We start from the raw sequence: 144,179 nt of genomic DNA, 5'->3' as shown, positions 1-144,179 counted from the left end.
CTCCGTCCTTTAAAATACTAAGGCCATTGGTGTTTAATGGGCGTAAGTCTCTACAGAAAAAACATTTTCGCAAATTGTGGCTTACCGTACCAAAGTTGGCCTCCAAATACCCTTTCATGCAGCTCCCAAATGACCATAATCACTGCAATAGGACTTCAGCACTTCTTTTGAAGTACCTCGTCAGTACTTAGTTAGTCACTTGAAAGAGGTCAGAGATGAATGGGATTTTGTCAAGGTTGATGACATTTCTGCTGAAAACATTATAAGAAACAACAGAACTAGGCTATGTTCAGTGTAAATGGGAAATATAATTTCTGACATGACTTATCTTACAGTATTATAGGGTTATTCACAAAATACGGCCCTGTATGGACGAGGGCTCAGTGAGTGACGTATTGGACGAGCCGAAGGCGGGTCCAATACGTCACTCACTGAGCCCGAGTCCATACAGGGCCGTATTCTGTGTATTACCTTTATTATACACCTCCCTCCATTAATCGTCCGTATAAACTAATTCTATGGTAAATTTTGAAGGATGCGGCACGCGCGATATGAGTGGAACGCGCGCAATTGTTGAAATAAAATTGCTACAAACCCCTGAAAATTGCCGCGTCGCGCGTCTCCCGTATTCGGGACTCCGCGTACTATACAAAATACGGAAAGTTATTGACTGTCAAACTCCCATAGGTTACGACAGTAGGTGTATAATAATATTTTATATCTTCAATAACAGGACATTTTGCAATCTCATGTGTAATAGTTTGAACATATTTCGTTACTGTTAATATGGAAGCACAAATACTGCCTATGACATATCACCTCGTATAAAGATAGGGCATATACGTTATGTCTACGGAGTTAATCCTTGGAAAAGACAGAATTGTTTTCATGAGTTAGCTTGCAAGATTATAAATATTAGAAAACAGTTTACATTGAGTGATCGTTTCAGATCAGAACAAAATTGCATTTGAAAAATCTGTAACATTTCTCTTCAATGGAGCTGATATTGGATATATTGGAATAGCCTTGTCAGAAGGCTGTACTTCAAAGCATTAATTTTGCTGATGTCCTTTAAAGTTGGAAGGTTACCTTTTGCAAACCTGTTTTTCTTGGCTTTTTGCAGAAGCTGAATTTACCATTTTGCCCAAATTATCCTTTTTTATACTTTCTACTCCCTGTAAGGAATATATCATCTTGCATATGTGATTTATCTTCTTCTTTTTTGCCGTATGATGAACAGGAAATAGAAACGGAGCGTCATAGTCAGCCTGATCAAAAAGAAATACAGGAGATGTTGGAAGACACACTCATATCTGACATGAAGAAGCAAACTCCTATCATTTATAGTGATACACCAGGTCAACAACTTCCTCCGAATTTGGAACGGGGGCCACAACAATCCATCGAGGCGGACTTAAGACATAAAGGAGAGTCAGACATGGTCTTTTTTTCTCGTATTCAGGACCGTCTCAGAGAAGTAAAAGACGTTGGACTCACAGATACTCACTACAGCCTTTGGGACTTTGCTGGAGAAAGCCTGTATTATATAACCCACCAGGTATGTCTCGGACTATATGATAGCACTTCGTCTGCTCAATATTTCCTGTGCTGTCAAAACAGGTATATTATGTTGTACTTCTAGGAGATGTAAGATAATATGTGTATAGGTTGATCGTAGTTCAGGGCTTTTTACCAGAATTAAAGTAAAATTATAGCTCTTTTTTAGAATTTCTGGCTGTTTGCTGGATGTTCTGATATCAAAACTACATACGATGGGAGACTGCGACAAGAAAACTATCTGACAATGTCTACTTCTCCTCTCAAAATGAAATTGCACCTTTGAAAAGCCGATCCTCCCCGTTCGTGTTTGCCACTGGGAAATTTTCCCGTCACCAAACATCAACCTTTTCAAAAAATGCGTTCCCTCAACGAACAGCTTCAGCTATTCTTCTTGTGATTTCCATATTCCAGGCATTTCTAGGCAACAGAGTTATATATTTACTGGTAACTGATTTGACAAAATCACTTGATGACACCGTGACTGCGACTTTAAATGACCAGGAAAGTGATGAAGAACACTCAGTAGGGGAATGGATGGTTAAAGGTATTCCATATATTCTATTTTCTAAAAGAGCCTGACAACTTCTAATTTTTATGGAAACGTGAGGGCAAGTTGATCAATATTTCTATTACTTTCACTCAAATTGAATGATCATTACATACATTGAACACTCTGATAGTATAATTGAGCATTTTCAAAGATTGTGTTAAGTTTACTTTCAATACTTTCCCAACTCTTACTTTTTAGCATTTGGTGTATGTATATATATACATACCAAAGACAGCTTATCTTATGAGGTAAATCAGTATATTTGCATCTCATTTGCATGTCTGTATGTCTGTATGTCTGTCTGTCTGTCTGTCTGTATGTATGTATGTATGTATGTATGTATCTATGTATCTATGTATCTATGTATGTATGTATGTATGTATGTATGTATGTATGTATGTATGTATGTATGTATGTATTAGGTGTGTACAAATTATGATTGAATTAACATGTTTGTATCTTTGGCGTATTGTTTTCAGTTTTTAGTCGAAAAATCCTCTTCCCTGAAACCTCTTGTCCAAATCTTTCGAAAGTTTCTGTCCATGTTCCTCGGGATGATCTCAGTCAAGTTTGTTAAATGTAGTGGAAATGTTCATATTTGTAATTTTGAGGCAATTTCCCCAATTTTTGGTCAAACTGTTTTTCTCCAAAAACTACCCATCTGATAGTTGTGATATATGGTATACAAGTTCATATGGTTGATTTAAATGTGATGTATTAAAATTCTGATGAATTGCATTTTGTATTTTTGGCGCAAGTTTCCTCATTTTAGGTCAATTGTTTTTTCTTCTCAGAAACAACTTGTCTGATTGCTTTGATATCTGGTATACAGGTTTCTAGGGTTTATCTTAATATGATATATTGAAATTAGGATGAAATCGGCAATTTTGTATTTTTTGGGCAACTTTTGCCATTTTTGGTCAAAAGCTTTTTTCTCAAAATTATCTACATAGATTTGAGAATATCAATATCTAGTTGACATGTTCCAGAGATGATTTCAATTAGATGTGTTGAAATTATGATAAATCTGTAAATGCCGTACATATTTTTGCCGCTACTTTTGCCATTTTGTCAGATCGACCTGAAGTGGGCTATCAAAGATTACCTCCTTCATCAACACAGGTGTCACAAAAAATTATCTCTCATAACACAAAGAAGCTCTTTCAGCTGCTATATAGATGGTTTGTTTTAAGTTTTCCGAGAAATATCTTCAATTTTGCGTTTTGTGAAGTTTTCTCTTATTGTTGACGGAAAAAAATTACAGAAATAATTTGCTGTATTGATTTGAAATTTGTTTGTAAATCCCTATGAATGTTCTCATACATATATTGCCATGTCAGGATGAGATATACAATTGTGATATTTTTTTCTTTTTCTTTGTTATTCTTGGTGAAAAATATCTTTACAACAACCATTTCCAACGCAGATTTGAAATTTAGCACGAAGGTTCCATTGAGTGAGAGTACCATAACTCGTTCAGATTGTGTTGATATTAACAAAATAAATAAAACTTGAGGACAGATTTCCTTATTTTTGGCGATTTTTTACCTACAGGAACTAAGAGTACACAATGTGTTGATTTAGTAAGCATTTGATAAGGTAAAACTATATTTGGAGTTGAATGCAGCAAAAACAATCATGAGACAAATATATTCCTATAATTTTTTCAATGTTTAAGAGTATCAAGGTTGTAATAGTTGAATATTTTACACTTTCTGCAATCTGGCCATTGTATCTCTGTATGTAAACATGATCAATATCAAGGGGTGGACCATTTGACATCCATCCTTCGGGTGTCTCGAGGGAAAAAAATTTCCCAGCAAAATACAATTAAAAAACAACCAGAGAAGGTTTGACAAAAAGAAGAGGTGGGAGAGTGGGGAAAAAATAATGTACCATAAATCAGGTAACAAAAAGACAATGCTACCTCTTCAATCTTCCAGACACTTCCAGGATATCAAATGGTCAACCCCTGATGTCTTTGTGCTAATAGTTAACAGTGCAAAGCATCTCGGTTGAAGATGTCAAATTAGGTCAGGATTTGAAAGGAATAGTCAAGTTCACTATAGTTAAAATTCTTATGTTCGTTTCAATGTCGTCATCCTTGTGTAAGTTTTATAAATTGTTCCAGAAGATGATGCACCATTTGTACTGGAATGAAACATTGTTTACTTTTCCCTGTAGAGTTTCTGAATTAATTGTTGTATGTTGAAATACCTTAATGTATCTGGTTCATGAGCAAAAAGTAAACATTGGTTGCATGTTATGTGTTTCAGTCAATGATCTATTATTCATAAAAAATCAAGAAAAGTTTGATTTGTCGATACATATAAATAGCCTTGTTGGTTGTCTTAAAAATAATCACATGAGTAGAAAGAGGACAAGAAACTAATCAAATTGATATAGAAATAACGGGCGACGCGCTGACCATTAACTTTTATCTATGGGCAAGGGCGAGAGGAAAACCAAAATTAACGGGCGAGGCTTGCCGAGCCCGTTTATTTGGCTTTTCTCGAGCCCGCGCCCACAAATAAACGTTCATGGTCAGAGCGGAGTCTGTATTTCCATTATATTATCAACGAATCGTAGAAAAATCGTCAAAACGTGCGAAAATTTCAGAGCGAACGACAACTGAGCCCAAGAACTGAGCAATACGTGACGCACTGTGACGCGCGAAGTAAAAAATTTGCAAATCCGGTGATATTTTCAGAAAAAAGTATCTCAACTTGGCCCACAAGTGCTCCATTTCATTTTGTGTTGATTGTAATTTACGTTTGAGCTGTAAAGTTACGATACTTCGAGTTGTTAATCTTATTATTCATATTGTAAACAGACCATTACTGTATATTGTGGTCAGTCACGTGGTTGAGCTCGACCAATCAAAATGCGACAGGCAGATCATTGTAATATAATGTAGTATATTCACCCAATGTGCCTGTACATTTAACTATTTTATCATTACATACAGCTGTGTGTTATATCTTTATCACTCTCCATGGGATAAGGCACACTAGGAGACCAAGACTAAGTATGTCGGGCTTTAATGAATATTTTCCACATTAAATGTGGCCGGCTTCAAAATGTGGAATGCTTTGATGGCTATCTATAACAGAATGAAATCCTATAGATGTTGACAAAAGAACAAAAAAGAATTTTCACAATCTGCTATATTTCTATTGATAAGACAGTTATTTCTTTATTTTGTACATATAGTAGGAGGGACAATGTATGCGATATTTTTATTGAAAAGCATAGAATTGTATATATATTTTTGAAGTCCCTGTTCCAGTTGCAAAACGCTGAGAATTGCTGTATTTTACCTGTGTGTTTGTGGTAGATACATGCTCAACTGTAAATGGAAGTCAGCATTACCAAAAAAATATTAATGAGCAATAAAAGAGTAAACTTACGTGAAAATCTCATAAACATTAGTCAGATTGCCTGGCAAGGCAGCCAACATACCATATTATACTGAAGGTGTTGCATTGACGTCACCATAAGTGAATCAAAAGAAGTTGTGGTACACAGATCTTGGAGACAACCAGCCTTTCATTTACAAGATGCAGGATAACATCAGTATATCAACAAAAAGTGTCGTCTGTATAGACAGTAAACTTTGCTGCTTAATCCAACAAGGTCAGGCTACTAATCACAAACTCTTACATATGTAGATGTAAATATGACAATTTTGTATGGAATGAATGCTTGGAAATTTGGTTTGAGAGGTGATTTTTCTTTCCATTGTCATGTTGTATATTTATTGAATTATTTGTCTGTGTAAGTCAAGTAATGGCTTCTATACAAATCTCTTGGTTTGATGCATTTAAATGTGGTTAGAAGGCTTTAAACTGACGTACAAATCTAATGCCATGGGCTCCTTGGTATGTATAGTGTTGTGCTTGGAAGTTTCCCCATTTATCTATGATACTGCAATGCTTGTTTAATGGGTGGCAGTTTGGGACATACCATTATCACGTAGGTGTGGCAGCATCATTAACAGTGGAAGCTCTAAAGAATGCCCATTATTACATGTTACCTTAGTCTTCGATTGTGCAACCATAGACCTTAGAGAGACCAAATATTGTCTACATTAATTCTATGCAAGAGGACACCTTTACTTTGGTATGGCAGATTGTATCACTAATTATGATGTACTAGGTTTCATGGTATTGTATAAGTGTTTGTGATCAATGGTTGCAACAGTTGCCAACAATTTCATACTTCAATGGACAGCGCATCATTTTTTTTCAAATCCACTTGACTATGAATATCACCAGCCAAAGGTCCATAGAAGCTATTAAATATCGTGTATACACTCCACCCTGGCTTGCCACGTGTAACCAAGTGTGAGCACAGTGTCATGACGTATTTCCTTTCTCTGACCATCTTGGTAATATATGATAATAATGTGACTTTTTGAAGAGCGAACAGCAACGCCATTCACCTCTTTCACTTCAGTTGTGCGTCCATATATGTTATTTCCATTGCTTAGCCTGTTGAATATCTCTTTCTTGCATGAATTATTAGCGTCACTTTTACACTACACTCAGTGTGACAGTTTTCGGACAGGGTAGTAAATTTCTCCCAAAGTCGTTTCGTAAAGGACCAGCAATACGAAATCTTATTACCATACCTTTCGAAACTTTATTGTGGTTATCCTCAAACTCAGTTGACACGACGGGAGTGATATTTCGGGGTCAAAGTTGCCAAAGTTTTGACCCCATGTCGATGGCGTAGTAATCGGACTGCAATCCCAGAAATCGGACGTCGTGTTTGGAATGTGATAAGGAGATACGTATTGATAATTTGAAACTTCAAACCACCGATTTTTAATGTCGATGTGTTTAGAAAGCTGTATATAAGAATATTTCATGATAATTAGTTATGTTTAATCCATGGACGACTCAACCATATTTCGACGTGTGTGGCGCTTACTTTACCGCACATGGCTGTGTGTGTTGCTTTCGGCACCTTGTATCGTATGTGTGGCTAACTTCGCTAAGTTTGTTCAGTGAGTATTACTTATAATTGTTTCCATCGCATATTTTGTTTGTATTAGAATCGCACAGGCATTATTTAATAAAAATAGCGAGTATATTTCATCGTATGGAATTATTTACCTGTCAAGTTTTTACGCGGTAAGTCACTTACTACGTTCGTTCACACGATTATGCTAAATATTGTCTGTCCGAAAACTTGTTCACTTCTTACGTTCATTAAATGTACTTTTTTTTCTCGAAACAACTGCGCAGTTTTCGTTAAAACTACATGCAATCGTAGCGAACAATGGAAAGAATATTTTCAAAATCATTATTCTCCCCCACATTCAAAATTCAATGCTAAATCAGGACTTTAGTCAAAATTTCAGTTACTTTGACCTGACGGCAGTATGTTGACAGTATCACTGACGCGGTGTCAGACGACAATTTGTGACCGCCGCTCGTAGCACCCTCAATAGCTTCTACCCAAAAAAACGGGACAACAATATTAATATGAGGACACATGACCTGTAAAACGCTATCGATACGGAGCGAAGTGAGTGAAACTAACAGCATGTCACTAAATGTCCGAAAACTGAGGTCGTCCGAAAACTGTCACACTGAGTGTACAATAACATGTGTTTCCAAAACTTATAGTTTTTTTTTACTTAGCATAACATGAGTGAAACACATGGTATTTTCATTTTGTTTTGTTTGTTTGCTGTTTTGTTTCAAAATGTAACTATAATTTCTCCCAGATATATTACTGCAAGTAAGATTTTGATTTAACATGACGATCTAAACAAAACGTAACATTGAATAAGCAACGCATGAAGTCATTGGTGCTTGTTCGATTCGGGTCCGTGGCTTATATGTGTATGGTAACAAAAACGTATTGCCTTGAGGAGGACAACCTTGATTATCGTGAGCGAAATCGCACAAACGATATATCACAGTTATACCATAGAAAACAATGTATACGCCTGATATCCAACTACCATGCACATTTTGGTATGATTTTTTTGTTTTACAAAATATGTTAACAACTTAACCTTTGACAACCTATCTCAGCAATATTTCGTCATTCAAGGAAGTTCAGACCCCAATACATAACCGCAAACCAATCTCAACGTCATGAGTTGATATAACGTCTGTGATCTTTTAATTTTCACAGACTTCCTCTGCTTCTGGATGAATTCCATCCATTCCTACCGATGCCTTCACGGGAAAACAAGGAATATGAAAGGAAGAAAAGTATCAGCTCCACCAGTCATTATTGTTGGAACTAAGAAGGATCTGCTTCAAGAGGTATTGATCTGCTTACATATTTATCAATGCTTTAGATCCAGTTATCAAAGAAGGGGTTTTAAAGGGAAACAGTCGGCGGAACTTCTTGTTCACAAACATTGTATTTCGTGCATGATATCTAGATGCACCGCATCATAGCAGCAACATTTAAATTATACGATGTAGATTATAAAAGACATGTTTGAACTTTCATCAATCACCATCGTACCTTGGATACAGTACGGTCGTATAGGTCCCATACGACATTTGAGCGCAGTTCCGACGACTGCATCCCTTTAATCAATGTTGTCTTTCTGATTTCGTTTATGTGTAAGCGTACATGTCTCCGCGTCGCTCTATTTTACTGAGACATCTTAGGAACGTATTATCGTATGGGAATGAAATATGGTCAATATGAGATTTATTTTTGAAGGCTAGAATTGATTAGAATTCTATGTCTGTAGCTTGCATGATAATGAAGTCAGAGAGATTTTAGTTATTAAGAAGAGGGTTTTGACGGAGGAAATCAGGATGTTCCATCATGTAAAATGACTCTCTACGAATACTCTTTTCTAAAATGTTAGTGTCCTCCTTCAAAAACCTTGAAAGTTTAAAATGTATCTATGACAATAATAGAAACTTTTACGTTGTTTAGGCCTAAATATGTAAGACGCCGTTCAGGTATCTCAGAGCGGGATCCTTCCTTCAATATAACAAGCGCATAAGAAATGGCAGGGGCAGAAAAGAAAATGAGGGGGGTGAGCGAAAAAGAAATTGTTGTGAATCAGTGAATCAGTGAATTTTTTTGATTTATTGGTCTAAGCCAACTTGAGTTAATCTAACTCTGGCCAGGTCAATTGCTCCTGCCGAAGAGCACACAGAATGACGATCATGAGAGAGTAGACAAATTGTGAATTCTGGCTAATTGCCATGTTGTAAAAAACTGAGCACAGTGACCTACCAATTTTTTTTTTTTAAAAAGTACAAGACATATATGAATTAGATGCTACTCAAAATTGACAATACCGGAAAGATAAAAAATTCCATCAAATAAATGTTTTCCTCTCTGAAATGTTGGGTGTAATAATGGCAAATTTAGATAAAAAATAAATAATTCCATTTAGTCACATATTTATTCATTTAGTCTCTACTGTTCAAAGTTTTACTTTTGTATTATTTTATGACAAGTATGTGAAAATTTAGAAAATCAAGCATGGTGACCCCATCTTTCTTTAATATTTGATTTTTCTCATATGCCAGACTTCAAAAATTGTGTTCTTCCATGTGTTGCCTGATCTTGTGTACAAGTATGTTTTACTGTCATGAGTGTCATTTGACACAAACTCTTCTTCAACTACCATGTACATCGATCAGAGTCAGAGCTATCTCTGTCACTGTTCAGGTATGCAGTGACAGTGACACTGCAGTAGCAGAGCAGTATCTGATAATGACACTGCCTGTAAGGCAGTAGCTTTGATAATTTTGACAATATCTTTGTTCAGTTTACACAACTGCATTCTTGTTCTACTCTCTGCAGCATGTTGAACTGTCCAGTATTCAGCTTGCTATCACAGCCTATGTATGTGTACCAGTATGTCTACCATGCATTTGTATCACTGACAACTGACTGTCAGTCTGGACTCTAATTAAATTATCACCTAATACATATTTATATACAGGCTTTGTCGACAAACTGAATATTATGTGTTTGAGCATGCTGTAGGGAGACAGCAAGAAACTGTAGTTGATATATTGCATAGAAATATTGCAAAAATCATCAACAGTTGCAGCTTCTGCCCTGTTACTAGGCTTGTTTGGTTTTTTACAACAAATCACACGTTTAGATTTTTTCGAGATAAAAGTCATGAAATGTAAGAAAAATGGTTCTAGATTTGGTTAAATTATTACTGACATTACAACAATTCGATGACATAAAATGATATTCAAATTTCATTAAATTACCTACAAAACTTGGAATTGGAAAATGTAAAACATAAAGGGGAACCAAAAAGTTTCAAGTACCCCCTACAGGTAGATTAAAATTTTCTAGTCCCCCCTCTACTACCCCCAAAATTCCCCCCCCCCCCCAACCATTTTTTTGTGAACACAGCCCAAGGTAATCAATTACGATGTCATGAACAATATTCAGTCCGGGTCATTTCCAAAATTGGCGACTCATTATGATAATGTATTCCGACTATAAGCCAATCATCGACCAGATAACGTCATTAATAAAGTAGAGGTCACGCCAGGGTCACAAATCACCCGCCAAGAGTGATCGGCAGTTTTCGGCCGCTTATTAAGCCTCTGCCTTATGAAGTTCAACAAATTTTGACTGTCAACATGATCCACGTGTTCTGCAGAAGATCATAGCCACCAACGAGTCCGATAAGTGGAAAAATTGTTGAGATATTTACGATTTATATCCTATGGAAGACCGGTCACGACATGCGACATGCGAGTTTTTTTAAACTGCGACCTGGAGCAGTGGAGTTCTAATATGGCGTTTGCATACATGTCATTTCGTTCTCCTCCTAACGATGGATTACAGAGCTAGAGACGAGCTTATTTCTGCCATACTTCTACAATGAATACACCGTGGGAGAAATAGCGGCCACGTTAGGACTCAGACATGTATGGAAGACCGGTCACGACCTGCGACATACAACCTGCGTCTTTAAACTGTGATCTGCGATCTAACCCTAACCTAGCCCTGCGTACGATGCTGTGTGTTCCGCTACAGCTAATCGCCCGCTCACCACGTAACGGGGCGATTAGCTGTAGCGGAACACACAGCATGGTACGCAGGGCTAACCCTAACCCTAACCTCTAACGCTAACTAACCCTAAGTTATGCCGTTACGATTTCCCTCCCTTGCCTAACCTCCAGGGTTGAGAGCGATGTAAGGCTTTTTACCAGAGAAAATCTAACCTCTAACCCTAACCCCTACCCTAACCCTAACCTCTAACCCTAACCGTAACCGCAGATCGCAGTTTTAAAAACTCGCATGTCGCATGTCGTGACCGGTCTTCCATAATATCCACCGCCAGTTTATCAATTTCTCTCAAGTATCGAGAATCATTTTGTAGATGTTCGTCACCTCTATTAGAAATACTGTTTTCAAATTCATTTGTGTAGGTACGCGTATGGCATTTTGCGATATCAGAGCTTTAAAATGATACCTAAGTCGCTAAGTTGTGATTGTTCGACGCAGACTAAAAATGGTACGTACGCGATTTTGAAAATGTGTGTTTACAGAGTGGCCACCGACTGTTCGAGATGATACCAGAATTCGGCGCAATTAATTATTATTTTACAAACGACATCCGTATTTCCATGAAATGTGCAACGCTAAGGGTTTGGCAAAACCCTCTTCCACAACCGACAATATTTTGACACGGATCTGCGCAATGCGATATTACATGAAAAAAAGTTATGTAAATAGTGCATTGGAGGTGTTCATAGCAAGATAGAGTTCAACACATGTTGTGCACGTAACGATGGACGCATGTGGAGGTTGCCGGGAAATACAACTTTGCTGATGGCGCGCTTTCCTCTGATCGGCTAATGAAAGGAAGAAATATTATGGTATAGCCTCGCCAATTTGGAAATGACCCAGACTAATATTGTATACTGAGGAGAACTAAGAGAAAGTGTCTGGCCGATGCGTGAGCTTTAAACGGACCTTATGGGACCACAAAAAACAAAACTAACTGCGCAGTACATGTGTCTGGAACATAAATCGTACGTTGTTTTGAAACAGTCTATTAGCATGATTAGGACGTATATATATGTGGGACAATTTAAAGTTATTTGTAAGTATTACATGGGTATCTTATCCCCATTTTACACATAGTCATACCTGTTTATTCAGTTGCAATTTGACAACAAAGGAGGATGTTAGCATTTCATTACATATGACTTCATTATTGATCACTCATTGATTTTATTTATATAGGTGTTGACGTCCACAGATAATATGGATACTCTGCTGACGGGCAGTTAAAGAAAATCAAAAAATATATAGTTTCAAATGTTTTCAGTGCAGCAAATACACACAAAGTCAGATATATTGCAATCGATAACAAGTCAAGACAGAACTGCCAGACAAGTGATGCTGCCGTTGGAGAGCTCCGTCAATGGATAAGAGAATTATCAACTGATGATTATTTCTGTGACGAAGTTCCAGTTAAGTGGATACACTTAGAGCTTTTACTCAGGAAGGAGAAGAAAGATACCTTGGAGTTACAAGCAGCTTACAAACTTGGAGCAGATCTTGGACTGGATACAAATGAAGTGCATAAAGCCCTGGTTTATCTTCATAGCGTTGGCGAGATCTTACACTATGACAGTCTACCGGAACTGAAAGAAACGGTGATTGTGAATGTTTGTTGGTTGGTCAACCTGTTCAAGGTACTCATTACGAAGGCTATCACTTGCGAGGACGATTTGCAAGCCGATGCTCCGATATCTGTCCAGGCAGAAGCACTACGTGGGGGAATATTATATGAGACCGTCGTCGACGACGTGTTAAAAAAAGAAAATCGACTGAATGACAAGGAAATCATCCTGAAGACAATGGAGCTGTATGACATCCTATCAGAGGTACCCTTTAAAACTCCAGATGCTCAACACAGAGCAAAATACTATGTTCCGTGCTTTCTCACGAAATACCTTGATGACAAAGAAAAAATCGTTGTATCAAGAAAGAGTGAGCCATGTTGTCCAATCTACTTTCACTTTCCAGGAAACTTCTTACCTGAAGGCCTTTTTTATAGATTTATTGTCCGCTGTCTACGAAAATGGCCAAGCGAATCGATTCCTCTCTACAAGAATTATGCCCGCTTCTTTGTACGAGATAAAGGTTTTCACTTTATCGTACATCGAATCGGGGCCGACATAATGTTACGAGCACTTACACAGTCAGAGAATCAACAGTTTCATCCGACAACATTTCACGACCTCCGCCGTACAGCTGAAGGCGAGTTACAGCATGTGGTCGGTACCTATGCACCCGGCTTATCATTTGATGTTTGTTTGAAGTGCTCCGGAGAAAACCACAAACACGAAGGCTTACAACCCGGTTCTATGGATTTGGACGATGGATGTGTTCAAATCGAAGAGAAGGATGGCACTGCTTCAGCAGTCTGTAGGATATTGCAAGACTATGTACATCCCCTAAATTTGAAGCCATGGTATTTTAAAGCCAGTAGTAAGTGTCACTTTCTTTTTTATCCCAGTAAAGTATGACCCAATACCTTCCTGAAGTTATTATCCAGGAAGTGTTTAAATGGAGTAATCTGTGAAACTCAGCGAGAAAAAACACAAACACGGCGTCTTTATGGGCAACATCTTTTGGGTCACAAGAAAGACTTATTTGTAAACAATGACATACGAGAAAATGACAGACTGGAAAATTGACGGGAGATTTGAGTCAATTTTTATTTACTTTTATTGGACAGTTACAAAATAATATTTCTGACACTATGAATAAATTGTATTGCGATTGAATCTTTTAAAACATTCTATTGTCATTGCAGTGATCATGTACTCTTACTAGCACCTAATGGCTTTGGTCATTTAAAGCCTTTAAAGTATTTAGCATTTCGACCAATTGCACAATACTATGGTCACAACATGCCAAACAAATAATTTACCGTTCCATGTTATATATTCTGTGACTAGTGGTCTGAGAATACAAAACTTCAATAACCATTTAGTGATTGCAATCGTTTACGAGTATGATTCTGCTTTATTGATATTGCAGAGATGCTATTTGCAACACCTGGGGTCAAACCTTCAGAACAGCCCGAGGAAATACAGAAAAAGCGGTAATATTCTTTGAAAAAAATATCTCACAATGGTGCTAGATTTCATACATCTGCCGTTTCCGTAATGATACGAACATTTTTGTTATCTTACTATCTCGTACCTCTTTCAAGTTGCATTACTTTTGTCAGTTTCAATTTTATTTGCTATACTCTCCACCACTTTTCAACTTTGAAGTTGAAAATTTCAACTTGTCGATCATTGATAGAAAGCGGCGTCCTTCACACATGTTCATATTTTAATCGCAAACTTCAGATCAACGTGTATTTATATACTTACGAAAGGAAATGCACGCACTTACTGTGGCACTCCTTCAAGATATGGAGTCTTTTGAGTATGCAAAAACAATGTTCGGTTGGTAATCCAAAGAATACCTTGATTCGTCACCGGTGCTCAGATTCACAGGTTCCACGTCCTAGTGCAGGCTTCGTAAGATTTCATTGAAACATGATAAACTGTTTCTAACAACAAAGTCAAGTTATTTTTAACACCTATGCTGTACATGAAACTCGAGCTCGCTATGGGAAACAAAGGAGAAGCTTCATACCATTTAACTGCAAGAGAGAGTGAAGTGGATGCATTTTCTAAGTAACAAATACCACGAGGTGGCAATAATTTGATCTTTATAAGATCAGAGAGGTGCAAAGGTTATTAGCTAAGTACGGTTTATTACAATGTGTTATTATATCTCTTATCTTTTTGTTCATTTGCTTTTTTTTTCTTTTTCTTTTCTTAGCGCTCGTTTCAGTGATAGAAGTCTACTGGTCATCAATGACGAGTGGGGAACCCAAAAGGGGGGAATCTCGACAGTAAATAGGCTTATCTCTGGGTTAGCTGCTGAAATTGGTCAAGTTTACGCCACAGCTCTGAAAAGAAACACGGAAGATATTGATGATGCGCGCAGGAGGGGAATTAAGCTAATACTACCCAAAGTCTTGGGCGACAGAAGTCCAGATTTAGATTGGCTCAACACCTATTACACTCTTCACTTCAAAGAAATAAAAGAAATTGAAGACCTTGAAGTCATCATAGGTCACCAACCTGTCACATCTCGGGCTGCGCTGAACATTCGCAATGAATGGTTTCGTTCAAAGAAGGTAATACTGTTCAACCATGTCATACCAGAAGACACGGACGTGCATAAAGATGAATGGGCACCAAGCACAGTGCAGAAGAAAGAGGATGAACTTTGCGATCATGCAACGGACGCAAAAGTTGTATTCTCAGTTGGTCACAGGATATACAGTCACTTTCAAAACAAGTTCCGTAGTCATAGATCCATCATACATGAACTTTTCATTCCCAGCCTGATGAAAGTTTTTTTGAAATCGACATACAGAAACCATTACCGTCAGCCAAAGGTACAGATATTGACCTTCGGCAGAGTCGACGGTGTACAAGGTTTAAAGGGTTATGATATTGCTGCCGCAGCTTTAGGAAAGGTGGTGGAATATTTCAAGAATAAAAATAAACCAGCTCACAAGATTCCTGTATGGAAAATCCGTGGTATTCAGCAAGAGCTCGACAAGCAGAAAGAACAGGAAAAGGCTGAAAACATCATGAAGCTAATCAACGATGGTCACCTACAATCCATTCCAGCACCGTACGCAACGCAAAAAGAAATTCAAAAGGATTTACAACAGAGTCACCTGTGTTTGATGCCATCCCGGAATGAGCCATTTGGTATGGTAGGAATGGAAGCCATGGCTGCTGGTTTGCCAGTCCTCATCACCAGTAATTCTGGCCTTGCTGATTTACTGAAGGAGCACTCCCCCGAGAGTTATTCCGAGGTTATAGTTGAGACCGTCTGAATGATGCAGGGAAGAAGAAAACCATCGAAAATTGGAAAAGACAGCATCAAGAAGGTTTTGAACAACTATGATGCAGCATTTGACAGAGCACAGGAAATGCAAACATGGCTAAGAGATTGCGAGGTAATAAGAAAAACACATGAAGATTTCAAAGACGTGTGCTGATCATATACCGGTAAAAACAGTCATCAGATTACAAAGTGGACAAGTGAACAGATTGAACAATGCAGCGAATTGCTCCTATAACGGATGCAGCAACAGAATTATCCAGACAAAATATTCAATATGATAAGTGTTCACCGTAGAAAAGTGTAATCTCAAAGTATTTTATACCAAATTAAAAAGATGAAGCATTGCAATTAAAAGATAATTGTGACCCGTGGTTTTATTTGGAATGTAAGAAGCAACCAATTAAAATAAGGGAGCTTCGTTTTCAGAGTAGAAAAAGATATTTAGTTATTCCACAGCTGTATTACATCCATTTCTCTAATGTTTTACTGAGTGTATCAAACTTTGAATTTCTAAAGAATCCTGGCCCATTGTTCAGTGTTTGATGAGGCTGCCTCTTGTGATGAGTAAATGAAAAATGCCCAATGATAATACTTTACGGTGCTGTAGCTTAGTATCAGTGAAGGTGAGGCCAGTCTTGCCTTAGAGCTTTGCTTCTTCTTGAAATGCATCTTATGGTGGTGAATTGAAATAGCTGACTGAAGGGACACTTTCTGTCTTCAGTGAAGGATAATATTGTAAATTACTGAAACTCCTTTCAGATTCCTCTGATAGTACTGTTTTTGTAGCTCAATCGGGTTCTTTCCTGCACAGCATTTTGTGTTCAACAATATTTGCTTGTTAGTCCTCATGGACACCGTCTGGGGAACTTTTAGGTTTGGCCATGTCCGTGCGTCTGTCCGTCTGTTCATGCAGATATCTCAGAGATGCCTGAGCGATTTCATTAAAACTTGGTACAAGGATTACTCCTTATGTCACACACATATACATATGCACGTCAATTTGTTTAGCGATCTGATCCAATACGGTCGCCTGACGGCCGTTTTATTGAAAAAAGCAGGGACTATGTCATTGACGATGACTTTTTGAAAAATCTCTGTTTCTAGAGCGACTGCACTAGAAAATTTCATGAAACTTTGTAAAGATGTTCTGATAGCACACAATGAGATATGTCAGTATTGCATCAATTAATTGTTAATTTGCTTATTTGATTAATTTTTGTCATTAGGGTGATATGTCTAGAAATACTGCAGCAAATTTGATAAAACTTGGTACAGATCTTAAGCGCTTAGTTCATATAAGTTTACAAAGACACATAGTAGCGTCATGCGAATTAAGTGCTAATTTGCATATTTAATGAACTTTCCTTATTAGTGGGGCATCTCCGGAACCACAGCATCAAATTTTATGAAACATGGTACAGATGTTGATCTCACAGTACTTTACAACTGTGAGAAGACGTTTAACAGTATCATATCAATTAATTGCTAATTTGCATATTTTTGTGGATTTGTAATTAGTGTGATATGTCTAGGAATGTTGCATCAAATTTGATAAAACGCAGCACACATGTTGATCTTTTGTGGTGTAATGGCGTGCATTGATAAGTAGTAGTATCAGTTAATTAGCTACTGATTTGCATATTTAATAAATTTTCTTCATTAGACTGATATGTCAAGACATTATTAATGAAAGTTCATGAAACTTGGTACGGATGTTGAGCTCACATTGTTTTAACATTTAAATGAAGACATTTATCAGTGTCATTGAAATTAATTGCTAATTTGCATATTTGATGAAATTCCCTTATTAGTGGACTGTATACAGAAATAACGCATCAAATTTGATGAAACTTGGTACAGATGTTGATCTTTCAGTTCTGTAATACTCTGCGAAGACATTAAACAGTAACATCTCAAATGATTGCTAATTTGCATATTTGATGAACTTTCATAATTATATGATATGTCTAGAAATACTGTATCAAATTTGATGATATAAGATGTTGATCCTCCAGTAGTGTTATGGTACGCAAAGATATATAGAAGTATCATATCAATTATCTGCTGATTGCATATTAATGATTTTCGTAATTAAGCTGATATGGCAAGTAATGTTCATCAAATTTCATGAAACTTGGTACAGATATTGAGCTCAAATTGCTTTAGCATTGAATAAAGACTCTATGCAGTGTCATGTTAATTAATATTTAATAAAGACTCTATGCAGTGTCATGTTAATTAATATTTAATTGACGTATGTAATGAACTTTCCTAATTAGAGTGATATGTCCAGAAACACTTCATCCAAATAGATGAATCATTGTACTGATGTTGATTTCACAGTGGTGTAACACAATTCATTGACACTTGGCGGTATCGTTTATGAAATGTGGTACACGTGATAATCAGTGAGTATTATAATAAAATGCAAAAAATGCAAAAATGTTTGGCAACATTGTATCGATTAATTACTAATTGACTTATCTAATGACCTTTGTAATAAGGGTGGCAGTCCACATTGGTTTTACATTTCCACCACCATGGAACTCATTCTTAATCTTAGACCCAATTAATGAACAGGACTCCTCTCAAAGGACTTGTAATCAAAGTACCCATTAACAAGTTGTTATCAACAATGATTTGTTTGTTTATTGTTTTTGCTTTGACTTTAACCACAGTACTATAACATGGTTTTGAGCAGTATTTTAAGATAAATTTTCCATCAACTTGTTAACTCTTAGGTTTGTAGAGAAGAAAGATAATATTTTGAGATGAATATAAGGCAGTTTGTATATGAAGTTCAAAAGTATAACCTTGCAACTTCCTTATGGTAGTTAGGAATATGTTATCATAGCTAAAGTATCATGACCTGTGAGGTTGAAAAACAGGCGTATTTGAGACATATTACATGCAGATAATACTTTTGTTGTACCAAGAGAATAGCTTTGAAACCAAGTCTGCTCAGACTATGATGGACTATGTCCTCATGGTCCAATGACTTATTGTAACCAAGTAGATGTGTCCAGATTAAACTTTGAATATGTCGAATGAAGAAGTACCTCTCGCTTCTGTGTATTACCAATTTGCACATGTGAACATGTTATCACTTACAACAATGATACCTTCAAACCGGCAACATCCCAATATAATTATGAAAAGACTGTCAGAAAAAAACATAGGGCCAATGTCCCTGAAGCTACTATAGACATGGATACAAAATTGAGTATTTCCTGTCTTTATAAAATTATCTCACTAGGGAGCATTTGTTTTTTACGGGGAGGGGGGGGGGCGGTGGAATTTGAGCGACAAATGAAATGTAAAAAGCGACCCCCCCTCCAATCAAATTTCTAAAATTCGACCCCCCCCCCCCAAATTCATCACTTGTAAAATGTGACCCCCCCCCCCAAAAAAATCATCAGATTGATTCATTAACCCTTTGCACCCTATGGCCCTGGGCTGAAAAATTAGGCCCTTCAAAAGTGTTTGCAAGAAAAAGAGTTACCTACCCCAATTTTCATGCACAAAAAACAGCGACCCTCCCCCAGATGTCACAGTCTGTATCAATAATATCTTAATTGACTTATAATTTCCCATTTGACCTTTGAACTTTCAAAGAATCCTTTTTGAACTTTACAAATAATCACTGGGTGAAATTCCAATATCATATTGGTTTTTCAGATCTGCTCTTTCAAATATGATATTCTCGCCATGTACATTTACATCAAATTGTCAAAGCACAGATTTGAACAGCTAGTTTTGTATTGTAAAAAAATATTCAAAGTTTCCTCATATACTAGAGAATCAACATTTTTGGTGAAATTCCAAAATCAATTTTTTTGCACACACGTGAACTTGTAATCGCCCTAGTCTAATCAAGTACACTAATATCAATAATCAAGAGTACATAAATACACAGATTTACCTAGTTTTGTATTGGAAAAAAATTATTCATAGTTTCCTCATAGACAAGATAGTGAATCAACATTTCAGTGAAATTCCAAAATCAAATTTCTTGCTCACACATGCACCGGTAACTACCCTAGTCTGATCAAGTACATTAATATCAATAATCAAGAGTCTATAAATACACAGATTTAGCTAGTTTTGTATTGAAAAGAAATTATTCATAGCTTCTCATAGACTACTCATAGATAATGTATGGAGGACCTGTGTATTTTCTATTTTGCCTGGGAGTTCTTGTGTGTTATCACTGTATACCTAGGGAGTCCAGGACGGGAACTTTCTAGAGACTTAGAGAGTGTTTTACTTTGTATGCTGCACCATAGGGAACCCAGGCAGCTGGTTGTTGTTGTTTGTATTGTTGTTTATGTTTATTTGTCGTGTTGTTGTTGTTGTTGACCAATAAAATTCGACAAACATAACTGTTGTGTTGTTGTTAATGTTTCAAATTTAACGTTGTTGTTATTGTTGTTGTTTGTATTGTTGTTTATGTTTGTCTTGTTGTTGTTGTTGTTGTTGTTGTTGACCAATGAAATCTGATGAACATAACTGTTGTGTTGTTGTTCATGTTTCAAACGTAACGTAGATGTCATAAGAAAAGCTACAAGGACTTGGTCCGATACAACTCTCTGCCAACGTACACTCTCTTCATACAATTATACTGTATGAAGAGAGTGTACGTTAGCAGAGAGTTGTATCAGGCCAAGTCCTTGTAGTGTTTCTTATGACATCTACGTTACGTTTGAAACATGAACAACAACACAACAGTTATGTTCATCGAATTCCATTGGTCAACAAAAACAACAACAACAACAACAACAACAACACGACAAATAAACATAAACAACAATACAAACAACAACAACAACGTTACGTTTGAAACATTAACAACAACACAACAGTTATGTTCATCGAATTTCATTGGTCAACAACAACAACAACAACAACAACACCACAAATAAACATAAACAACAATACAAACAACAACAACCAGGTGCCCAGGTTCCCTATGGCTGCACTTGAAGGTTGAGTACCAGCTTGTCCTGTTTAAGTCAGATATTTCTGTATTTTGAGTTTTACTCTAGTCAGCAAATATGTAAAGAAACCAGTGAGTGGCAGAGATTGAACTTTATGCGGATCGGACTGTTTATAAACCCGACGAATATTGCTCACAAGTGAAAGCCGTGCCAAATATGTGCAATACGCACTGCACGCAGAGATGATAGTATCACCACAAGTTGAAAGCTGATCTTTCTGTAGCAAATTGTGTGTTAACTGCGAACTTTACTCAGTTTCTAATGAGTTCAGTCAGATGTCTGAGATTGTCATGAGAACATTCTTTGTGATTGTTCCACTGAACTTTTGTCAATGCGCGGAGTTTGAATTCAGAGGAAGACTTCAGTCGGCAGAAGTATGAATGTCCCCGAAGAGCCGACCGGAAGTAAGGCCCCTTTTAAAAAAAATGGTGGGGAGGGCTGGAGGAATTCGGGGGGATTCAAAAATTTTGGGGTAGTGGAGGGGGGACTTGAAAGTTTTGCTCTGCCTATAGGGGGGACCTGAAAATATTTTGACTACCAACATTTTGATGTCGTCCAATGGTTCTAATGTTAGTAATAATTAAACAAAATCTAGATCTGTTTGTTGCATTTTATGTCTTTAATCTCGAAAAAAATCTAAAAATGTATGAATGCCATTAAATTTTTGTAAAATTGGGGCAGGAGCTGCAACTGTTGATAATTTTTCAATATTTCTATGCAATGTATCAAACACAGTTTCTTGGTGTCTCTCTACAACATGCTGAAAAACACAATATTCAGTTTGTCAACAAAGCCCATTTGTCTAAATATTGGTGATAATTGAATGATACAAATGCACGGTACACGTAGGCTGTGTTGGCAAGCTGAATACTGGACAGCTCAACATGCTGTAGGGAGTAGAACAAGAACGCAATTGTATAAACTGAACAAAAATATTGTCAAATAAAAAAAATTAATACACTACTGCCCTGCTACTACATACTGGCAGTGATAGTTATACATGTAGCTCTGCCTCTGATGTGTTTAAGAATGGTTTTGGTCATAGGACACTCAATTGACAGTGAAACATACATCTACTTGTACACAAGATCCAGCCAGAGAGCAACACATAGAAGACTAGGGGACTAACAGTACCATGGATTTTTGAATTCTGGCATATGTGAACAATCAAATATTAGAGAAAAAAATGGGGTCACCGTAATTGATCTTATACAAATGTACGATGAAAAGTCAGTTTTTTCTAAAATCACTTAAAAAATCAATATATAAAACCATTCATTTCAAGTTCATGCAGTGAATGAAATTTTCACATCTCATTGTACAAATTAAAACACAAAAGTAAAACTTTGAACAGTAAAGAAAAAAATGTGTGACTAAATGGAATCGTTTATATTTTATCAAATTTGCCATTATTACACCCAAAATTTCTGAGATTGAAATATTATTTCATGGAATATTTTAACCTTCCAGTATTGTCAATTTTGTAAGACATTTATAAGTGGCATCTAAGTTGTATATATGTCTTGTGCTTTAAAAAAATTCGGTAGGTCACTGTGCTCATTTTTTCACAATTTGGTTAAACGTAGCCAGGAATACACAATTTTCATACTCTCTCATGATTGTCATTTTGTGTGCTTTTCAGCTGGTGACATTGACCTGGCCAGAGTTGGATAAACTCAAGTCGGCTTAGACTGAGAAATCCAAAAAGTCCACTGACGCATTTAAAAATGAATCAATTTAAGAACTTGCCCTAGCTAGGCCTATATGGCTCTACAACCTGCTGATAAGAGGTAGTGTGAACATCTGCATGCAGAACGACACATTACATGTTTATTTTTACTCTGCGTGCATTCCCTATAAATATGCGGCTATATGGTAATTGGGGGGAGACTTGAAAATTTTTGAGGGCATTGAGGGGGGACTTGAAAATCCTTTTTTTTTTACGCAGCCTAAACAAAGATCCAAGGTGGCTGCACCCATGGAAGCTGAACTGGACGCTGCTTAGCAGTGGATCGCGTGTGTTGTCGCCGACTTTCATGTGCAGACATTACACCGGACTTACAATCGCGCTCATCGTCGAACAATTGTTAAAGTCGTGTGTGAACTATTTGTGTTTCCGAGTTGCGTGGTCAAGTCTGAGGTACTGTGGTAATGTTAAGTTTTTCATAGAAGTTGTTAAGCATTTAGAAAGGTTTGAACAGAGTTTTTGTACTGAAAGTGTGTTTGACTCCTGCCGTCAGGAGGTCGATCAGTATGGTTATTGTTAACATGGAGTAATATTTGTAGTTTTGAAGTACAGTTTTACTATTTTGTATGTGGACCTGATAATTTGGCACAATAATGTAATACACGAAGTGAAGGTTACATTACATGACTGTGTGGTAGTTCCTCATTTCATGCCCCATGCTCTGTAGCCCTGCGTACAGGTCAGTGTGTTCCCGGCATTATACGGCCTCCACCTCAGCCCTGCAACGGTCTATGAAGATAACAGGTCTGTGTGGTCCGGATCTGGACCGCAACAAAAAAACGGTCTTGATGACAAAGGTGGGATATCTTTGATAGCTCATTTCAGGATGGTCTGACCAAAATTGGCAAAATTAGCTGCAAAAATAGTCACAATTGAAGATTGCATCATAATTTCAATATATTACATTAAGATAAACCCTAGGAACCTGTATATCAAACATCAAAGCTATCAGATGAGTAACATTTGAGAAACAAAGATTTTGACCAAACATGGCAAAAATTGAGCCAAAAATGGCAAAAAAATGACCCAGAAATACAAAAAATTGAAGATTTCATCACATTTCAATATATTATACCAAGATAACCCCTAGGAACCTGTATACCAAATATCAAAGGCATCAGACAAGTAGTTTTTGTGAAACACATTTTTCAACTAAAAATGGCAAAATTGCGCCAAAAATACGAAATTGCAGATTTCATCATATATTCAATATATCATATTTAGTTCATCTGTAGGAACCTGTATACCAAATATCAAAGCTGTCAGATGAGCGGTTTTGATGAAGTAAATTTTTGACCAAAAATGACAAAATATTCCTTAAAAATACAGATTTGCATATTTCATCAAAATTTGAACAACTCAAAGTTGGGTTATCCCTAGGGACCTGTACACCAAATAACAAAGCTGTCTGACCAGCGGTTATGAAGAAGATTTTTTACCAAAACGCCTTTTCTGTGCTAATTTACATTTTCATCAATATCATTGATTTTTCCCATTTTTGATTAATTTCATCATTTGTTAGTATTTGGTAATTTTTTTTCAATTTCTGTTGAAGAAAGTGTAGTTTTTACCATAGTAACTGGTCTATCATGTGAAATGCGCTAATAAAACAAATAAACGCACAGGAAAACCTGTGTTACTGCTAACTATGCATTATACTGTCTCAAGACATAAAATATAGAGAAATCAGAGGTAGCCCAGAATCAGATATTAGCACAAATACATGTACTGAGGTGGAATAGCCAAAAGCACTGGTCTGCTTTAGTGTTTGCTTGAATACGAAATAGTTGATCAAAGGTTATCAGAGTTCATGTCAAAATTTGTGAATAATAAATGTTGGTCCATATGTTAGAAAAACTGAATTGTAATGGTTGGCCAAACGTCAGATGTGTGCATAATTAATAAGTCAGAATACACTAGCCATGTTTGTTTAATTATTGTATGGGTTGTTGACCAAATGTGAGACCGTCAGTGACTACTTTCCATCAAATACCGTGTGACCAAAGATTGGAGTTCACTTACTATTATTATAGAATATAGAGACGATATGTGTTGACTTATGTCAATTACATAGTGACTAATTTTAATCAAATTCTGACCCTTTTGCCGTTAAGTATTCATATAATAAATAAGGTGAATTCACAGACACCATACTTGTTTAACGGTTGAAATGCTCATCACTTGTTTGAAGATATACAAGCCAGTGACTCTTTGCAAAACCTTGCACAAAGCTGCCGTTGCGACACAGAGTTTCTCATTGTTGATAAGTCACGTTTACCATTTCCAAGGGGGCTGCCAAAGTACGCAAGCAACTAAAACGGTGTTTGATAACCACCAAGTAGTTTGACAATTGATCATATCTTTGGAGAGGATTTTAAGATTATCATAAGTTTTTCACAATTTGCAATATGGCCGGCCAATATGTAACCAATTAATTGCCTTTTGCAAACTTGCAAGTACTCAAATTATAAATGAGTGAATTTATCACAGATAAAATTGGATTTTTTCAAAAGCCAGAACAGCCGCCATATCACATGGCCAGTTGAAATTTGAATGATTGGGTGCATGTATACTGATATGGCCTCCTGATGCCTACAAGTGTGAAAAGTTGATGTGCAGTGCAATTTAGGTCTAGTTTAAGGTAGTATGCACCTCAAAAGTGAAAGATTTAAACTTTTGCTCAAATTTCCTCAAGGAATCTTTCAACCTTCGACTTTCAAAATCAAGAATAAAAGTCGGAGGTCACAGTGCAAACTTTGGTACTTCAGAAACAAATGACCCAAGATTTACCGATATTTGAAATTCAAAATGTCCGCCATTCCTGTGTTAACACTATGGAGAAAAATAAAATTTAGATTATTCAAAACAACTAAGACAGTGAAAGGTTTTCTTTATTCAAAGGGCTTCAAAATGAGCCCCTATAAGTGGTAGATCAGAAAAGAATTGGAAAAGTTTGAGAGTCCAAATATCTATCTCCAAGGGTGCATTCTACCTTAACAGGAAAAGTTGGAGGAGAAAAGCAGAAGTCTAAAGAATACAGAATGGCTGGACAGGTTTGACCCCTAACAATCCCTTTTTCGCAACAATTACTAGGCTTCAAATATTAGTCTCGTGCACTTAAGATAACAGACGTTTATTTCTTTGAAATTACCGAATAACAAATAGAAAGTAAATAAATTTTAAGATGTCAGAAAGACTAAGATAATATTTTTGCCGTGCCATCCTTTTTCGATTGAATAAAACATGGGGAGGTTGGCACTTTGGATAAAAAGTCTTTTAACCTTTAGTGGCAGTATTGGCCCCAACAATATTGCAATAAACTTTAATGTGTCTTAGTATGCCTGAGAGTCCTTGAAAACAGATTTCACTATCTGACATCTGTAAAAAGAGAGAATTTTGAAATATTTTACAAAAATAAAAGTTCTCAAAAATTCACATATTTTGTGCTTATGCGAACAAACCTGAGTGATAATTTTTGGGTTATAATAATCTTGTTAACAGTCTCTCCCCCTCCACCTCCTTCCCTTTGCTACAAGTGTGACCCTCTCCTGCTCTGATTATGAGCTCATTGCAGCTCGGCTGTGACAATGGCACTCTGATGTGAGCAACATTAATGCACATGCATATAAGTGACTTAAAGTGGCAAATTGGATACAGTACACTTGCAGAAAATATTTTCTATAATGAGAAAAGTGGGCCCAAAGCTGCTTTATGCAAATTTCATTTTCATTCAAATGATCTCATCTTTACAAGATACAAACCTGACCTGTAGTGCCATTCTGTTCTAAAGAAGTAGATATTGGACCAAATTATGTCAGTCTGCCTTAAACTTTTCTTTTGCAAATTGCAATTACCCGAATAAACCTAAATAATATATATTCCTAGGAAGTTTAAAACAATTTTTTCATAGAAAATGGAGTATTAGTTAGAGAGAAGATGGCAGAGCAAAGAAGAGGCATAAGTATATACTGGTATCTGCAATGTAAATCTGAATTAGGACATCTCTGTTTATATACCAAATATCAAAGCATTTAGTCAAGTAGTTCCTTGATTTCTGATTTTTCACAATTTTCACATTTTCATTTATTTGTACATTTTTGAAATTAGTACATCTAATGAAGAATACTAAATCTAGAACCATTATAAATTCATATCAAATACTGTAATCAAGTATACAGCAGTTCCCAAGGTTGTTGCTGAGTACATGTACATACAATGTACATACATGCACACATACATAGACACATACCTGATACACAGACGCATATATTTAGATACACACACATACACACACAAGAAAATAACCCCACGCCATACATATGTGTAGCAATCATTTGGTAAGAAATGATACAATACTGAATATGATCCAAAATGAACGGTAAAACACTAAATCACTCAAGTGTCTACAATATTTATTTTGCACAATACATTCCAATGAACAACTATTTAAGTTACTACATTTGATACAAACTGAAATGTTCTACATATAATACAATTTATACAAAAGCTGTAAAGTTCTGGCAAGAGATTCAACTTCTGTGATTTTAACAATAATGATTTTTTCTTCCTAGGCAACTCTTTGAAATCAAAAAGTCAGCTTCTCATGTTTACCACATTTCCGTCATGGAATAAGAGTTTTGACTGAGCAAATCACAAAATTCACAAAATTTTGCTGTCATAAAGACTAGACTTCTATGAGTTAGCTTACAAAACGTCTGGTCATAATCTGCCATGATTGATCACCAGACCAGTTTTAGAAACTTTCCACACCTCAAAATTGAAAGACATATTTTTGCTGAAACTTTTTGCACGGAAACTTCATAACCACTCCCTTTTGAAATCAGATATAAAAATCACAGATCACGGAGCAAAATTTTGTACTAGGGGAACAAATTACCCAATTTTTACCAATGCTTGAAATTCAAAATGGCCAACACTGCTGTGTTTACTCTGTGGGGGGAAAATTAATTTTTCGATTTTTATAGAAATAAGCCAGCTAAAATTTTATTTAATTCATGAGCTTCAAAATGAGCAACCACTAGTGGATGAACAAATAAGTAAAGTATTGAAAACGTCTTACCTTAAACAAATGTAATGGCAGAATTTAAAAAAGTTATGGTGGTACAGCCACATTAACCCCTATCATTGATATCTGTATTTGAAAACGAGAGATGTACAGAGATTGACCATATGCTAATCACATCAAGTTGTATAGTATTAAACGTTGGTATTTCTAAACTATGTGAAAAACGTACATTCTGAAAATTATTTCAAACTTGAAATTTGCACACGTATATAATGTACATTAACAATCGTTAAACTGTAGACTAAATAGACAAACCGGTCTATTGTACTTGAAAAAGGGATGAGGGCCAGCCCACTACACTGAAAACAGGTTTGATTTCCTATGAACTACACTATGTGTATAAAAAATATAATGCATTGGACGGAAAGTCTTCCTCCTTTCAATAGACTTAACCAACCTCAATTAGGAGATTGGCTTTTGTAAATATATTTTCCATCACTCTTCTTTTTGAAAACTCTACGTGCTCTTTCAAAAATTACATTTCTATGGTTTAAAGCCACAACTCCTCAAAATAGATACTGAAAAAAAACATAAAATGATTGTCATTACACAATGTCACTCAAAAAATCTCAAGCAATTAACAAATTAAGTCAAACGTTTTTAGATTTTCACTAGGCCTACTTTTCTGCCTGAAATTTGAAGCAAAATTTCAAATACTTTCAAGACACACATACTTCATTTCAATTACAACAAATTATTGCCGGAGGAGTTGCCGGGTCGAGGAATCATGAGAGATGTATACACTCATCTCCTTCTGAAAGCAGGAGCAAAAACAATGATATCAATTGCCAATTTTAACCACTCTGTGATATGATAAATCTTTAATTTTTTTTAAGAGCTCAACTCTTACAATCCAGGCAGTCACACAGTACTCAAAAAACGCAAACACCAATCAGAACTGTTTTGTTAGAGGAACAACAGCTGCGATTCTCATAACATTTTTGATCAGGCATTTTAACACGAGTTTTGGAAGTAAGACAATTATTAAGAAAACTCTGTTTAAAATACAGAAATAAATATTGGAAAACACAAAGAGTTACAGCTCATTGAATTTCAAGGTTCAAGTCATACACCACTGAAACTGCAGAAAAAGAAGTGCCCACAGATGTCATATTATAATGTTTGTACATATCAAGAAAAAAGATCATAGATACTAAATTGACTTACAGTGATGCCATGTGTCCATAATATATCATCAACGATGAAATACGCAGCAGTCATGTCAACGCTAACATAACCGACTTCAGGCCTAGCTACGTGATTTGCAAATCAGTCTTGTGAATTTTGCCAAATGCCCCACCCCCTGGGACAACACAATCAAGAAAATCCTGACCTGGGGACGCTATAGACTCTCCTAAGTCAGTGTCCTCTACCATTATGCCTCTGTGAAACAGCCAATTATTTACGCGGCAGTCAATGTCTTTGGGGCATAGGGATTTGGGAAATGTCTTCTGAAATTGTCAAATACACATCCCCTGGGGCAAGACAATCTTGAAAATCCCCATCTAAAACAAGTACATCCCCCTGGTTCCCCAACCCATTGGCATTCATAAATTCTGCACTTGTCCATGAAAGTGACTAGGGGGATCAATGAGGCAATTCCCCCACCCCCTTGGGCATAGTTTCATGGCAAACACGGTCTGATCCCCCACAGTTGTCCCGTATCACCCAATGAGTGGGTCCCTCGGGGATTACATTGACTGCTGCATTAGGGACACCAAATAAGGTCAATGCCCCATACCATTGCATAAGAGTTCAGTTTTATGGCAAATCATTAAATTGCTCTCATTTGTCCCTTGTTAATTAAGGTAAGCACCCTGATTTGCAGCAGCAGTAAGCCAACTGTTTTTGACAAATGGCAGTCATTGTTGTCATGGTGTCTTTTATTGTCAATTTTTGAAATTTTCATGAATTTCATAAATCCTCCGGTGAATTATGAAGTGTTGATGGTCACTGCTGGAACAGGTTGTTCATTTTTGTCCCCAAACGAATGGAAAATTCATCTGGGAAAGGGAAGCAAGGTGCTCTCACAGGCAGCCAAAATCAGTGGCAAAACTGAAGTATAGTGGGCCTTGACTGAGAAATGTTACAAATCAACAAAATACTCTGGGGCCCAGTTGCTGTAAAAAGCTGTGGAACGTCCCTTAACAAAAACCTGATTGATTTTGTCAGGAAAATTTGCACCACTTTCTTAAAGTGTGCCAAATCAGTAGATCAGCAGTCTGCTTATGATGTTGCATCTTAAATTTTTGCATACTTCTTGTCATTTGGCATCCACTTGTCTCAGGTGTGATGGAAATATTTTTGAATTGCAGTGATAATTTCTATATACAGATTGTGAATGTAAATCAATTAATTTTACAAACTCTTTTATTTATTCTTTTTAAGTCATTATCTTCATACTGTGAAGCATTGCCTAAAGAGTCCTCTCTGCCCGAAACTTGTGCCAAGAAGAACGGTCAATTTTCCCTCGAAAGTCGTATAAGCTATTCCAGTTCTTTTGTGTGCAGAAGTATCTCAGGAGCTATGCATTTGGCCACAGTGTGACAGGGTTACAGTATGCTTGCCAATTCCACAATGTATGTAACATAATTTCAGAAAGTTGATGTTTTACTCCCCTTCTAACATTGAAAGTACTTTTGCATGGATGTATATGCCATTTCTAAACTTTTGAGAAGGAAATGTACATTTTGCAACAAAAATTAAAGGCAGAATGTGCCTCGGGGACAGATATTCAGACTCTCAAATTTCTTCCATTCATTTCTGATCTGCCACTTGTGGGAGCTCATTTCAAAGCTCTTGAAGAATTTTCACCGCCTTTGTTTTCCAAAAACAGAAAATTTATTTTTTCCCATAGCCTAAAATACAGGGATGGCAGCCATTTTGAATTTCAAAATGTTAGGTAATTTTTGTCTATAGAGCCAAACTTTGCACAGTGACCCCCGATTTTTATTCTTAATGTGGTGAGAGGATGGTTGATGCTTTAATTGAGGAAAGACTGAGCTTAAATTTAAGTCTTTGACTTATGAGGCGCATACTACCTTAAATTACTAAGTCTTGTTTGATCCAGTTCTGATTTGCAAAAAATAGTGAACAGCAAATTTGATAATGATACTGAAAACATTTTGGTCATCGATTTTTTTATATGAGTGTGTGAACATTTTTTTTTGAATAATTTATGTAATATATCTGTAGAATTCCTTTAAATGTCAACACGTCAAACATCACATGCAATAAAAATATCGCTTCTCACATGAGGGATGTTGAAGCCTGATTTCTATTGTCATTAGGATGTTAATTTTTTTTATAATCTCAGAAACCTGGTTGTACGACTTGACAATGTTAGTTTAGTACAAAATTTGGTAGTTTCATTTTTGGCACAACTGTAATGAGTGAAACAGATCTGCCTGTATAGATTAAGTGAAACACTGATCGCAGAAAATTTGAACTACTAATAACCATTTTGACAGTTTCTTTAATTTTCACACTAATGTACAGACAAAACTTACATGCAGGGGTGACATAACACGTATGGACGTACAGACATGGCACTCATATACAAACATGACCACATACTGACACATCACATCTACCTGTGCTGTACATACCAATCATGTGAAATATGTTGTAGATGTAAATGTAGACTGTCACTGAGGATGACATTTTGCTTTATTTTTTATTCTGTAAAGCAAAACACCTTTTCTTATTCCTGTGCTAAAACTTTCCTGGAAAGCTAAGTATTTATAGCTTTACAAACACACTGTACTGTCTACAAAATGCGGTATTTTTTGTTGACAAATACAGGATTTCAGCTGTCAACAACAGCATTCAATGGACAGTTCACATATATAGGATGTGTCCACAAATTGAGTGATGCCAAGCCAGGGAGTCTGCATGACATGACTTTGTGGGAAAAGGAATAAATGTATTTTCCCAAACAAAAAATACAACTCCTCAAATGCCAAAAGTTACAGCTTAAGGAGCTTTAAGACACATGCACCAAAGACACAACTATATACATGTTGCATATATACACACATATGCATTTTGGAAACAGACTGATTTACTGCACGGACATGTACAACCAACTTCACAGGCTAGCATCTGAAAAATCATTGAGTATGTCCAACACTCTCTCTCTCTCTCTCTCTCTCAGAAAATACTAGCCAGATTTGTTTCACAGTTACAGTTGACCCAGCCTGCCAATTAGTAAAGATCATCTTTAAACGCGTCGCAATATGGACGTCAACTGTCTGGGCGTTTGTTTCCAAATCAACAATTCCCAACTTCAGACTGTCAGTTCGATAATTACATAGCAAGCCTGTTACCGTATCGTGTGTGCCCTGCACAGACACGATTTTGATCCTTAATTCCTTGAGTCGTCTTTGTCACAGATTTTACCCCTGATATATTCTCATCAATATCTTTTTCTGATGGGTGTGGAAAACGTATATTTACTGAATAGAAGGTGTTTTATGCCAGGTAGGCTATTCTGATATCATCACTTTTATGAACACAGCTGTCACATCATTTTCTGACATCGGATTCATAAGAAAGGTAGGTTAAGTCAAAAGGAAAATTTAAATCATGACCCAGATCAGTACTTTCCAATTCCGGCCAACATCCAACAATTGGAAATAAAATTGAAATAATTTAAATATACATAGGCAGTGATGAAATTCCATTGACCAAATGAAGCAACAAAATTTTTTTCAGTGTTAAATGCAACAACCACTGCCCTTTAAAAATTCATCAACTACATGTACGTTACCATCAAGGTGCCACACCGGCACCTTGTGGGTGACTGACATCATGTTTTACCATGTTATCACATGTGCGATAAGCATGGCAACGGTGTATGGGACTTTAATAACCATCGAGATCTTCTTCCTGCTCCTTGAGGATGAAGCATTTATGGAATAAACCATTATTGGAATATTCCTTGGAATATATTCCTTGGAAGCAATGTGACACAATCAGGATAATACTGGTAGTTGCCCCCTGGTGTCAGTGTTTTGAATCTCTTCAAATACTGACAATAACCAGGCATTTTCAACTCAAATAATCAAAGACTATAGTGCTTTTGAAAAAACTTTCCTTGGTCATAAATGAGGCTTCATTTTAAGAAAGTGTCATCAAAAATACTTTGCATTGCTGCAATCAACTTAGACTGTCCACAATACCTTACTTTTTGTGCCTGCTTTGCCTAAAGTACTGTGACGTACAGTAACCGGTGTGGCAATTATTTATTTTCCCATCCATTGAAAGCCAAAGGCTTGAGGGAAAGTGTTGAAGGCTTGTGCCTAGCACAATATTCAAGGTGTAAGGACTAAATGAAGCATTTACAGCAACAACAGCACAAGCTGCTGTCGACAGTCTATAATTTCTTAACTTCAAGACTCTCGTCCACTGCAACTCGGCCATTTTACAACCTTATTGATTTGCCAATTCCTTGTCATTCTGGAAGATATGTTAGTTGTTGTTGTTGTTGTTGCTGCTGTTGTTGTTGTCATTATTGCTTTTTGAAAGGGGAGGCCAGTACATCTTTCGGAGGACAATGGCTTTCTTTGTAATTCACCAACAGTACTCATTGGTACACCCACAAGGCCAGCCCATACATAACTCAACTTGTAAACAAAACAAAAAATTGTTGACCCAACCCAGATTATGCTGTACTTTTCTTTGTCATTTTTCCCACAAAATATCAATCCAATTGTACATGTAAATTTGTAGTGACGGACTATAAACAAATGATGGTGGCGTTGTTGATAAACTGTTCGAAATACCCCACGTTTTGTCAGTGGCAACAAGGTACTGATTTTATAAAGCAAAATATGAAACAAGAATCATGTTTAAAATTGATAAATCAAAGTTACCTAGTTTGCCATGCTAATTACAATACATAACTGATGAATGAAAATTTATAAACAAACTTACTTTTCGCAAACTAATTTCGGGCTACAGCAAATACATTCAACTCTGACCTTCAACTTGCAAGTCTGACCTTTCAACTTTGTCTTTACCTCTGAAAGTTTTTCACCTGACCGGTTTTTTTTCCCTGATAAAGTATTGCATAGTAAAGACTACGTAAGTAATTGACACACTTTGGATGAAGTGTTTATTTCACCATGAGGATAAATAAGTATAAATACGTTTTAGACTTTTGTTTACAAAATGTGGTCACTCTAAAGTTTTGTGACTATTTGGCAGAAAGAGTAGACTTAAAGGTTTCAAGTTTGGGAACTTGAAGAAGCTGTGTGATATGAGGAGCACCCTTCAGTATACTGCTAACTTGTCTTTGCAGACGATATGCTGCGTCCCATTCCTGGAAGAGAAAAGAGAATCACAAGAAAAATAAAGTTTTTGTTATTTTTTTCAAAACTCTCACACAACATTTCACCAGAAACAAAACCATCATGTACAGTAAGACAGTAGAAATTGTGCACTTCATAAACTTTGTCCATCTTAAAAATATCTACTTCATTAGCATATATTCAAATATATGCAAATTCATGGATATGAACAAAAATTAAGAAAATCCAAGAATCATCATTTTACCCATTATAGAATGAATTATTGATCTTACTAACTGAAACATTTCAATTTAAGACCATTTTATTAGCAGCAAAATCATCAAGTTAGAAAAACAGTCAAAATATCTGCACCTTCAAACACTTTGTCTGCATTAAAATTCACTAATCATTAACATATATTCATGTGAAAGCAAATCTGTTGAAATAACAAGTATATCCTAGAACTGTTTTTGGCTATAACTACCAATTTGTCACAACTCTTGCTGTACTATCTTAACATGATTTATGCCGTACTAGTTCATTGTTCACTTTACACTGCGTACAAAATTCATTTTTGATTTTATTTTTGGTTCTTTTTCCCTACATATGAGAAATATCTGCATTCTTGCTGAAGATGATATTGTCAAAGCCTAGTCAAACACTTCAAGTCAAACCTGCCGCCACTGCCTGCTGTCAACACCTTTGTCTTATCTTTCATGCAAGTGAACACCAAGGAGCTACTTACAAACATAAATATAGCCCTCAATTTGAAAACAATGTTATCAAAATCCATTTCAGGTAAATATCAGCGTTAATTTTACATGGAAATACACAAACACCTGCCCTAACGCTAATCTCATTTGTATACTGTTTGTTTCTAAATGCTTCAGAGTTGCTTCAAATATTGTCTGCACGTTCAAAAGTCCAAAATACAAGAGTAACAAGTACAGGCAGGATAACATTTGCTTGTGAGATTTGACTGTCATGAGACAGCAACCGTGTGAAATCAAAGATTTGGCAATCATTTCTAACGGTAAGAGTTTGGTATTATGGTTTATAATTCAATCAAGCACATTTTTGATGTGGTATTTTTTATTCTTGCATCTAAGAATCTGTCTCTTGCCTAAAATGTTTGTAGCTGCTTCGATTCAATTAGTTTTGAACAATGTTCATGACTTAAATCGGTGTTCGTTCGACCACGTTATTTATGAATCTCACAGTCAAAGTTATATTGAATTTGCCGAACTGAAAGTAAGTAATATAACATTGACAAGCTGTACATGTACTTTCCAGTAATTTTGTTGTGTTTGTAAATTAGAGCTACTCAATCTGCTCCTTATCAAAATGTCACAACCGGGCTGCATGTGTGCAATTGCGTGACATCTTATGCCCATGTCACATCTTGATGATTTAGCCAGCCATGACAATGTATGAAAAATTTGGCAAATATGCTGAGCATGTCAAATATGGTATGGGAAAAAGCTTTGTATAAGTTAAGAACACCTTGAAGTACACTGGCATACGTCATAGTACGGCAAGGTCAACAAAAAGTTTTGTGCATGCACAAAACATTTCGATGTATGTCAGCGTATATATGTCCCGCACGTGTGGGCGATAAGTTGTAGGTATAGGTTATGCGCTCGTTGACGCACATTCACACGTTACTTAATTGTAAGTTACCCATAAGTAAAATTGCGTCGAGATACTTGTCTAGCGTACCCAAAACATATTTTTAACCTATGAGTATGTTATGAATACACTATATATACACCCAAAGTTGTCAGTTCAGCAAACCAGCGTTTTAGAGAAATCTTGATACGTGAGAGTACGCTTGCTAAATCGTCAAGGTATGACATGGGCCCTAGACACTGAATTTCATTCTGCACTTGATTTCACTTGTCAATAAGGCCACTGTATGTCATACTCAATTAAATGTGTTGGCAACGGTAATGCATCACCATTAGACGCCTTTAATAAAATTATTTTTCTCTTTAAGTATCAACAGGTTATAGGTAAAAGCTCTGCATGCATACAGTGGCAATACAGGAACTACACATGGTGTCTGGATTGAGAAGTTGCCAACACATTGTCAGGTGTAATTATCATCTAAGCATTAATATCAGTCGACCACAAACGAATCAACTCTGCAAAAGTTGAAACATTGTCCGGAAGGAGGCAAGATGCAGGCAAAGCGATACTACGCATCCACACACATCCAGTTAAACTCATGTCCAGAATGCATCCTCCAGATGATATACATGTAGTTACACCTGACAGTGTTGTATGTCTAGTTCCTGTATCGCCGATGGTTCAAAACAAAAAACTGTCATTCATAATGTTAATTGGATATTGCACATTTATCATGAATAATGCATGAGATTATCATGAGTATGTAAGTACGAAGCTGCAGGCATGCATGAAGTTGTTATGTTGCCCCCATCAACTACGATGTTTTCTGGTATGTATGTGATGTATTCCCTGAAATATGGCAAGTGTTTTGTAGCCATGGGATGGAAATTATCAGAAAACAATGAACTTAGGTGAAAAAGGTTTGATGATAATTTCATGAAGCAGATTGTGGTGAGTACAACATGATATAATGAGACTTATCTTTTGAGGTGAAGTTTTTATGGAACTGATCAAAAGTGTAATTTTTCAAATTTATTATGAAGGAGGAAAACATGAATTATTTTACAGGGGTAAGAGGGACTGTTGGTTACTATCTTTTGGAGTTGAGATACCATTAGCAATGGCTTAATTAGTTCACCATAAGTTTGGTTCAGACAAACCTTTCAAGAAAACGCTGTCGTAGAATTTCACAGTTTCTGGGGCCAACATGCAAACTTCCATGGTTTGGCTTACGTGGCTGTGATGATCACTCACATGCATTTTGTCAGAACCGGGAGTCCAGCCGACCTTTTTGATCTTCTGTGCCGGAAATTTGACAGCCTGAACATTTTGACTGTCTAGCAAATCAAACACCGGTACAGGTTCCTGGGCCTGGGACCGGATTGATTTGATAGTTGGCGGTGGTTTTGTAATTATGGCCAGGGAATCTGAATGAAGCGTGTAGAACATAAAGCCAATAAGAAGCTGCAACTAAAATGACTTATTTCAGGCATTACATGAGCCATGCATTTGCATTTTTGAGACAATTATGTCACATACCCTCTCTATTCTTTATTCTGTAAAAACACAAAAAATAAAATTTCATATTTCCTTCTTAATAACAAGCACACTAGCCAAACGGTAATTAATTTAGAGATAAACAAAATCTATGTGTACGTGAACATATATATATATATATATATATATATATATATATATATATATATATATATATAATATATATATATATATATATATATATATATATATATAATATATATATATATATATATATACACACACATACATAGAGGGCAAGTCGACAGTTACTTTGCGATTTTGTTTTGCTTGTTTTGTGTTGCTTGCTTTTAATATGTTCTGTTGGTGATATTGAATGAATAATAAGTGCAGTTTGCTTTGAATGAAGATCAAACAATTACTGAAGCACGTACATGACCATGATATATCGTACACATGACCTAGTAACACTCACTTGGATCGGGCTTCATTCTGACCGTCCTCGGAGTTACCACGGCAATGGGCTTTTCCCTCTTCACGACTTGGAAAACCCCTGCTGACTTCGCTCGATTGGAGGAGCCGTCCTCCCTGCCGGACGAGAATGCCGGTAGGGATCTCTTGGGCAGTACGATGGGCGTCTTCCTGGTCAACCCTTGACCTTGGCTGTGTTTCCTCTCCCACTGGCTCATCCTGCGCTGTAAGATCTGCTGCTGTTGTCTCTGCCAGTCTTGTTGCTGGATCAGTCTCTGCTGCTGTTGCTTTCGCTGATTTTCTTGCTAAAAAAAGAGGTGAAACAAGCCTTTTGTCGTCCAAATGTGTCCAAATACTAAGTTGAAACGTCACATTGATATGCAAATAGAATTCTTAATGGCTTGCTATCAACTGTATGAATAGGTATCTGGGGTTTTTATTGTATTAGACAATTAAATGTATCTGTTAACAATGGTGTTTGAAATCAGTTTTACTGTTTTCAAGAGTTTATTGGCAAGTGTAAATCTTGATTGTTGTGTTCTCAACATCACATATGATGCATTAATTCTTCAACGCTGCTTTTCAGAACGTGGCAACTGTAATTTCGGCCAATGAGAGACTGGTAAATAAGAAAACTTTCAAATTTTAGCCAATAAGGAAAGATCTGACATGCAGACTTGTCACATGATTGGTCACTCACTTGATGAAGCAACACCAGCTGTCTCTTCTGTCTGGTCTCTTCTTCCTTGATCATGGAATAAATCCGGACTTGGACACTGTTCTTGATTCTCTCCCTTGGAAAATTCTCCTTCTTGTACTTTCCGAAATCCTTCTCTGGCGACGCTGCTCTGTTTTTCGCTGATGAGCATGTATGTTTACCTGATGATCAGCGATACAAGAAGATACAAAAGAAAACATGCGTCATAAATATTAAAGACCTTTCCATTAGATTCACATAACCACTGTTTTTGTTACAGACAGCACCTCGTTAAATTTTACTTAGGTCCCCTGGTCGTGTTATCAGGGTGCCCCCAAGTATATCGATAAAATTACATAAGGAGAAAAAAGAATTGGTACCATGGTGCATTTACCTGTCTTCCAAAATCTTAGCGAAAACACAGTACATTTCTTGACTTCAATATTTTTTATCACATGCAAAGGACCTGATTCAGCATAAAATGTATTTATTGATGCTTGCAGCTAAGTGCATGCAAGCAAGATACGAAAGTGTGATTGAACGCTCATATGACCAAAATTAAACCTCCATAAGCTGTATCTTTTGGCTATTTTTTCAGAACTTTTGTTTTGTGGTTTCCCTACACTTTCTGCATTGAATCCCTAAACTGTAATTTAATGCCAAGTATTTAGCATATCAACACAACCTATATGAGTATAATCTACATTATTATCGTTGAAAATTGTATTCAAGTCTGGACTAGAATTCATTTGTAAATAATAAACAATGATCACTACATACATACATGTTGAACTTGACAAAAAGAATACTCGAAATTTCGGCATGACAAACAGATCAGGGTCAGACATGGTAGTTGATATACAGAAGCCGAATACTGAAAAACTTGCCACAAGTTACAGCTTATGTCCCTTTAAGACAAATAACTTTTTTAGACAATTTTTATTTATCACATTTGAAACGCTTTGGATCAAAATTTGATGAAATTTTTTTAAAATTTACCTTACAGACAAGATGCAAAGAATAACGGTTTAGCAATTTTCAAGCAAAATACATGTGATGTCTTTAAATAAAGAAAGTCAAATGCAACACTAACATATTTTCTGCGACAACCAGGCAAGAAAACCAAAACTGTATGCTTAATGGGTGAGCAGACGTAACTATTTTATGATTTTTCACTTTTTCTATTTTGCATGTCAATTGTACTTTTTTTTGTGGTTCTATAAAACCATGTTGCAACACCAACTTTTAAGCATGTAAACACAGCATCTATACATGTAAAATGTGTAAAATGCTTAATTACAGATTAAGAATTCCAGTCCAGACCAGATTAACAATAGCAATGCAGTCTACACATGTACAGGCTGAGTTGATAAGCTCAACACCATGTATTGCAGCATGTTTTGTGAATTAGAAAGAGAAACTGCAGTTACATACAAAAAACAAACAAGTAAAAAAATCATTAGAAAAATATAGCTAGTATAGTGGCCCTTAAGTCCTTTCAGCCCCATTTGCATGTACATTGGTCCAACCTTCCTATTAAAGACAATAGGATATTACCAAGGTCTAAGGGTGAAAACTTCAAATCTACATTAGAAGACCAACCTGTGTACTTTTCCATCTTCACATCCTTAACAGTTGGTGTTTCACGCTTTTTCACGCTGACAACCGGAATACTCTTTTTCGCGGAGTTTCCAGTTGGCAGCTTCAAAGTTTTCTCGAGGTGGTTCTGCCAGGAACTGGCGTTGGGTGTTTCAGGTCGACTGGGGTTTGTGGGAGTGCTGGAGTAAAGTCTGCCAACAGGACAAATCACACTCTATTAGGATGTTTTGTAAGGAAATACGATGCTGCTGCCACTGGGGTGAAAATCATTTATTGTAGGATTCACCCCTGGGGCAGAGATTTACACAAATTTTTACAACACTCTGCTGGTATGCTGCATGTGAGCACTCACCTGTTGAGTAATGAAAGTTTGAACCGGTGTTTTGGGTAACATTTTCACTATCTTGTTTTTGAGAAAATCACAAATTTTATCACAAATCACAATTTGGGATGGATATAGCCATTTCAAACTCAGCTAAGTTCATGTAATTTGGTTCTGGTACAAATATCTGCATAGTCGCCATAGACTTTTATAATAGATTTTGAACAAGAATGGGTGAACTTTTCCTTGCGGGAAGTTCAAGCAATAAACTTTCACTCAGTTTTGAGACAGTTTTGCTGTATGCACATATTTACCCCTATTTCCTTGAATGAAGGTCTAACCACCCCATAGGAAACAATGGGATGTCCCAAAGTTTCATGTTCTGAGGTAAGAAAGGTTTCAGGGAAAACAGACAAACACACTGTCAAACTGCATCATCTGATCGTCATTTCCCAAACCAGACTTTAACCCCAGAGTTCACTGCTTCACAGAACTCAATAAGAGAAATACAATCACGGCTGATGTTCCACTCAGAAGCTGGGGTTAAAGAGTGTCAACTCCAGACAATCTAAGAATCTGTAAAAAGTTTTAGTCAGGCAAATCTCAATTATGATACAATTGGATTGAAGAAAAACACTGTAATTAAAAGTAATTGCAATAATTTTTAGTCTTATTTCAATCTTTTTGATGACAATTTCCACTTTGAAAGGTGGATTTTCAAAATCCATATTTTGTTCCTCTTCACACAGTTTTATGTTTGTAAATTGGCAATGACAAAAATAGCTGGCACTTTTTTCTAGAATATCAAGGAAATAATAGTGTGACATCTGACAAACCTGATACCATCTTCAGGCACTGACTGGTGCACCCTTCCCCTCGTATGGGCGTTCTCCCAGCATGCAACCGTCTCATGTCAGGTCGTGGGCTGTAAACGCTTCCTTGGAAAGTCCTGCTTTGTCTGTGACCTTTCTCCTTTAAACTTTCCCTGACGGCTGGTTCCGGTATGGTCGTTGTCCTTGTCACGTTGTACTGTTGTTTCCATGGTGTCGGCTTGGGAGCACTCCGTGTGCTGCATTTGCTCTGCGCTGATTTTTGACTCTGTCGGCTTGGAAACAAGTCCCTCGAGGCAGGCGATACGGGAGTCTGAAAAGCCTTTGCTGGTGTTTCGATGACAGGCGAGGTCGGGATGGAACAATCAAATTCCGTCTCCATCTGAGTCTGTTGCACCCATTTGACAATTCTATTTTCCTTTCCAGAGTCAGAGCCGTACTCTGACGAAACATCTTTCAAATTATTATTTATGACTTTTTCTTCATCTTTCATTTCATCATTATTATTAAGATCATCACTGTCTCTCCTGACATTTTTATCTAGATCAGCCTCCGTAATATTCACTGCATCTTCATTTGTGTCAATTGCATTTGCCTCACTCCCGCAATCATTCCCAGAATCCTCTGCTTCAGCCTTCCCAGCATCCTTTGTGTCTTTCTCATCATTCTCCTGGACATCATTATCACAGTCTTCAGATCTTAGTATTTCCTCAAGAAATTCAGTTTTTTTCTCCGCTGCCTTGCTGGCTTGTTTTGTCTTGGCCTTGTCTTCCGCATGCACATACCTTTTGTAAACTTCTTCAAAATGGCTGCTCCGGGCACTTTCAGACCGTGATGTTCCACATGGACTAAGCGAGCCACTCGGAAAGTTCGTATTCACTACAGTTCTTGTCTTGAAGCCTTCAGTAAGAAAAGTCTCCATGTTTATAATGCTTAGTTTTGGTACTTCCTCTTCCTTCTTGCCTGATTTGTCTTTGTCTGTATCACAGTTCCTGATTGGTTCACCGGTGTCCTCTGCTGCCTCTGCATTGGCCGATTTTGTATCTTCATTGTGTTCTGTCACGCGATTGGATGGTGATGAAAGAGACGAGTACGGTGATTGGCTTGTTCCAGGCCTTGTTCTGCCACTTACACTGCTTGCTGTCCGAGTGTGTCCACTCTGTTTAGTACTCTGTCAATGGTGTATGCAAAAAATTAGGAGGTAACATTTGTGTTGGTTTATAAACCATAAGCACCGTTCCTAATTAGCAATCTTCAGTACAAAAAGAGACATTGAACTTTTATATTAGGAAATGGAAAATACCATGTATAAGAGTATCTTTTGAAACTAGAGTACTTCATACTAATAACAGACGCACTATATTCTCTCATTTATATGCAACAAATGGCATCATTGGTACACAAATTAACCACAGAACATATATATGAAGAATACTACACACATAAAGTGTCTTGTACTATTTAGCATTTACCTAGGGAGTGATTATTATTACACTTGGGGATGGACAGCACCTAGAGAAAACACTTTTAGCTCATATCATGAGGCTTATGTATACCACCACTCTACAATAATGTACCTCCTAATGATGCAAGATATACAATTTAGTTTTGACTGTGACAGCGAGCACCGCAATTCAGGAACAATGAAACACTCATTTACCAATCTACCTGATTGATTACTATCAATTTCCAGGTTGGTTGACTTTTCTGGATCCTCAAAGCTATAACAACCAGATGATGTCTGGAACAACACTGATCAGAGCTGGCAGTCACGGTAACAATCGATCAATAGCTAATTCACATTCCCATAATGCAATAGCTGCATTTCAATCACACCATTGACAAGTCAACATATGCGCTGAATTTGAAATTAAAGTTTTGATATAATGAACTAACTTACAGGAAAACATTATCAACGGATATAATATAAACTGACGATTCGATTTTAGTCGTTCTTTCTTTTTTAAATGAAGATACTTACGCTTGAATATGATGAGGCAGATGATGACTTTCTTCTGATTCTGTCAATGAGAGTAACGAAAACATGCAAAAGAAATTTACAATATACAAAAGCACATTCAAATTTAACAATGCATCCTCCTTGCAAATACACCTTTCAAAGCTATGTTCAGAACAGCAACACATATAAGCAAGAACTTCTGACAAATGACACTTGACTTGCATATCACTTGAAATATTCTGAAAAAATCCACTTATTGCTATCATATTCAAAATATCCGCATATTTTAGAAATTTAGTTTCTAATCCATTTTTTACATTCAAGTTGTATTACATGACTAAATATTCATAACCATAACCATAAATTTGTTTCATTGTGCTCATTTAAATCATTTTGCGAGTTGGATGGAAATCAGAGAAAAAATGTCTCATGCCTCATATGAAGAAACTTTGAACGGTTCAAATTAAGGCAGAAATGTGGCAGTTTTTTTTGACACTCTTATTTTCACAACACTTTCTTGATTCGCTACTTGTGTAGACTCAATTTGATGCCTGTGAAATATGAGACATTTTCCACTTCTTGTTTTTTGTGGAAATTGAAAATTGAAGATTTCTCCAAGAGTTAATACAGGGTATGGCAGCCATTTTGAATTTCAAATATTGGTAAATTACATAGGTCATTTATTCACTAATCCAAACTTTGCAGAGCGACCACTACTGTTTATTTTTCATTACAAAAGAGAATGGTTTAAGGTGGAGCTGCATGTTGCCAACACAGGTTTTTTCAAAGCAATATTTCTGATCAAAGATGACAAGAAAACCTCCTCATACTATATATTTTCAAAAAAAAACAGAGAATCAAAAGTTTAGTATGGTAGCAGTAGTTTACTCAAAGGATGAAGTGGGTGTATATTAGGGGTAAAAAACCTTAAGTTTGATATTAATGATAAAAAATTAATTTAAGTCAAAAACTTGATGCTATTTTCTGTAATATATTTCACTTGAAAGAAGAGTATATGTAGAAAAAAACGACTATTTTATTTTGCAATATCTATCCTCATTCTAAAATGGCAAGGGTTGAAAGACTGACACTCAAAAACAGTGATTAAAATCATGATTAGCCAAATTGAAATGCCTCTTATTCAAAATATAAGAACTTTATTGCCAAACAAAATAGTATTTTTTTATATAGCATTTAAAGAACATAATGTGAAAATTTCAAAAATTTGACCCAGCCAGAGTGGAGTTAAATTCTTTGGAAAATTTCAAATTGGGAGGATAAAGAAGCCAAAAAATTGGGTGATTTGCATACATTTGCATAAATTAACACTTCTGTATCATGCAACTTACAACTGCTTGACAAGCTAAAAGGTGAACCCAACCAATATTTTAATCTTGGGTTGACAAATCAATTAAAATTAAATGAATATTTGCAAAAAAGTGAATTTTTGAGCAAAATACACGGTGTTGGGTGCAGCGCCCCCTCAAACTCTTCTCAAGTTTAAAACCTCTGTGTAAACCTATATGCAAATTTCCTTAGCGAGTCATAAAGAGATTTTACTCATGCAAACCTCATGCAAATTTTAATATAAAATAATTACTGCAAAAAAAATTCTTATTTTTATCATTAAAGAGAATGCTCCTTGAAAGTGAAAGACTTAAACTTCGACTCAAACTTCCTCCAGTGAAACTTTCAACCATTCTCCAACCAAATCAAGAATAAAAATCAGGGGTCAACCATGTAATGTTGGGTACTACAGAATGGAATTACTCAACATTTACCAAAATCTGAAATTCAAAAGGGCTCCAATCTGTGTGTTAACTCTGTCAGGAAAAATAACATTTTCGATTTTCGAAAAACTTAGGTTGTAAAATTTTCTCTTTCCCAAGAGCTTTAAAATGAAAGCCTACAAGCAGTAGATCAGAAAAAATTGTGAAATATTGAGAGTCAAAATATCTGTTCCTGAAGTGCATTACCTTTAACAATGAAGTTTACTATGCTAATTCAGCATTTTTCAAATGTCAAAAGCTGACTTGTTGCTAAGCTACTCTAATTACCTAAATATTCCCTTTCCATATTTGGGATTATCTGGCTTCACAGCTGACAGTTCAAAATCTACGTAAAACTTTCCGCGTTTGCCTCTTCTAAAATGCAAAACATTAATATAATTAATCGAGCTATTAACATATTCATTAATCGAATTATTAACAGATTCCTTAACAAACAATGCAAAATGACTTAAAAGATAAAATTTCCCTAACACCATATTGCCTTTCTTTCACTGAGGTATGATTAAAGTAAAGGAATTTCTATAGCAGCCAATCACACACTTTCAGTTGAGGGCCATGCAAGACAAGCTTTGTATTTAAAAGTGTACAAGCACTGACATATTCAACATTGACAAGTACATGTGGCAGACATGCATCTTTTACCATATATGGATATTGCTGACACCTTTTACTATATGTGGATATTTCTTACATCCATTTTTACCATATTTGGATTTATGCAAATTGGCTATGATAGAGTAACTTTCGTGACTTTGAGCATTCACATATAGTTATCTTTGGATACAGCCTGTGAGACACATTACCTTGCAATGAATGATATTGATAATAGGGTTTTTTCAGCACATAATTAAACAATATTGTCAACAAGACCACCACTGAATCCCCTGTAACTTTAAATTGGATTTATGAACTTCCAATCATATGAAAAATTTGTTAATTTTGTTTTCCTTTTCAGTCAAACAAAAGAGTATTCCTGAGTGGCATATCAAATTAGCTCAGAGGGAACACAGATGATCATCACCGTCATCAGAATCCTTTGTGATCACTTTTTTAATCAACAAACACAACAAATAAACAAAGCTACACTGATAAACTAGAGATTCTGTTTACCTGTAGTCAGGATCGTAGAGGCTTGGTTTTGTCAACATGACAGGTGTTGGCGCTTTTTGCTTCATGGAATCTGTAAAGCCCCAAAAGTAAAGTATTTTTTAACCTTTCAACCAACATGGTTTGGCCCAATACCATATGAAGTTTATTTCTAGATTACGTAACCTACTAGATTTGTATGCACTTGATGAAAACTTTCTGAAAGTCAAATTTCTCAGTAAGAATTGCATTATATTGCATCTTTCTTTTAGTAAAGTAATCTGGGTAGACAACGTGCTATTTTTTGGAAAATTTTGCCATTTTGGTCTTTTTTCATTTCGTTCAGTTCAAAATTCTGCACTGGCGATATAAATGTGATCAAAATATATACATTGTGTTTCGATGATTGCAGAGAATGGTTTACATTAAAATTTCAAATTTCCAATGTACAGTGCTCAGCAAATACAATCATATTACTGCGTAAGAAGTCGAAAACAAACAATTAACCTAGCACTCAAACTAATTGGTCAATAAATCAATTATTACTTAATCAATTACCCACCTTTACCATCCTCCTCTGAAGTTTTTCCGTTGTTTTTCCCATCATTTTTTGCCTTTTCCTTATCCTTGTCTTTTAAATACAGTCTCTTGTATTCTTTCTTCGCTGTGTGGTCGATATCCCACAATCCTTTGCACTTGAGATGTTCATCCATCAGTAAATTGTACATGGCGCTGACATCGTCACACCGATACTGGTGAACGTTGGACTCGATACGGTCTATGGGGACCTTCAAGAGCTCAGACATTCTATCAGTTATCTTGAAAAAAAAAAACAGAACAAAAAACAAAATGTCATAGTGCAAAAAACAACTGGGCATATTTTTCATCAGTAGGCCACTTAAGTCAACGTAAGTAAAATCTTTGTTTTACATTTCAAAATTTTTGAATGATAGGTGTGTAAACAACCACATAAAATTGACAGCAAATGTGGTAGTTTTCTCCTATGACATGCACATTTCTGTAACAATTTTACACACAGTAAGTATATATGTGTATTTATGAAGACAAGATTAAAACACACTTTCATTTGTAGCTGTCTATCATTTTCTATTCTCTATTGTGCACTAAATTTGATGCTTGTCTGCTACATGTACTTATTGTTTTAGGAAGCTCTGCAAAGAAGCTAGACGGACGCATGCAGTGTCCCTTTGCCGTATCGACAGAGGTCACTGTGCGGTGGAAAGGACCAAACATTGAAGGGCAGTCAGGATTGACAGCATCAGAGAACTCACTGGACACAAAACAGCGTTGCAACATTCAATTTAGCATGGTTCTTGGCAATGGATGTTGAAAAGACGTCACGAATGGGATACTTTAAGGATTGTCCACTCTTTGTTTGACAAGTTATTCTTAACACTCTTTTTCAAAGCCAACATCTGAGTGTCAACTGAATGGCAAAAGTTACTTTTCACATTTTGCAAGATAAATTCATAAATCAGGAAAACTTTGTAGCACTCATTTCATGAAGAGGAAATGAGTCCAAACTCAGATCTTTCACTGTAAGCCTTTCACACCCATTTTCCTATAGATCAGTCCATCCAACCTGTTCAATACAATAGGATTGTACCGTAACTGGTGGAGAAAGGGTACTTTATAATCGTGCACTCAACAAAGTATGAATAATTTTGTTTTAATGATTGAGATTTCTAATTTTTTTTACCTGTTTCTTTGCTTCTCTGTCTTTAGGCGGCGGCTGGTAGGAAAAGAAGCCTTCCTTTCCATTGTCCGTGATCCATGAATGAATCTCAATATCCAGGATCGGTATCCGTAAGTGTGGATTAGGTTCAATGCAGTGATGGAGCAGATCACGGCACTCTGTTGGTGGAAAAAAATGTAAAATCAGATATCAATGGAAAATATTTGATGAAGTTATAGGCAGTTAACCTGTTCACCCCAATTCCATGTGAACACACCCACAATCACCATTGATAACAATGGATTATGGGTCAAACCATGGTGGGGAAGGGGTAAATACGTATTGCTGACCATGATGTGTTTTTATAATATTGTTTATTACTCTTCTCATCGTAGAATCGATTTTTTTTTATATTTCACAAGCTGAATTCATAAAGGCAAGACTTAAAAATATTTACCATACAGAGCTGAAATGCCATGAAAAGTTGCACTTTTTGAAAGGCTAAGCCCGAGTATTTTGAGCCAGGAGTACATGGTATACCACTGATTGAATATCTTGGAGAGTGAAAATATGGAAATGCTTTAATTTTTTTCGATGTATGTCTTAAAACTGGAAGTTGAAAAAATTTGGGCAATTGTACGTACCAGGACTAAGATGTGTCATGTCAGACTCGTGCACAGCAGTGATACCATACTGGATCTGCTGTAACAGCTTCTGTCTGCGTTGAGGCTCTGAGAACGGCGTCGTGAATGGCAGTTTGCCTACAACCATGGCGTACATGTTGATGCCCCTGGACAAAAAAAAAGAAAGAAAAATACAGTGATAGTTTCAAGGAGTTATCTATTCTGTTGGAAGATCAATTCAAGCTAATCGTGAGACAAAACTTGTTTTTAATATTTCTTTCTTAAACCGGTAATGTCTTTAGTGACACGTTTATACATCTAACATTCTTGACAATCCCCGGACAGCCACTCACTCCCAATTTGGATACACTGGTGTACCCTAGAGAATTTGAACTACAAAGAACAAACTCAGGAGTCAAGAATTAACATTTTGGGTCAAATATGCCATCAAAACTCTACATTTCCTACAAAATGGGTTAAAATTGTGCTGGAGGCAGAAACAGGGATCAAAAGCCTATATTTTATCAACATTTCCTTAGTCAAAAGGCTACATGCGGCAAGATGGGGATACATATGATATGTATACCCTTCAAAGACAATGAGTAACCCCCCTCCCTCACACCCTGGGTGCTAATCATCAATATTTGACCCTGAAATTTGTATGGTCCACCATCACAAAATGGAGAACAATAACAATGATTTGTATTCACTTACAGACTCCAAATGTCCACTTCTGATCCATATTTTGTTCCCATGACAAATAATTCCGGGGCAGCATATTCCGGGGAACCACAATGAGTCTGCAGCATGGCATCGCGACGGAAAGTATTGCTTAAACCAAAATCTGATGGAAGTAACAACATTGAGCACTGTCAGAGCAACATTAGCTTTAACTTTAGATGCGTTTTCAAATATTTTTTGTACCGTCTGTATAATACAGTTCTGGATGCCCGTGAAGAGACGTACAAAATAAATAAGTGCAAAATCTAGATTTGGCAGAACTGACAGTTTTCAAAAGTAACATACCGAAAATTTTACTGCTGGGTGTGAGCATTACAAAGACAGTGCTTTCAAAAATCGTACAGACATCACAAAAGTGGGATTCTAAAGTTCTTGTATGAAATTTGAATACTGCTCTGCGGTTTAGAGTCTGTAAAGATGTCATTATCCAGCAAAATATGCATTCTCTGCAAATTTTCAAAGCAAAATCCCAGGTATTCTGAAAGAATTCAATTCACAAAAGAAGTTTCTTTTGATCAATCAATCTTTGCTTGTCTCATATATTTTACATATATTGATAATATGTCTTCCGGAAATTTCTAACTGTGTCCATGCAGAATACTTGGAACCACTGGACGACATGTCACTCAACCAGAGTACGTACTCTTTCATTCAATTGATCAGATTATATACATACCACTGGTGTATACTGACCGAACGGTTTTGTTACCCTTTCAACGAAAATTATGTATCTTCACGGACAAGGGCACCAAAAAAAATCCATAAAATGCAAAAGAACATACTATTTCTGAACCCTTCGAACACATATTTCCCGCCATCACAACCGGTGCATTTTTTTTGCCAAAAATGTGTCACCATACCCATTCGTTCACTAAGTTTGGCCAGGTCTTCTCCCCCCCCCCCCCCCAAAAAAATTCCAAACTCATTGATATATCTCAGCATAAAGATTTCGGAAAATACCAAATGGTGTTCGAAAGCCGTACAAAATGAGGATAAACAGTTGCACCCCTATCTGAACCGTTTGGATGGTCACTCCCCAACTTCCTAGGCGCGTTATGCTATTGCGCAGCTGCGCAGAAATATCCCTAACCCTAACGGACGTTTCTCGAAAACGGGAATACTTTTGATGTACATTCAAATGAAACCAAGATCTCGGTGCAACCTTTAAATGTATGGAAGCATATCTTTTCTTCCGAATTGTGAACCATTACGACGACATTTATGCTGCTGTATGAACGGACGTGACGTGCGCCATTAATTATATTCCGAGCTACAAACTTAGTGAGTACAAATTTTAATTCAATGCGAATCATTGTTAAAACACCATCAAACACTGATTTCTGCTTGAAAAAATTCCGTCCACCTTACCTACAATTTTCAGGTTTTTCTTCTTTTCATCGAGAATTATATTTTCCATCTTCAGATCCCTGAAAAGAGAGCACAAGTTGTTGCTGTTATTCAATTCAAATACTTGAAGGGCAGTACTGCCAACGACGACGAAACACGGCGATCTTTTGTTTCTACGCATGGATGAGGGCGCCCTTTCTTGTACCGCGTGCGTGATGTTGCATGCAAAAATTCCGTACCTGAAGCTGTACAGGTATGACCATCATATGACGTGTCCTTGGTAAGTGGGCGAGACAATACCGACGGGAAAGGCCTTCTTTTACCTTTCACACACTATCAATAATAAAAGAATGTATTATCTATCAAGAAATGTAACTCTGTCGTTTGCGGTGAGAAATGCAAACAATTACTTTCTTCTCCGGGACTATTTTTAGCATCGTGATGGACATCTTGGCTAATGCGATAGCGCGGATTGTGCGAAACGCCTACTCGTGCTTATAATCTTGCAGCCTCAGAACGGTCTCTGACCATGACACCTTTGTACAGGATAATTCTTGAAAACAAAGAGAGGAATTCAAAACGGCTTTTCGTACTTCCTTCGTTGAAAGCAATTTAGCAGAAGGAAGATATCAACGAACCTAATCATGTTCGTTCGATCATTGACCAGGACACACTCTCTCTCTCTCTCTCTCTCTCTCTCTCTCTCTCTCTCTCTCTCTCTCTCTCTCTCTCTCTCACACACACACACACACACACACACACACACATAGTTTGACAACAGAAACACTTTAAACAACCCATCTTTCATTGAAATTGAGGCGCTTAATTTTGATCATGAAAATGTGAAGGCACGCCCCCAGATATACTCTCTTAACAAAGTACTGCATACACAAGTCCAAGTACACGATATCATTGAAAACGTTTTTCCCTTTGGTTCAAGGCTCGGACAACCAACTCAAAAATACGGTATGGGGCTCCTATTTTCAACCTACAAGTTGGCGTCTCGATTACAGGGACAACAAACATGGATGAATGGTTCCCGAACTTGGCCTTCGCGTACGCAGTGTCCTAATCCGCGGAGGGGAAATAAACAATCTCATTGAGAAACCAGCCGCCATTAATCATCAACGTTTGAAAGTCACGGGGTGTGAAAAATCGCTCTGACTCCGAGTCTCGGATCGCAGCCAAGATACTGTAATTGTGTGTGTACCCGTCCCTTCCCGCTCACCCCACCCATAAATCTGTACACCCCAAGGTCGCGCAGGAGAAAATCATTTAAGGGTAACGGGAGGGCGCTCTGGCCTTTTAACTTGTCAGTACAGGTGCTCTGTACCCTTCTAGCAGTTTAGCTGATATTAGGATTACATTCTTCAAGGATTTGTACTTTCTTTAACCCCGATACAATGTAGCTATTTTTCCTGCCTCACTTTATCAATTACCATCTCGTTGTCAACGGTTCCCTAGGGAGTGTCCTTCATGGAGCTTGAAGGACTGTCCTCTATGGTCCTTTGGCCTGAATCCAACCACGAGAAACGAGAACGTGCTACACGCCAGTAAACATCAACGGTCGCTCGTTTCACGTCTCAAGTGCCACGGACAATCACAAGTATGCTTGGGATAGATTTCTGCGAAGCAAGATGGACACATTCATCATTCTGCTAAATAAATTTAAAGTTTGGATCTGAACTCGGGCTTCAAAAAATGCGCATGCGCCTGGAGTGATGAAACTTACAGCCGGGTTTGTGTCCACGGCGACGGGACGCGGAGTCATGTGTTGTTTCCTAGCAACGCTGTTTCTTGGCGACAGCGCCATCGCATAAGATGGGGTTCCCAACTTCCGCTGAGCTGAGACGGGGTCTACCGGTCTTGTGAGTGTCGAGTATCGGATGTACGCCGTTGGGACGGATCAGGCAGTAACGTAAACTGTAAGGAAATGCCAGGGATTTTTCTGCCGGTACTGCAGCGTGTCGGGCATTGTAACTTTGACAGGCTTTAGCAGCTATTTAAACTGGCGCGCATACTAGTGGGACATGTTCTGTTTTCATGTTGATTCTACAGTCCATCTGAGTCGCGGTTCCGCTCTAGCGATGCATGAAGGCAGAAAGAAACGCAACGGTTGCCGGCAAAGACAAACATTGAAACGGCAGACCAGATGTATCCCCTAATAGCAACGGGCAGTTTTTTTGTTCAATTTCGCATGAGTCTTCCCAGTCAATTGACAAAGAAAGTAAACCAGCAATCTATGCAGACTTCAAAAACAGCCCGAATCGTAAGGTAGAATTGTTACCTTAATTTCTGCCCACAGAAAAGCGGGGTAAACTGAGAAACCCTCCACCCATATATCAAAACTTACAGCAACGCAGCCACCGATTGTTCAAATGAAGACAGGCGTAAACTAGGCAGGTCTTGACACGATAGCCAGCATATTAACAACTTTCGCTTTGTGTTCTCCAAGTACCTTAACATTTTAAACGCCGGCTAAGTCGAAACACTATCTCAGCCTCTTTATTTTACTCCCATCCTAAACATAAATCACCGTGCCCTATGGGCCATGATACTTCGTTCAGTCATTTCCACCTGACCGCTTTTCACCCATGGTCAACCTGTCTCGGAGACCGGGTTTCTGTGTCGCCGACGCTGTTTGTCGCCCTCTCGCGTTGAAGGAAAACTCTTGTTGTCACGACAACTGGATGTCACGCCGGGATGACACGCGAGCTGCTTCCGCCAAAACTACTTCTCGAATATCGAGTGACATATCACTTGCTGTCCCCGCTAACAATTTTCCTCTCTTTCTTACCTCTAAATGGCTTTGCTGTAGATTTTTGAAGACTTTGCAAGTTGGCAAAAAAAATGCCCCAACTGAAGCGCGTCAATGATGGCATTAATTGTTCGTCCTTGGCCGCGGGTGGACTTATCCGGTTTGGCCATGTTCCAAAAACCACGGACAGCAGAATAATCGCACATTCTTACCCTTAATATTGTTTGTTTATATTTTGTAAACAACGGTGGATGTCAGCGAAATGCATCGAAAGTGTTTTCAGGCTAAAGCCATCAGCAGAAGCTACTAATCGTCCGGCTTCTTGGTGGTCCCCAGCCAGGCCGAACTTTTTGTGTGTTATCGGATGCTGGGAAGACGGGACGATCATCTTACGACGGTGGAGGTCGACTTTCTCTCAAGACGTGGCAAGAAGCCTCTGAGACGCCCCCAGACAACAAAAAGCTCGCCTGACAGAGACTGGCCCCGACCCAGAAGCATGAAGGGCCCTTTCAAAGCGGGCACAATGAGAGAAGAATAACAATTTAATGCGTGATGGGGCACAGGTACAATGGCAGAGAATAGAGCTGAGAGGACACCGTAATTGCCAAGCGGGCACGTACGGTGTAATTAATCAACCTGTCTGACAGCTTGGACGACACCTAGAATAAGAAGTTGTCAAGACTTGCTCTTGTTGATGTTTAGTTTTGTTTTGGTTTAATTTCTCTCGTTGGCAAGGAAACCTACACCCAGGAATCTTCTGAGGTTCCCCGCCAATGTTATGCAAAAGACGAGTACAGTAACGCCTTAAGAACATTCGACATTAAGAACATTCGACATTCTTTTACGTAAAGTTTTCAAAATATTACCTTTTAAGAGAGTTTGCAAAGCCTGTCTCCGACGAGGACAAGCAAGAAAAGAGTAACAATGACAATTTTTCAAGGATTTTTAACAGTATAAAAAGGGGGCAAATGCACTTTGCATCTACTAGCAGCGCTCTAACGTTGAATTCTGAGTATCGTAAGTATACTGGCCGATGTCACGAGTTCACTGCAACAGAATGTCTTTAATTTTATGTCCAAAAAGAAGACGGTGGGACCGGAATCGCCTATTTTGCCGCGTGGGGTATTTTGCAAGGAGCGACGCGTGGCGAAGCGTTCTTGTCCGATGACTTGACGGCCAGTTTGCACCCTAGGGTACAGCGTGTCAGCATAATTACTCGGCAGAAATCGATTTATGCCGCAGCGTGAATGTGAAATTCGGTCATACGAGCTGAGATACTGCACTAATCCACAGAAAAAAAAGAGCTTTGTTGTGACACGAGGGTGTGTCCGCCGACAGATCTAAGTCAATATTATTAATTTGGCAATATATCAGTTTTAAAGGGGGTTTTGCTGGGTGCTCGATACGACAACATGAAATCGGAGAATCGGCTTGCGCGCTGACCGGAGTTCGTGACTAACCGTCCGGGGCGTTCATTTGGACCAGCGGTTTACAATTACAGAGGTCTCGTCCATTTGGCAACCGGGTCCAGGACCATTACACCCAAAGGGCAAGTCAGATGATGACCATCTATAGCAACATGCTGTAACGCTCCAAGCATTCGCCAACATTCCTATCTATCGAGTAATGGGGACCCTCTGCCATTCTCACATCCGAAACTTCTTTCAAGATTTCAGAGAGGGGAGCTTCACAAATTTCGTGAAGCCACGGCAAAGAGCGTGTTGGTATCTATTCTTGGTGAACACAACTTTATTTTTCATCTTACAAAAGAAAGCGTTGAATAATAGTTTTTAAAATACACACAACATGAGTTACAGTCCTAGACATGTCTAGCTATGGGCATATACTAAATTCAAGACCCCTGGATCCGATATGTTGGGCCGACTTTATACAGTAAGATCTTTCGTCGCCTACACGGAGGCAAATCCTTGTGAGGGAATGCGGTAAAGCTTTTCTCCGAACAATTGTCGCTGCTGAGGGGGGCTCTTCAAATTGACAGTTGCCTTTCTGTGTGTTGTTCGCCAATTTTACACTTCATGGTTAAGCGTACAGACCGATGAAGCACCCTGAGTGACTGTGAAAACATCTCCGCGAACGACTGATGGGTTTACAGGGGGATAACGTGTCACCGGTATTTTCTGTGTGCGTACACTGACTGGATTAAAATTTGAGGTTACAGGGTCGACTGTCTGAAGTTTTTTTTTCCCCCAAACATTCTTTTTTGTCTGTTACACACGGTTAATGGTGTCAAGTGACATCCTAACCCCTTCAATCGTGCGTTAGATGAGTCGCACCTGCGAACGAGTGGTCACCAACGTACAGTTGGACAGTTCAGGGCTTTGCCCGCTGACACCGTCCAGTGTACGGGCGCCCTCTCGACTCTCCCGGTTCCCACGGTCCGGGGGCCAGCCAACCGTACGGTAACACAGGGCTGCAACCACCTCTTAATCATTCACCCACCATAAATCCGGTCACTCATTCTCCGGTATAATATTTTTGACTGCCACAATAAATAATGAGAATTTAATGGAAACCAAGTGGGGGTCGGCCATCCCTTGGCCGAAACGACCTTTACGGCCGCTTCGGATCGGGGAGCAAAGCGGCCCGAACTCGGCGAGCGGAACCTCTCTCACGCTTGGGTGTGCTGTTGGGAAACTTACCCGAACCGTGACCTCCTAGGGGCAACACTTTCGGCAGATTTTCGTGTTTACTAATAAAACAGAAACTGTTTCTTCCGTAGTTGTGACAACACCAGAATCGCCCAGCGGGCTGTGTGGGAACTCGGACCAAAACCAAACAACCCCTCCGACTTCTCAGGCCAATTAAACCGGACAAAAAAATCCTTGTCGGTCTTCCACGTTGTCTTGAGCCTCGCAAGCAGTAACACGTTAAAAAAAAGAAAACAGTTTGTTTTGGGTGACTAACTTTCCACAGTACAGAAGTGTCAGAGTGGTAAGACCTCGGGCTGTGACAGTTATTTCGCGCAACTTGCGTACAAGATGGCAACCTTCCAAAAGAATTACATTGACATCATTCTTGTAATGGCGTAACAATTATCTTGATCGCTAACTAGGGAACTATTAGTAGCGCACCTTTTTTTCTTAGGGTTCTCTGTATTTGTTAAGTGACTCGAACATTCCATGGCAACCACATGGCAACCACTGTTTGCTGTTGGCTCGATATGCTACACTGTCTGAGGGTATTTATATTTGAGGGAGATCTTGGGCGATTTTACCACCCCATCATATTATGCCATATCATCATATCATATCGTATCACCATATCGTCTCATCTTGTATCACTTTTGTCATGTCACGTACATCACATAACTTATATTGCATCACAGTGTATGACGCATAATACCATACCCCATATCTTACTATTGTCCATCATCAGCGTCATCATCATCATCATCATTATCACCACCACCAACAACAACAACAACAACAACAACAACAACAACAACAACCTTAACAAATAATAACAACTAGGTACCCAAAAAAGAAAATATCATTGCATTGTCACCCTAATCGATAATGATATATTGAACTTTACTAGTCCAGTAACAATGCTACTAGATATTATATGGGCAATGTTACAATCAAGGTAGAACGCGCCTCGAGGACAGATAGTCGAACTCTAAAATTTCTACAATTCTTTTCTGATCTACCGCTAGTGGGGGCGCATTTTAAAGCTCTTGGAGAAGGAAGGACTTTCACCGTCTTAGTCTTTCGTTAATCCAAAATGTAATTCTTCGTCCATAAAGTTAACACAAATGGCGGCCATTTTGAATTTGAAATATAGCAAAAATGTTTGATATTTTGTTTCGCTAATTCCAAACTTTGCAAGGTGACTCCCGATTTTTTTTTATTGATTTGGTAAGAGAATAGCTAGAGGTTTCATTCAGGAAAGTTTGAACAAAAGTTTAAGTCCTTCACTGTTGATACGCATACTACCTTAAAGCAGGTAAATGCGTTTTTTTCAAAGCGCAAACAAGTCCACTCAAGAGCAGAAATTCGAGCGAGGAAGTTAACAGAAACGTCTTTTCCCCTAATTTTATGAAGACCAAAACAAGCTAGTTGGCGCAGTTAGTCCGAATTTCATTTTACGTTTATCGGTCAGAAGTAAAGAACGCCTAGCCAGTGAACCATCTTTTAGTGTGGCTATCGGCCATTTTATGAGATTCAATTGACACCGCTGACGCACGACACTTTTTGTCACAATAGCTTCCCGCCAAGTGAAATTTCTCTTTCACTGCAAACATACTGCTTGCGTACGCATGCTATGCGAACACTACTAAAGCTCTCTCATTTTGCGCATCTCCCGCTCTGAATTAATTCTTTGCAATTCTATTTCATAACCGTATCCTCCGTTTGAGAGGATCTCCAGCCTGATAAACATAAAATATCATGATGATAAAGCCTCGAATTTTAGCTTTTGCTGTCGACCGTATTCCGACCTTGTAAGACGGCTCTACAAGCTATCATAAAACCGTCCAGACACACTGAAAACCGCTGTTTTATTTCGTCCAATTTACGGACGATGGAGATAATTACACGCTATTTAAAAGTTGTAGATGCATAAAAGATTTATGTTACGACTGTTTATAAGCTCTAGCGACGGCAATTTTCACATGGCGAGAAGTCTATGAAGGATTTTACGGCCATGTACCTTACTAAAGGAGACGTTACACACGATTTTCATGGAGGAAGACGTAAGACGTATCACTGACACGATTGTATGTAACGTCCCCCCGGCAGATTTGAGAATAACATGGTCTCCAATTCAGCGAATGCTGTCTCCGAAGAAGCACACAGGTAACCTGAAACGGGTTTGTGGTTGGTTGTTTTATCGGTACGGCTAGCACTTCGAGGGCAGTCCGGAGTTGATAGATAGATTAATTGAGGGCGTTTCCACTGGAGAAGTAAAATTCTCCTGGGGGGGGGGGGGCTGCAAAACAAAATTAATAGCATGTGAGTCTAACAAAGACAGATTTGCACGCGAGCTTGTGCGATATGAAGTTTCTCGACTGTGCGCCGTGGCGTGGTTTTTAGCACCTCCGGTAAAAATCAACAGTTAATGATCTAAATGTGCACGACCTCGGGGTCCCTGATCACCGTTTAAATACCAATCTTGTAAACCAATCCCCAATTTGGGCCAATTAACACACATAGCATGCCCGGAGACACCTTGTTTAGACTGCAGCGAGGAAGGTCACGACTCCTACCCTATCGGCAGCACTCGGGACGCCAAATCGAGTCAGCTCAGATCAAGGGGTGTGTTTGGAGGTCTCTGTGCCCCTGACACATTGACTACGATATTGTCAATAATACAACGGAGAATAAACACAAGATCTAAAATCGAAGTTTTCAGAGCCAGGCGCATTTCTAGAATCTGAAGTTTGGAGAAAAGATGGCTATATTGGTCCTCAGTTTCAAGATCGAATCAAATATTCTCTTGGGTAAAACGTATGACTCTCCGTGGGGAAGATCAGGATTTCCCGCGCTCATGGATTCTTAACTTTCGAAATTCGGCCGATGATAAAAATCAAAATTTTCATTTTCATTTTTATGTTTTGTTTTGTTTTTTGGTTTTTTTGGGTTTTTTTTTGTTTTTTTGTTTTGTTTTTTTTTGGAGGGGTAATACAAATTGAAAGTATAGCACATAAATGGGGTAATTAACAACAGAATTATAAAATTTGCTCCATCATCAAGTGTAATCAGGTTGACTCTCTCACCCGCACGGGGCTCAGGTGACTGGGTGCCTCACGTAGTGAGTTTGAATCCGATCGAAAATTTACTGAATTAATTAAAGCCCTTTTTGACCGTTGTTGATGACCTTATCGTCTCAGTGGACAAAAATAGCCGTTTTAACCGCCGGCGTTTTCCCGCGTATTTCTTGTCCACTACTGCGGCACGCCCACTACCTCAAACATAAAATTACATGTTCGATGAGCCGCGGAGTGGCGGCCCGGAACCCTAACACATCCGCTGGGAAAATAACGAAGGGTCACCGTCTATGTATACAATTGAGTAGTGGGTTCGATACTGTCACCATTTTGAAGGAGCGAATACATGGCACTGTGTGTGACAGCAATTTGTGTATAGCAGCCGCGCAATCACGCCATCACTTTACAAGCATATAGTTCCGAGAACCACGACGAGATCAAATATGTGGCTGGTTACGTTGGAAATTGATATCTTATGCGGATATGCTTTTATCAAACTCTCGGTGTATTTATTTGAGCGGAATAAATTGAATATCAACAATCACATCCTCTGGTTTGCTTTTTAAAACACGAAGTTTCTTCGTGTTCTCTGAGTTTTTTAACCGAATTCAGCTGTCTCCAGGCATGTAAGAGCGACTCATATGAACAGTGGACGACCCTCTCAAAACGCGGACCCGGCAATCGACACGTACACGCCGCTGTCGATCAAAGCACCCGATCCACCCAGGTATGCTAACTGATGCGAATCCCACGCCCTAGGGGGTACGGTCGGTCGGGGATGACGCGGAATGGGATCTCCGTCCAGGCACGTTGCGTTCGCAAGAGAAACTGTCCTCTCAGCGGTTCCCGTATGGAAAACCGCTGACGTGTGCGTTTTTTGGACCAAGTGACAACGAGGCCACAACGGTATCTGTGCCGTTGCTGAGTGGAGCCCGCCAGGGTCAGAGCGATGAAGGCTTCGTGTTTGATAAAGTGACTTAGCTGAGGTGACCGGGGACCAGTATATCTTGAACTTTGTCATTTGAATGAGAGAGGGGCGGAGGAGACTTGGCTGGGGAGAACGTAGAGCATGATGTAGTCAGATTTATTGGGGTACTAACCGATGGGTGGGTAATCGCTATTTGGAGGGGAAAGTTAAATGGGTCGAAAGAGTGGGGGAGGGGGAAACGAGAATTAATGGCAGGATTGCAGAGGGCCGGAGACAGTGGGCGTCAAATCATGGTATATTAATTTAAGTAGACTTTTACTTAGGTAGACTCGGTTCAAGTCAGTGAACAAGTCGATGGTTTTTTTCAAAAATCATTTGAAGTTTCTCTTATGTCTCTTCTATTTAATGTAAACCTATTTGAGATTTGGCGGCCCGGGTCAGGTTTTCCAGCGATCGCGTTTACCGTTGAGTCTGCGCAGTAGTGAGTTAGTTGACGATGCTGAAGTTATTTTCGTATTCGTTTTCGTATTCGTTTTCGTATTCGTATTCGTATTCGTATTGGAGTCACTGACAGAAATTGTTATTTTTAGTCCAGGTTTCAGGTATGAAACGTGCAATATACGATATTTACTGAGGTTCAAATATTCTGATAATTTGATTCGTAATTTCATCTGCCAAATTTGGTTAAATTTACATAAATTTGCATTTGTAGATTTTAAAGAATTTTGTTCACTTCATTTTATTTTTAAAAAAATACTTAAAATCGGTTGGGATCTGGTAAGGCAGCATCTTCGCTTGCCAATGTCTGTTGACCGGGCAGCTGGATGCACCCCGAAATCAGGTGGTCAGTGCCAAGTAATGGGACTCGTGAGAGCGGATGCAAAGGAGCTGCCCTGGACTGTACCATTGTTTTGCGGGGAGGGCAGATTTTTGTGAGGCGCTGTAAAACGGGTGACTGTTGAAAGCTATGATGAACGGGGGACTTGTCTAGGACAACCATCTGAATAAAAAAATGTGAAAATTGTTATATCCGGTCATCCTTTTGGACTCACTTTAGAATGATCATATCCATTTACAATTTGTATTTCAAGTATTTTACTTGATTTTGATATGGCTCTACGTAGACCTGAAATAAATTATAATAACAATACAATACAATACTTTACAAAACTCAGGGAGTGCGATAAGGCAAAAATTACAAAATTGCAAGTTACGACTAAGTTGTACGTGCTGCTACAGGGGAGAAAGTAACATAAATCAGTGACAATAGCGCTGTTCACGGTTACAGGTTTGTTACTAAATATAGCTGTACGCCCGCGACATCGGACACGCAGCTTGAAATGCGGACAAATTTTATCAATGTTGCATGCGTGGCTGTTTTTGCAGCTTGTACTCTGAGTCGTGAATATGTATTTTAGTATTCACCGTTACACTAGCAGTCGCCCACTGAGATGTATTTTCGTCGTTCTTGCATGCGTAATTTTCAAAAGGGTAATCTAAAAATGCGGACAAATATTTATTTTTGCATATTAATGAGAGAACAGTGACGTAAACTGTGAACGACTCTATAGGTAGTTTATCTTTCAGAGTAAAGATAAGATGTGAGCAATATTATACATAAAACCGGACCGACCGACAATTCATGTATTACATTCAATCAGGGCTCAAAGTAGCGACCATTTTCAGTCGCATAGGCGACCAAATTTTATGAGATTGCGACTGAATTTTTTTCAAGACATTTCTCCATACCGTATACGTGATCAAATACAACATATATTCGCTCAGTGTTCACGGAGCATTGTCCTGAAAGGCCACGACCCAAAAATACGCATTGAATAAGCATAGCCGTTGAGCGGAGTTACTCAAAGGTTTGATGAGCGCGTTCTCTCCTCTGCGCTGCCAATGTGTCTGCTGATGTTATCTTGAATGATCTGTCAAAATATCCCATGAATTTAATGATAAATTTTACTACAATCCAATCAAGTATCAGAAGCAGTTTTAGTGCTGTCACATCATTTCAAATGAACCAATCATAATCCCAGCATAAAATGTCATCAAAATATAGCTGACAAGGGAAAACAAGCAACCAGTAACTGCAACATGTTTCATGCGTTCACGTGCGTAATGAATATTTGCGTTAGTGGCATGTGACCGGCTAGACCATTTCCGGAAATCGTCCTTTGGAAAGCAGATCAAAGCATCGATTTCATCAAGCTTGGACTGGATTATCCTGTTTCATAAAGGTTTTTGTTTTCAGCTAGATCTAAATAGCAAGCAACTTTGTTGAAATATCATGGCAAATCTGCCGGGTAGCGACTGCAATTATGTAGAACCATGGAGGTAGTAGAGAACAGACCATGGATGGGACTGTGGCGATGACCTCAATTGACCCGAGCGAGTTCGATACACGCCACAAGTACCGCTGCGATATCACAGCTAGGATTAAATGCGCATATACGTTTGAGTTTTGTTCTCTTGCCTACAAAATATCTATCGAAAGTTGATAGTTGCTGCATTTCTATTCAGAGTTTTTGTTGAAAAAAGGAGCTATCTACGGCTAGCGGCTTAATTGGTCCCCCAAAATAGTACTGCTGAAAGTTTTCGGAGTGACCTGCAGAACGGAGTTGTAGAGCGGGGCAAACTGCGTAACACTAAAACTGGATCGCACAGTAACAAATGACGGAAACCGATCGAGCCAGTTGCGACAGCTACTAGACTAGCTGAAGTCTATTTATCATAGAATACAGGTATTTCTCGATATTTCGCGATACAAATTAATTTCCATGCATTCTGGTGTATCTTATCATAACACAAGTTGATCAACATGTTCTGGCAATGACAGTTGACGCAAACGCAACGAAAGAAAAAGAGATGGGCCGTACTGAAATAAAGACTCTGACAACAGCTCACACATTAATTTAATCTTTATTAGGGAAACAAATATACCGATCGGGAAATAGGCCTATGATACCATTTTATTCATCTCGTTTTCTTTTATGACGCTTTCCCACATCATATGAGATGATATTTTCTTTGCGACAGCAGTCTAAATATAGCATGTCATCGACTTAGGGGCATGCGATAACGTTGAGCCCTGCATTCACTGTCGTTATGACGATCACTTTCTCAGAGATATCAGTTTAAAACAAGAAAATTACCTTTTAAGTTTACAACTCGTCAAATTGGGCGGGTCAGCTAAATTTCCATTATCGATACTAATGATGTCAACAGAATGTGTAAGTTGGTTGTTGTGATAAAGTTAATACGAAAACGAATACGAATACGAATACGAAAATGATGTTTGTTTAAAAAATCTTTCCTCCAAAGACTACTACTGGCCCACAGGTTCTAATAGCTTGGTAGTCTGCTAAATAGATCGATTTTCGGCTCGATCTATCGATCCCGTGGTCAGTATGCCCGCCACTGTAACCTAGTGAGTATTTTGGTTACAATGGCGCGCATATCGACTACGGGATCGATAGATCGAACCGAAAATCGATCTATTCAACAGACTACCCAGCTAAGGAGTGCCTGTGTACTGGCCGTTTGTTTTTAAAATCTCTCCTCTAATTATAGCAACGATATCTTTCAATCTAGGGCCTAAAAAGATTGGATCTTTTTCAACTTACATTCTCAAATATTGAAGTATTGATATATTGTCATATAAAAAGCACTTTAAGTTCTGTAAAGACAGAACTTTTATATAATACGTACGAAATTCGGACTAAAAATAAAAAATTTTGTCAGTGACTCCAATACGAATACGAATACGAATACGAAAACGAATACGAAAACGAATACGAAAATAACTTCAGCATCGTAGTTAGTTTCTGCCCGGATTCCGGGTCAAACCCCCCCCCCCCCCCCCCCCTTTATCGCGTACACCCCACTCATCGCCTTCACCCAACTCAGACGTTTCGTATGATAACAGAACACAAATCATCGCGTTCACCCCACTCAAACATGCTCAAATCAAACTTTTAAGTAGCTTTGTAACTTATTCAGTCGGTGGACAATTCGACTGTCTGCCTTTCCACTTGCCCGAATAAATTCTCCCTCCTTGCCACCTCACCGTTGAGACAGGGGAGCAAAAATCTCTGCAGCCAAAGATCTATGTAGAATCTTGCTTACAGAGCGGCGTTCCCTTTGCGGGCCGAGCTCAGCTGAGGCTATCCTCTGCCCCTGGGCCGACACAAATCACCCGACGCAACGCTTTATTACAACAAATGGGGAAATTAGTTTAAATTATGTGCCGGGCAAGGGTAATTCGAGATACGAAAAATATACAAACACTGTTTTTTCACGTGACAGATACAGGCGACCGACTCGTGAGTGTTTTTTAGCGATATGCCTTCAGTATGTTCAAGTACGCACAGCGATTCGGGTCTGTATTCCATTATAAATCTGATATACATCGGATGTCACTATCACAGTTAAAGTTGCAATATGGATCAAAATTGTCGATTTTTTTTCGTAAAACTAAAGCAAATAGACCATACTACGTTGAAGTACTCTTCTTAGCTAAGCCTCTTTCCAATCCCGGCACACAAATACGTTCATTTTGATACGTTTCGGCCGCCTAGAAAAGCTGTTTTGTAAACAAACTTTCAAAACAAAAACATTGGCGTTTTCTGCTGTGCACGTGACAAGTACCACCAAGAGTGATGACGTCTCAATAGAGTGCACGTAGGAGACACGATGACAGAACTTGACATATATAATGATAATTCATTGTAAATTTTGCGTTTGCCTAACTTTGGTAGCATCACAATGTTTCAGAAATATAAGTATATCGATATGATAAAGTACAGCTCTACAAAAAAGATCGTGTGATTGATTTTTCTCACCCATATACATGTATGTCAGTGCCGCGCAGTGTGCACCTACTGTGTACGTTCGATCGATCGAGCGTCCAGACCACGTACACCGATCTGGTTGTGTTCACCGCGTGCCTGACAGCGTTTCTGCAATCCTCTCCCCGTTGCATGTTGTTACATTTTTCATGTTAAAAGGCGAGGTATCTGCACGCTATATTTATTTATATATTTATATAATATTTATCCACCACTGCAGAAGTTCGGCAACTGTCTTGCCCCTCAGTCAGGTCTTGCATGGCCATGTCAGCGCGTCGATCGACGCGTAGCATCGTAAATGAGACCATGCCATGATGGAAACTGCAGTTTTTCTTTGTTTCCGAAAAATGCATATTTGACCTGAAGGATATAGATTATCAACGAATGCTAACAGATCTAAGTTATTTCCTTGCGGAGGGACTACGGCCCGGTTCACATTACAAATCGTGGGGTCCGCACGGTGTTGGTAGGTCGGTGTTGCCCGAGGAAACACCGCTGGCTAGCGAAGTTGATCATCACACAGTGGCGACGTTGGTGCTTTCGCGAGAAACTGTAGACACAGTCTGCCTCCTCGACGTGGTGCAGTAGTCGCGGTCACTCTTTTTTCTGGTTCCATCTTTCGATCTGACCAAACATGGTTTATTTTGCCGACATTGTGGGCTAATTTCTGCCATTTTACTAAACTGAATCAGTCAGCAGAGACCAGGACGCGGGCAGACACCTGACCGCTTGCCCGTGGGAAGGCTAGCTAGGCATGTTGACACGATGTTGCAATTTCGCAAACCGTTACCATGCACCAAATACGCATGCGTACATATTCAAATAGTAAAAATGACGTTTCAAATTTTTTGCTTTACTCTCGCAAACAGTACGTACCAAAACAGCAATTTATTCGGTAATTAAATCAATTTACTCAAATTAGAGCCATCCCCGTGTTCCTGTTAATGGTCGAATCTGCAAATGAAATTGTTATGGATTTTTCTATGAAGTCAAATCTTCGAAATATGAAGGTCAATTCTGATCCATATTGCAACTTTAAATACTCACTTTTCATGCGCAATACGAGTCTCTCTCTCTCTCTCTCTCTCTCTCTCTCTCTCTCTCTCTCTCCAAAATAATAATGATGGTGTACGATGTTCACTAGTCAGACATATTGCTTGATATTCGCCAACAAATCGACCGCAGTCCAACAATGAATTTTCAGAGACTAAACATAGCTTAATACAGACACCGAGCTCATTGGCTGACAGCTCGTCTAAACACCTTATGAAGCGATGTCCCTGGAGAATATGTGTAAATGTGATTTTATAAACAATAACCAACCAGAATTCTGTAAAAATATTTCTAGCCCGTTCACCATTGGTAAGTTTGTTATACTTTTGTGGATGACCTCGAGGTCAAGATTCCACATCAACCCCACCAAAAACAATATTGTGAAGTATTGCCTTTCCAACTTGTATATAGAATAGTTTTATGACAAGGTTTTTGCAATTCTTAACCTACTGCATGATCATGGGGGAGCAGTGGTCCCCTCTCGCAGATCCAACCCCCAGAGGAAAGAGACTGCTCTGTGTAGGATGGGAAGCGCTTGATAGTGTTTCGTATTTTTTATACTCTTTTACAAAATTATGACAAGAACACTCATATTTTAATATATTTTTTTATTTTCCAATCGAATGTGTTCAAGCGAGCAATGGTCGATTGAAGATAGCGTGAGCAATGCATATAGTGTTGAAGTTGGTATTTAAAAAGTATAAGCTTATAATTGGACCAAACATGATATATCAAACTCTACCGTTAGCAAAAGCGGTGACAACTCTCTGGATCCTTGATCAATTAACACCTCATGTTGAGTTGAATAAACCTACGTCATGCATGTGTCAAAATGCAAAGTACACTCTCTCTACAAGCATCGCTGATCACGACCTACCGCAAGTAGAACATACCATAGGGACACAACGAATAAGTCATACGGAGGGGTGCTTCGCACTGGGAGTACCCAGCATTATGGGTCAGTGAGAATGGTTTATGACCTACATTTAACGAAAATGGGGATTTTTTTCTGCTTTTTTTGGGGGGGGGGTTAAGTTCAATAGCAACATACCCTCCATCTTGAAAATCCAAACCCGAAAAATGGTTGGGATTCAAAGCTGGGCTCGCTAGCTCTGAAAAGACGCCGCTCAAGCTGCCGTGTTACCTCACTCCCAACACCCCACCCAAAATACCAATGGTCGCTCCCTGAATGCAAATCGACGCGTCTGGCAATGCACTAGGGTAATGTAGTTCGCAGACGTGTGTGTTTATCCTGTTTACATTTGCTGAAAAGTGGATATTGTGGAACGTAAACGATGGTTTAAACCAACCCCCGACTCTGTGAACAGGTATACGGCGTATTCTGCTCCAGACAAGACATACTGTGTGGAACTTGTGTTACACGAACAACTTTGTCTTACAAAACAGGGCGAAGATTCTGTGGAGTGTAACTGATGACCATCACTTCAATTAAGTCTTTTCTGAGACTTGTGACACGGCAAAATACATAAGTACCCAATTAAACCGATATTGTGGTCGGATATACAGTTTCACCGCGTTGACTGAGATGGCTGCTCCTCGGGGTCAGGGGTCACGAATGTAACATTTCGCCTCATTGTGCGTTGTGACCCGGTGTCCCAGTTCTAAGCGACGTAATATTGTGATGATGCTGCAAAACGACTTCATCTCTGACCCTGCAATACGTCACAGGGAAAGTATTCACACATTAGCTCAGAGAAAAGAATGTTAACAGGGGGCCGAAAGAGATTACACCCATATTATGATGTGGTGACGTTATCCAAAATTATTAATTATACGCAGCAGTCTGAATTTGGCCAACGGATAGCTTAGAACCTTACGGACAGACTGTTCAAGGTTTTCTAACATTTTTTACGTCTTATGCGCAGGTCAGATTACCCTCTTTTGGGTCTAGACGTTTACTCTGTATGAGTCGATAGTATCTGCACTTTAAATTACCACGGGCATTATGAGGTGCGATATACAAGTCAAGCGCCCGGGGGCAAAGCAACTGCTGTGAATGTAACGGAAGATATTGCAACGTCTGTTCGACAAATGAACCTTTTCCTCCCGACATTTGTATCCCCGGATTACTCTGCCCGGGTGTAATTGTCCAATTTTTTGTTGTAACTCCGATAATATTTATGCTGTTTTCAAAGGCGCCGTATGTACCGGGAAACATGCATCTCTGCATGCGCAACTAGGTCTACATATTCCGAGAAACGGTACAGAATTAATTCCGAAGCATAATTTTTTACTTAATATCACCAACGCCCCTGAACCGTATCACCAGGAGCTATCGCGTGTATGTTAGCGTGGCAACCGACCTCCTCGAAGGAATGGCTCTCTATATCCCTGAAGTTGCATTTTGAGCGACTCAGCTGATCAGAGCTCAGTGTCCCACTGCCGCAATGTCGCCCTCTGTCGGCTTATGTCGTCCCTGAAGATCTACGCCTGTGGACAGAATAACTCCTATACAATGATTACAGAAGTCCTTCAACGATGCTTGCTTCTCATTACGGTTAACCCGCGCTGATCACCTGAGCAGCGGCACGCACACTGTTAATATTAGAGTGCATTCAACCTTCATGGATGTCAGGTCGAAAAAAAGTCAGCACGTTTTCGTCGTTTTTAAACCGTGTTGTGATTCGCACACCTTCGTTTCAAGGTTATACAGGGACAATCAATCTTTTCCCGTGTGGACCAAATCACCTGCCATGAAAACCGATACTTTAATCTCAGGATTTATATAAAAAAAAAGCAAACGATGACGTACATGATGAGAGCAGCCGGAAGATGAGCTTTCATTCTTTGCCCTTTGCGAAGAGCAAGCCACAAAAGGCTAACTAGTGTATATATGTTGAATATATGCTCGGAAAAGAAAGTTTTACACCTTATCTCATACTGTACTTTGTCAGAAGTTGTGGATTCTCTTTTATAATAAATGCCAGGAAAAATGGCTGTCATATGATTTGGGGCAAAACACCCAGTGGCGCTACAACCATCGTTACTCCGACATGAGAACAGGTTCTCGAATATAGCAACAACCTTGACATTTTCTGATCGACATTTATTGAAAACGCGCGTTGGAAAGTTGGGCGAAAAAAATTTGAATAATCGGATTTCATCTTAAAAGCTTTATAGCGCCAGTCTACAAAATTTGCCGTCTAGCAATTGCCCAAACTTGCAATCATTGATTGCAACAACTTTCAAGAGCGCTTCGCTCCCTCGAGATACATATCAAATCATTGCGCGTGCTGACAGAAAGCGGGAAAGGAGAAATGTTCGGGCGACAAATTGTCGTTTGGCACATCTTTTGTAGTTTTCCTTAACAATTTTATCAAGCGGCATATTGAATCACCCTTATTCACGACAAGGATTCCGAAAATTAGTCGAAACTCTCATTTTTGTCCCTTATAAAGCAGAAAGAAAACTATGGGTCAAAGGTCATCAACACCTTGATAAGTGATATTTGAAAAGCGAACCTGCACAGGCTTTGAATTGACACTGATTGCGATTTACAGTTGGAATTGATTTCGCCTGAGGGAGAGTGGTGGATTTTGTTGATGACGCCTCGCATAAAAAGCCCCGGATGATAGAGAGAAATTGGCTGTCGCCTCCCTTGTTAAGGCCGCCAATTTACAGCGACTTGAAAGGTAGCCCACGTATCTGAGACGGTAAACCGACACATTAGGAGAAGGGCACCCGACAATGCGGAACAACTAACAAGGTCTTCCTGTGTCAATATGCGGGTGAAGTATGATAGGAAAAATCAGGAACTAGAGAATGCACTCAAAATCAACCTGTAAAAAGCCGAGAGAGAGCTTGTTCTTCATATGCGGCAACATTCCGCTTTTGTATGTTATTTTTATGATCCAACGGGCCTATATTCGACGAAAGAACCCGCTCATCCCGAAATGATCACATGTTCGCGTAAATCAGCGCGAATTCCACAGTTGCCGTACGCGTTGAGTGATTTCATTTCGCGGGTGCGGTTCTTCAGTGCAACGACAATACGGTTCAAGCAAGGCGCTGTCAATACGGCGAGCTTTTTCCCGTAAATTAGGCGGAGAGAAAAAAGAACGCCGGCGACCTTGGGGAAACATTTACCTGTACGTTATGGATGCTAAATTGTTATTAAGCATACATAAATGATACAGCGTGTCCTTGATAAAACGAATGCCGAACCGAGTTATCGGTTTTGTGCTGTCGTCGGCAATATTCCTGTGTCATCGACCAGACAACACACTTTCACGACTTACTGTGTAATTTCAATGCCAAGGATGGTGAATAAGAATTCATAATAATTACTTAATTTAAATTTCACAGATAAAATAGTTCGACGGCTTCATTGCGGTGTCTCAATTGTTCGCAAGTCAAAGTCGATCACATTGATGATCTAACTCAAATAGGAAAAGCAAACGATATTTTTTTCCAGTTTCCGCTGACCTCACATCTGATCTGAAGATGCGCCGAGAACAGGCCCTGCAGAATTAATTGTATATGATTGTTCACGAGAATGTCGCAAGTGGCGCAACGAAAGTGACATGCTGCGTATACCTAACTTCGATTATCCGCTATATTACCAACATCCCAAGTGTACCGAAAAAGTGTGGGCATGTTAGTCTCGCTGCTTTGTTTTGAGTTTAAAATGTTTTGAAGATCAAACATTAACGCAAATAATAATGTCAATCATGCACTGAAAAGTAATATTAAACTCACTGTATGTACCGTTATGTGCTAGTCTGGGCATATAGTTTAGAGCAGCAGTTACCTAAAAAGCATTTTTCTGGTAGATTGTAGAAATTACGTCTCTGCATTATTCATCTGTTTCATTTGCAAACAAGGCGAAGATATGCGTCAGCGACTTTCCGACCTCTTTCTGGTTTCCAGATGCAAAATACGTATATACATACTACAAATAATGACTTGGTTGACGAGTATATTAATACAAAGACAATTTTATACAGTGTATCTTCTTCGCCATATTTGCCTAATTTCAAATTTCCCATGATGCAAATGGCTAAGCTTTAAAGACATCGTGGCTGAGGAGTTCGACGCAATGCGCAAATCGATGCAAAATTTTACAAGCTCAAATTCAAGAGTCCTTTGACAATAATAATGATGATAATTATAATAATGATTACCAAATGATGTAATGAGTGAAACTGGCTTTGGTTGTTTATCGATACAGCAACTGGTCGCCCTGTACTATCCTTTCCATTGGCACAGAGCGCATTACATCTGTGTGGCTTCCTTGAGTGTGTCGCCGAAGGCTGTCGACATGGTAACGTGTATATTTTCGTGTAGGAACTACGATAACAGATCGTAAGGAGTGAATCACCCACGGCACCGGAGCAAGCTGTCAATCACGATGACTGACAGCGGCGCCCGAAGCGCGGGGAAATTCGAACGCGCCAACGCGTTTGTTTTGCAGAACGGGTGGCGTGGCATTTCATTCCCCTCGCTGGTCGGGGCTCGATATATGTTACCTTGCGTGCACGTCACATGACCCCAACGTCAACTTCTACATCTGGGTAAACAGCGGAAACTGTGGCCGGTGATGTACTTGGCCGAGTTTGTATTCTAAAGAATTCCCTGGGTTCACGAAAACCACAAGAACTCGCCTAATTATGTCTTAAAATTTCCAAATGGTTTCAGCCGGATCACAAGTCCCTTTGGTGTCAACACTTCCTCATCACTCACTGTCGCAGAGTGACTATTTATGAAAAAGGCACTTTACCATTTTTGTAAACAAATCAAATTCCAAGACAACATTTATTGTTGACCTATTATGTCAATTTAAACAAACAAGCATATAAATCAATCTCTCTCTCTCTCTCTCTCTCTCTCTCTCTCTCTCTCTCTCTCTCTCTCTCTCTCTGACGTCAAAGATACAAGGTATACATTCAACATATTACCAAAGCAGGTCACAAATGGACAAATGGCGCTGACCTGTGACTATCAGTGAGAAAAAATCGACAATAGCAGATGGTGTGAAACAGATGACAAGTGACCTCACTATTAACGCTGAACTTTCAAAAAACGCATTGAAATAAACATAACTCCGGAGCAGACAGGAACACCTTGTCTGGTACGTTTTCCGCTTTTGCGACCTTGACATAAATCATGCCCTCCCGCGGCCAATTTTCAAGGTCGAGAATTTTTTTCTTCCACCGCTAATTGCCCCAATTGACTGGGTAATTGTTTGATTGATGTGATGGATGAGTTCTTCTTTTCGTATTTTTCTTTTATTTATTTATCAATAAAAATACCAGTGCAAACGGGTCGCTGAGGTCACGCGTGTAAATTTAACTGACAGCATCCTCGCTCGATGGCTTTTTCGTCTTTCACACTCACAGGAAGGGATGTCGCAATTCGCGGTAGATTCACACTGTGATTCAAAAGCGCATTATGCCTGATCAGCCGTTATGTCAGTTTTCTGGAGATAATTCGGATTGCGTCAGTGTCAAGGTCGTTGCAAGTTCACGGTGTCAAGTTGGCTTTTCGCCTTGGTGCACGCCTGACTCCCCTCAAGAGTAAATGATAAAAAAGACACGCTGGCCGAGCGGCCAAGGCCTCCGTCATCACGTGTATGGCTTCTATCAGGGGTGTCAAAACATTTCTGCAGGCAGGACAAGGTGAAGTCTCTTTCCTATTGCCTTTGGGGATGTCAGTTTATTTATTTTCGGTACAGATGAAATAGATGAGTAGTTCAATCTGCAGATGCCTTTAGCTTGATCCTTTTTGTAAGACATGTTTAAAATTGACAATGGCTTTGGTTGACTACAGATACACGCCTAGGTGTGAGTTTTCAGGACGAACTTGTAATAAACTTGGTTTGAAGTTTGCAACAATCGGTATCACCAGGAAAGTGACGATTAACTTGTCGATGAGTGCGCAGATTGAACGTCTGGGTTACGGGCGAACAAAGTAAAGCAGGAGAGACGATTTTACGGATCAACTAATTGGCCAATAGATGGGTGTCTTTATGTATATAGTGTCACTTAATGATGTTGACTGAATGGCTGACCAATCGATCGATGAAGCAATAATCATGAAGAGGCGTTGAATCTAAGTCACTACATACATGCATGCATGCATACATACATACATACATACATACATACATACATACATACATACATACATACATACATACATAGATACATACATACATACATACATACATACATACATACATACATACATACATACATGCATGCATGCATGCATGCATGCATACATACAGACAGACAGACAGACAGACAGACAGACAGACAGACATACATACATAGCATGCATACATGCATACAGATAGACAGACAGACATAGCATGCATACATGCATACAGACAGACAGACAGACAGACAGACAGACATAGCATGCATACATGCATACAGACAGACAGACAGACAGACAGACAGACATAGCATGCATACATTCCTACAGACAGACAGACAGACAGACAGACAGACAGACAGACAGATATGCATAGGGAGCCAGGTAAATGAATGAATTGGTAAATTGGTGTGTATCTATACATGTTGATTGCTGGAGCGATTGATTGATTGATCGCCCGTGTCTGCGTATGTGGCTCGATGATGTGTACATGATTTGCTGGTCGTTGGAATGCTCATTGAGATGGACACGGATTGATATGATGATGCATAAATAGATGAGTGAAATATCGGAAATATATTGACCTAAAAAGAAACGGTTTTAAATGCGAACGAATTGACAAACAAATGAACATCGTGTAGGGAGGTGTGTCGCCAAGGGAATTCCACAAAATACTGGTTGTGACAGAATGTCATTTGCGTCAACGCCTAAACACGCATCTCCGTTTCTCTGTCACGTTAGCACGTAAAATATCTAAGATAAATTTGGCTCAGCTCAAACCACGGGTCAGTAACCTTGGATTTTATGGTTTTGGGCAGCGCTCCAATATGTCGCGTTTTAATGACTTTTTGCCAATTGTACACAGAGTACAACAGTACACAGAAAATGGTAGAGTCGTCTAACCTAGATCATCTTATGTTTCAACCTTTGATCTCACTTTACCTGTAATGTAGAATAGGATGTAAAAATAAAGACGGAGGAGAAAATGTTTTCAAGATTAAATATGAATTCTGTGCCATTTTGACAAATGGCGTTCTGCCATTTTCCTGTCGAGGGATGGCACCCTATTCCAGTAGTTACTCTGACGATAATTACTATACTGCAAACCCGGTTTGTATGCAGGCACACGTTCGCTCGAACGCACGACTACAGCCGATTTCTTATAAACGCCACCAGAAGTAATTTGATAACAATACTTGGGAATAGAACCCTGATATATCTGATGACACCATCTGCTAAAATGAAATACTACCTCCGGCAGATCGCATCTAGAAATACGCCAGTGCAGATCAAACAGACCCTGGTTCCTACGACCTCTGTAGGAAGTAGGCTTCGTTTCGCTTCTCACTTCGGTAGCGGCTGTTTCTCTCAGCGCCTGTGTGCGCTTGAAAGTTTGTGTGCAGCTTCTAAATAGGAGCGCATGTTGTGCCTTATTGACACATTTACCAGAATATTGTCTTCTTTCCAACAACAATCCACGCGGTAATAATTCTCAATAAGACATTATATGGAGGGAATACCGCGGTCTGATGGCGAGTCTACGTACACTTGGCTCAACGCCAAGATTTCATATTGGTGATCAATAGGTACATCATCTTGACATTAAACATGTTTATCACCCATTTTATCTTCTAATTGTACTCGATTTGTTTTTCTGCTAATTGAAGATAAAATGTACGATCGATTAGCCATGTTACACTCATCTTCAATTATCGGCGATAAATATTTAAAGAACTGGATTTTACATGGCGAAGAGCAGAAATGTTAGGGTGCCCATTGGCAGGCAGGTGCGTCCTATGAAATAACGTGACTTATCACGAGACCTTGTGTCGGGATCAACGAACTGCAAGTACCTGCTTACGTCACGGGAATCGAACAATTAATCGCGCCTCGCATGTTGTTGACGATTACTAATACTAGGTGCACATCCTGTAGCCTAGAATTCTCGCACGCGAGTTTATTGATTAAGGATTTTATCGGCGATTAAACAGACAAGGTCAGGCGGAAGATCTCGGGTGAGAAACCGAAGGCGGCCGCGTTCAACGTCCGCTGCCACGACAAACGAACGACAGCGACCACGTTCGCTTCGCGCCAGGGCTGGACTGGCGTCAATACATGGTGTCATCGGCTTGTTCTGTAGCTCATCTGCATGAGCATTTTTATGTTCAGGTATGCATTGGGAGGGGAATGGGAAGAAAATATGGCGGCAGTTCCGTAGCCAAGAATCTTGTCGCTGTTTCGGGGCTCGTTATCGCTCACTGTCCCAAACATCGGGAAAGTTGTACGCTAACAAGATGAAAAGAGTGACGTAGCGGAGTCCATCCCAGTGAGACAACAAGAACAGGTAGCCTGCGCGCCTGAACGATAATAACTGCACTGTGGTCAGAAGGATGGCGCGGCGCTGTATTTGCTACACTCATACAGCTATAATATATAATGAGCCCATCAAACGTTATGGTATTGAGCATTTTGAAAGTTATATTAAGCATGTATGAAGCAAAAGTAGGGCGATCAACAAAACGTGTCGGAATGTTACTTTGAAAAAAAGGCACAAACACATTACTGTAAAATAAAATGCGTTCACAAGTGAAGGACGGACTATTTGAAAATTTACGAGCGCTTTGATATTACCTTAGTACTTCAAATTTCTACTTCCGATATCCGCTGCTGGTGATAATATCACCTTAAAACAGGAGCAATAATGACGTCATATTTACTAGTTGATATGCTTACTAGTAGTTCAGTGACCCTAAACCGCTCTGCCGGCAACAATCCGCTGCAGATGGGTATCTCGCCCTCGGCGAACACGCCAACCGAAGGTCACGATATTTGAGGCGGGAAATATTTTATGGTCTGATCGTTCAGTTTCTAGTCAGTAAAACTAAGTTTTGAAATACAAACGGACACGTAGATGAAGAAAATGCCGAAAGAGAGCGTACCTCACAAACCGAAAAGCGACGAATACTCTTAGTTTTTACGGCCGACTGAGACCCGATTAACGTTGAATGGTCATAACCCAAGATAGTGGAAAATAACTGTATATTCGGTAATTCTGATTTAAATAACAACACTGGGTGGCGAGCGGGAACCGGCAGCTGAAAAAGTGTCAAAAATATTCCGGTGCTGACTGCGACTGTGATGTGTCGTAGACTAGTCTCGCGGGCTTTATTACAAGACGTTTGTTTTGTTTGTTTGTTTGTTTGTTTGTTTGTTTGTTTGTTTACCCTGAGAGCCTGAAGCGTCCCCTCTACAAAACGGCCCGGAAATGACGTTAAATGAAGAAACTTAAACAAAACAGACCATCACGTCATTTTATTTCATAAGGTCCTTGTATTATCAGTTTATTTATTTATTTATTTATTTGTTTATTTGCCTATTTGTGTATTTACTATCGCCACATGACAAGGACCCTTGGGTACGCAGTCAACAAGCGACGAAGAGCTCGCCCCCTTGCAACACGTACACTTGCAAATAATATGGTGTATGACAATCGTTAACATGCTGATAGAATTTCAAAGTTGATACTGGCTGTCAAGATAAAAAGAAACGCGTTCAAACCAAGATGGGCCTCTGGAATCTCTGCTCTCCGCGAGCAAAAAAGGGGGACCGGCGTTTGAGAACACTAAGTGAGCGGTTTGCACCGGTGGACGGTATGAAGTTTCCAAGTGTCAATCCATTCGCCCATTGACATGGTCTTAAACTATACACCACAGGTGTGTAAAGCTGACGGCGGGCCGGTACCTTTAGTAGCCGCGTTGTTAGGCTCCTAAACAGCCCCGATACGTCCTCGTATTTTGTTATTGATAGCCGACAGGTAGGAGTGCAAATATTTTGGGTATCTCTTTTCTAGAGTAGGAAGACAGATCAGTTTGGATGTCTGGGTCGTATTTACCTCTCAACAAAGAAAACAGTAAGCTGATCCAACGGCACTCCATGGCGGTTTTCTTCGCCAGAGTACCCGTCTGGCCGAACATATAATTACGGTGCGTTAAGTACAGAGGGTGGGTCTCAGATGGACTTTGATTAACGAGTTGGATTTCTCCCCGCCAGAGAAAAACCGAACATTTTACGATGGTGTTCTTGTGGTCTTTCCCCAACAACTTGTGGCCGGGCGGTTGAATAACGTTACGGGTGCTTGAGATATCAACGATGTATTGTTGACGCCGTCAAGTTTGAATTCCGTGGATTTTCCTCGTCTGCCCGGGACCAGAATGCTTGAACGCAGGGAGCCGACAGCAAAAGTCGGCGTTCTGTGTTCTAAACCTCAGCGATGAATCATCTTCGCACGGGCATCCTTGAACGTGATCACCTTGCCTACTTAATGTCGCGGGTTTTCGTTTCTGATACACTTTACGGCCACCTTAAAAAAAAACGCAAAGTCATCAAATTTTACTTTTTTCTCTCTTTGCACTCACGTAGTCCAAATAAAACGGGTCAAAAATCAAGCCAGCGACCCTTCCTACAGAGGAATTACGTAGTGCCATCTTGATACACGCCGAGGAATAAATTTGCAGTCGGCGGTCGGCTTTGATGAGAAATTAACGGTGCCGTACATAAAAACACTAAACGTAAAAATCGTGGCGACCTTGAGAAGCCTGGATTCGGACTATGGGGGCAATTCAATTTAGACACTTCAAAAAACAGCGCCACATTTTACGAACGACAGGTAAAACAACGACTGTTTGGTAACCACCTTTTCACGTATTGCAGACTGCCCACTGTAAACGACCTTTTCATGGGTTTGGTCGAAATTCACAAAATAACACCTATTGAAAAAGCGAGTTTGTTTATTTTCAGTATTTTGTTTGCTTACGACTTATTGTTTCCAAGCGCCCCCCCCCCCATTTTCTCCTATAGCCGACAGTGACGAAAAATCGAAATATCTCGTCTGCTGGCCAAACAGAGACATTAACCACAATTACAACTTTTTGTGACGACATAAAACAGTCGTTCGGCTATTCCGAAACCCGCTACATTTATGGAACCAGAAAGGTGTGTACGAGCGCCACCCTTTGTCGAATAGTGGCTAATTCCCTCCTGCTGGGAAAAAATGAGTAATGTTCGACCATTTACATTGATGATTCTGTATTTAACTTTCTCACAATTTGTCATGCTAAAGACCAACTTTAATAAAATTTACATAACTGGCGCACTCTTTCCATGGCTAAATTTGGTAATATGCGTCACTGGGCTCCCTCCGTTTGGCTTGACCGTGAAGTATTGTAATTATTTGCGCGCTAATCACAAATGACAAGACGATGATGTGTAACTGTAAAGTCATCGAAAATTTAACTGTCGGTCGGTGTAATTTTCCCGCCGAAATATCAGAACAAATTTTCTCACCTGTGTTCAGAATTTCCACAAATAAGTTAAAACGTGTTTTATATTGGAGTATCTTTCATCACATTACCATAAAAAATCTCTTAAAAACAATTTGCATCATTTTTCGCCGCAGACGATATTGTAGGTCGCAGGTGAAGTCACTAACCGCGCGTTTTTTCTGTCGCCAGGTTGTATGTAGTTGCACCGTAATGGCGTTAGAATGTTTAGGTAAACAGCATCGCTTTGAAACATGCTATGATATCACTGAAAATCTGAGGTGCGCAACAAATCGATTCGATAGTAATTACGTATTATTTGTTCAATACATTCCTCGGTAGGATCGGGTTTGACTTCTCAGAGTGGCGCGGGCTGCACTGCGCGAGTCGAGTCCTCCATCGATCATCGATGAAATTGACGCATATTAATCATATTTGCATACGGAACTCGAAAGCCTTACTCAAACAGCTGTCAATGATAAACCTCAACCTCATTTCATTCCGGCATTGTGGATGCAGCGCACGTATTTTCACTGTTGTCAAACCGACTGTGGGCCACGCGGTCGTGTGCGGCAACCATGTTAAAATGTGACGTGCATTCCTTTTCAATTTTCCTTATAAAGTTACATACATGTTATTTTTACCAATAACACTCTGAATAACGCGACAATATCATGATTATGTTTAGCCTGCGATTTCTAAACCATGCCCAGGAGATATAGAGACATTTATTGATCGATTCGTATGCCTATATCAGTTGACACGATGAGCACTGTGCAGAAGAAGAAAACGCGAGACACAAAACCAGTTTTGTCAAATATTTTCGAGTAATCCGTGTTGTAACCAAGGCAACGCCGGAACTCATTAGCTGCAGCTCAACAAATTCACTAGTAAATGTGACTATTCAATAGATGTTTCTTGGAAAGTAAAAAAATATTGCCTATGTAAAATTCTGATTTCACTTAATTGTGCGCACATAACACAGTAATGACGTACATCTATCTGTGATGACGTAATATTTTCGATTTTGATGAGCATCACAATATCGGGAAGAAAAATTTTGAAAGCTGCTGGAAGACGTAATGATTTTAGGTGACATTTTAGTCTTTATGAGCAAAACAAAACAAAATCGCACGTATAGAAGCTTTCCTGTGTTTATGACGTCATGCAAAATGCCACAGTGCACGCATCGTGACGCTGTCAATTGTATTAATCGAAATGAGGGAAAAAAAGATAAAATTGCCCGGGAGTAAGGTTGCGGGTTCGTGTTTTGAATGTTTGAGCAACAAATTGTAGATTAAGTTCAAAATGTGTGCAGCCTAGAACCCGTAACCTTGACATCTCCGTTCAGTGTCGTCCGTGGAATATCGATCTCAAGACGAGCGCCCCCTTGTCGTCCACGCGTCAGTCGCGCGGTAAATCATAATTAAGCTCAGAATTTCAAAGTCAATGCCGTGAGTCACGTTGACTGTGCTGCGAAGAAGCGATCTGACTTTCACATTCGAAAGCAAGAAAGACTAAGCCGTGAGTCTCTCTCTCGCTAAACTTATGCGTCATCGATGACGATATCGAAAAATCCCCCGGAATTTGGTTTGAAACATCTCCGAGCGGTGATTAGTTATGATTACTGTTCATCAGTGATGATGTCATCGGGTCAGAGGTTAAATCCAGGCACCTCTAATTCCTCAGCTGATACTTGAGTGTTATGGGTATCTCATCATCTCGCCGTGTGAACATTACTAGATTCTGAACTCCGCGTGCTTCAATAAGACCGATGAGTCATCCTTCTCGAATTACACTCGCGTTACCATGGGAACCCTAAAACGATGATATCATATTAAGTTCAAGGTTGCACTTTGCCTACCACTGACTCAACTAATGCTCGTAGGATTCGCCTGAAAACGACCTTACAAAATGCCGAGTTCGAATTCTGACGAGTTTTGAGTTCTGCTACAGCTCTCTTACTTGTGTAAGGTACACAAAGCTGGTTTAAGGTTTAAGTGTCGTCTGGACAACGCCAATACCATGGCCTGGAAGTGGCTGACTATTAAAATTTTTGAACGCTCCAGTGAACCATGCTGCTACGGGCTTGAGTGTGTTGAATTTATTGAGAGACATTCGCTTAGGGAACATAATAATTCGAGCAGTCAATTACGGAGAAACTCGGCAACGTGGAGAGGTCGTACGCTGGATACTGAAAATTGAAAGATAACTTTCGATTGATGCCACGAGCGAGGATTATGCCTGAACCGATAGAACTTGAGGAGCGCGAACGTACAACAGGAGCCTCTCAAGAATTATGGGTACACCCTCCACCGTCAAACGAACTCTCTATCACTTGTCTTGGGTTATATGAGCACTCTTTCTTTCCGTATGCTTGAAAATATCGCGACCGATAATAAATCTCGCTTACTATCTCCCGACTAAATTTAAAACGAGAACAAATTCTCTCGGAATTCCTGCAATGCAGTCAATCACACAGATTGATGTCGAGGACAAGGGAAAGAATGCATGTTCAATTACCAAATTATTCCCGCTTTACTACCTATCGTCTGCATAAAAAAAATCCCGCGCGCGGAAAATTGGTGGGAAGCGTCAAACTTTTAGCGCTTAAAATGGTTGACGTTTGAAGTAAATGAAAACGTTGGCTGTGAAAGTTTAATTCACAGTGTTCAATTAGGGGCGAAAGGTTTGGACGTCGAGGGGAAAAATGCCCTATCAGTTTCCATCACGCCTGTCTTCATATTGACCAAAGAACCATATGTGGATGAAACAACTGTAACTTGCCGCCTTGTACGTTCGTTTCACGCATGTCTACCACTGAATGGTGCCAAAAAATCGCTACCTGGATCCGAGGGCGTTGGTTTTATTGATAATTTCTATGATAGCTGTTTGCTCAAGAATCCGTCACTTAAAGTTATTAATAGTCCCCCAACCTAAGGAAAACAGTCCTTGGGCGTATGAAAGCATTCCGCTGACGGAAAATTGTCGGATTCAAAGTTCATAAACATGCAAAGTCGGAGACAATAAAATTGAATGATGGGCTAATCACAGCTGAGCTAAAAAGCGCTTAAGAGTCTTTGATGGTGCCATGTCGACTTTCAAAACAGTTTCCAAATGAGCGTGACCTTAAAATAGGGGTCATGTCTTGACGACAAAAGGCCTCAGGTCGCTTGGTATGTGTATAAATACGTTAGAAGTGGAGCAGGGGACACAGATTTTTTCACACTTGTTATCGAGGGCAAAGTAGGGTTATCATCAATCGGGAAAGAGGGGCGCATTACGGAGAAGCTCGTTGTTTGTAAAACGAACTGGATATAAGGGGGGTGGCGGGGAAGCTTGTACAATTAGCCCGCTCTCAAACAAGGGGCGGGAGTGACGCAGAAAAAATATTGAAATGTCCATTTCATGAGAACGATGCTATTTTTATCTGCACTATTCTAAATATTGTCTTTACCTGTAATTCGCTCCATTAACAGACAGAAAAATACACAAAACGTCACTGCTCTTTTTTACCGATTCAATAATCGATTGTTGGAATCACAGATGTGATGTAAAACATTAATCACTTCAAATTTGAGAAGAGCTGTAATACAGCGTCACCTCTTTTCAGGGACAGCACAAAAATGTTGAATGGCAAATCGCCACACTCAGCAATTTTAATAGAGTACTTTGATGACCTGGGTTAATTCAGCTTCTGGGTGGGGGGATTGGGGGACATTACAGTTTGGGGGAAAAAACAATTTGCCATCGTTTGGACATATATGGGAGCTAAATGAGGAGGTACTCCGCCGTAATTGGTTGACCTGTCATGATGATGAGCCGGGAGTCGACCGGTCGTTGAACGCTGAAATAAAGCAGGCGAAACTGACATGCCGTGATCCGATTTCAAGTAGCAATGTTCTGGGCGCGAACTTCTCCAGTCAGAAAGCACACACGTCGGTGCCGAATATCGCCGTGTTTTATTAGCAAACGCACGGTTGGTCCACTGAGACTTGCCCAGCGCTAGATCACTCCCTGTCAGTGCGTATGAGTTGCCCGTTCATCTGGCGCTCATGCCCGGGTCATCTCACACGAATTACAGCAACGGATGTTACCTACGCTGGTGGGATAGAAGATCTTGACACGAGTAGCTCCGCGGATCAAATATGTTCTGAGTGAGTGATCGCAGAATTCAAATTGGGGTGTGCATTTCACGGCCTTATTACCTTGCATTGGAAATCGTCCTCACCCGCCCGAGGCGATTCAATCTTCACTGAATCGAATTCACAAAGATTCGCCGAGGGACCCAGCTACAATACCCCCTGAATGATAACATTGACGGGCTTGTTGAAGCGGAGATATTGCTCTAATAGCGGACACGAAAATAAGTTATTCCGGTGAATCCCCTGACAGACAAGAAGGAGACACACACAGTCGGCAGGTTTATAAAGATGAGCAGTCAGTGGACAGGTAAACAGGATGGCAAACAGACACAGTGAAAGGTGACAATAGACAATGAACTTGTCATGTCAGACGATCAGCGTTAAGACTTTTGCACGTGTGAAAGCGCATTTCACACACAGAGTTAACAAATTCACAGAACTTGAAACATTGACTTACGTACACACATATAGCTACCTACCTATCTGCATACCTACCTACCTACATACATCCATACATACATACCTACCTACCTACCTACATACATACATACATACCTACGTGTGTGCACATGTCACATACATTCGCACAAACATGCATAAACACACACACCACACATACATACATACACACTTATAAACATACACACAGATACATACATACATACATACATACATACATACATACATACATACATACATACATACATACATACATACATACATACACAGCCCTTTATAAGCTGACTTGTAGAGCAGCCAAAATGCAAACACGTCATCCTTCATCCTTGCAACAGTGGCAACAGTGAAGAGGTTTTGGTCACTACATCATATAAGCCCATTCAACCTTAAGATCAGAATCTCATCCGGAGGGATTAGGGTTAAGTCGGTGGCAATCGCGGTTACACTGACCAAGTCACGGTATTTGAAGGAGAGGTCGGCGGCACGACTGTCTCACTCTAATCCTGACCCTGTCTTCGAGGGGACGAGGTGAAAAATGTAGATTGGCATCTGATTAAGGATGCACCAGTCGGTCAGATAGGGGACGCGCGAAATTTTGTGTTTCGTTTTGTTTTGATTTGATTTTTCCCCTTCGACGATTTGTAATGTCTTTTCGTTGTAGGTTGACAAAATTTTTCCCAGATTTTCCAGAATTCCAACTTTTCTAATTTTCAAAACATGAGAATATTTTGCAGAAGCAGAAAGGGCGGCATTTTTACTTAAGCAGGATTTTTCATATTTTTGACCATCCTCTATGATGTTATGGCATATCCCTTAGTATGAAATCTACTTTTGAGGGTCGCAAAGACAAGCGACCAGTGAAGATTGGAGCCTCCTAGCGTATTTTGATGACCCGGCACGCCTTAAAGGCAGGGACCAACTGATCGCGGCACAGAGCGAACAAGACTTAGAGAGACGCCAGACTTGAAAATCATGAAAAGAAAAATGACAGCATAAACATCGACGGCTGAGAAGTGAACACCCTATTGATGTAGGTGTTTGAAAGTTTACCTGTGAAAAGAGCGATTAACACAGGGCGTGTAGTGTTCAATACTGAGAGCAAATACAGAAGAAATAGAAATTCATATTCTTTAAAGGAAACCTCGCCCCGTTGCATTCAATGAAAAGTTCCTTGCCAGACATGAAAAACTTCTCGTCTCCACGCGTTGTTCCGTAGATCTGTCGACAGATTTCGCGGCCGTTACCTCTCGGGGTCACGCTAAATTCAAGCAAAGGCAAAGTTCATCAGCGCCAGAAAAAGTCGTTTTCGTGTCAAGGTTGGACCAGTTGAGCGCGCCCTTGCATCCACTCCACTCCGTCATCAACGGGTATGCGCGTGCGTCGAAGAGAAAAATCTTACCGTAATGTCAAAAAATCGAATTCAATTCCGGTGATAAACGCAACAAGAAATCTAATTAGCTTTGTTAAAGCTCCGTCATCATAAACCTGACATGTATTTACCGGCACGTAGTTTCTTGTTCCACTCAAAAGTCAGTTTGCAATGCCTCGCCTTAAAATCTGTCACAAAACGGTCTGTGCATGTATGCAAATGATTTCCGATGTTAGTCTAGTCCGGACTAGAACGCTTTATTTTTTTCTGTCTTTGGGCGTAAGCTAATTGCATATTTCAAAGGCACCGAACATCACGGAATATTATTCAAATTGTCAGAAAGTTGTGAAAATATTGTTTGGCCGGGGTGATTCTGTCTTCTTCACTGGTACACATACCGGTATATATTTCATGCTTTCCCTGGTATACAAATGTCCATGCTTGCGGAAAAGTGTGTCGAACTGAATCCCGGTGTTAGAGCTCTCTACAGAAGATGTGCTCATTTACGCATGCGCGGAGCATTTAGCGATCGTGAGACTGCGGTGCTGTGAAGCGTCGAAAACATCATGACGTCCATCAGGTGGAAAAGTCAATCGGGAGACATAAAAGCAGCAAAAAAAAATTCTATTAACGGCCCGAGAAAGGGTAAGATTCCATAAAATTTCACAGTTCCCCAGATATGGAGTTATTTGTATAAACCCACCTATCATTTTGCGATGTAAATGTGAGAGTTTATATCGGCCACGCGATGGCAACAAAACTAAAAAAGTGAGTTGAAGATACCCTTGTGTACGGGTAGAACGTAAACGATGGTTATACAGAGAATTGTGAATGAACTTTATTAATTTTCAATACAGGATGCGTGTTATGTGTTTGGAGGGCGCTGTTCTGTCAGCCTTAGCAAAACACGCCACCATTATTCTTACCTCAATCCTCGACTCAATTACCAGCAGATCATGATAATAAATATTTTTTATTATTATGGTTGAATATAAACAACTACAGAATTCTGCACGACAATTTGTATGTAAGTCACCCTATCATATTCTGAATCAATGATAAAAAAGATCTGCACATCTCTCTCTCTCTCTCTCTCTCTCTCTCTCTCTCTCTCTCTCTCTCTCTCTCTCCGCGATTCCCCTGGCAAAACTTTACAATCACTGATCAATTTCACCCCGTTGATGACGTCAGATATCCTTGGCCTATTTTGGCGCAGGTTCATTTGAAAGATAATATCACTATCGTTTGCCCTTATTTAACCGAACTAGGTATTCCACTACACTGTTATTTATAGGAAAGGCTTGTTTTGATAGCGACAGATATGCTGCTCTGAATCTGTGACATAAAAAAACCGTATGCGTCAAGCTGCTAATAGAAGAATATGTGTTTATATGGACGAGTTGAAGGTCAGCGCTGTTGCCAGCGCACAAAAGCGCTGAAGGGCGCGACCTAACTTTGTTGAGACTTTGACCTTGCATTTCTTTGAAAAGCGAAACTAGCGATTTCAACATATCTATAGATGAATTTATCTCATCAACTGAAAGGAAAAAGTGCACGCCCGGGAAGATTTAAGGGGTTTAGAAATGCTATCGATACAAGTGGGGCTGCTCGTTTGAATGCCAGTTCCGACAGACAAAGGTTTTCAACTCAAGGTAAGCCCGCAATCGAACAACTTCAAAGTGCGATGCATTTTGAAAATCTAGAGCGCGTGAGTGATCTAGGTCCCGGGTTTCCTGGAAACTTTGAAGGTCGCGACATGTTTTTGCTGAGACAGTGCAAAACAACAACCTTCCCTGACGTTCACAGAAACCCGGTCTGCGCATCTTTCTCATTAATTTTGAAAGCGTTGTCGCCATCTCCTCTTTTCCATCCCCTTGTGTTGCCATGGCAACTCGGCCGTCGAAAACCGAAGGCGTAAACATGTGAAGCTAATGAAACGTGTTGTTCTATTATCGATTTACCATATTTCCAAAGGACGTGTTTATGAAATGGACAGGCAGGTACACGTCTCAGCAAATAGTATAGACTGAACTCAATGAACAAATATCTGATCGAACTAATTATTTCTCATCGCACTGAGCGTTTTGAAATTCAACTGGCATGTCGCCATCACGTATCAGAATTCGCCCGTATATCTCTGTGCGTCTAAGAATGGTTCCCGCCAAGAATCCATAGTTCATCCATACCGGCAGTATATGAAATGTTTATTTCTTGGAAGTTTATTTCTAATAAAAACAATTTCAGGGAAGAATTGCTCGAACTTTTAACACATATGTCATGTTACTGCATTCAAAGTATCGCAGACATTTCCTGTAATAATCCATGATTCGACGCAAACTAGTTACCTTGAGTTTCCGGTCATCAGTAAATATTTCTTATATATATTGAATACCAAATCAGAATGGTGGGTGACCTCTCTCTCTCTCTCTCTCTCTCTCTTCTCTCTCTCTCTCTCTCTCTCTGTTTATTTTACAAAATACCCGGGGAAAGCATTCAACATAATCGAATCTACTGGCCATTTCAAACAAACTAAAGTGCTGAAAATCATTTATTGCAAATTCACATACCATGCCAGTATCGTTTCACTGTTTTCCTTCTAACTTTTGAGTCCAACTGCGAGACGCAAAGAGTGAACAACTCGGTCACCCTTACAATTCCATGGATTCAACTTGGATGCTTTGTCGTGGTGATTGGGATATTTCAAGTTTTCATAAAATAGAATATTTGTAGGTCTTCGTTTAAAAGAATTCAACATACACAATATTGTGGCCGTTCATCTGCAGTAAGATGGGCGTGGAAGCAAAACGTGTTGTTGGTTTTGAAAACGACGTCACCGTATTACGCTAGTACGCGCCTCAAAATCGAAAGACTTAAACTTTTGCTCAAACTTTCGTCAAGAAAAACTTCAACCATTCCCTTTAAAAACCAAGAATACAATAGGTCACCGAGCAATTCTGATATCGTGGCAACAAATTATTGAAACTTTCCTGACACAGGAAATTCAAAATGGCCGCCATCCCTGTCGCGGTGTTAACTCTATGGGGAAAATCGATTTTCAAACTGGCAAAAAGTAAGGCTTATGTTTATTTACTCCATCAGCTGCAAAATAAGTCCCCTCCAGTGGTAGAACACAAAACTACTGTGAAAATTTGAGAGTACGAATATGTGTCCCCGAGGCGCATTCTAGCTTAAATGTACGTCTGTGCTCCACAGACCCTGAAGCGTGTATCATTACGCATACTCGGCTAAGGCATGCACCTGGAAAACACTGAGCCCATTCGCTCTTACAAAAAAGAGTTTCTTAACTTAGGAGGTCTTCCTATTGAACCCCGTCAAGATTACGAAGGTTTGTCAAATCGCGATGTATGACCCAGTTGTCATTAATTTTATTTCCTCCTACCTGTGGACGATTCCCCTCTCATGCAAGTGGTGCAGTGCCGACACTAACTGCCTGACGAACGGCCTAGCTGTTTTCTCCGTCAGTCGGCCATCTTTATGTCCTCGTACGAACTCCAATAATTGTCCGCCGCCGGCGAACTCGGTCACCAGGCAGTACAGTGTGCTAGACTGAGAAAGCAAAATTTAAACAAAACATTCAATGATGAATGTCTAATATTGAATCAAAACGTATTGAAAATTTGTCCAAATCGGTCTCAGGTTCGTTCTAATATTTGATATTATTATAAACACATTTCTTACTGATTAAAGAATACATGCACATAGCTATACATATATATATTGAGAGAGCGCGCAAGCCGAGAGAGTGCAATATAATCCAGCCTACGTCATGATGTAGCTTTCATGTTGAAATGTTAATGCGCCACTTAAGGAGCTGTTACTGTTGAATGTACACTCTCAGGAGTTTAACTGAATAAATGAATCAAAAGGTTAACGGGACACTACTGTAACATCACATTCACTTTTCGACCCCTAAGTTTGGTATCTCTCTTTGGGAGTTGTTTTGCCGAATGGATTTAACTTGGGTGATACGTATAGGTCAAGTACTCAAAGAGGGGTTTTGTCCAACGGTCCTCAGTGACGCTCCCTGTTTAATCTTGCAACTGTAGAGAGCAATTAGATGATTGCATAAAGTAATATGATTGCATTCCTTCATCCACTGATTTACACACATATGGAAATGGCATTAATTTCTCGGAGTAAATTGTAATTCATAACAAACATCTGGCACGAAAACGACTGTCTGTGATGTACGTGCAACCATGGACAGTCTACTGCCTATGTGCAATAAACCATTTTCCCAGCGCCAGATTTTACGAGATCTCGCGCGGCTGCGGTGTTCGCAAAACATGGTCGACCGCCTACAGACAAACGGTAGATTCATTAAAAGTGTCTCAGGACTTCACAAAAGTCAGAAATTTATGCGATGTGTACAGATACCCTGGCGCAAGCAAGGATTGACTTACTTCGCAGAGTTTGCAAAAATAGGTGAATACCTAAATCTCGCGAGATTTCTCGATGGACGGACAATATTGCAATCTTAGGGTAACAAATTACTGAAAAATTGAATGAATCTTTGCAAATAGGTGATTTTGAGCAAAACACGCTGTGCTATGTGCAACGCCCCCTTAATGTGGCGTTACTTTGAATAAAGTGCCACTGTGCTCTTTCTCGTTAATTCAGGACGGCTTTGATTTGACGTGTTCTTCATCAAGTGTAGGAACATACCAAACTGACGAGAACATTCAATCACACTTCCCTGAAAGGGACTTTTAGAGAAACATAAGGGGCCAATAAAAATTTGATATAAATTGCAAGTTATCAGATATGCTTTATTTTACAGTTAGTAGCAGATAAAAGGTATTGTTTTTCACGCATCGGCGCCCTCCCCTCCCTTGAAATGACAAAGACAGGGCCCTAACACACTCACCCGAATAGTTTCGTACAGTCTGATGATGTTTGGATGGCGGACTTGGGCAAGTATCCGGGCTTCTCTGTGTAAATTTTGCCTGACATAGTCTTCTTTTATCTTCTTGGTGTCTATTACCTTGATGGCAACCTACAGCAACGTGAAAGAATAAGCCGTCTCCGTTAGTTCATGCTGTCTTTTAAAAACATACAGGGTTTTATAGTTCGCGGATAGAGTTCTAACGTTTTTGTGACGTCACTCTATAATTCAAACCGTCATGTATTGTATCAATCACTATTTCCTTGGATGACTTGATGTTTATATCTTTTCTTTGCATTCTCTTTTGAGAATAATCTAAATTAATATTCTTCTTCTCTTTATTTGTATTTTATTCTTGTCACCAATACCTGACGGATGCCACTTACAGATACGTTCATTAATGAAAAAAAATTATAAAAATGCAAATAAATAGAAAAGAGGAGAAAAAACATCTGGAACAACACAGAAAATACTGTAAATCATATCAATAAGGACACAAGAAGCGTTTAACCCTTTCACCACCATGGTTTGTCCCAAATCCATTGTTTTCTATGGTAAAGTTGGACCTGTATACAGGGAACTGGGGGTGAAAGGGTTAAAGTAGGAGTAAAGATTGACTCTCTCTCTCTCTCTCTCTCTCTCTCTCTCTCTCTCTCTCTCTCTCTCTCTCTCTCTCTCTCTCTCTCTCTCTCTCTCTCTCTCTCTCTCTCTCTCTCTCTCGCACACACACACATACACACACAGAGATTCCTGCCACCTCAGTTGCGACGTAGCGATCTTAGCTGTTTGCACCTCTCGGCAACATACCAGCATTGCCTAACACTGATGATGTATAATATCGCACACCTTAAGAGAAGGAACTTTCGTGTTTAAAAACGAGACTGTTGTCATGAGGGGTTCGTCCGCTCTGTTTCTTTCAAATTCCGGACCTTTACATTAAACTATAGGGGTGGTGTGAATTAGGAAATTGAAGCATTGCGTGGCAAATTTTGTGGTTTTTCTAGTATTATTTCAGAATTATTTTCCGTGTAACAATAAATAGGAACGATCGCCCCGTTGGGACATAACTGATAAGATGTTAACTAGCAGAGTGTTGTGTTGAAATGAACATCAGTTGACTTTCTATACGGCAGCTGTATGTCGAGTCTGCGCGTCACATTCGTTGCTGCAGAAACAAATAAATGGCAACAAATAGTCAACAAAAGGAAATACAGAACGAAAACAGTTAAAGTTTCAGGTAATAAAAATCCAATGACATATCGATGAACCATGTCAAATTAGGACCATAGAGCATTTATTTATTTATTTATTTATTTATTTATTTATTTATTTATTTATTTATTTATTTTATCTATCTATCTATTTATTAGTTCGTTAAGTAGTGGTCTATTTTTTGTTAACTAAATTATGTTTCATATCTTATGGTTGGTTGATTTGTCGCTCTGGGTGGAGATTAAGAGGGCAATGAATATATACTGATGGACACGATAAAATTGTTAGGTTTGCCACACTTGAGAAGTTCACATCCAAAACCTTGCACGTTTTCGCGTTTTGCGGGTAATTGACAATACTCAAACGTGGCGCGCTGTTTCCATGAGGAAGATCAGGTGTTCGGTACGTATTTCGAGGGTTTTGAACGCGTCAATGCGAAGTTTGTTTGTGGAGGACACAGCACAGGCAAACTGGAGTGGGCGGAAAGCTTACGCACATCGTTTACAGGTAAGCACAACCCCCATCCGGCACTTGATTGGCTTGTAGTCACCTTTGTATTCAAATTCGTAATGCCAGACAGGCAGGTAGAGAGCGAATGACACCCCGTCTGAAATCTCAAGGTTACAAAACACTACATCTACAATAGCAGGGGTAATAAGAGTCAATGATAATGTCGTGATAAATTCACCGACAATACAAGTGAATCCAGTTTTGCTAGATAGAGTAAACAAAGTTAGCCGGTCGACGTACACAAATTCGTAAGAATGTCAAAAAAATTCTCTCACAGTAAGAATATCACTCACAGTAAGAATATCAAGATCAGTTGAGCGGAAATTTGAGCTGAAAGAAAACTTGACCGCTGCGACGACAGACGCGTGAACACGCCTTTCTTCAGTACCGCGTAAAAACGGTAAATTGTGGGGTCGATATGTCCCCCCGCCATGTCGCCATGGAAACAGAGACGCCAATACTTGGCCGTGGAGGGAAGAAGAAGACAACACGCGTGGAACTATCGTGAACATCACAGATGTCGTTTTGGGCGGGTGAAGTTATTCGGAATTTTCTCATCGAAGCGATTGTGAGATTCGCCCTCTGGGGTCGTCGGACCTTTGCAAGAGATATGCAATATGGTTCACATAAATTACTGATTCAGAAATAACCTTAATCGCGTTAAAGTTGTGCGCATTTGTACATATGTCTACAACCACACACATTTACTCAAGCGGTCCATGAGACCTGGCGTCAACTCCACATTATGTCCATAACGTGCACAATACCGGCGCGTGGGGTCCGGTTTTGCGCGAAACATCACAAAGTTGTTTATTTGACACTGGAAAATCGCTTCGTACATCAGCCGACAATTGTAAGATTACCTACAGATAATTCCCTAAATGCATACCACCGTAGCTACTTTCTGCATCATGGGTCCTGCAGTCTGCGCCAAGATAGTTTTGTAACGCTCGTTTTTCTTCTTTTTCTTCATATTTTTTGAACTGTCTGCATTGGCTGATATTATCGGTGCGGCACAGTCTGTTGACGTCCTCGAGATTTTCGTCACTTCAGTTTTTTTTCTATCGGCGATATTGTGTCGTTTGATAGGTCGTGTCGCATCGACCTCAACAAGTTCAAACTTCTAGGCACGTCATGTCTGTCGTTCTTACGAACAACACGCTGCCTAAAATCAGACATGTTGGAGCGGACGCACTGCACATATGAAAAGCAATTGAGAAAACATTTGTTTACGAAATGAAGTGGTGTATGTGTCAACGGCAGATTAAGCGGCGTCGAGTTTCTCGAGTAACCTGGTCGAGTGTACTTGAAAACTGGCGAACAGGTGAACATTATTTTGTCGTAATTTTTGTTGAGACTATAATCTGTCGACTCCCTGACCTCCAAATTGTATTGTTTTGACGTTGCCATAGTAACTGCGGGTATGCCTGGCGACGGGTCATCGGTAACCAGGCAGAACTACACGGGTGAATCGAATTTGATTGAGAGCTCTCGAAATTAAGTATTGTTCAAACGACTTCACCCTTTATTAACATTGACGAGGTTGACCGACACACCGGCTAAGCTACAACCACACGAGATCAAACATTCCGTCCACTTTTTCGCCTACCGCTGTAAAAAAAGGTTTGATTCAAACGTCAAAACACCGTCTGCCGCCAAAGTGTTTTCCTAATCGATTAGGTAGTGCGTCAACGTTTTAAAGTGGGTGGTGTTGATTTCCTTTCTATTTCGCCGTATCCACCCTGCTGACTGAGTTCCAGACGACAGGGAAGTGAATTTTCGTCAAAATTTAGTTAATTCTCAGAGAAATAGTCATCCATTTTGGCGCAAATATGGTCAAATAATGTGCAACAGTTTTTCTGTATCAAAATGACCTTAATATTTTTAAAAAGTATCAAACGAAAAATAAACTTGAGGGTTGCGCGAACTTTTCATGGGCTTGCTTCCAATAAACGCGCAGGTATATCTGTCGCACTCAGCGCGACGACAATCAGTTAATCCCCGGCGACCGATTTTCAGCTCAAGCAGTTGAAAAGGTTTGCAGAGTCAACCTGAAGTGTTTATTGTCCGACTGGCTGCGGACGCGACACAACACAAAACAACAGAAAACCTGACCGGAGTTCATTCGGGTTTTAAAAGTGACAAGACTAATGTACTCCTGTGTCGTCGATAAATTCTTCAAGTACCGTCAAATAATCTCCCGTAGGCAAGTTCCAACACAACACCGGCGCAAACTACAAACAGACGGTAAAGCCGCTAGATCAACAGAAAAGTAGACACACAATCGGCAATTCTTTTCTTGTAGCCGAATAGACAGCGGATAATCCGCCCATAAACAAGTGCGACAATTACAGTTAAAGCGATGATGGGTTTACCGGGATACAGTCGAGTCTTTCGGTATGTACCTGTAAATTGAAATCCTTTTCTCCCGTTTCGGACACTCCTCAAGCGTTATATAATAGCCGGTGTATTGTTTATTTCTTTATTACTTGATACTTTACAAGTCATTGACCAATTTTTACATCTTGGCTACAGAACTGTGTGTGTAACTTACGGATAATCATTGACGTCAAACCAGTTGAAAACGTTAACCTGTATTGTGTCCGGAAGGGGGTCAGCTGGGAACCATGAAAATCCGAAATGTCGCCCTCTCCAGACTGGGAGAAGTATCAATATTTGTATAGGTATCGATTTGACACGTAGCACGGCTCAATGCTGCATTAAGGTCGCCTTATAACTGTACACGCCGGTTCTATTTTTGTGGGTTGGGGTCCAAAGTTCTTGGCGGAGTTTAGACGAAACGTGGATAAATTTGTTCTCCCCGACTGAGCCGAACAACCTGTGGCCACCTGAGGCTTGCCAGCTGATGCTGCGCGACAGGCGTTCTTACAGTAACGTTTCAACCTGTACACAAATACCGCCTCGCCTAAAAATAAGTTAAGTTGTGTTTCCAATCAATCGAACCGGCGTTAATCGAGGTTTATCGATGCGTGTAATGAAGCGCTCTCTCTGGCAAGAAAAGGGATTATTGTCTGGTAGTTCCAGGTATGCGCGTCTGTTGCCAGGGCAGAGCTGTCAGTTCACTTCGCCCCTATGGACAGGCGAGGCCATTCAATTTAAATACAAATAATAAATTTAAATAAAGAATTCTGTACAATCATACTGTGAATAATTATATAAGTAACGTTATAAAAGGAGCACCTACAACGAGGGATCCTTACTTAAAACAGCAAATTGGTACAAATTGCAAATTGAAGTTTTGGATTCCTGACAATTGTTGAGATAAACGACGATAAAATACCATATATGAAGTAATATCTGGACTGCGCTCCTTGAAGACTGTACCTGTGCCGGTTGAATCCGTGGCACAATCCGGCCAACCAATACACCAACTGGCATTTTCAAAAAAGAAAATCGAAATGGAGCTAATTTTCAATTGTTTAAATGGTTTTATCATCTTGATTATTAACTTTTAGGCCTATTTCTAAATTTAAACTCTTTGGGCTGAGATTGAAATATAGGAAACAGGTGTATACTGCTGTGAGGATGGCACTTTACGGCCATTCAAATTTCCCTCTGACAAACTCTATTTCCCACAATTCGTATTTCCGTTTTTTCAATTTCCAATATACCAAATGTCCGATTTCCCCATTTCATTTGGGGCGTGGCAGCTGATAGTATCTATCTTTGGCCTAGGAATGCATCAAATTGTGACAGTTGTTTGCGCGGGCAAGTCGTTCAACGGATAGAGTAACGAACATAAAAAGAACAATAGTGTTGCGGCCGCCGGAAAGGAAAGTCCGATATAATCAGTTTGACCTGACCTGCTGAAGTTTTGCGCGCTTCCCGTCAACGTCGCAAACTGGAACATTGTGTAAATTGTGACAGTCATCAGCCCAATCAGAGCGCGGCATCCACATTTACTAGTAATTTTATCTGATCAATTTATTCAGCTGTCAATCTTTTTACGCAATGATGTTCTCCTGATAATGATTTAAGTAACCAATCATAGTTTTAATTCGTATGCCGGCTCACTTTATAAATTGCACCTGTTCCAACCCGATCAAAATCTTGACCTTAAAGGCGTTTGATATAATGTTTGAGACATCATCGTCCGTCTAACAGTTCGTTCAGAGATACCACTTGCCCTGGGCAAAACATTTTGGAGATGAACACCTATTTCGCGGTGACTTCTTCCTTTTTCACCCATTTCTTGAATTTCTTGCGGCTGAAGTGCATGCGCAGTCTACCATCCAAAGAACAGTTTTTTTCTTGTCTTCCAGTATGTGAGACGATGTTAGGGACTGGCCAATTTGTTCAGCCTCGCGCGCTCTGTACGTACGTGAGTAGTACACACACTCCAGAGCTTGCAGAAGCCGTCTGAGATAGCGTTCTACATTTGCACTATAAATCGGAAGAAAAAATGTTGATATTGCACTAAAACGGTCACTACTCTGACAATTTGTAGCTGTGGAAAAGCAGTTATTGTTGGCATGGTAGCGTGCGCCGCTATGCGGGTCATCAAAAGGCGGGGTTGACCTTTTGATGACCTGCATAGCCACGCACCCTATCTCGCCAACAGATAGCTGCACAGCTAGACAATTTGATGTCCCAGTGAAGAATGTAAGATGTATAATAATAAGATTATCACGAAAATACCGCAAAGGATGCACTATGACATCGGCGCCGTGCATCACTCTCCGCTTCGCGTCGAGCGATACGCTACGCCAATGTCCTCGTGCATCCTTTGCGGTATTTTCGTGATAAGGGAGCGTTCAGTTTTTACGGCTGGGGGGGGGGGCGGCAAAATCTTGTCGCCGGTGTTCAAAAAAATATAGACCCCCCCCTGCATTTTTCGTGAAAAAAAGATGACCCCCCCCTTTGTCAGACGAAAAAAATTGATGGACCCCCCCCCCCCCCCGCTTAAAAATAACTAAAACCATACGTCAAATTTACCCGCATGGTTTGGATTTGAACTCCGGTACGCCGCGCACTTTATTCGTGTAGCAGAGATGCCAGTGCACAAACTTCTCAGCCACATCCATTGAAACGTCTGTTAATTAGGACGACTGTAAGGCAATTTTTAACTTCATTTCAATAGACAACTCATGTCCATGGACATTGTATAAAGTGAACTTTATTGGAGTGGTTCGCCAAAGGCAGCCCTCCGGTTAAGAGGGTCATTGGCCATAACGTAAAGTCAACTTTATTCTAGTGGGCCACCGGTACCACCGGTAAAGAGGGTCGATCATGGCTATTGCATAAAGTAGACTTTACTGGACAGGGCTGCTGAAGGCGCACGGCCATTAAGATTGCTGTGGGGTATTACATAAAGTCAATTTATTGGAGTGGGCCGCCGCAGGCGGCCTGCCGGTAAAGAGGGTCGATCATGGCCATTGCATGAAGTAAACCTAATTTGAGTGGGCCGCCAAAGGCGTCTGCCTGTTAAGAGGGTCATGGGTAATACATAATGTATATTTATTGTAGTGGGCCGCCGAAGGCGGCCCGCCGGTAAAGAGGGTCGATCATGGCAATGGCATAAAGTGAACTTTATTGTTGGTATTATGTTTTTGAAAATGTGGTGACCCCCCCTTTCTTACCAGTGAAAAAGCGATGACCCCCCCTTTGCGGATTCCAAAATTTTGATGACCCCCCCCCTGGATTTTGCCGGGCCCCCCCGGCCGTAAAAACTGAACGGTACCTAACCTCATACTAGTAAAGTTACGCGCCCAAAGGGCGCGCCGAAAAATGAAACTGAATGATGAAATTCATGGCTAGTACGATGCATTTTAGGCAAGTATGAGCCCGTGTCGAAATTTAAAAGCACACTGACCCCCTAATTGGGCACTAAAAAATAGGTGACACCATCACCAAAGTGAAAAACAGGGTGACCCCCATGAATCCACCGGCCTGCAAGGCCGAAGAAACTGACCAGTCCCTCATTCCCGCTAATTTTTAAAAGTATCTTGTTCTAATTATCGTAAGCCCCGCCCCAGTACATTTGGTCACACTGAGATAAATGTTACACCTTAATTCCATTTCGACACAATTATTTCCGCCATAGTATGAACAGATACTGGGCCACGCCCCAAATGAAATGGGAAAATCGGACATTTGGTATATTGGAAATTGAAAAACGGAAATACGAATTGTGGGAAATAGAGTTTGTTAGAGGGAAATTTGAATGGCCGTAAAGTGCCATCCTCACAGCAGTATATACCTGTTTCCTATATTTCAATCTCAGCCCAAAGAGTTTAAATTTAGAAATAGGCCTAAAAGTTAATAATCAAGATGATAAAACCATTTGAAAATTGAAAATTAGCTCCATTTCTATTTTCTTTTTTGAAAATGCAAATTGGTTTATTGGTTGGCCGAATTGTGCCACGGATTCGGTTGTCTTTCTAAAAACGACGGAGACAGTTTTAGCACTTCCTGTTGACGCTTTCTCATGTTTAAATAAACAATCGTCACCCGTTTTTCTTGCGTCAGACGACACACTTTGAAGGGTAAATTTATTTACGACGTTTGCCCTGTCACCCTTTTACGACCATTTCGTGACCGTCTGGTCAGTTCAGCGACTCGCCAACTCAAAGCTGTTGTTGTATCTCCGCGCTAAAGAATGTTAATAGCCATAATGTGTGATTTTTGAAAATATGTACAGCACGACACTTTCTGCCTACAAATCATCGAAATGTGTACAATTTATAAGTTTACAAGATAAATATGTCTCGTACTAAGTTAAGTGAAATCATGATCTATGCGAGCACATTTTGTCGTCCGCGAACAGAACATTTTGCATAACAGAGATATCCATGGTTTTGAAGTGGTGGTTTTGGAGTGAGATTGATTGACATCATTCATAGACAAACCTAACCAGATTTATCTCGTAAATTGTGCGGAAAATGGCACGGTCTTGTCCACACACTGAGCTAGGGGTCGTTACCGGCCTGGCCGAAGAATGTGACTCGAACGAAAATAACGCGCTCAAAGAATTATCGTGAAACACGAGCTGCAGTGTATCCGCTCTGCGCTTGCTATTCTCTTACACCAGCCATGTACTGCGTTGTCTGTTTGAGTAAACCGTTGACAAGGGTGCAGTTGTTCGATTTGAAAACAAGTGTTGAACACTCGATTCCTAGACGCCTGGTCGCAGGTCACCCTGAAATCTTCAGTAGCAGATTAACAGGGCTGATATTTTTTTTTTGCGAGCGTGAAAAGATTAAAGCCGCATTACCTTCAACTTTTGATAAATTTTTCACATCTTTGTTCTGTTTGTAAAAAATGATCTTCTGGTTATGCTCCAAACTCGTGACGAAATGGCTGTTGTTAAAATTTATCAACACATCTGTATAATATAAATTCATGTCCAATGTTAAGCTTATTGCCGACGGTTGATTTTAAGGTAGTTTTCGCCTCGATAATAAAAGACCTAAAACTTTTCCACAAACTTTCCTCAAAGAACCTTTCAACAATTCTCTTTCAAAATCCACATTAAAAATCACGGGTCATCTTCCAAATGTTGGTACTGGAGAAACAAAAAGTTATTTACCGATACTTGAAATTCAAAATGGCCGCCTCACGTGTGTTAACTCTATGAAGATAAATTAAATTTTCGATCGTTCACAAAAGTAAGCCGGTAAAAACTTTACTTACACAATGAGCTTCAAAATGAGCCCAGCAAGTGGTAGACCAAAAGATCACCGTAAAAGTCTCAGAGCCTGCATATCTGTCCTTGAAGTGTATTCTGCCTTAAGCTTAGTCCCGGACTAGAATCCAACTGTAGAAGTAGCATTGCACGAATTCGCCAGTAAACGTATCACCTACATTTATGTATGCAAAGCATATATTTTGTATTTCAGCATAATTTCCGAGAACAACAAGGAAATGTGCTTGTTTTGGGGGCAGAGGGATGCAATATTACAAGAATTTACGACCATTATCCCTTCAAAGTCACGTCTGTTTCTTCATTCATTTGTTTTTGTTTGTTTTGAGTTTTGTTGTTGTTGTTGTTGTTGTTTTGGGTTTGATTTGATATTTTTATTACAAAATATGATTGTCACAAGTCGGTCTATCACTAAAATACAAGATTTGGATCTGAGATTATATGCGACATTACCTGCCCAGAAAGGGTTGTGCACTTTCATGCAAGACCGAATTCAATACATTCAAACTTACAATATGGGGAACCGAACATCCTGATTGAATCGCTCCCTTTCGCACTCAAACAACACCGACGAACACCAAGCATTGATTGGCTACCGAATGGCTGAATAACAGCCTAATATAGATCGTTGGACCCTAGTTATAATCAAACTGCTGATATGGGAAAGTTTACTCAGGTTTAATGAAGCCTACATCGGGCATGGTATAGTGCATCGCCCCAATGAAAAACATACGGCCACAGTCCCTGAAGCTACTATAGACATGGATACAAAATTAAGTATTTCCTGACGGTATAAGGTCATCCTAGGGACCTGTAAACCAAATATTATAAAGCTGTCTGACCAGCGGTTTTGAAAAACTAAGTGACCCCACAGTTGACAGAGCTCTGCTATGTTATGTAGAGAATAACTTTTGATGAAGAAGGTGGATATCTTTGATAGCTCATTTCAGGATGGCCTGACCAAAAATGGCAAAATCAGCTGCAAAAATACAAAATCGATGATTTCATCATAATTTCAATATATTACATTAAGATAAAGCCTAGGAACCTGTATACCAAATATCAAAGCTATCAGATGAGTAACTTTTGAGAAACAAATATTTTGACCAAAAATGGCAAAAATTGACCCAAAAATACAAAAATTGAAGATTTCATCAAATTTCAATATATAACACTAAGAAAACCCCTAGGAACATGTATACCAAATATCAAAGGCATCAGACAAGTAACTTTTGAGAAACACATTTTTTGACCAAAAATGGCAAAAATTGCACCAAAAATACACAATTGCAGATTTTGTCATATAGTCAATACATCATATTTAATTCATCAGTAGAAACCTGTATACCAAATATCAAAGTTGTCAGACGAGCGGTTTTGATAAAATAAAGTTTTGACCAAAAATGACAAAAAAATTCCTTAGAAGTACTGATTTGCATATTTCATCACAATTTGAACAAATTTAAGTTGTGTTATCCCTAGGGACCTGTATACCAAATAACAAAGCTGTCTGACCAGCGGTTATGAAGAAGATTTCTGACCAAAAACGCCTTTTTTGGCGCTAATTTGCATATTTTCAACAATATCAAAAAATTAAAAAAAATGGTTTCTCAAAATCATATTTTCATCTACACAACAAATATCAAATCAGTAAGTACTGCAGAGTGGACGGACGTCTCACAAACGGACATACATACATACATACATACATACATACATACATACATACATACATACATACATACAGACTGACGACGGACGCCGGACGGATACCCATCCCAATAGCTTCTATAGACTATAGTATATAGTAGCTAAAAATCAAAGACACAATTATCGAGGTAATGAACTTATTCTGTAATACCACGGCAATCAATAGAAAGTGCCTTGAACTATCGAGCGGTAACATATCTCTTAATCTTACTTCATCTGTACCTCCGTCTTATCCGACAGTTCCCCCATCATGGATCTCTCTCTCTCTCTCTCTCTCTCTCTCTCTCTCTCTCTCTCTCTCTTCTCTCCTCTCTCTCTCTCTCTCTCCTCTCTCTCTCTCTCTCTCTCTCTCTTGTTTCTCCTGCACCAAATCTTCGATCCTATAGTCCGGGGACTCGAAATGTCTCAAGGTCTCAATGCTGCCTCCTTGAACCCGCACGCTACCCAGTCTGGCTGCCTCATCTCAATACAAGTATATCTAGGTTGCGTCTGATTCATATTTTTCCTGCTAGGTATGCGTTTTGTAGCACAAACATTATATCTGCGAGCGTCCTCTGATAGCGCTCAGGTTACCTCAACATTTATGCGTGCAATAATGACAAGGTCTGTGTACGTTTCCCATACTTCTGTCTCACCCTGTCTGTCATTGCACATCTCACTGCCTGTATAGCTTCGCCTTTCTGCCTCCGGCCCAGTTCTCTCTGTCGCTGCTGTCGAGTATTTCAGGCTGATTTAGAGTTCTGCTTATCGCTTGGGACCGCAGACATTACGGGCCCATTTCAATCGTTCCCCTCGGGGGCCATCCACTGTTATCGATATTTGAGCGTAAATACATCCTGATTTCGTACCATTTCTGCCTGCAAGCCGTCTGGGGGTTATTTACAGATCGCCATTAATCGGTCATTACCCAATTTTGCTACCTGTTTGTCCATTATATGTGCATTAATGACGCCGTATTACAAGTGTTGCAATTAAAACCTTGGAACTGTGCCGTAAGCATGCATTCTGTATGACCATGATTTTCATTAGGCAAGACAAAATAAAATCTATGTGCAGTATATAGTTTTCTTTCTCAACTCTTTACTCAGTTTTGTATTCTTGGTTTGATTTTTGTTAGATTTTGCTTGTTTGTTGGGTTTCGTTGGTTTTGGGGTTTTTGTTGTTGTTTTGGTTTGTTTGTTTGTTTTTGTTTGTGGGTTTTTTGGGGGTTTGGGGTTTTTTGTTTGTTTTGTTTTGTTTTGTTTTGTTTTGGGTTGGTTTTTTTTTTTTTTTGGGGGGGGGGGGGTTCGCGTTTCGGTTCGGACCGCTAAGATACATGTGTAAGTCACACATGTAGGTTGTGTTGACATAGTCAAATCGCGAGTCTATGAACAAAATAAATAAGAAGTCGACGGTTGTGCTTATTGAAAAATACTGAAAAAGACATTAAAGAGTTCGTAAAGAGTTCGTGACCATTTACAGACCTGTCGCTCTCTCTGCTTGAAATCGCAATTATACAATAAAACTTAAAGGCCAAAATACCAGTCCCTGCCCCCCCCCCGCGGTCGGATGTGGACATTTTGTAAGACTATTGGCGTTATGTTCTTCGCAATTAAACATAAAATAATTTCCTGTCATTTAAGCGGCTAGTAACTTTTATACGATGTTACTGCAAAACGTTTCCATAAACATGAAAAGTGAAAAGGCACATACCGGATACATTCTCAATTATTCCTAGAATAATCTTCATCTTTTGGACCAATTAACAATGGGCGTAAGAATGATTGTAGTGTGCCTGTATATGGTCATTATTTCCAACACTTTTTAAGGATGCCGGGGAACATAACATCATAATCTATAACAAATCAACTTGAGTTTACACGTCCAAGTTATTTCTTTACTTAATAGTTCTTAATTTTGACTCCAACATAACTCTTCCCCGATTAACTGAAGAATGGCAAATTCAGCAAAGATCAACAGAGTAATTGGCGCCACCATCGGTTCGTTCTGATTGATTTTCAGGGTACCGATCGAACTCCCATCTACTGTTACGTCAAGTCATTGGGTATACGAAAGAATGCCGAGAATGTCGCCGACTAACGAGAAGCGTGTTGCCTGAACACCGACCTCTGACCTCCCTTCACCCGGCACAACTACCAACTCATGGCAGACTTTCGGTTCACTTTCAGTCAATTGTCGTATGGTGTCTATAAATAAATGATCGCTTTTCAAGCGGTGGCCAAGCTTGCGATGTTCCAGCGTTAGCCTATGATTTGAAAAGCACCCCGCTCCCATATTTGTTGGGACAGTTAATTGGAAACTGCAAAATAGCATGTGTGAAGGTCACTGATTTATCAATATCCAGGGAGTTGGCAAGTTGACAAGGCCCAGCCAGTGAAACTAATGGCCTAATAACGAGGAAATCAATGAATTTGTGACAACTCAATTTTATAGCTGACAGGAATATCAACTCTTCGTTGCATTAGTAGGTGAAAGGACTGTGGTTGCATCGAATGACCCAGGTGGCATGATGATATAGGTGGGTTTGCATCTATGAAGGGATGAACTGTAAACGCACAACGTATGACGTTCAGTCACGGATAGTAAATGGGACCCTACTGTCTATGGTTCAGAGAGCAAAAGGTAGCGAGGATGGTTAGCAAGGGGGTGGATAGTGGAGACTATGTTTCATCGATCAATCAATTCACAGATTGAAGGGGGCGTAAACCGGTTTATTTCAAAATCACAGGTGCCTGGATCGACACAGTTAGTGCAATGGGAGGGATAAATGGAGCAAGGCCCCCGTTATGAACCGGTATGTCTTCGCTGACAGGCTGTGCGCCAGAACACGTTGGCTAAAATAACATACAGCTGGAGAGGTTGGCAGTTGGAAGCTTGCATGCTAGAATTGGGTTTACGTGAAGGCGTCAAGTGGGACGAATGAAAGGGTGGGCAAGGCTGATAAGCATATTTGTGCAGGTATGGAAACACATCGAATACATGATGTTGTGCATATGTTGTTACACTCTCGACAAGTAAGCTTTGTTTACGCGAGATAGAGTTTTGTTTGTTTTGTTGTATTTGCGGATTTAACGCTTGAATTGGCTAGATTAGGGATTGTTTGTTTGGTTTCGTGCCCCCCAAATTTCTTCCAGTTTCGCAAAGAATTTCGCCCCAAGAACACTGCCCATCTCTCTGGAACATCTGTCCCGGGTTTCGCACTCCCGGAAAACAGCAAGCACAGCTTGGGTGCATCAATTTAACATCCATCGGCCGAAAGTCGTCACAATTACTCAAATTAAAGGCAGCTTTCTTACAGGAAACGTGGCAGCGGGCAAAAATTAGCACCACGCGTGACATGCTGACCTTTGCCACCCACAGGTCAAAGATGATAGAAGAGTATCCGGTCTGCCGAGCAAGTGGAGTACTTCCGGTATGCCCACTGGGGGAAGATAACACAGCGAGTGTTCAAACTTGAAGGGCTCTCAACACTTTTATTGTGCAGTAACTGGTTCCTTATCGTAAATATTTCCCGTGTGGAGAAGACCTGATAAGATTGACACGTGATAGACCCAGTTATCTTTCGAAAAACAGACAGCTATGTGTAAATACAGTTCGCAAACAATTTCATCGCTGATCGACAAACACAGAGGGTGTCCTATTTAAGACGTGTTTCTCTTGAGAATTATCATACAGATGTTTATCGGACGGGATTAAGATTGTTATCAGATTATGCCCCGATGAGGGAACGTTTCTCTGCCATTTGAAAATCTGAATTGCCCTGAGCAATTGATCCAGAAAGTCAATATTGGTGTGGCCAGGCTGACCTTCAAAACGAAACCAAGTAGAAGCTCTAGCTTCTTCGATGCTACTCCTACGCCCGACCAAACCAACTGACATCTCTCCATTCTCATCGTGCTAGTAGAATTCAAGATGAATAAATTTATAATCTGTGTTAGTTTTAGTATGGAGGTAGCACACAGACTACCTCTGTGTTTTTTTGTTTTGTTTTGTTTTGTTTTCGTTTGGGTTGGGTTTTTTATATTTTGTTTAGTTCAGCAATAATGAAGTGTTGCTGTCCCGTATCACTGAAGCTGAAAATCATCCTCAGTGTTAACTGAAGCAGAATAATTGTATCTCATGTTTGAACTTGGAAGGACTTTTGCCAGTATGCCATGTCAAAATGACCTCAGAAGAAATTTTAACACTCGACGTCTTGGTTGACGTCTTGAGAACAATTGAAGTAAACGCCAAGGATGCCAAATGTTAGATGTGGCAACATGCAGACTTATCCATGGCAAAAACCAAAAGAGAACTACAGCTAGAAAAGCCTTACAACTGCCATCCTTTCTAGACTGCGAAGGCCGTTATATTTATAGAGCTAACAATTGTTTCTTCTCAAATAATTTAATTGCTTCAAGGGGTGTAGTGAACTGAACCCAGTCCAAGATATCGGCATATACCATTTCGATATGAGCCAAACATGTCGTTTATACAGCCTCGCGCCTGTAGCGTCAAAGATCTTATCACAGTCAATTTAGGATGGGTGAATGTTTTATGGTGGTCACTGTGACCTTGGATAGATCATATGGGTTTGAGGTGAGAGCACCTCCACGGCGTGCTCGGCTCCGTCAAATGAAAGACTGCGATGTATTGTGACAAGTAGGTTAATTCACAGCAGAGGGCTCGGAACGAAGCAAAGAGCACACAGCGCGGACGTTTACAAATCGATTCCATCCAAAATCGCCTTGCTCATGAAAATTCACACACACGACACCACTTAAAAAGTTGCGGCAATGAAAAATTCATTGCCTCGGTAATGTAAGTGTGCAGCTGCCGTTCAAGGGGACACCATTCGCCCCCGTCAATGGGGGTTTCGGTTTGACGACTGTGGCAAGTGTCAGATGCCCCGCGACTGTTCCGTATCGGATCAATTTGTTTGATGGGCCAATCAAATTCCACGCCTGTGCGAAGAAGTTGAACACGACCACTCGAGTGTACCGATACAAACCAGGGCAAGTCGCGTGCCTCTTGGCCTTTTTTAAGTGAAGCCTCGCGTTCCGAGCTAAATTGATTACAGCTACATATGTATGCAGGAGGTTGAGACTCTGCAACAGCCTCACAAGATTGGTGGCGTGTGTGAAGCGGATCTCTTCTTTACCCTTTGAGAACGCAAGTAATGAAAAGTCAGAAAGCGAAATTTGCAGGTAGGCGTCACACCTGGGCGCCATATCAAATAACTGAACACAGAGACAGGGCAGGGGCAGGGGCATGTTTACCACAGAGTACACAATCATCGGTTAAAGATTAAAATCAGTGAAACTTGAATTCTATATATTATGCAAATGTCTAACCTGCTAATAATTGCAGCCTGAGAACAAGCCGGTGTACAGGTTTCGCGATGATGTATGATTTTTTATTCCTCCTTTTGTAAAGAATTGAGAATAAGTTTATTTTGTCGGGTTTCTCTCCTGGGACACTTTTTTATTTATTTGTATTTATTTGCGGACCGTGTCGAAATCGGAAATGGTGTAATCTTCCTCAAAATCGTCGTACCTTTGAAAATTGCTTTCAACAAAATCTTTCTAATTGGCACTGTGGCCATCTTTATGCAGTTAACACTATGAAAGTATGATAGAATACGTCATTTTAAACTATCAGCTGTCACATGCTCTCTCTCTCTCTCTCTCTCTCTCTCTCTCTCTCTCTCTCTCTCTCTCTCTCGTAGGTATATCAGCTGAAAGGTGACAATTGCCGTAGCTTTGATAAAAATTCATTATCTCTGTTCCAAATGTCATTATTTCTGTTCCAAAACAGGGTTCTTTCTCGTCGTCTTCAAACTACAATCTCACAAACTCGACGCGCTATATACGATATACAGTGTGACTGTTGGTGAATGAAATTCCAGTCCGGACTGAAACAAAAAAAAACATTGTCATATGTCAACAGTAGTTCAATTGACATCACACGTTCAGGTTGTACTCTCGGCAGTTCACCATGATTTCGATCCGGGGAGTAGAACACGAAAAGTGTACGAGAAAAACGGAACAAAAATACCGCATCATATGATACACGTAACACGTGTGATACCGCTGACGTAAGTTTATGTACAAGCAAAACACAACCAGTTTAGATAGCGACAACAAACGCTTTTAGGCATGTGTCAGTCACTTTGGGTGACAAGTACAACACCAGACTGTTGATAAGGACTTCGTCTGTCTGAGATCCTCGAGATAGCAACTGCCCCCATCTAATACCCCAAAACCCTGCGGGTTGCCGGAGGTAACTTCATCTGTCCCCAGTGAGGACATTCCACGTTTCATTCTATTTCGGGACGTCACTCTAAACCCATCAAAATCTACCGGAAAGATAGTATAAGCCACGTGGGGTGCAATAAAAGTGCGTCCATCGATAAATGGGGGTATCTGCCCTGATGGTTGCCCTCACTGACAGCGATAAATGCACGTGTCTTGGAACAGGAAGCCCGAATAGAAAACTACTTTTAAGAGAAAACCAGTAGTCAAGAAAGAGTGAAATGCACTGTCTATACTTCAGCCTGCATGGAGCGAGCTAGAAGACACAAAGTACTTTGCTGGTTCACAGCCTCGTTTTCGTCACAACTGACGTTCTTTTCAGCATAGAATAATGACTGGCCATTAAGTTTGATTAGTTCACACCTGTGAGGTTACATGGGTTGTGATTTTCTGATCGAAACTCTGCAACTAGACAAAAATGTATTGATATCGCCTCTGTTTACAATACCGCATATCTTTTAACGGCTACGCTAGCAGATGGCTTTGTAATCGTGCGATTGGCAATAGAGCTACCCTTCATAAAATGCGCCAGCTCTTGTGTCTTTTCAGCGGGCTATGTTATTAAGTTATATGGTTTAAAGGTCAAGGGCAATGATATTGTAGTAGTGATAGACCGAAGAAAGTTTTGAGGAGACAGACAGAAGGAATGGTCAATGGGCCATAAAAACCAATTAATTTGTTGCCACTGTCTTCATAAGTCAGTGGATTCGAAAGTTGACGGTATGAGGCCGAAGAAACCGATCGTTTTTTTCCGGCTGTTATCTTTATCACTGACATATGGTGGCGGGTGTTCCATATTTGCCGGTCATCAAGCAGTTTTTACTGTGTCAGATGGAACACAGGTGTTCGCTCTGTACTGCTTTTGTTGAACTCGGCGTACCTCATAACGAACGTCCATCAATGGTAGTAGAGAAGACGTCGTCGTCAGGAGTGACAACGGGCCGCCGCAAACCGATCGGGCCACCTGTCAGCTGTACCGTCGGCTAGCTTCGGAAGTTTCCGTTCGTTTAACGGATTTCGAAGTGAGGAGGGCAAAGCGTTCGCGCAAGTGAAGGAAAAAAATGCTGATGTAAGTGTTAAGACAGCACCGATTCGGGGAGGTTCGTTTGCAATGTATACCGGACACGCGACGGTGTTGCCATGGTGACGAATCTGACAGGAGCTCAACAGGTGGAAAATACATCGAGTGTCAATTCATCAATTCCTAAGTTATTCCGCGTCTACATGCAACTGAGCCAAAAACCGTCACCTGCTGGTTGAAAACTAAGTGGACGAAACACTATCCGCCTGCTCCTCCTCGCGGGATGCCGATGTCGCGAGCTTGTCGCTCGGCATCCCTGCTATCGTAACACACGTGTCATCTCGCGGTGGTGTGATTTCCACTCTGTTTGGTAAAAAACGGAAACCGCGGTATCGGATATTGCTCTGTGTTGATTTGATGTGTAAGCAATTTTAAACGACACGTCGAGTCATTATTGAAACCTAGGTGCTGTATCACTGAGGCAGGATTCATCAGCTAAGGTATTAAACATTAAACTGAATCCACCGACGAATCTCTCTCTCTCTCTCTCTCTCTCTCTCTCTCTCTCTCTCTCTCTCTCTCTCTCTCTCTCCGGTATCGAGGATAAATATTGGGCGGCATTAATGGTTACTGCACATTCAAAGGAATATAACACACAGTGTAGATAAGAGGTGGATGGACAACACATGTACATGCACCGTCGTCAAAGGTTTTTAAAGCTGTTTAACGTACATTTACACTCAGTGTTATTGTAGAGCGTATATCTATTACATCATATCTATAAGGGAGAAACGTGTACAGTGTCATATTCCGCCCTCTTAGTCTGTCTGATGGAAATTTGTGATACGCCGAGACGGGCTTTACCCCCCCCCCCCACACACACACACATGATATGTATCTGTAGCACTGTCACAGTCTCCCTGGCTGAGGTTCCAAACAGAAATATCAGAATACTGCAGAATATCATTTTGTATCCGACTTTCTTTCGGGCAGCTGGAAGGGGTCATTGACTTAGTAGAACGGGGAAAATCTGCGCCCCCCCCCCCCTCACAGTCTTCACTTGCTAAGGTCTCTTGTCCGGGTAGCTGGATGATCCCCGAAATCAAGTAGTTAGTGGGAGACTGTAGTCGAAGTAACGGACCCGTGCGTGCGGACGATGCCCCCCCGAAATCGATGACTGCCAGTCAATTTTAATAGAATTATTTTGCGCGGTGTTTGGTGAGTGGCATGGTTGGATCAAAATCCCCCAGGCAAAGCTATTGCTTCGTCTGAATACATCGTGGGGGCAAGGCGTCTAAGAGTTCTCCTGCACTATCGATATTAAATACTTAGGCAGGGGACACCTGACCTATAACCCTGACGTCATACTATGTAAAAGAAGCTGATGGGTACACACGTCATGTCGGTTCACTTGAAATGCCAGAGAGGCAATCAACCAATTTCTCTTCCTTGAGTAGCCACTGTCCTGCAGTCTGTTCCCCCGGTGTCGTTTCCGTCTGCCCTTGAATTCCCCACCTGCGCGCCGGATCTTTGAAACCTGGCGACCTCGTTTGTCCAACGTGGCAGAATTTCTGAATTTGGAACGCCTCCCGAACTCGCGAAAGCGCGAACGATGCTTCCACGTTGTCGTCCCAAGGTTGTCGGCATGCCTCCATAATCTAAGATGTGAAATGACTGCTTCCTCTCGTGTTATTCAAATTCTGAGTTTGGTGATGATATATTAAGACATTTTGGAGTTAAATTTAAAAATCAGCCAAAATCAACGTCACCTCAACGTGACGATAGAAAATGGTTAAAAAGTTGGTAAACTCTACCTTTGATTTACCTGGTTTTAAAAACCTGCAATGGCTTTAAAAGTTTGTAGCAATATAATTCCTTATGGTAATACAGTAACGGTAGCGGAGATGAGGTTCCCACCGAAAGCTCACGTATCCTCGGGAAAAAACAGCATTCGGTGGGCGAACTGAACAGACACTTCACTCAGTTATAATGCATCATGGGATCGCCACTTGAGTAGCAAGTCGCGCGCGTAACCGAACAGCCAAAAGTTTAGGCGTGCACTGTTATCACAACGGTCGGCCTTCATCGATTGTAGATGGGCAACAGAGCTTGTGCAGAATGAGCTGAATTAATTTTAAAGACATAACGCTTGGTTATTATATGTCTACATTAGCGAATATTAGCATCGACGTTAGAAATATCTTGTGTTGCCTTTAAAAATGGGGGACACTCCACAAAAGTGTTAATGTGGTTTCCGAAAAGCGATCTGGGGCTGTCAGGTTCATGTTGAAGATAGACAACTTTGAAATACGTAGAGGTGTACAACTTGTTTGAGGGAGTTACAAAGAGCATACATTCCGTAGAGTGGACAAACACGGCTTTTAAACCCCAAACCATTATATATATTGTTGTTCCAATTTGTCAAGTATAGACTTTTAATACGTGTGTAGTTAATGTCTGCGGGCCTAATACTATAAGCAGCATTGCCAAATGAAGGCTGGACCGTCAAGTGCCCCGTCGCGAAGATGATGACCGTAAGCGTGGGTGCCCCCCGGCGGAGTTAAACTCTTGCAGCACGCTCCGGTAATTCGTACCACATTGGAGTCGATGTGTCGTCGCGTTGCCCGGAACCAATTGAAACCAACCTAATTTAAAGATTATGTACCACGTATGTTGAAGGACTCATATCACTCAAATTACACGCTACAGGCTAATTATGATAATCTTGGCAAAACCATAAAGATTATATATATATATATATATATATATATATATATATATATATATATATATATATATATATATATATATATATATATATATATATATATATATATATATGAAACTTGGGTTGAACACTGCCACACCTGGTTGTTAGGTTCCAAACGTATTTATTATACCTCAAACACAACGTTTCGCTCTAAATTTAGAGCTTCTTTTGAAGATGTATGCACATATGTATGCACATATGTACGTATATACATACGCATAAATGCAATGCATGTATATATACATATATAAAAACATACATCTGTCATATATACATATATTATCATACATACATACATACATACATACGCACGCACACCCACGATCACGCACACACACACATATATACATAGAGTCACATACATACATACATACATACATACATACATACATACATACATACATACATACATACATACATACATACATACATACATACATACATACATACATACATACATACATACATACATACATACATACATACATACATACATACATACATACATACATAGACTCACATACATGCATGGACTCACTTACATATACATACATACATACATACATACATACATACATACATACATACATACATACATAGACTCACATACATACATACATACATACATACATACATACATACATACATACATACATACATACATACATACATACATACATACATACATACATACATACATAGACTCACATACATGCATGGACTCACTTACATATACATACATACATACATACATACATACATACATACATACATACATACATACATACATACATACATACATACATAGACTCACATACATACATACATACATACATACATACATACATACATACATACATACATACATACATACATACATACATACATACATACATACATACATACATACATACATACATACATACATACATACATACATACATACATACATACATACATACATACATACATACATACATACATACATACATACATACATACATACATACATACATACATACATACATTGATGGTTGGATTTATCGTTGGTTGGATGGATGGCTGAGTGACAGGTAGGCGGATGGATTGATTGATAATTGAACGAAAGGCATACTTGCTAGCATAGGAAAGGGCAGCAGCGAGTAGAGAATACATATCACGCGAGTAACCATGGTAACCAGGTCGGTTGGACTACAGGAGACTGCAACGGTCACGCAGGACTGAAGCACAACGAGAGTCGTGATGGGGTTGCCCTACAACCAGGGTACAATACGCTGATATCGGGTTACCGGCGTCCACGCAACTTCACGGGAATCTAAAGAAATCGACGGGCACACGAGAAATATTTTGTCTGGCACATACTTTCACAATCCGCTGTAGAGAAAAACAGATATGCCGTAACCACAGACTAAAGCTAACGGTTGAGATTAAGTAAACCTCTGGTGCTTTGGATCTCGCATTCCCCGGAATCCTTTGCACCCCGACGACAAGAGAGACTGTTTTCCAATCAGCCCCGGCACTCAACATCTTCGCGTTCTGTCTATATGCTCGGGGCGAACACACACATAAAACCAGCTCATATGGAAATGCATTCATGTATGTACACGACAGTCTTGGGGATTAAAGCCCAACAGAAAGAAACTCTTGAAATAAGCGATTAGACGTGACAGGAAAAATCCGCTCAAGAATCCGGAGTTTGTCCGTATAGGCGACCCGTGCTATTCATGCAAGTGACTAAATACCGTATTCTAGCAAACTGCCGTGTCTAATTTCCTTCGCGTTTCAGTTTGAATCTGTCAATTTCATCAAGCATGTCGTGTTTCATTGACACAGCTAGACATCTCAGGCCAACCGTAAAAGCTTGTTCCTTTTTTATGGGACTGAATTTGAGATTCGAAATTTTGTCAGTCAAAATATTGACTCCGCCAGCTAAAAGCCCCCGGTTATTTGCAAAACAGTGTATTCCAATTCCGAGTACAATAAATCGTGGTACTTCTTGTGTGCACTGCTAATGCACTAGCTGTGTCGTTGTGGAATTCGCCGGCAACGATTGCGAGTAGGCGATGCCAATATAATATGAACATGACTATCAGAAACACAAGCCGTACTCGTGAGTCACAGAGGCGTTTTAAAGGGCCATTAGCTATAACTTTTGATTTTTTTTCACAATTTTTGCTTTGTACATCAATAGCGGCTTTCCGAAGCATGCTATACACCTACTTATTAAGCTTGCTATCAAGACAGCGTGTATATGTGTCAAGTGCACGGTTATTGTTGACATTTGAATTCTAGTCCGGACCAGAATTCACTTGCCAACAACAACAACAATGTAGTCTACATATGTACGGGTTGTGTTGACAAGCTGAATACTGTGTATCTCAGCATGGTTTGGGGAGTAGAACAAGAAACTCAAGTTGACATTCAAAACAAAAAAGTTAAAACCATCAAACGTCATAGCTACAGGTCCTATCTTATTTACCAGATGAACGAATGCATGGACAAACAAACTCTTCTATAAATACACGTGTCCACAACTCCCAGTCAATTATTTTGACTTCTAACAAGAGGATAAGATGACTAGTTGGGCGAAATTGAACTTAAAAGAACTGACAGAAAATCTCATCCAAACGGCATTACAATCAGTGAAATATTGCGGGTTCAATACTATACGACAATGAATCTATTTCCTTCGTTTATTTCCTTTTTTCCTTTTATTTTAGTTTTGTTGTTATCTTATTTTACTGTATGTTACATTTATATTTGGTTTATTTTCGTAGAGAAGGAGCTATCTTCAAAGTGATAGCTTACTAGGTTTTAGTCGACGACACGCAAAACTGCCTATTCTTATTCAGAGCCGGGTCCTTTCTAAGCCGTGTCAACCTTTCGCCTGAGGCGCCCAACCTCAACTAATCCCCGTACCAATACATCTGAGTAATTGCAGACTAGTTGTCTCCCGATTGTCTAAAGGCCAGGTGGAGATGTTCCCAGAGGACGCAGAATCTCTATCAGATATACAGCGTGTACACAGACACATTTATAAATATTGGTTAGCTGTGAGAATGTATTTACTTTGTCGCTGATGGGCATGTAAATCGCTGCGGCGCATGTCTGAACGACATGACGGTTGCTGTCGACCTTTGACCCGATGGAAACGACCTCACATACTGAGTAACATTCCTCTTAATACACGTGACGGTGTCACGCCGCTTGAGGGAAAGCCGCTTGGGGGAATATTATCAGACTATATACATTTTAGCGGTTAAATTACGGTGCAAAAACCTAACTGTAAATGACGTTTTTCCTTGTCGTTCAAAGTAGTAGACGCCGCGAAGATTACATTTTCAAGCTCTCGCGCCCACTTTGGTTTACAACTTTACATGAAAAAGAGGCTATCATAGCATATCTGGATTTGACAAATTACCTCTAGTCAAATTAACCATATTTGAAATTCAAAATGGCCGCTGAACGACAATTTCGATATTTAAAAAGAAACACAACGCGTTTGAAACCTAATGTTCTCCACCAGTTACAAAATAGGTCAACACAAGCCGGTAAAGAGATGTAATATTTAGACAATCAGAAAATCTGTCCCCCGAGATGGATTTTGCCTTGGAAAAGTGACATGGACATCCATCGATTATCTTTTGACTTCAAGGAACCATGAATGATATTTAAGCAGAATCTAGTAATGATTATTTGATTTCTCTGTTTGCTGCCTGTGTCTTCGAGTAATACTCAATTTAATGACTACAAACTACGAAACACGGACGTAAAATGGCACCGAATAGTAACGATAATGCAATAATGTACTCCCTCCCGGCCAATAATGGACGAAAGCAAACTTGTCACGACATAATCTACGAGGTGAATCCGAGTACATTTTGGAGTAGAAAATATGATTGAGTCTATTATGGGCCGGGATGGGGTACATTACTGATATTCTTTTATAGTTTTTGGCAATGCCAGTGAATTTGTAGATGTAGAAAATAACGAGAGCTACAATAGTCCCGTTGCATAGACGGGATAATCGGCTGTATTATCAGTAATAATCTTGGGAATGACGTCACTGATATTGACAACGCTGTAACATAATAGCCAACAACTGCTCAGGCTTTCTAATTCCAGCACACAAACGCAAGATCGTCTTCGGTAATCTTCCATTACGGCTGAAGTGTACAAGCAGGGCGAGTTTACAGCATGTGCGATCGGACAGCGAACAGTTGTACGCGCAGAAAACGATTGATCATGTGTGAAACTAACAACGAATCACGGTATATGCGGAAAAGCGCATTGGACAATCAGCTGGAGAATTTCCTTCCGAAATTCTTGAAATTCTTGGCCACCAATGATACAATGGAATTAAAGTCCGAACGGCTCTTAAATTCGACATACTCTCATTTTTTGTAACGTGTATCGACTTAAATAATTTGGTCTCGCTCCCCAAAAGCATTGCTTAAATACCGAGTGTCGAGCTTGGCCATACGGTATGTGGATGTGTGAAAACGTGGCTTATGAACAAGTGGAAACAACTGTTACAGTTAAACTGAAAAAGAAGTTATTAAGGTCATTAATATTCATCGTAACTTCTCGTGAGAACACTGGAAATCAACCCCTTTCTTTCGAAAGTTGGCACCAATAACAGAAATACATTCGACCGGAGGAATGGCAATACTTGACTTATTCACTCCATCCCTTGTAGGCCTAAAAACGTCGGTTTTCACCGATGATAACATATGTTTCGGTTAAACCAATGCTGGTGAAAGGGTAGTCTGGCAGAGACCCTGCGATTCGCGTTCTTCCCCTGTTCATGCTGTTGGAACACGCGCGCGCCCTTCAGAGACGCGACGCGAATCCCAGGGTCTGGACGTTCTTGCAAGCGACCGGTCGGATTTCTGCCTGATCCGGGTACTTTATAGAACACCACACATCCGTAAATCAAATAAAAAATGACAAGTACCATAGCCAAATAAAATTGAAAATGAAAAATAAAATCATACCGCGTATAGAGGTTTACTAGCTGCTAGTATATATTCTCTCCGCCCAGTTAGATAGGTGTTTCTTTTGAAGTCACAACCCTAATGAATATTCATATACTTGCAAAAACCGACAGTCGCGGTGTCTGGCAGCGCGTAGCCTTCGAATGCAGTCCCATCGTGGGCGCGCACAAAACAAGGTAGTCTGGCAGAGACCCTGCGATTCGCGTTCTTCCCTGTTGGAACACGCGCACGCCCTTCAGAGACGCGACGCGAATCCCAGGGTCTGGACGTTCTTGCAAGCGACCGGTCGGATTTCTGCCTGATCCGGGTACTTTATAGAACTCCACGCATCCGTTAATCAAACAAAAAATGACAAGTACCATAGCCAAATAAAATCAAAAATGAAAAATAAAAACATACCGCATATGTAGGTCTACCAGCTACTAGTATATATTCTCTCCGCCCAGTTAGATAGGTTTTTCTTTTGACGTCACTACCCTTATGAATATTCATATCCTTGCAAGAACCGACAGTCGCTGTGTCTGGCAGCGCGTGCTCACAGCTAGCGCAGCGTAGCCTTCGAATGCAGGCCCATCGCGGCGCGCACAAAACAGGGCACAACGACTGTGGAGAGTCTAAAAACAAGGCACAGCGACTGTGGAGAGTCTAGTGAAAGGGTTAAAAGTCAAAAGTTCAAATATGACAAACAGGGGGTAAAGAGTCACAGCTGTCACCCCTTCTTTTAACCCTTTCACCACCATGGTTTGGCCTAGACCCATTTTATTAATAGTGATTGTGGACTTGTTTACAGGGAATTGGGGGTGGACAGGTTAATGGGCACCATGAGACGAAGAAGGGTGGCACAATTTTCTGTCGGGAGGGCCCAAAGTTCAAACGAACTGTGCCAGTGTTATAAAATTAAATATACATTTTGAAGCTATTTTGTCCGGCTTAAAACAAAACAATGTCGAAGAAATAAATCGTAGAGCAAATAAAAATCGTTCAAATCGAAATCTTTTTGATACATTGGAGTAACAAGAAAGTCGCACATGCGCAGTCGTAGCCTTTACTGAGAACGTTGCATTTCAGTACTTTCCCGATGACCATCGTGGTGTGCGGCGAACAATTCCCGCATAAATTATATGACCATCTCTGAAGGAGTTAACGGGCTTAGTAGAGGCTTGGCTACCGTTACCTCGTTCCGGAGGTCGTAAATAGGAATATAAAAAGCAGTGGAGGCTCATATACTGCTAGCATTTGTACCATGACACTGATATCTCTAAACTCTCACATTCCGATCAAGGAAAGAAACTACGCATCGTCATCAAATGAACCAATTTCCGTGACCTTACATGACCTAATTTATAATATTCTGTGCAGTATGTAATATTCTGAATTCAACGTGTTGCTCTGAGAAACTTATCAATGTTTGTTTCCAGTAAACAGCACTAGAAATTAATTCGATGTCGGCTAATGTACAATGTGTTATGGAACAGCCAGACTGAAATCAAGGAAAATGCCAGGACGTAAGGTCATGATGCGATAATGAAAATTACAAACCTTGTCCATTTGTGGACGTTTTTATCGGTGTCTAATTTAATAGCAGCATTTTGTTGTACCGGATACATGTATGGCCCTTGACAGATTGTCATTTCATATTAAAAACTGGGAAACAGACAAAACACATACTGATCTTTGGCTAGATTATCAATTACCCACGGAGGGGCATTTTGATAGACCATGTCCCAAAGTCAGTGATAATAAGATGTTTTTCCCTAAAATTGTATTCATTCCATGTCGGCGAGAAATACGATTGCACATTTCCAGTTAAATGAAGACATTTTAGGGGACAGTCGATTCAACTTCTGACATGTTTCGTTCCATAATTGAATCAATTTTTCACAATCTTCCGCTAAAAATTATGTTTTCAAGTTGTACATGGCACGAGTCCAACCAACACAATGCACTGTATACTATTCGCGATGTGACAGTCGACGAATGAACGCTAGTCCGGATTAAAATACATTTCCAGACAATAACATTCCAAACATCGGCCACCACACGCACAGAGGCTGTATTGACAAGTTGGATGCATTTCGACATTATTTGGGGAGGAATACTAGAAGTTATATTTTACAAAGAGACCATTTATGAAAGACGACATCGTCATTGACTGTTAATGGAATTGTGATATATATTAACGCATACATGTAACTTACAAGAATGAGCATGGAAAGAACACGTACTGTACTTCTGTATATTGAACACTTCTGTTGTGGAAGGAGTTTATATATATATATATATATATATATATATATATATATATATATATATATTATATATATATAATATGTATAATATGTATGTCATATATGGTGTATATATAATATGTGTATGTCATATATGGCGTATATATGTGTATATCATATATATATATATATATATATATATATATATATATATATATATATATATATATATATATATATATATATATATATAATTTGCATATAGTATAAGTAGGTATCCAAATACGCAGGTCCTACATACATATATAATGGTTTGCCCTGGCTTCCATTTTGTCGTTGACTCAGATTGGACGAGACATAGCTCAAAAACACTTCGCAGAGTAAAATACTCTCACTTAATTAATCGTACTCAAAGGACTTTTTGACATCGACACCGGAAAAGTGAAACTGACAAGTATTATTAATGTAGAGAGCGTTAGACGCAGCTGGATCCGTTGAAGTGAAAATCGCCCAGCAGTCAACATCGAAACCGAACAACGGCTCGCACTTTCGTAGGGATCAATTTTATCTCAAAAACTACAAGGTTGATTCGCATATAAGAAAAATCCTTCATTTAAATTTCAACTTCAATTTATTTCAGTATATTCTCGGCGTGTCTGTTGTTATCAGTGGATGGCATGTTCATTTCATGTGGCAGGGGCATACAGAAATCAAACAACACCGTGGATGTGGTCAACTGCAATTTATATCGCAATTTTCAATGATTTCATTTGACTACCTAGATCCGGGAGGGAATTCGATTCCAAATTGCTCCGTCATTGCAATGTAAGGTAACCCCTCTTGGGACTTTCGAATCAAATAATATCGTTATACGGTTTTTGTCACGGTTACGGGATCATCTCAGATTATAAATATCAAACAATGCTTATATAGTTACAGTACTGGTTGTTGTTGTTAACGTTGTTGTTGTAACAGCTAAATTTACATTGTTTATTTGTCAGCTTTGAATAGTATACAGTGTCATTCTGAGTGGCCAAGCGAAGCAAATTAACTTTTAAGTGTGGACAAATGTCTATCATGGGTTGTCTTATCGCTATGAAAAAAACAGCGGCTTACGAACTTAATTTTTCTAATGCTTAATATGATAAAAATATGGTGGTCCCTGCATTCTTGTTAAAAGTATAGTATACCGTCTGAATGAATAACGCCCGAGCGACATAATATCGATGTTGAAAGTCAACCTGACAGGTTCTATCATTGTGAACTTGACATGTACAAGAGCAGTGCATACATAGAGAATCCAAGCCCGGGGCAACCTTGACTTTGTTTTTTTTACCACACAAAATTCCAAAAACGACAAGGTACCACCATGTTGTCGAGTTGTTTGAAACAAAGCTCACATGTTTGACGTGAAAACCCGAGTTAGCGATAAGCACGGTGGACAACTATATGACAAAAGCTCCCGTCTATAGAGTGTTTCAAGAATCGTGTTTGTCTTGACTTTGTATCGGTTATGATGACAGATTAATGCTGTTACAGAACGCACAAAATAGAAGATATCACCGGAAAAAAAATCATATGAAAGTTTTGCTGGCAACGTCCCTTTTATGTGCCACCTTTTGTACGCATACACCCGTTTTACAACACAGCATATATACCTGTCGCGCATTCCCTCGGACAGCGCCGCGTTGCTTGGCAACCCCTACCGAGAGCAGGTGTCTCGAAGTCACTGCACAGAAGGAAATCCGTCGTGCATTTTTAATAAACGCAAAATTCATCAACTCGGAATCGGCGAATGTTTCCATCGGCATGCGGAGCCCGGTCTCTCAGCGATGCGCAATTACAAAATTCCAAAAGAGCACGCTAAGCATGCAAGATCGCTGATAAACTTCAAAAAGAATGGCTTTAATGACTCTGTTTTGGTTGCCCCTTGCTTTGCTTTGTCATGTTTGGCACGACAAAATGGGTGAAGACTATTATTTTTGATCTTTCAGCTCTCGTAGTTTCAAAACAACGAAGAAAACGCGAAGGATTTCTACGGATTCACCAAAGTTGATTGCGATAAGGTTGTTACGTTGGACACAGTCCGGGGTCACGCTGGTGTTGTTTCTCGAGGCAGTGTGTACCTCGCAAATGGATCTTCGAAAAACACATTAAGTGTCGTTTTCCCCACCAGTGTTAGTCTTCCCTTTCGCTTTTCTTAGAGTCTCATTTACTCCATTTTCTTCGCACAAAAGATCACTTTGTTGGCTATTTTTTGTCGGCCCCAAAATAGCCCGCTCCTTTTGGAAGCGCCAAAGTGCCTGTAACAGAACGCTTTCGCGTGGACAGAAGTACGCAAATTGTTCTCAAATTGGAATAACATAAAGTTAGGACCATGTTAGAACGCACTTTGTTGTTCTATCGATATCTTTGTCGATTGTGCTGAAATGCTCGCACCGTAAAAGCCGGATCGATCATAAGTCAGAGATCATGGCCATCGACCAGATCTCGAGTGGGATATCGTCGACATTTTAAAGTAAATTGCAGAGATTGTAAAACACTGCATCGTAATCTCGTCGAACTATTTGATCGCACTTGTCCCCGCCATATTTTCTGAATTCGCGGTTCACGCCGGGGCACTGACGGACGGTCGTCAGGTAGCTGAACAAACGGCAAAACACCAAAAAATTGTTGTCAAATCAGGATGAAAGCCTATAGCCCTGTGACCCGGCGAGCAGCGAAATACTATCACACGGGAATGTGTGTCACTTAACAACGTGGGCCAAATGTGGGCTGGTGCAGATCCAGTTGAGATTGTAAACGTTACATAAAATTACCTATTTGAATTAATAGTCCACCATTGTTTCTAAATAGCACAGATAGCGTCATAAAAGACGGGGACAACAAACCAAAGGCCTTACAACCGGGTACAGATTTTTTGATCTCGACAGATCTAGCAGGCTCGTCGTAAACTGAACATTAAAAAGTATCGGGTTTTTGTCTCAGTGCTCGTCGCCTGCTCGAAGGGGCGTAACATTTTCAACATTTAAACGAAGTGAGGTGCGCTCGTTGTTGTGTAACTGTTATGTTGAGAAGGTTTTGAAAATGGACAAAACAAACAATGCGGGGTACAAACCTTAGAGCGTGTAATACTGTGTGTAGCGAGCTCCACCGTTGCAAAATTTCCCTTACCAAGCGGCCTCCCGTCGATGATGTATCGACCTATATACTGTAGCCGACCCATTCTTTGCGAGCAGCGCTCATGTCAACTTCCAGTGTACTTAAATTTGGGTTTCGGTCGTCTCCGATGGTCGGACCGACGATCGCCCGTCCGGGTCCTGCTTGTGTCACATTCAGTCACCCTTCCAAACACCCGCCGTGTGCGGCTGTCGCGCTGGTTGCACAGGGGGGACCGGCCTGCCGTTGCTGGGTACGTCCGCTCTAGTCCCGTACCGACGTCAGACGGTTAACCTCGTTGGATGATGCTGCGGTCGGAATGTCTGGTCACACCACAGACTACCAATCACATATATGTACACAACGGTGCACGGTTATTTGAGTTTGAAAATAAAAATCACTGTAGACTCACTCCCGTTCTTCAACTCTTCGTAGTTCAGCCCGAGGCGATGAGTTACTTCTGCCGGCGCGAGAATTGAAGTTGTGAAAACTTGACAGTGACCATTGATACAGCCCCATTCAGATGTACACAATTCAAAACAATGGTGACTTTTTTTTGCAATTTGTTGCGCGTAATGTCCTCTCAATAGCACTTGCATGCATGCACTTGCCAATGACGGAATGGGATTAGAACGGCAATCACGTGACCTGCATCGTCGCCGAACATTGGTCGACATGCGTCGTCGCCAGGAGCGACCGACACCAATGCCAACACGCACGGGTTCGAGAACGAAAAACAGTTTTTCTCGAACGTGTTTTCTACGAGGATTTTCGAAGCGCCCGAATTGCGTTCGGTGATGCACGTGACAGATTTCAACCTGTCCCGGGCCTGTCCCTGTCGATTTAACCTCCGTTGGCCAAATGTTTACTTGTGTTTCAAGAGATCTGCTGAAAAAGCGAAACCGATATGGCGAATGGGGTTCATCTTCTCTGGTTGGAAATGTCTTCATTGCAAATGTTACAAGCGTGTTTTGTCCACAGTCGCTAGTCGGTGATAATATGCATGTTTAATCACTCCATACACCGCATGGTACTATCAGTATCACAAAAAATGTATCGCATAACAATGTAAGTTGAAAGAAACATTAGATTTCAAATCTCGCTTTCTTTTTTTCTTCCTTTTTTTTTATTTTTATTTTTTTTTTATTTTTCGAAGCAATCAAACGTAAACTGTTGAAAATGCCTGATAACAAAGAACTTAAGATAGTAAAACTATGTTTGGAACGACAACACATTGATTTTATCTAAAGAAAGGATAGAATGGAAAACGGTGGTAAGATTAAAGAAGCAATATGGTCATTAAATGTCACGTGACCTTTGACCTCGAATATACATATTTGTCCATAACTCAGAACAGAATGCTGTTATATATACCAACGACAACATTAATTTCAGCCACAATAAAATATGTATTCCTTTCTCGAGATTTCAACTTGGTGTTGAACTCTTTCACTCTGTCAATTTTATAATATGATTTTAATTGAATCTTCGATCGCGCAAATGTGAATATTTTGACCTGTTATAACATCAATGCCAGAGCTTACGAGCTTTTATTTAGATTGAACAGACTGTTCGTGCACGGGTGGATGACAGCAAAACACCATGTGGTGACGTCACTGGTGCCTATAAACTTCCAAAGAGCAAATGCGCGCCTGCTATGAAGCAGATAATTGCTTGTGTGGTATATCTTGGACAACCACCAGAAGTCGTCGGAGCGACTATCAAGCATTCCTAGTGTATGTCAAATGCCGTTCTATTTAAAGATCCCGCGGCATAGTCTATGGGCGTTATCTATAGCTGTATGCCGATAGCGCCCGTCACCTCACAAGTGTGGCCTGACCCTGCCGTGACGTCTGCGCGGGCAGCCGCTACTTTCTGGCGTAATCAGCTTTGACATCATGAGACATTCCTGAGAAGACAGATCAGCTACTTACGTTTTATCATCGTTGACTTTCTCTAGCATTCAAAAAAACGGTGAAGAGCGGTCAAAGAAATTCATAATGAAATGACCTGGGCATTGCTTGTGCTCTTCGAAAATAGAGATATATATGATAGCAGAAAGGAATCCGATAAGAAGTATGACGACATTGCGCATGCGCAGTGGTTTCCTTTCTCGTGTTTTGTGGCGTAGGTCTGGATTTGATGAAAATTCGATTTGAAGTGTATAAACGATTCTGGGCGAATTTTTCTTCACTGAAAATAAAAACTGCCGGCTAACTGACGATCACAAACGGTTGTGTGGGTGTTTTGATTAATACATTGGATTTCTTTTTATGTTGATAACCCTGACAAGATTGTTTGTTTGCACACCCTAGTCACCATAGCTACCGTTTGTCGCCTATTTCATCATTTCAGTGCGCTGACCGACAAATACCGCTCGGTACACCGGTTGCCCCGGTCTGATTCAAGTCTCGTTTATTCTCGTAACGTGCCCACGCGAACGCTCGACACCAATGTTGTTCGGTCGAGTTTGTCATAAAACAAACGCGCACTTTAAGCCGCAGTGCAGTCCATTAGAAGGTACATAAATAAATTAGAATGGCAAAATTTTGAATCGGTGGCATTAAAAGGGCGAAACAAACGAGTCAACATGGCTTGAATTATGACATTTTACGGCAGCATGTCTTCGTTGCTAGATAATTGTAGGTTAAAGGTCACGAGGCAGTTTATATTTTACCAAACAACAGTCAACAAAATACCGCGTTTGAGATATGAAGACGGCGAAGGCCTCATGCATTCAACGAGTACACTTGCAACAAGAAAACTTTGCCGTTTTCTCAGAAAATATCTGCTAACTTTTTAAAATCCTTAACATTTGAACTACAAAGGTGAACACATGACAGAGCTTTGCTTTGTGTTACGCCAATGAAACATGTTTCCTGAAATTCGACCTATTTTGAAATTGTCGACTCAAGACATTTTCCTGTATATAAACAAATTCTACACGGAGAAAATTTTGAAAATTTTTTTAATTTCTCTTTCTTAGAGGTACGGAAAAATGAGAACATCACTTTCCAGCCTTGCTACTCCGCCAACAAATGCCACGTAAACAGAATCACTTACACAATTTTCGAACCTAAACTTGACGGGGAATTGATTGAAAATGTCCACTCAAGCTTTGTATAGTTCGCGTGTGCATGCGCCACATTCCTTACACATGAGCTGAGCTAACCCTCTTTCTGTGTTTATAAGGGGGTGGTTTTGAGGCGGTTGGGTGTCGATTTGACTTTGCCAAAGAGCATTGTGTCTTTACCAATTAACCAAACATAACCAATTTCGAGATTATATTTTTTCTGTCTTCATCGTCAAATCCAGGTGCACCAGGTGTTATGGGTGGTCAACCTTCGGTAACGAAGGTATGTCATGTGTAAGCCATAGGGCCTACATGTATCCGAATTAAAATGCTCTTTGACCATCTTTTGAAAGGCACGTTGTGCTCAGTAAGTTTCAGCGGCACCCGGTGACAAGGCCGTAACCTGCCCCGGATGAGGGCAGAGGGAAACGAAACGTTTGCAAAACGTCTTGTAGTTTGCATAACTTGTGCCATTTTCCATTTTCTGTAATATTGAAAGAATGAATCGTCAAGTTTTATTTTCTCGTCACAATTTGTGATAAAATTTTAAGCGGGAAAAGTTGACTCCCCTTGAGTAGAAAGCCGTATTTGCATCGAAGAGACGGTAGCAGACGGCAGATGTAAGGCGGGAACACGGAAGCTGAAATAGTATGTATGAAACTAAAGTCCCTTCAAAGAAGCAGATAGACCAAAATAGAAACTTGTGTCGTGGGTCAATGTTACAAATTATGTGCCCCTAGATCCTGAATCGCAGTGTCGACCTCACAGTCCGCAATTTATGGTGATGTCATCCATTAGGTGGCCCAGTGTCAAAACACAGTCGTCAATAACGAGATGTCGTGACGTCATGGCGTACGCAACAACTGTGGCTACGTCCTGAACCTGAATGACACGGCGGATCTTTATAAACGACATGTCGTATCTTAACGTTGTTGATAAGATCGCCCTCTGAAAAACAGCAGGACCGGTTTTAAGAAAAATATTTATCCACAAAAACAGGATTTACGAGTTTAAGTACATCAGGAAAACTGATAATTCTTTTAAGTTAGTGACATACTCAATTATCTCTAGTGGAATTTATTGGTTTATAGCAACAACCTAGAAGTACGTTGCTGTACCATACTTGAGATTATGGACGGTAAATGGTAAATAATGACCCGTTATAACACCCAAGAGCTGTTCATTTCAGTATGTACACAAATAAATACACAAATTTACCTGCAGACGACAGGCAGACACACAGACAGACAATCGCGATACATGTTAAATTCACTCAAAAACTGTTAACGCACCATACAAAGATTGACAGATATTATCACGGAGAGTAGAGACCCGTATTTCTGCCGTTGGGGACAGAAATTGATGAAACAGCGAAAGTTTGTCATACTTTTAAATTTGTAAGGGTGTTTTCTTCACACTCGACGCCAAGAAGTCAAACAATGCTGCACAGTCCGGTGAGCAGGTACATAACAAATTGTATGAAATTGTATGTGCAACACAAATACACATATAATGGAACAGATGTGTCGACAGATGGTGTGACAGACCCCTCGACATCTTAACGCGATGGTATTTAATCTCGTCGCCTGTGACCTACAGACACGAATAAACAGACAGATGACCATCGAATTGTCAAATAAACAGATGGATAGGCCACAAACATGGACGATAAAATATATAAAATACAAGTTGACTACTTGAAGACGCTTGATAACATTCTTCGGTGAGATATTTGCTCCACTTTAAGAAATCGTGGCAATCATTATCTCAATAGTCATTGCCTGAAGAATATCTTGAAAGATTCAACTATATCTGAGCTGACACATGTCTTATTGCTATGCTGAATTGAAAGTGTAAGTCAGAAACTGACCGGTATTTCCAATTCAGATTTTGGCGCTTCTTTTGGTGATATTTTTTTTTTGGGGGGGGGGGGTTTAAAAGTGTTGTTCATAGAAAATAATTTCAGCAAAAATGGGTAACAAAATGTACTTGTGATTTAAAAAATGCATTGTGTGGTGGAGATCGGCAGGAAACAGTGGCGAGACGGTCTCTGATCGGTAATTGTGATCCATTCCTTCCGGCAATTCGACACCGGAAGCTGAGACAGGTTTTTTTTTCATCAGTGGAGGCCTAACTTGCCCGTCTGTGTGTCTACCTGTCGTCTGCAGGTATCACTAATTACTTTGCATTTGCAATGTATCAGTAAGAAGTGAATGCAATGATAAGAAAATTATTATAAACTTGTTCTCGCAGAATTCTTTTTAGAAATAAATTGTCCTGAATAGAAAGGCGTAACTTTTCTTTTGTAGTTCATCATGGGATTTCGAATCGAGAAGCTATGATTGAAGCTTTTCATTTCCTTTTCATGCAGATTTTAGATTGTTCCTCTACAATCATCCGTTTAATATCTTAAGATACAATGGGTCACGGACAAAGTAATAAAACATACAAAACAGTATTTTACACAATATATAAATCTGCAGAGATGATACTTTTTCTGCCACAGGTTTTGAAGGAAAGACATACCATTGATTTCATATTCTGAAATCAGGTATGGTTTCATAGATTAATGACTACGTCCTTTCCTTGGTCAATACTGAAAGCTCCAAGAAATGACAATTTTACAAATTACAAGTTCAATGGATTAACGTTATGCATAACCCACGAGTATAGAGTGGTAGGTCTGAATAATGCTATCACCGTTTGTGCTTGCTGATACATTTCAAATCCTCCAGATGCTAGACTTTTTATGTTTTTAATTTGATGCAACATTAAAACTACAGATGCTTTGAGTTTTGATGAGATAAGTCCACTACTTTGGTTCCTGGAATGCTTAAAAGATACCGATTAAAGATGCGAAGTCAAGTCGGCAAAACTCTTTCTCCAACCTAACATGAAGACATCGGATAAAATATAATTATCAAAGGGTCAGTATAGCTTTAACTTGTTATGATTTTTTTTCATTATTTCTGTTTTAACCCTTTCACCACCATGGTTTGTTCCAAATCCATTGTTTTCTATGGTAAAGTTGGACCTGTATACAGGGAACTGGGGGTGAAAGGGTTAATTAAAGTCGACTTCAATTTCTTGTTCTAGTCCCAAAGCATGTTGACATAAATAGAGTTGAGTTTATCAAATCCGCCTGTGCATGTGTAGACTGCATTGTCGTTGTTGACAAGTGAACTCTGGTCCGGACAAGAATTCAAATGTAAACAATAACTGCATTTTACAGATAGAGACGCTGTGTTGACGAGCTAAATGATTGGCGTTTCAATATGAACTTGCAATTAATACACAAAACAGCAATTACAGCGAAAATTTCACCATCCAAAATTGCAGCTCCTGGCTCGTTAAGATAATAAGCTTAAATATATAATTTGTTGTCTATACGGGACATTATTTCAACAGTGCATATTATACCTACCTGCCACGTGACTAGATCTTTAATGATAAAAAGGCCACATGTTTAAGTAAAAATGCTGATGTCATTATTTTTCGAATAACTTATCCAGTCAATACAGCTATTTCTGCAAGCTTATTTAAGTTGGTAGGACTGGCGGATTTTGTCCGATTCAAAGGATAAATTACATTTATCCATGCTTTTAGTTCAATCAATACGTAATATCTGTCGTTTTGGGGCGGTGCAAATTCTAGCTCATTCGTTTTTTTCGTTCTTGTTATTGTTGTTATTGCTGTTGTTGCTGTTGTTTTTTTACACTTATGAGAAAATAATACACCAGGTGGTACACCTGGGCAACCTTCGGGTAGCCATCTTTGTCACTAGACCAAAATGTCGCTGTTATGAAATGTCCAATAAATCAGTTTCTGAGAAGCCATATATCAAACACTTAAACTTATTAAAGGTTTTCCAGTACATAAAAATGACAAAAACAGCACAAAATGACAGTTGTCGTCTTATTTTAAGTCGAACGCATAAAAAGTAAGGTCTTCGTGCCAAAAAAAAAAAATCCATGGATTCGAGACGCGTTACACAGAATGATTCAAACTTGATGCTTGGCAGAGAGGAGCGTACGAGAATTTCAAAATATGAGTGATAAAACACAATTCCCGCCCCTTATTCTTTCCCTTTTCACAAGAGCATTTTTCAAGATACTCTCTGTGAAAACGTCGGAGGCGGGAGCTGTTAAGTTTTTGCGAATGTGCTGGCAAATTGAGCCCGCCAAAAATGTGAAAACCTCTCCAAGCAACATATATCTTTATGCTTAACACTCTGCCCTCAACTTCACGATGCCGCAAACTCGTCTTCTACAAACCTAACTGTAATGCTACCCTGAAAACGAAAGATGAGCGCGACTTTAATTAAGTTATAAACACGCGCCCATGTATCGTCTGTATCATGGTCCCTCCGAAGGGACCCTGCCCCTCCCCGCGCACATTGCAGGTTTCTGGGGATTCACTGATGACATATTTTACGTTTTGGGGTCACCACAAGGTCGCCGTAACAGCGCGTCCTTCGAGGTTGCTCGCGGAGATCGGTGTTTCTGCTTTGGCACGTAGTTGTGATGACTGTTATTCGTGCTACGGTGGGTTAAGAAAACGTTCCCTGATGGGACTTCAAGGACACGGAATCTGAATTCTGTTTTTCTTTAACCGCAATGACGTGTCCAGAAAAAAACCGTCCCAGGGAAGTGCAAGATGTGTTCATAGGAGACAGTTTGTTTCAATAAAGATCCCGAAGCAATGAGGTATCTTTTTGAACACGGTGTATGTCTTTTTGTCATCATCGCTTAAGCGCGCTTTGGATGTAGAGAAAGTCGCTTTACAGCAAGCCGCCGCCCAAGGACAGAGCCCGATAAAGATCGCGGTTTTCAAGTATAATGTCAATATATGTCTCATGCGCGACTCGCATGATCACCCTAAACGGGTACACCGACAGACAGAAACCCGAGCCGGTTTTCGGCGTAATTGCCGACTGTTGGCTGCGATGAAAGACCGCGGGGTAAGACTACTTAAAATCAAACACTGATCAAAGTCTGTACTGTAGATGAGGCGAGCAATCTATAAAATTCGATCCAGCTCTGGGGTTTAAAATTTTTGGATATTTGCATCCGGTGTAACGAACAGCGGCCATGCGGGCAGGCTGTGAGCCAGCCGGCTGACTGGAGGATAAAATTAGCGAGGGCACTCCGACAGCTTCAGGTCAAGCCTCAGCTCGCTTTTTGCTGACCGGGGCTTTGAGCCAGCTGTTGGTATGTTTATCTGGTTCGTATTATTTAGCACCGGGATTTTTTTGGACTAGACTTTTTAACTTTTGAAAGAATAACGGCATTTCAGAGATAGGGGAGTATCCCATCATCGAAACCAGAAATCTTTGTATCACTAGTATTTTGCGGAATTTGTGCCTCGCACCTGCTTCCTCTACAGAGAAAAAAGTACGTGCGCTGCATAGAGCTGCCTTGACATAGGTTTGACTTTGAGGCAAATATTCATTAAAAGGACAGATGCGTAAAGTTATACGGCGGTTTAAATTTACGTTGAAGTCAACCGACAAGTTTAGATAACTTCCCCCGTGACTTTGACGTTTGACCGGACACTTTATTATGGCTCTTTCCGGGGTGTGTAATCACTGATGATAAGAGATGCTGTCCATTTAGTTGATGATGTTATCGATTACTGAGATGATAATAACTTTTTGGTGATGATAATGATAATGATCGACGTGATATTTATTGTGATGATCTCAGTGATGATTGTAGTGGTGGTGGTGTTAATGATTATGAATGAGGATGAGAATGATGATGATGATGATGATGATGATCACTAACGACGACGACGACGACGACGATGATGATGATGATGATGATGATGATGATGATGACGATGATGATGATGATGATGATGATGATGATGATGTTGATGATGATGATGATGATGATGATGATGATATTGGTGGTGATGGTGATGATAGTGGTGGTTATGATAATGATGTTGGTGGTGATGATTGTGATGATGATGATGATGATGATGATGATGATGGTGATGGTGATGTTGATGATGATGATGATGATGATGATGATGATGATGATGATGATGATGATCACGATGATGATGATGATGATGATGATGATGATGATGATGATGATGATGATGATGATGATGATGGTGGTGGTGGTGATGATGATGATGATGGTGGTGGTGGCGGCGGTGGTGGTGATGATGATGATGATGACCAGAGGGAGAGAAGGAATACTAATAAAGTTTGGGAGATTTTTTGCTGAATTTCGTTGCAAAGAGAAAATTTCGCTTGTAGACAAACCAAACATATCACCAACCAAACCATCGATTATTGGAATGTGGTTAAGATAACAGTCGTCACTTCCTGACAAATTGATGTTACAAGTGATCCCGTTAAAAAAACCACAAGGGGTAATAACTCTTGCGGGACTAACTCGGCACTTAGTGAGAGCGCTGAACAGAATTTTCGATTCAGACATGACAAACCTGCAGGACCCATTAATCAAGGTTGGTGTCCCGGCTGCAGGATACTCGAAAACTCAAGCAGGGATGTTCACCATTCACAACTGAACCAGTCATAGAGAAGCAATGGCGCGTTCCGTCTGACACAGCCCCAGCTTCCGGTCAGTGCCCGGTGTAATAATATTCCCCCTGGCCTCCGAGTCTCCCGCGAAAAAGATAAACAACCAAAAAAAAGTCTAATTATCCGGAAAGTTCAACCCACCTGGAGCTGGGAATGGCGCTAATTATGATGAAATGGAAACTGTTGTCGTTCATAGGGATCGTATGGCAGTTAAGTTTTGCCTCGTGTTTTGACTGGAAGCCCGCAAGGTGAGCGCAGGACGTGGGGGATTCGGTTTTGACGGTGGACAGCGATGTTACAAACGACTTGGAATACTCTATACCAGAGATTGAAGACAATTGACTTCCTACCTTGAAGGGCGCCACCTCAGATTCACGTGGCGCAGGTTTTACAGTATTTGATTGAAACAATGTTCAAATATTAGTAAACAAACACTGTTGACATTATTTCTCACCCCCTTCACTAAATAATCAACATATTAGATAATTTTGTTGGAACAGTCTTCCAATGAAAGCGGCGACAGAGCGAAAAGGGGTTTTACCGGCCGCCTTCAAAGGTTTCGGCACGTCGATGACTTTCTTTACGGGTCAAAGGTGAAGTGACCGGACACGGTGTTCTTTTCCCACCTGTGCGGCATGAATGCACACATTCTGCATCTGGTCGCAGTTGACCGGCTGCCGCCGCTGACGTCACCCGTTGGCTGGCAGACATTGCTAATTTCGAACAACGCATGACAATTCGCCATTGTTTTCTTCCACACAATTCCCTGACCTTTCGGTGTACCGGACTTCGTACAGACGGCAATGCCGTGCACCATTGAGCACCAAGGTGGATTATCGGGATTTGCAACGACCACCGTCGGCGTGAGAAGTCGCCAACTCATCGTATTATACTCCTTCCACCGCAAGCAACTAAACTATTCGGAAGAAACGTTCTTAATATTTTGTCGGTATAAGCCCACGCACTTCAACAAACACCTACTTTTTAAACGTCTTCAGATCGTTTACCAATGAGTCTACAAACAGCGTATTTAGACATAGTCGACGTGTCAAGTTCGCGGGAAAAACAAACAAATTTATATTCGATTGCCTTGCATTTAGGTTGCGTTAAGTTAACTTCACAATCATTGACGTGTGTTTGTCAAATCCCCGTGGTGTTTACCAAGTGGAAATATTTAAACTTTAGAGCCACAATAAATGACAGAAAACCAACACACCTTGTTACAATACTGAAGATAGTAATTGTATCTAATATGAATTTGACTAATGGCGGTTGACAAATAAATTTGTCTGGTAGGGAGGCATTTGTCGTTTGTCGTGAGTCACTCTTTGTGTGTGAAAGTTTAATGCGACAGAGCTGTGTCAACTATCAGGAACACGGTGTCTGTCAGTTCTGGAGCGGGCCTTTCAGCGCCACATAATCACGTGCGATTTCATCATTCGCCAACTTTTGCGATATGGCGGTTTCTCTTGTCGCGCAGAACGTCAAAGGCTGTGGTACAAATTACAATCTGTGGAACTATTTCTCAAGTACCAAGTATATATTAGTTCACTAGACCTTCAATAATTGAACTCCTCTTTATCAGGAAGGTGTTAATTGAATCTACAGTCCAGTCAGACGGTAGTCACTTCCCTCGCAACAGTCTTGTACGGGAAGTGCCTGAAAACGGGTTTGCTCGTTTTTATTTTCTAATATCAGTAAAGCATAAACACCTGTACCTCTAGTCATTGAACTACTGAGGTCAAATATTAAATTCATGGTTTGATTTACCAAATACCAGAATTATGCCAGCTGCCTTCTCCTTTGGCGTGCGAATAAGAATAATCTCTGTCTACATCGTCTGCTTTACTGAAAGCGCGAAATGCTCTGTACATATCGTCTGCTCAATTATTAAGCGCGCTTGGTGCAATGATTCTCTCTCTCTCTCTCTCTCTCTCTCTCTCTCTCTCTCTCTCTCTCTCTCTCTCTCTCTCATATGTTTTTACCAGTAGATTCATGGACAGATCATACTTTGTTCGGATATTACTTGTTTCTTCTATAAGAGTGATGGATAAAATATTTGAGTCCTAAGGAAGGTAGAAAACGTCACGTGACGAGATTTTTTCCCTCCTAGGATAGCAAAACTGCTAATGAATGTTTTAAAGGTTAAGACTTGTTATCAGAAGGACTAATGCGAGAACCAGGGGTTGTATTGAATTAAGCATCTCATCCAGTAGACTATCAGTCGTATTCTACGGATAAAAATAAATGTTCGCGGCACAAAAAGCGAGTAAAACGCGTCCTTGCCCATAATCTTCTGACAACAGAAGTTGTATCAGACGATCCTGCGAGTTCGGTTTCTAAGTGTCACCTGTTAAGTCATGAAGATAGTTAAGGTTGACAATTCATCCGAATAAGAAGCGTCTAGCGTTAGTGGTTGCTTAGCAACACGTCGGTCGGAAAACTTCGACCGCTCGTCACTCAAATGAAACCTCGGTGGTTTAAATTGTATGCACGCTCACTCAATTCGAGTTATGGTTCTGAGACCTTTGACTCTGTCATGTCACCTGGAGTCCTGACTGTTCACTCCAGATAAACAGTAATGAACCTTTTCGGAATTTTGTCTTCTTTCCGTCGCATAGGCAAAGAATGCCTTCTCTTTTTTATCTATAGGCCTACATCTCATTGAAAAAGCGCGGCAATTCTTTGATTGCACCAGAAATGCTGTTCTCCTTTTTTCTATGTTGGTACACCAATATTGACACACGAATAAGAGGACACACGTTTTACCAAACTGTATTCGGAGCATTGACTCTGCTTGGTCGGACCACAGTCCCCCCATGATGGGTTGAGGGACTGTGCTCGGTCGGCCCCTCGTTCAGCACTGTCAAATTTCAACCATGTTACAACAAGGCGCGAACGTGGTATCAACTTCGAACCGCCGGCATGGTTTTTGTGATCTGAGCAAAACGCGGTGACCTTATATAGCTGTTACTATTTCCATCCTTAAAAATATGTTGCTTGCACGGGAGACATTTTCACCCATTGTTGTCGTTTCTTTGGCTTGTTTACCCGTGACCCTTTGTGTTTACATTCAGGTACGGTCAAGTGTCCCACAAAGGCATGGCGTAGCGACCTGCGTTTCTCGGGTTACGCCTTTGGGCATTCCTTGCCCAACCTCGATCGCTGAAATAGCTTCAAAACATGTTGAAATTAGTCGTGACCGGGGTCGATTCACAATCTAAATACGAAAACCTCTTCATCTTCGACGAGGACCGACAATAATGACCATCGCAGACGACAGTTACTCTCTAATATATACTTTATCTTTATTAAACGTCGCTCGGAACATTCTATGAAACATGCATGTCCAAAAAGTAATGATGTGGAACAACTAAAAACAGGCTTTCAACAAAACAGACGTCTTAAGGAGTCGCCTTCTCCCTGTTAAGGATTTGGCAATATTATGTTTCGATCTTTGCCTGGTAAAATGTTTCTACATTGACACGTCTTTCTCAAGGAAGTTGGAAGACACTATGGTAATTTTTATTTGATGGAAACTGTAGTCTTTACAGTCGCGGGACAAGGGAACGAGTATCTATCTATTATCTGCCTGTTTATTAAAGGACCAGTGATGCTAACTTTTGATAATATTTTCACCATTTTTATTTCGAATGAGAACCTTAAAGAGGCACTCCCACTTGGTAACATTTTTAAAACACTTTTTTTAATGCCAACGGTCGATATTTGACGTGGCGACTGCGCGCGGATCGCGAGATATCAATAAAAACATGTCATTTCCCGAGCGTATTTTTCACATCCCGAAGTTTTACGATCGTTTCTGGTTATGACCCGAAATCCCCCGAAAGTGTGTTGTTGGGCTGATTGACGATATTCTAAGGAGTCCAAAAACGTTCGAATGACGCAATTAATTTACTGCGATGACTTTATATACATCATTATCAATGCCTTTACCTCGGGTAATTCTTTTTTAAAACATCTCCTTAGTTTTTGTCGTTTTCATTATTCTCAATCAGTTGTATTAAATTTTTAAACAATACCATATAGATATCAGTTTTTACGTGTAAAACATCAGTTGCCTCTGATGACTACATTTTGTCGTCTGCCACACAGTTACGCGTGGTTCGATACATAGCGGCCGCTGCGTGTGGTATGCGCGCATACCGCGCGGCGGCCACTATGCATACTACGTATCAACTGCACCTATCTGTGCTAGTCGCCTATGGGAATTCTGGTGGAATCAGCAAACTTTGTTTTTCGTTTCTTTGCCGAGTCAGTAGGACTCGGCTTTCTCCCATGGGACCGCTCACCGACGCGAGTGGTAGTGCTGTGGCGTACAGCAGCGTCAGCGTAGACTTGTACTCCATAGCTCGGGTGACAATTACCCCTGTGTCGAACGTTCTATGTTCGGAAGGTGAATTCAGGTGGGCCACCGGAATTCAAACTTTAACTTTTTTGAGGACATGTTTTTATCGATATCTCGCGATCCGCGCGCAGTCGGCATTTCAAATATCGACCGTTGGCATTAAAAAAATGTGTTTTAAAAATACTACCAAGTGGGAGTGCCTCTTTAATTCCCCGTTCTTCTCCCTAAAGCATGTTGATAAACATAGTATTCAGCTTGTCAACTCAGCCCATACGTGTGTAAACCGCATTGTTATTGCTGAAAAGTGACTTCTGGTCCGGACTAGAATTCAAATGTAAATAATAACAATGCATATTTTACACATATACACGCTGTTGACAAGCTAAATATTGGGTGTTTCAACATTCTTTTGGGAGTAGAACAAGAAGTTGCAATTGATATATAAAATAAAAATAATGAAAAAATCGTCGAAAGTTAGCATTACTGACCCTAACTTGTTGCGAAACTGAAAATAAAACCAATAGTGTACAATGGTCTATAAGCTATAACAACACCCACTCTCAGGGCTTGTCGCTCATCTAGTTTTTGCCGAGTCATAAAGGTCAAAATTCTATTAAATAACGAAAAAGTAATAAAAAATGCTGCTCCAGTGGTACTCGGCTACCAACTAAAGAAAGTATAACGTTAAACACGATTGGAACTAATTTGGGAGAATAGGGTCTTTTACTGTTCAAATTTATCAAAAGTGTCAGGTTCCATATAGCTGAAAGTTGCAATATTACAACCTAACCATGAAAACAGGTGTTGCAAAAAAAAAAAAAAAAAAGAAAAGTAGACGAGCTTAAATTTGCTGATGAAACCAACATAGCTACAATATCCTATTCTCCAAAATTAGTTCCAATCGTGTTTTTTACGTTAGTTTTGATTTTAGAATCGATCTTTCGTGATAAATTCTAAAGCAAATAAACTAAATAAAAGAACGAAACTGGAAACACTGAGATGAGGTAGTGTTAATGTAGGTATGTATAAGTACCATTGTAGTACCGTTGTGCATCCATTTATACGTTTGTTGCCGTAAGTTGAATATACTTTTACCATTTACATTCGAGGAGGTGGGCCGCAAAATGACAAAGCATCGGACTAGCTGTACACCATGTGACGGGTCGTGTCAGAGACTTGTTCACAATGATGACGATACACTTAGAATTAATCATATTTTTCCTACCATACATCATTTCTCCATTTGTCACTCTAAATTGGTCGGCATGAGCGTCAAACGCCTCAATTATCAAAATGTGTAATGAACGATGGAAGAAAGTTACATATTCACTGACCTTAATGAACTGGAGCATGACCTGTCTATTAGATCTCCCGCCAATTCTTCTGAAATTCTGAGAACTGATGATGTGAACGTGTGAAGGGTTACTCATCAAACTGGTGAAAATTTAAATAACTTCTAGCATTTTCTTCGTTGCCCCAGAGAATTCACCAGAGGTAAACATTACATTGCACACAACTTGGAAAAATCAGAAATCTATTTTTATTAAATTTTCTTAAGTCACAATAACATTAAAAACAAACGAAAATCAGAAATCCTTGCACGCCAGTATATTTTCTTGTGTTATATTTTACGCTCAGGCAAAAATATAGCATCTCATTGCAGAGAGCATTGTGGGCGTGACGTGACTAACAAGCGCGACGTTTTGCGAAACGTACACGTTCGTTCTTGGGAGTTTAGTTAACGTAAAGAGGGCTGCCCCGTCGTAAAAGATAATACAACGTCAGAAAAAGGTTTGATTTTCCGCCATTTTATTACTCTTCGGAGTTCATTGGATAGACCACGGCAATACTCGCCGATAAAAAAAACATTATACGTCATTGAAGGGGAGCACCGGGAACAAGGTGTGAAAAAAGTGAAGTCGTATCGGTGTCTTGGACATACCCAGCAGAGAGTCACTTGATGTCATTCCCAAATAACTTTGGAGATAAGGAGAATTAATTTATGTCAGTTTCATTCTAATATTTGATCATTATGTACCGCATTCTGCGATTCAATATCATTCATAAATAAACTTTCCATAACATTTTCACCATGAAACTTCGTTACGACCCTGTTCTATTCAACAGGGTTGGCGGAACTTTACAGAGCATTATGACAAAGCTTTGTCAATACCAGTTAATTTTGTGACGTCATACCCCAGATTATTACTGATAATGTATCTGGTTATCCAGCGTTGTACTATAGTGGCTCCAGATGTTTTCTACATCAAATGTACGTACCCCCACAGGTCCATAAAATAATGGACGAAAACATAGGGGTGAAAGTGTTCGAGAGTCGAGGCCCGGTTCCTTATTCCATATCCTCTCGTGGAGGGACCGCAGCGTTAAGGCAATACGCGCTTCGAAACTGAGAGTTGTATACTTTGCTCACATTTCCCTATCGAGACTTTTTAAAGTAGAAAGCGCTTGGGGGACAGATGTTTAGACTATCTTCCTTTTGTAACATTCTTTTGGTCCTCCCCTTGTGGGGGCTCATTTTGAAGCTCATGGTGTAACTTAAGTTATCATCGGCTTATTTGTATAAAAAGCGAAAATTTAATTTTTTTCTCCATACAGTTAGCACGGGGATGGCGGCCATTTTGAATTTCAATGTCGGCAATATTGGGTAATTTGTTTCTATGGTAAAGTTTTACACGGTGACCTCTTGATTCCATTCTTGATATCGAATAGGGAATGGTTTAGAGTTTCCTTTCGACAAGTTCAAGAAACAGTTAAAGTCTTTCAAGTTCAAGGTGCGTACTACCTTAAGGCCATTCTCTTTCATAATTAAAATCAAGGGGGTTGTCGGGGCAAGTTTGGCATTTGAGAAACGCATGTAAAATGTACCGATATTTGCATATCTTGCATACACACTTATTGACTGTTGTATAGGGGGGAAATGAAACGTTTAATCTTCTGAAAAGATGACGATTACAACATTATTTGCCCTACAGCCCACAATATTAGTCAACACAGGAAACAGACCAGAAAAAGGGTCCTTTTTAAAAAAGTTTGAATGTCCCATAAAGTGTCCTTTAGGCGCGTATCACCCTGAAACACGGAGCAATGTGCCTCGTTCTCCCACCGTGGCATTCAGCAGTAATCAAAATTTGACAATCCCGGCATTTTAGACTTCCCTAAACGACTAAATGACAGTTTCAAAACAACATCTACAGAAAGGCCGCCTCGAATAGTGGGCGAGAAAACGAAACTACAGTAAATGTCAAAAAGCGTGAAGCGAATACCAAAATAGCAATCCGCTGCAGATTGCGAGGTATTCGATCGAGAAATTCTGTCGACAAGCGAGCGTTTGATGAGCAATAATTATATTCAAGCCGTGCATTTCAATGTTTAGTAAATTAATCACGGGCGACCGATGGAGGTTGTTACTAATTCCACGACCCAAGTTCAATTTTGGGATTGTTTATCAGCGGTTCACTGGTTTGTAACGATGTTATCTCCAACGGAAAGGTCGTCACCCTCTTCAGCCGCTCAAAATCCTATCGGCCGCCCAATTGCTAAGTCGTGCAGAGCGGAGCTCCAATTCTACCGTTAATTGGAAAATATGTCGGCCATCTCCCAGCGTAATGGGATCTGCGAGGAGCATCGACTTCCACGTCAGTGCGTTTACTTTACTCCACAGCAAACCTACAGTATAACTGTCAACTGATCGGGGTTCCTACAAGTCTACGAACACAACACAACACTGACAGTGGACTAGCACGTCACCCAGTCCGTTATTTCCTGATGTAGAGACCGTCGCGTCGACCATTTCCGAATTATTCAGCCTGTGGTCTGACAGTGGTGTCCACTTTCAAATAAATCTGTCATTTTGACAAACATATCCAAAAGAAGACTTCCTTCTCACGGTCCTAGCGCAATCTCTCGGTTTATTCCACCTCTGTTGCTACCAGTGAATCTGTGCGACTCTCACTTCTGTTTTTCTCTTGTCAAATTTACGGCCCTTTTCCCCGAAAAAAAGAAAACTCCCCCGTTTTTTATCCAATAATTACAATGACAGTTTCGATGAAACGGACATTATCATGTTACCATATCGACAATGGTTAAAACTTACGACCTATTAAAACTGGCTGCGTCAAGGCATAGCCTGGAACATGGAGCTTAAAACGGACGTTTCTAGCTCCATGCCTGGAGTAAAAGACTTGAGAGAGAGAGAGAGAGAGAGAGAGAGAGAGAGAGAGAGAGAGAGAGAGAGAGAGAGAGAGAGAGAGAGAGAGAGAGAGACAGAGAGAGAGAGAGAGAGAGAAGAGACAGAGACAGACAGACAGACAGACAGACAGACAGACAGACAGCCAGTCAAACGGAACAAGCAGGGAGAAAGACAGATAGACAGAGGGAGGTTCATAATGTTAATTTAAGGTACGTACAATAGTTATATGTATTGAGATTGCGTCTTGAAAGCCAATAAACGCATGCGTATAGATATTTCAATATTGAAACATTGCAGTGTCCCCATTGCCAGGGGAGAAGTGTTGGAGCATTTAATAAAAACAACTGGACGATAAAAGAATTGACACAGTTATCCATGATTGCCCCTGAAAATCGATCCTGACTTGAACCCGCGGACCCTGAAGTCATTTCAAATAGCCTAGCGTCTGAGCTTATTAGAGACTGCGCACTTAGTTATTCAACACTTCTCTGCCTGTCCATGCACTTTCATACACACACAGAGACATACATACATACATACATACATACATACATACATACATACATACATACATACATACATACATACATACATACAAAACGAGCAAAGAGGAGAAAGGATAAAAAGAAACCTGTTTTTTGCATGAATCGTATGCTTGGTTTCTGGTTAGTTGACAGAACTTTCAAAAATTAATACAAACACCAGTCATTGTTTACAAGGTAAACAAAACAAGTAAAGACCTGTATTATAATCCAACAAAACAACATCTCAGCGTTAATACGTCGTTTGTCGTTGCTACGCAACAGCTCTGAGCGTTCGAAGCGACCAGTAAGTGACAATAAATAGAGAATAGTCTTTTATTGCCACACTTCATTAATAATCAAAATATGACCACGAAATCAACTCTTGAGGGTAAACAGAAAAATCATTTTGCAATCACTCGAAACGCTGCCGAATAAGAAATTTTGGCGGGAAAATCGTGGCATTGATTTTTTTTTTCAACTCCGATAGAATCCTTGTCTTTTAATGCGGTCATTCTGACTTCTTGAGCATATTCTATGCCCTTCAGCGCTGAAATGTAACCCCGGTTGAACTAAAACGACTTACATTTCCAGCCTTGTTCAAGCGGGGCGGCGGCTCGTCGACCCGAAGACGATCGGGGTTTACACGGGCGGTGGGACGACAAGGGCAGTTGGTATTCAACGGCACTGGCGTGATTTTAATCTTCAGAGAGAAACCGACAAAATCAGTCTGACCTCAGGAATGTCACCCGCACCTGACTCGGCTTCGTGTGAGAGCGTCGGCGCTCTTTTTTCCCGTGACCCACGTGAGCAACCAAGACAATATTATGTAAACAAACAAACAAAGTCGCTCAGATACTTGTGTCGGTAGCGTTTATGTCGGTGCTCGCCGGAACAGCGATTAATTTACCGCCTCCATTCACACTTTATTAACTCGGATACCGCGATTAATTATTTTGGCTGGACCGAGAGGTTGTTAGTTAGTCTGTCGGCTGCCATCTTAAGCACCTGCCCCTCTTGTGTTTATGAATCGGCTCCCGGAAGGTCGGCCGTGTGTCCAAATTTATCGACTGTACCGAAGTGGAAAGTTCGTGTGTAAAGGGCACTGACCGAAGTAAACAGTGCTAATGGTTTGGCAAAGTTTCCCCAATGATGAAGAAAGAGAGAACACTCTACAGCCGACATTGTCACCAGATACAATCTGTTCTCAAAATCTGAAGTTCATGGTCAGAGAGAATTGGTCGGCAAATGAACGTCGGACCCGATGTTGTTTACTGTTTCCAAAACACGGCCAAAGTTGACTCAAATGTCGCCTGTTGGCGAAACTGTCAATCGGTCCCTTCGGAAAAATTATTCGTGCCGGAACCTCTAATTGCCGCAAATTACCTCATAAACTAACAGTGTTAAGTAAACGAATAAGGACAATTGTACGCTTAGATCTGAATTTATGGCCACACAGATAAATATGTCACGGCCCATTGTCTGCGTCGTCCGTGTTTAAGATTTTGTGTCGTTTGCCGTCCTATCATTCCATCCACTCAGACTCGTGTCTTTGAGCGATAATAAATGCCCAAATTTATATTCTTATATCAGTATATATGTGTATATCCTCGTGCAATTGCTGAATAGATAGATATGTATCGATATGTCACAGTTTGTGCACTTGTATGACTTATGTTTCTCACTAAGACTCCGTGTATTTCTATCAAATGAATTGCTATCACAAAGAGAGAGACAGACAGACACAGACACCCAGAGACACACACATATAGTATGTGTATGTAGGTAGGTAGGTAGGTAGGTAGGTATAATACATATATACATGTGCGCGCGTGTGTTTTCACATATATAGTGCATAATACTTGTGCACTTTATACATAATTATATATATATATATATATATATATATATATATATATATATATATATATATATATATATATATAATTTACTTAGTGTGTTTTATATGATATATGATTTATAATGATTATATATGATTCACGGATTTGCACTGGCTTCCAACTATTTACCAAGCAAAGAAGGCAACGACCAAAAACCATTCGGGCACATAACCCCCCCCCCCCCCTCCATATATTATGTATCCATCCATATAAATGTTGTCTTTCGGTTAGACACAAGCGTTTTAATATTAAGAGGAAAAAAGTCGCTCTCTCCCGAGCTGTATGGTTCTGCATCTTGAAACACGCTCAAGTGAGTTAATTCATGGGTGTTTGTACCCATCAAGCCCAAAAGTAGGAAAATGATCAATTATCTTTAAAATCCACCAGATTTGATTGATATTTGGCCTAATTATTGGAATTATTAAATTCTTTAAAAAAATGTCTGCCTAAAACTTGACGAGTTGAGTCACGTGACCAAATCTGATATTTTCCCGCCAAAATTTACGTCTTTATTAATTTTAATATTCCAACCGTAACCGTTAAATTTTCTTGATTTTCTTTGCACTTTTGGAAACGACATTTATCATATTTTTTCAAAAATACATGGCACTCTTGAAACTCTATCTATACTTCTTTCTGATATTCAAAATATTCATGTAAAACGTCAAAAATATTGTATTTGTTGTTTTTTGTGAAAAAATAATATTCAAAATTCAATAATTTTGCATCTGCCACTAGTTCTAACACAAGTTGCAATCCCATTTTACATTAATTGGTCATAATATTTTAAATATTTAATGTTTAACGGTTGGAATATTCAGTTATTTGCAATATACAATTTTGGCGGGAAAATAACAGATTATGGTCATGTGACCTGACTTGGGTAATATATTATGATAAATTTCAGCTTAATCAAATGCGAAACATATTTTTGGCAATTTTCACAATTTTCTGACCAGGTCTGATTAAAAAGTATGTTCAAACTGATTTTACATTTATGCAAGCCTATGCCCATGCATTAACATACCTGAGCGCTGAACGAGTACTGACCGAGAAGGGCACTGACAGCACAGACGAAGTGATGACATAATTTATGGTTGTCTCTTACAAGAAATATATGTGGCTGCTCGACAAAATTGCAAACTTGGCGTACTTTCACCGTACCACGTTTCAATGTCACACAAGGTCAAGTGCGATTTCAACGAGAAGTTCATTTTCCCACATTAATAAGAAAAGGGAGATATTTTTTCACTTCAATATTTTCACTTATTCCAGGCCCTTCTTTTTGTTTGTTTGTTTGTTTGTTTGTTTGTTCGTTTGTTATGTTTTGATCGAGTTTTTTGGGGGTTTTTTGGGGGGTAGGTTTTTTAAGGGGTTTTTCCTTCCTTTTTAAGCCATGTTTGAAACGGCTGTCAAGTCTACATGTCGTTATGTCTCACTTTCCCTAAACAGGAAAGGTGTCTTCCTGCCTTCGGGATGACAGATGACCAGGGCTCATTATAAATGTGACTGCGAGAGACTGACCGCGCTGCAGGGTAAACCTCTCCAACACAGCATAGATCATATTAGTGTAAAATTACTAGGAGCAAGACAGCCCGACGCCTTACACACGTGACTATATTCCCAAAAATGTGTATCGTTTTAGGAGAGCCCCCCTATATTCAGAAAGGCACACCCTTTCTCAATTGACATCGTTTGTCCTGACAACCACCACCAACTTTCTGAAGCCCAGATTCCAAAATTCTGGTTCTATCGTCATAGTGCTGTACGTTGCTCATAGTGGGTTTTTTTCATAATATTTACTTCAATTTTGTTCTTCTACACACTTCTCTGGAGGACGTTGGAATGCAAAGAAGTGAGTTTGTCGCTACAGCACGCCGACTGTTTAGACTATGCAGTGTTGCCAATTGACAAATGAATTCCGGTCCGGACTATAATAAGACAACAGTCACATTATAGGTCACTCAGGTACAGCCTGCGTTGACAAGATGAACAGTGGCCAGTTTGCACGGTGTTGGGTGTAGAAAGTGAAACGGTACTTTACAAACACAACAAGAATAATGAAAAAAATTTCACAACAGTTCACGGAGTTTTAATAGTGCGTTACATACATACGTGTTATGTAATATCATTTTGTCTTCCTCGAACATTTTGTCTGTTGCCAAGTCAACGCATTACAAAAAATATTGATTCAACTGCATGAGTCGTTTCAAGTATGCGCTTTTGCCGCATTTATCTCTCGAAGCAAGATTGAAACCCCAAGGTTCAATTTCAAAGGGTAGCAAATGCAAGCGACATCTTGGAAATCAAAACATCACTTTCAAAGAGACGTCAACTTGATCCCTTTGATCGACAGACACGAATCTTTTGAATTAGGACAGCTGTAGCTGCATTCATGCAGTAAAAGCGAAAATTCAAACTCTGTGTACTCCGAGTCAAAGAGTTAATATATTGCATCAAGAAAACAAATTCCACAAAAAAGTTGAAGTGTGTGTATATATATATATATATATATATATATATATATATATATATATATATATATATATATATCCATTCATTCATCCGTCTATCCATCGTTCGATACATGCATACGCCATCGATCTGTCCACCAACCCGTATATACATAGATGACTATTAAAGCCCCAATAGCTGTAAATGTGTAATAAACCGATCTCAAAATATTCCCCGTTTTTCAAGTTTTCTTTGAATAAGACCCATTAAAGACTGGAAATGAATAAAACACTATCATAAGTGTCAAAAGTGGCATGTAAATTCAAACGCTCTAACATTATTTTAGATTTCCTGCCATTTTCAAAAACTAATCATGTGACAGAGAAAATAACGATTGCGACAACAAAATGTTGGTCATCGTGGCAAGTAAATGGCACCATGCTTGTTTTTTTCTTTTA

General features: G+C 39.8%; 2 protein-coding genes across 3 annotated transcripts; one reads left to right on the top strand and one right to left on the bottom strand.

The window, feature by feature from the left end:
* The first annotated feature begins 9,104 nt into the window (after nt 1-9,104).
* On the top strand, nt 9,105-17,515 carry LOC139133626 (uncharacterized). The gene is made up of 5 exons (XM_070700374.1): nt 9,105-9,134; nt 9,914-9,967; nt 12,379-13,588; nt 14,144-14,207; nt 14,942-17,515. The coding sequence occupies exons 1-5, from the start codon at nt 9,105-9,107 to the stop codon at nt 16,014-16,016; spliced, it is 2,433 nt and encodes an 810-aa protein (XP_070556475.1). The 3' UTR covers nt 16,017-17,515.
* Nucleotides 17,516-31,482: 13,967 nt separating this feature from the next.
* On the bottom strand, nt 31,483-121,266 carry LOC139133438 (5'-AMP-activated protein kinase catalytic subunit alpha-1-like). 2 transcript variants are annotated; one of them, XM_070700033.1, is made up of 15 exons: nt 120,597-121,266; nt 89,057-89,185; nt 87,569-87,735; nt 50,460-50,518; nt 49,065-49,194; nt 48,372-48,517; nt 47,752-47,906; nt 46,594-46,849; nt 46,056-46,125; nt 43,177-43,216; nt 41,202-42,366; nt 40,047-40,234; nt 38,448-38,626; nt 37,752-38,052; nt 31,483-34,182 (listed from the first exon to the last, which is right to left on the bottom strand). In XM_070700033.1, the coding sequence occupies exons 1-12, from the start codon at nt 120,702-120,704 to the stop codon at nt 40,149-40,151; spliced, it is 2,511 nt and encodes an 836-aa protein (XP_070556134.1). In that variant the 5' UTR covers nt 120,705-121,266; the 3' UTR covers nt 31,483-34,182; nt 37,752-38,052; nt 38,448-38,626; nt 40,047-40,148. The 2 variants fall into 2 exon arrangements, with proteins under 2 accessions (XP_070556134.1, XP_070556133.1); XM_070700032.1 differs by lacking the exons at nt 31,483-34,182; nt 37,752-38,052 and adding an exon at nt 45,213-45,299 and having other exon boundaries at nt 38,490-38,626; nt 120,597-121,243.
* Nucleotides 121,267-144,179: the final 22,913 nt, after the last annotated feature.

Source organism: Ptychodera flava, chromosome 5, assembly GCF_041260155.1.
Source record: "Ptychodera flava strain L36383 chromosome 5, AS_Pfla_20210202, whole genome shotgun sequence".
Taxonomy (NCBI): Eukaryota; Metazoa; Hemichordata; class Enteropneusta; family Ptychoderidae; genus Ptychodera; species Ptychodera flava.
Note: the sequence above shows the minus strand (reverse complement) of the source record. Positions and strands in the feature narration are given on the sequence as shown.

Coding starts and splice junctions, on each gene's coding strand:
- LOC139133438 (XM_070700032.1), bottom strand. CDS start 120,704: ATGGGTCGGCTACAGTATATAGGTCGATACATCATCGACGGGAGGCCG. Junction 87,736..89,056: donor GACTGTACGAAACTATTCGG/GTGAGTGTGTTA, acceptor TTGCTTTCTCAG/TCTAGCACACTGTACTGCCT. Junction 45,300..46,055: donor CTCTACGATCCTGACTACAG/GTAAACAGAATC, acceptor TTTGCATTTTAG/AAGAGGCAAACGCGGAAAGT.
- LOC139133626 (XM_070700374.1), top strand. CDS start 9,105: ATGGCAGGGGCAGAAAAGAAAATGAGGGGG. Junction 9,135..9,913: donor CAGAAAAGAAAATGAGGGGG/GTGAGCGAAAAA, acceptor TACTCTCTGCAG/CATGTTGAACTGTCCAGTAT. Junction 9,968..12,378: donor CAGCCTATGTATGTGTACCA/GTATGTCTACCA, acceptor GCTGACGGGCAG/TTAAAGAAAATCAAAAAATA.